Consider the following 121,896-nt stretch of genomic DNA (forward strand, 5'->3'; position numbering starts at 1 on the left):
ATGACACACCCGTGTGTGCCACTTTGGCCACCTGGGCCACCGAGTATACATTTGATTACATTTTTTTTGACTACTTACTCGTGTTGTTGTTGTAGTTATAGTCTCGACTAATAATAATATCGTTGTTGTAAACAATAACTTTATAAGGAAAATTTTCTCTCCTTTCTACATCTTAGTTCCAACACTGTTGGTGAGAAATGCTGGGTGTTTCAAAATGAATATCGGGATTTTAAGTCTCCGTAGTACTTATTACATTTTACGTACAATTATAAGCAATGCATCATGTAAAAGAGCACCTCAAACAGTCTTTGCTACAAGTGTTCAATGTAAGATTCATTCGTCACACGGCACACATCTAGTAGATAGGCGAGAAAGGCCCATAAACTTTCTGCCATATGGCACAAAACACATTCAATTTAGATGAGTCTCGTTTCAAGTGTACCATCTCCTGAGGATTTGCTGACGGCCAGATACAAACATTATGAGTGTTCACATTAGCTCTTAGGTGAAATGTCGATTTATCACTGAAGACGACACGATCCAGAAAATCTTCATTGTTATGCAGGAATATTTCACTTGCGAAATTAGCACGTAAACCGTAGTCTGTAGACTTTAGACCTGTAGCAACTGCAAACGATAAGGACGTAGTTGCAAGCGTCTCCTTAATATTCTTCACACAGACCGTTGCATTGTACAGATTCAGTCTTTATTAAAACACAAAAAACTTTCTGCTCTCTAGTCTGCATCTTTGCTGCTTGCTCTTTCTAACGGCTGACAGAAGAAATAATGCATGTACATGCGTGCGTACAAAACTGTTTGAGCTGCTCTTTCATTTGATATAATATTTATAATTGTAAGTTTATTGTAATAGATACTACAAAGTTTCAAAACCCTAATATTAATTTTGAAACACCCTGCATTACTTCAAATTGAATCATCCTATATTCATGTCTTTTATATACATATCATAAGGGCCGGTCCTAGGCAATTTGTCGCCCGTGCAATGGCATAATTTGCCGCCTCCCCCTTTCTCCAGAAAGAACAAATCTTAAAAGTCATGATTTTAAGTATGCTACTCCAGCATGAACAACAAAGGTGAGGGTAAGTGCAGTTGCATAAAAACTTACTAAAAATGCAATCCCGTTGTGTCTTTTTTAAAAAAATAATCTATTATGTTAGTGAAAGATAAAGCAAACACACCTGCAGAGGAAAGATGGTAATCCTTTTTATAGAATTCACTATCGAGCTTCAATCTCGATGTATCAGTTTGCAATTCCCGTGCAACTAGCTCCTTTATCTTTATTTCTTGATTTCTCTTCTATATCTGTTAACATTAAAAAAAAAAAAAAACTTGTTTCTATCTTCAATGATAAGGAACTTGTTTCTGACAAAAACAAGACTAGTTGTCATATCAAAACTATGATAACTTACTAAATGGAACAGATATTCACTACTACTCGAGAATTGAATTCTTGCATTTGGCAACAATCAAGCAATTTGTGCTCGGATTTATTCGACCATTTGCTTTAGCATTGTCCATGTGGCCTTAAACTAATGCAACCTAAACATAATTTATGAATGTAGTATTCAAATAGAAGGTCAGCTTAGTAAATGTAACTACCATCATCATGAAGTCTGTTTCCAACAAGAAATATTTAATTTAAATAATATACTTATGACAGATTTTCCCGGACCATCCAAACTTGCCTCTCCACGCAAATGCACGTGTTGCATATATGGTAGAGCCGGCTCTGCATATCATATATATCTAGTCGACAAATTATCTATATATGGCATTTAGAAAAATACTATTAGGCAAATTAGTATTAGTTTTTACCTTTAGACAAGTTATTTGAATTTTACTTATTATTTTCGTACTTATTAAAGGCCTGCTTTCACGAAAAAACAAAATTTCATTTCTACTTTTATTTCTTAGTTGATATTGATGAAAACGGCTGAAACCCGAATTGTTAATAGGTATGGTATTCATGTAAATTGTAAAATATTTGTAGCGTATCAGTATATTGCGTTTAATTTATGTTGCATTTTACGGTGATTATACCTATATAAAAATATTTAATACTTAAATAGACGTAAGATGTATTACAAATGACTACTTGAAAAAAAAAATGAAATTTAGAAAAAAAACGAGAGGCAATGTTTTTTTTTTTAAAAAAAACGTACATTTCTGAAAAAATACGAACGTTTTTTTTTCTATTTACAACACTAACTGTAGTTCAGAGAGGGCGTCGGGCAATGAAAACTTTAGCCACGACCAATTGTCTCACCACCCGTCGTCACCCACGACCCACCGTGACCCACTCTGACCCACCACCCACCATAAACCACTCTTACCCACTGTGACACACAGACCCACCAAAACCCATTGTCATCAACTCTGACCCATGATTCACGCCCTCTTCTCTACTGACTAAAGAGTTTAAACTTGTAATAAAACAAGCCTATAAAATTATCACTCATCGGAGTTTGAATTTCTACGATCAATCGCTCAAGCACCGCACTAATACAATAACGGCGGATCTGACCTTTCTAATATAAATAAAATAGAGTTTGTTCGTGTGTCTGTCTGTCTATCTTTGTGCGGTCTGTGGACGAGACGAGTGGACCGAAACTTTTCAAAATTTGGTCACGGGTAACTTGGTCTAGGCCCCAGACCAAGACGAAGAGTTTTTTTTTAATTCCTTACTAGGGGGTCTCCAGGGGACGTTTACCGGGACCGGCCTGGGGACCAAAAAAGTCGACCGAGAGTTACCAAAGTTTGGTCAAAGATACCTTGGTCCTGGTTCCACACCAAGGCAAAGCGTTTTCAACAAAATTCGAACCAGGGGGTCTCAGGGGGGCGTTTACCGGGACATGTAAAAGTAGAACGATATCACTTTCGATTTCATAGTTTTTGCGGTCGTTGAGATCAATGGTTGAGATCAAACTCCGATCGCATTAACTTCCAAATTCACCCTATTCGGCTGCGGGCCGTGGGTCAACGGGGGGGGGGGATACCGAAACGTAAAAGTAATCCAAAATGACCGATATTAGTGTCAAATCCATAGTTTTTGCGGTTGCTGATATCAATGGCGACACTACCATTAGCGATGACTCAAATTCATCCATCGTTGTATGCGGGCCTTGGGTCACCAGAGGGGGAATTCCGAGACATGTAAAAATAATCGAAAATGACAGATATTAATGTCAAATCCATAGTTTTCGGGATAGCTGAGCTCAATGGTGAAACTCAAGACCGCGTTTACTTTCATATTTAGCCCCCATCAGCTAAGAAAGGGGGGCATTATAAAGGGGATCACGAGACATGTAAAAATAAGCCACAATGACCCAGGGGCGGATCCAGGACTGATTTCTGGGGGCGGTGGGTTATTATAATGCTACTTTTAATGGCTCCAAACTCTGGGATGGATTTTATTTATATATATAAAACAAGAAAGTCTCCTCTCCTGGGGGGGCAATCGCCCCGATCGCCCTCCCCTGGATCCGCCCCTGCAATGACCGATGTCAAATCCGTAGTTTTCGCGGTGGCTGAGATCAATGGTGATACTTTCATTAGCGATGATTTTCAAATTTAGCCATCATTGTATGCGGGCCGGGAGTCACCGGGGGTGGGGAATTGCGAGACATGTAAAAATAATGGAAAGTGACCGATATTAGTGTCAAATCCATAGTTTTCGCTGTCGCTGAGATGAATGGTGATACTTCCACAGGCGTTGACTTCCAAATACAGCCCCCATCGGCTGTGGGCCAGAGGCATTGTTTTTTTTTTTTTTTTCAAAATTGGAACCAGAGGATTATAGGGACTTTTACCGGCATATGTAAAAAGTAGTAGAAAATGGCAGATGTTAGTGTCACATTCATAGTTTTCGCGGTTTTGGTTGGGGGTTGGTGGGGGCCAGAGGAGATTTTTTCACAATACGAACCAAGGAGGTCTGAGGGATGGTTTACCGGGACATGTAAAAGTAGTAGAATTTGTGTCGAATCCATATTTATTGGGGTTGCTCAGACGTATAGTGACACCCCCGATAGTGTATACGTTCAAATTCAGCCCCCATCGGCCTTCCCAATGAAAACACATGTACGTTGTTGGATATATATTCACACAAAATATATCCAATTTTAGAAATGTTTCTTAATTGTTCTCCCGTTGTTCAGTTCGTTTACATTGATATTTTATCTGATCCATGCGAAGAACGGGCATAACAGCTAGTACGAAATGGTAAAGTGTTTGTTATGGAACAAATTACAATGAATTCAATTATATAGATAATAATTATAATTAATAATTATTTCCTTGTTGAATTATAGATACTTTTCAGTGGAAAACTGAATAAAATTTAAAAGTCCCAAATCAACGTAAAGTAGCCAACGTAAAGGAAAAATGTATAAAATTTTCCATATAATTAAGCATACAAACTTAAATCGAAATTTAGCTTAATTACATGGAAATTTTTTGTGTCGTTTTGTGCGCCTATTTCCTTGTTTTCTGCGTCACTGTTATGTTGTCAATGGGTCAAATGGGTCAATGTTATCCTACAAATATGGCGGAACAAGTTAATGCTGTTCCGTCAGGAACGATTTCGAGGTCGTTTCCTTCACATCATCTTGTGCGTGTTTTCTACCGTTTTGTAAGCCTATTTCTACGTTTTGTGAATCAATGGTAGTGGGTCAAAATGGGCATTCAATGTGGGAAGAAAAATGATCCACTCTCCCACCAGTATCGAATTTCAAGGTCGCTTTTTCGCATTGTTTAGTGCATGTTTTTACCGTTTCTGCGCATATTTTCACGTTTTGTAGGCCAACGAAAGTGGGTCAAAGATGACCTACAAATATGGCAGAAAAAGACATATCCATTCCACTTTCAAGGTCCATTTTGACCCTTTCCCACTGATGCACAAAGCGACACAAATCATGCATAAAAATGTGAAGAAAACGACCTCGACATTCGATGGTGACGGAACAGCATTAAGTTATTCGGCTATACTTGTAGGCTATTTTGACCCATTTTCGTTGTCGCACTAAAGTGGAAATAGGAGCACAAAACAGTACAAAGCAGGCACTATACGATGCGAAAGAAACGACCTCCAAATTCGATAGTGGCGGAACAATGGCTCTATTTCCTCACACATTGATGGACCATTTTGACGCATTTCTGGTGATGCTCAAAACGTGGAAGTAGGCGAACAGAACGGGTTAAAATACACACTAAACGATGCGAAAGAACCAACCCCGAAATTCGATAGTGGCGGAACAGTAAGCCATTTAACTCCCACTTTAAAGCCCCGTTTAACTCACCTCGGGTGATGCACAAGACGAGAAATAGGCGCAGAAAACTTTAAAAAAAAAAGGGGGCACTAAACGATGCGAAAGTAACGATCTAGAAATTCGATAGTGTCGGAACAGTGGGTCATTTTCGTCACACCTTGGAGGCTCATCTTGACACACTTCTGGTGAAAAAACGTGGAAGCAGGGGCACAAAACGTAACAAAACAGGCACTAGTCAATGCGAAAGGAAGGACCTCGAAATTCGGTAGTGGCGGAGGAGTGAGTCTTTTCGTCACACTTTGGAGGCCCATTTTGACACACTTCTGGTGACGCACAGAACGTGGAAATAAGGGCACGAAACGGCACGAAACATTCACTAGTCGATGCGAAAGGAAGGACCACGAAATTTGGTAGTGACGGAGAAGTGGGTCATTTTCGTCACACTTTGGAAGCCCATTTTGACACACTTCTGGTGACGCACCAAACGTACAAAACAGGCACTAAACGATGCGAAAGAACCAACCCCGAAATTCGATAGTGGCGGAACAGTGAGCCATTTAACTCCCACTTTAAAGGCCTGTTTAACTCACTTCCGGTGACGCACAAAACGAGGAAGTAGGTACAGATAGCTTAAAAAAAAAAAAAAAAAGGTACTAAACGATGCGAAAGAAACGACCTAGAAATTCGATAGTGTCGGAACAATGGGTCATTTTGGTCACACTTTGGAGGCCCATTTTGACACACTTCTGGTGACGCGCAAAACGTGGAAATAAGGGCACGAAACGGCACGAAACATTCACTAGTCGATGCGAAAGGAATAACCACGAAATTTGGTAGTGGTGGAACAGTGGGTCATTTTCGTCCCACCTTCGAGGCCCATTTTGACCGTCTTCCAGTGACGCACAAAACGTCGAAATAGATGCACAAAAGGGTACGCGATGTGAAATTAACGACCTCGAGATTTAATAGTGGCGGAACTCTTGGTCATTTTCGTCCCACCTTGGGGACTCATTTTAACCCACTTCCCATGACGCACAAAACGGAAGTAGACGCACAAAACGGCACAAAACGATGTGAAGGAAACGACCTCGAAATTCATTGGTGGCGGAAGAACAATAATTTGTTCCGCCATATTTGTAGGCCCATTTTGACCCACTTCCGGTGATGCACAAAATGTGGGAATAGGCGCACAAAGCGACACAAAACACGCACAAAAGATGCAAAACAAAGTACCTTGAAGTGGAACAAGTTAATGACGCCGTGAGCACCAATATAAGTATATACTGTAGTTCTTACCAGGGGGCGCGGTGGGTCAGTGGTAGAGCGTTCACCTCCGGTGCTTGAGGTCCCTGGTTCGATCCCAGCTCGCGCAGTTTGGACTTTGTGGTGGACAAACACCGTGCTCGTGGATTTTCTCGGGGTTCTCCCGTTTCCTCCCACTTTCTTCATTTCATTCATTTCCCATCATCTCCGTCTCCTTTAGCCTAACCGGCATAACCGTGGGACGTAAAACTAAAGATTTCATATCATTTTTTGTAGTTCTTACCATCAAGGTTGAGAACTGCACGGTCCAATTTTTTAGCCAAAGTAGAAGCCCAACCGGAATAGTGATGTCAACCGGCCCGGCTCGGTTCAACTGAGCGTACAGCTTGAGCTGGCTTGGTTGGGATTACCCATCGACTAGGCTCAATTGAGCCAATGGCTTGAACCGGCTCGGTAAAGACGAGTTATCGACTCGGCTCGATTGGAGCCAATGGCTCGAACCAGCTCCGTTGAAACGAGTCCATAGGCTGGGTTCGAGTTAGCTTAACTGAGCCAATGGCTCGAACCGGCTCGGTTGGGGTAAGCAAAAATGAAACGAAATCTTTAAGTTTAACGTCCCACGATTATGCCGGTTAGGCTAAAGGAGACGGTGATAATGAGAAATGAGTGAAATGGTGGAGTGAAGAAAGTGGGAGGAAACGGGAGAACCCCGAGAAAACCCACGCATAGGTGTTTATCCACCACAAAGTTCACTTGGCGGGGGCTGGGATCGAACCCGAGACCCCAAGCAGCAGAGGTGAACGCTCTACCACTGAGCCACCGCGGCCCCTCGGTTGGGGTAAGCAATCGGCTCGGTTCGGTTCGGCTCGTGTGAGCCATCGACTCGAGCTGGCTCGGTTGGATGAGCTGTTGGCTCGGCTCACTTCTCGGTTCGGCTCGATAAGTGAATGAGCTGTGGCCGAGCCGCTTGAGTCGTTGACAACCCTAAACCCGGGTCGAGCAGTTTTAAACATGTTTGGCTGGAGTCCCATAACTTCTAACAATTTTTGGCTCGAGCCCGAATACTTGCTCCTCCTGAACTCAAACCAAGAACCTCGTGACCGATGTCCTTGCCTCCTGAAGATTTCTTGACTACCGAGATCGACAGTTAACTAATTTTTAGTATTCCGATACAAACCGCCTATATTCCATGTTTATACAGGTACACGGTGTTATAATAATAATTAGTTATAGTAGTAGTAGTAGTATAATTGATAGTTATATTGTCTATGTAGGATACTTGAAGATAGTAGTACTTGGAACTACACAAAGGATTTAGCTCGAATTGGCTCGACTCGACTGGAAACTCGATCCGAATTCGAGTCGAGTTGGGGGAATTTTTCGAGCCGAGATCTCGAGTCGAACTCAAAGATGTCTGCTTCGAGTCGAGTCGAGTTTTAAAGAAAACTCGCTCATGCTCATTCCTATTGTATGCATGACGGGAATATAGAGTTCTTTCGAGGGGGATAGAACCATAAACATAATATATTTAAAAAATACTTAGTTTCACGGCTTTCTTCCCAGGGGGGGGGGAAGGGATGGTATGTATCCAGCATTTATTATAAGTACCTTATTTGAAATATGTAAAACAGTATCTTCTTCAGTTTTAATTGCTGATTTCAATTGCAATTAACAATTACAATTAACAATTACAAGTTTCAATTGTCAATGGCAATTAACAATTGAATGTTTCAATTGCACCCTTTGCAATTGACAATTAACAATTAAAAGTTTCAATTGCCTGGTGACCAATTAACAATTAACAATTGACGAAAATTTAATTGCAAATTTTATGATTGAATTCAATTGCAATTGAAATTAATTGTCAATTACAAATTGAAATCAATTGCAATTGATTTTCAGAGCAATTACTTTCAATTGATTGATCAATTGCAATTGATTTCAATTGATTTTGCCCAACACCGATAAAAATGTAAGACAAGCAGCTGTAGACCAGGGGCGGACTGGCAACCATAGGGCCCACCCTGCTAAACTGAAATGAGGGCCCACTGTATAAAAATGTAAAAAAATGCACTTGGCATTCTTCATATGTATTACATATAAAAGTAATACATATACCATCAGATTAAAAAAAAACAGTAGAGGAGATATAGACATTTGGGAAACGTTAATTAATTTTGAGGCAATTTTTATTGCGTTTTCATGTAAAATAACATATCTGAAACTTTCTTTTAAAGTAACCAAACCCGCAAGCACCCTACTTAACAAAGATCCGTATTTTGTCATAGCTGATCTAGGGCTCCCTCCCCCATGATACGTAAAAAATAGTTACTTCAGTCGGGAGTCTGCTCGCGAATGTGCCGCAATCTCTCTCTGTACCTGTCTTTTTGGCGAGAAGAAAATGTTGTAAACCCACATACACAAACTCGTCTAAATATTGCTGTATAATCTCGAGGAAGTACGCCCCGCTCTTAGCAGACAACTCCCCCCTCCCAAGCGTGTCAGGTCGGACAACAGACATGCCGTCAGTGTTGGAAACTTGAAAAAGCTGTAACTTTGTGGCCTCAATGCAACACAAAGAATGCGATAGGAGGTAAATTTGCGATAATTTCGAAATGCAAGATTTTCCTTGACATAAGTAAGTCATAATATCATATCTATATGTCGCAGAAAGATTAGATATCGTCTATCGTCTAGTGTAGTCCGCCCATTCCTCGGCTGGCCCCAACTTCTCTTTTCATATGAATACCTACTTTGCACATCACAAATGATCTTTACATTTTACTACAATTTTATTTTAAATTAACTTCAAATAACTAAAGGGAAGTTAACATTTACACGATATACACACTGATTTGACTGACAGCATAAGTGTTCAGCACTTTTAGAAGTTACACCAACGCTTACTAAGCCCAGTGCCGGCAGCTAGTGCTCTCAAACGGGTCAGGGCTCGAGTCGAACCTCCTTGGGTCACAGGTCGGGTCAGGGCTGCTCTAGCCACGGGTCGGCTCGGGTCAACTTTCTTATGCGTCGTTTCGGCTTAAACCTATTAGCGTCATGAGTCGGGTCGGGTCGACGTTCAACTTGACCCGACCCTGTCGACCCGAGAAGGATTTAGCCGAAACGGCGCATAAGAAAGTTTACCCGAGCCGACCCGTGGCTAGAGCAGCCCTGACCCTAGCGTAGGTGACCTGACCCGACCCGTGTCTCAAGCAGGCTTGACTCGACCCCTGATTCATGAAAGTCTGATCTGACCCGTTTGAAAGCACTACGCGGCAGCAAACAGTTCAGTTAATTTCGTGTTCGCCTGTTAAAGTTGTGTAATTTCAAGTAAAAATAGCCATAAAAGATAAGCTACAATTGACTGAAATCATCCAAAGACGTGGTGTATACATTATAATTTATAAACACCTTAGACAGAAAAACAAAAAATACCTGGTAACTGTCCTGCAGTACTCGAATGTCACATCACGCTCATTTGTTTCTTATAGCTTCACAGATTCAAATAGCCTACGTTGTTTTGGGTCAGATGCAGCTTTTTGTAAATCACATCTTCGTTTGTGTTCTCGCTTTTTAGCAACACTTTTATATTTTTTTTTACAGTAATCTTACAATCACTCCTACCATCCATACTGACACAACCACATCTGTCTTCCACGACAAACGACACGTAACTGTGTAACACAATTGGTTCGGTTCCTGTTCGGGCTAGCCATTTTTGTAACACAATTGGATTGTGTTGGGTTCGGTTCCTGTTCAGGGCAGTTATTCTTATGACCGGAAGAGTTTGATTCTTACCTGATCCCATTCGGGATAACCAATTTTTATAACTCCGCTGGAAACAACTTCTGTTCAATACGGCTTACCTGTGGTGGCTTTTAGCAATTGGCGTGAAGAAGACATTCGCAATACAAATAATGATACTACAACAGAAAGTGCGCAAACCTCCAAGTTGGATCTCGAACCAAAATACTATTTCATTGAGGTTGCGACTGCGAGTGCCCACCATCCTTACCACGCCTGCTAGTATCGGCGGAATAAGTGCAAGTCATTAGACATATCATCCAGCCACTCTGTAGTGATTGTGCAGAAATACTGTAAAGGTAATTGCACATAAAGAAATAAATAGTGTGTAAATTTTATTCGCTTAACACAGGTTTATAATACTTACGTTTACAACATTACAGCATTTTATTAGTGATTCATTTAACATGTACCAACACACCATAAGCCCAAAACTTTATTAATGTGTAATTTATGCGAAGAAATTATTACATATTTTTATGTTATTCTCTTTCTTTCTTTAAGGAAGAAGACGCACTACGAATACCGGCTAAATTTTATATTACGCGATGCACTAGTATTAAACACACGCCATTTAGGTGTCACATTTAACCACACTATAAATTGATGGATTTTGGGGGGGGGGGGGAATCATGTAATCATTCTTACGAAGAAGATTTTTCCATGCTTCTTGTTGCTCGTTCATCCGTCATTATTTAGTTTCCATGGGAGTAATTACTTTTCAATTCCAAGTGGAATTCACCCTTTTACTTGTGCACGTTCTTTGCTCATGCCTAGTTACTTACGTGATTTCACATATTAAACGTTGTCTTGGTATACGAACATATTTCTTGTGTTAAATTTATATTTATATACCTGCGCAGATTTAGATCACTCTTTTTATTATCAAACTTATTAAATCTTCAATGATTACGAGGCAAAACCTTGATATTGTTCTCGGGCGTCCCTGTAGTAGAACCAATCTAGTCCACCATAACCACTTAGAGTACCTTTCGCGGCTTTTTTGCCTCAGCGTCAATATCTTTACGCTGAGCACACCAGAAAAGATTTTATAAATATTCATAATAAATATCCTTCATCAGAAATACAAATATCAAAGGGCGTTAAATAAGTTTGCAATTAATACAAAACAATTAAAGTGTTAAAAACAGTGAAGGTATTTTACGATGGCATTTGAATTCAAGGGACTATATTTTCGATTGTCATAACCACTTTACACCTCCTTTATTCGGTGGACAGGAAGCACGAGTCATCACTCACAGAATTGCCAACTTATACAAAGATAAAACCAAAACACAGTTTGCGTCGACGAACAATACATGAAGCCTCATTCCAATTCAGCCAAGAGTAACTGGGAAATTTAAAATGGAATGGGAGTGAGGGGGGCCACACGCTCACATATGGCGTGCGATATGGACGATGATCTTCTTTGAAGATTATCAGAACCCTGGGATCTTGCGTTTCCTCTTCTTAAATTTATTTTTCCGGTTATTATTCCTCTTGTTTCTTCCATTATTAACATTTGATTCATTATGATTCACTAACACTTTCCACAAACGTAGATGGGCTTTTATTTTATGGGCTATTTATTTTAAATGGGCTTTCTTTCTCTTTTTTTTGTATGTGTGTGTGTATATGCGAAAATATGAAATTACATTTGTTTTTATAAGACAAGATTTCAATATAAATTGAATAATATTGATTATCTATTATATTTTCATTTTATATTATATACTATTCATATTCTATTTACTAACATCAACTAATATATTTCTTACACCATTACTTAAATTATAAGATTTCAATCTTTTTTTTTTTTTGTAAGTATCTGACTCGTAGTATTACTCCTTACACTAAATATTCTTATCATACTAAACACATAAAATTTTCAATATTTTGAGAAAAATGACACATGAAATGCAAAAATAACCTTTTCATCAATATATGCTTCCTTATAAATAATTCTCAGAATAATTCCTAATAATATAATATTTCCATTCTTCAAACCTTTAAAATACAACATTTAAACAGCATTATTAATTAGTTAATTAACTTTAAACACAATACAATAATACAATAACACGAATATATGAAATGAAATCTCTCATTCGTAAACAAATTTTTAAAACATATTACATATTAAAAACTTTATTTCACACAATATTGAGTAATATACGTTTTGTCGAGATTTAATTAAATTTATCGGCGCCTTAAAGATTCACAGCTAAATTTTTACAACGTAATAATTCAGTTATGATTCTCTCTGATCACTCGACAGGATCTGCCTGGCTAAATTTCGAAGGAACCTACCCACAATGAATTATTTGTTCTACCTCCCCGAGATGAGGCCGAATTAAAGAATACAAGGTTAAAAACTTAAAATAATAAAGAATGGGATTTACCAAAATAGCTTACTCCGAGCATTAAAAACATGTTACATTACCCAATACACATAAAGGGGGGGGAACCTCATCTCCATGACTTGGCATATTTCTTTGCTGGTTTTTCCATTGCTTTGGAAAAGAAATATCAACGGCCATCTGGAAGTCGCATAGCGGGTCACAGATGCCTGCATATATCATATGAAACGACTTCTTTTTTTTTTTTTTTTTTTTTTTTTTTTTACATTCCTTGCACTTGTTCATTTAGTGCCACATAAGGATTCTGTAGATTTACTAACGCAAATTCCAACACATCGGATGAACACAAATTTTTACAGTACAGAAAATTCAAATACTTATCAATATCTAGCAATTTCTCCAATATTTTATGTATTCGTTGGTTATTACTTCTGGATTGAACACTTTGAGATAAACATACTGGTGTTGTAGTTAATGCATTGCAAAGAACAGTTTCAACACTGCTTTCTAGATCTGAATTTTTAAATTCGTTTGAAATTACATCATGGTATTTCTCAGAACTATGTTTTACTGCTAAATCTAACCAGATTTTACGAGTTTGTTTCGTAGGTTTCCACACCTTAAGTCTATCCACTGAATGTGAACCAATTGATTTACCAGTTAAAGGATCTAACAATTCGAACACCTTTTCTGAATTGGAGGGTTTGTTAACACAAAGATAGGGTCCTTTGAACACATTGAAAAATTTGGAAATTTTCTTGTCTGTTGCGGAACTTAAGTTTGTCTGTTTCAAAAAAACCAAATCATTCACCTGTATTTTGTGTTTACTCTCCTGTTGTGAGTTATACCTTTCATTTCGCTTTCGGATCACTTCTTTTCTTTTAAAATCTGCCATTACCAATTTATTGTCCCAACTTTCATTATCGTTTTCGTTCGTATCGTTCGTAAAAATGCCAAAATGTTCGAAGATAGGTTTTTCAGCCTGTATGTTCAGATGTAAACTAGCTGGACTCGCGCCAAGACTGCTAGATATAGAATAGTTCAGCAACACAACGACTTGTGGTATAAATTTCTCCCAAGAACCATGATCATCTTTACAAAATAGTCTAAACAACCTGTTCGTCTCCCGATGGATTCTCTCCACTGCGTTCGACGCCGGATGGTAAGGCGTTGAATAAAATATCTTAACACCATATTCCTCCATTTTCTGTTTGAAGTTTTTAGAGATAAAACAATTACCATTGTCCGCCAATATAGCCGAAGGTATTCCCAAGTGCACAAAGTACAATGTCTCCAAACATTTAACTACGCACTTCGTAGTAGCGTTCCGGATCGGATAAAGAACAAGGTAACGAGTAAAGACATCCAAAACTGATAGTATAAATTTACACTTTGAGGGAGATGGCACAAGAGGTCCGATAATGTCAATCGAAATTAATCTCCTAGGGCCTTTCACCTGTATGGTTTCTAAAGGTCTCGCCGGGGGTCGAGTATCGACTTTAGTTCGTTTACACTCGAGACAATCGTTGATATAGTTCATCACGTCTCGCCGCATAGATTTCCAATAACAGATCTCGCTGATGAAGCTTACTGTTCTTTCGCACCCGAAATGTCCACGGTTATTATGCATTTCTTCAATAACCAGATTTACTAAAGATGGTGGGATGCAAATTCTCCAACTATTAGGAAAGTGAAAGTTCTTATACAACAATATACCATTTTCTAGTTTGTAAAATTTTTCTACATTTCTGTTTTGCATCTTACTATAGGGATCATTTGGTTTCTCTAGGAATTTAATGATTTTACTGTACTCAGGATGTTCCTTTTGTTTTTCAGTTAACTCTCCTGGTGTGAGATTTCTGAAGAATGATGGAAGTACTTCTAAATTGTTTATGTCCAAAATTTCACTAGGAGGAGCTAAAACTATCCTGGACAATGCATCACTAGCCACATTTTCACTACCTGAAATGTGCGTTATTTCTAAATCAAATCCCTGTAGTTCAAGACTCCACCGAGCCAAACGAGAGTTCCAATGGCGAATTTTATTCAAAAACACTAATGAGTTATGGTCTGTGTAAACTTTCACGTGATGGCCATATAATAAATGTCCCCATTTACGTACGGCTGTAACGATTGCATACGCCTCTAATTCTGTAATAGTGAAATTTCGCTGTGCACTATTCAAAGTTTTACTGTAAAAACCAAGTATGTGTTTTTCACCGTTAACTTCTTGAAATAATATACTCCCCACTGCTACCAAGGAACTGTCTGTCACTAAACAAAAATCGTGATCTAACAGCGGATGATTTAACAACACTTCTTCAGCTAACGATGCTTTTAACTGAGTAAAACTTTGCTCACATTCGTCAGTCCAAACCCATTTTTTTTTCTTTTTCAGAAGTTCGAACAATGGATTGGCTAAATGAGCGAAATGATATACAAATTTCGAACACCACTCAAACAAACCTAACACTCGCTTAAGTTCCTTTACATTCTTCGGACGAGGCAATGTTCGAATTGTTTCTACATACGACGGATCCTTTTTCACGCCTTCAGGTGTGACTACGAAACCAAGAAATTGAAAACTCGTATTGCAAAATGAAGATTTCTTTAAATTTACAGTCATATTGGCTTCTTCTAATTTTGTAAACAACAAATTTAAAATTTCTAACTGTTCATCAAAAGAAAATGTTGGTACAGAAATGTCATCGATGTATGTGACTAATTTATCAAATAACGCATGACCTAAAACAACCAAAAGACAAGCCATTAATCCTACACCTCCATTTGCATATCCAAAAGGGATAGATGTAAATCTATACATTTTGCCATTCCACGAGAATGCCGTATAATCTCTACAATTTTCAGAAATTGGAACTTGTGTATAACTTCCTACTAAATCAATGTTTGATACATATTTCGCACCTTGAAACTTTAACAACAAATCATCAATTTTATTTACCTTTAATTGTTTTATTTTTACATGCTTGTTCAAGACAGTTAAATCTACCACTACTCGCATTTTACTAGTGTTTTTCTTTGGCACGCAAAAGATTGGGTGTGAGTGGATTGACACACAAGATTCTATTACGCCACATTGTAACCACTCATCGATTTGCGAATCAATATGCTCTTTGAATTTATATGGTAATGTATACTGCCTTTTAACCAAAGGTTGATCAGTGTCTACTTCAATTTCATATTCAAATTTGGTACAACGTCCGGGAATATTTTTAAAAATTTTCCTATGTTTCAACAACAATTTGAACAATTTCTCTTTCTCAAAATCAGACAATTGTGCTTCCATGACCCTTTCCCGTATTTCTGAAATTGGAACAAATTCACTTTCAATTTTACTATCAAATGTATTGCAAACTGCAGCTCTATCTAACGATTTACAATGCGATTTTTCGATCTCACAGTCTATTTCTGAAATTTGCTGTGAATAGTAATCAAACAAAAATTTATCTTCGTTAGCAACTTCTAGATTTATCACTTTCATTTCTTTTTCATTACTACAAGAATTACGAACTTTATTATAAGCTTGATCAGAAAGAACAACGTGATTAACCCATTCTTTTTCTAATTTTTGTTTTTCACTGACCAAATTATTTACTATGGGACACTCTACATTTACTTTTCCAATCTCAAATAAAATTTCTGATTCATCATCGCTGTCGCTAGTAACATTCATTTTAGTATTAATACCAACTTGAGATACGAAATTTACCTTTTTCTGTACATCACTTTTAGTCAGAATTTTTGTAACTTTTACGTTGTCAGCTTGACCACCTAGCATAGGTACGTTAACAATCTCTCCTTCCTTTTCAACCGTAATAGAATTATCACCAAAATCTATCTTTGCCCTGGATTGTGTGAGAAAATTTCTACCCAATAAGCATTCAGTATTCAAATCAGAGACAACTAGCACACGTACGTCAAAACTAACTTTCCCTATTTCAATACACAATATTGTTTCACCTTGCACCTGTTTCTTTTTCTTACCTGAAAAATCCACCAACAAAATATGTGGAGCTGGTCGCAAGTGAGGGTGTGATATGATTGACGCTATACGTTTCCATGTCTCTAACGACAAAATACTAACCGAAGCTCCAGAGTCACACAAGGCTACTACCGGTTGATTTAAAACATGTACTTTTATTTCAGCTGACCTAGCTTGGCTATTAAATTTCTGTTCTTCATCACTACTTTCAGATGAATCAGTGTCCCAGCTTACTACATTTACTACATTTTTTCCAATTACAATAAGCTCGCATTGCGAATCATTGAGTGCATTTTGACTTTCAGTACCAAACTTACCATTTACATTACCAACTCTGCCAACCGCACTCGCGTTGGAGAGCAACTTTAGTTTAAATGTTGATCTTTGTTTTGTGGAAACATAGCTCTTGGGCTATAATACGGAAATTGTGGTGCAGATTGAGTATATGTAGACATTGGCTGTGTTCGGTTCATACCTTCATCATGGTTACTATTGACAAAGCTCACTCTTTCGTTTTGATTTGAATTTTCATACTCGTGATCATCTTCGTAATTACTACGATTATTACCCTGACCTTCATTGCGATCATTATTCCTTCTGTGATTATTCCTACCTTTGTTCCAATGGAACTTTCTCTTGTTCGGAGTTCCCTTTCTTCTGGGTCCGTCAAACTTACCTTTACCTGAGTTTTTGTGGTTTTCATTACCATAATTTCCCCTCTTATTAAAATTCTCGTAATTCCCTTGCACTTCGTCTACCTGATTGACACGTACAGTTCTACCATGAAAGTGATTTCTATCGTTAGTATTTCTGCTGTCATAATACAGTGCTTCAAGATTTTGTATAGCGGTTAAAAATGAACTGAAATCTAAATTTGGGAACAATGCTAACTGTCGTCGGTAAGAGATGGGGATCAACTGTTTAATCGTATTTACAATGAAAGTATCCGGTATATTAGGTGACAAACCCCGTATCTTATTGAACCTTTTGTGAACGAAATCGGTAACCGTACCATCAGTTTTCGGATTGAACGCTTGCGATTGCAACACTGAGAGTTTGCTTGCGATGACTTGTTCAGAACCAAATTGAGCTTTGAATTCTTTAGTGAAATCTTTAAATGAACGAAATGTACCTAGTTTTGACTTGTACCACTCACGAGCGTTACCGGTAAAAATAAACCCTAATACATCTAAATATTGTGATTCAGGTACGTCTACAGCGTGCGCTGCGATCTTAAACTGCTCTAAAAACGAAGTTGGTGACTCATCATCTTCTAAACCAGAAAATTTCGGGAACATTTCGATGTCACCGTGACGCAATATTCGTCGTTTAGCCCTTTTTACGTCACCCCTATCTGATTTTCTTACTTTAATACGCTTCTTTAGTTTTGTTGTCTCACTAGCTGTCGAAGAACTACAATCTGTTTGGTTGTCACTACTAATTTCTTCCTTACTGCTATATTTTGACTTATGGCTACTCCTATCATCACCGGATGTACTTAATCTACGCCAGTTACGTTCGCTCCCCTCTCTGCTAGCATGTTCAGTCAATGAGGTTAACTTCGTTTGGGTTTCATCTACCTTAATTTCTAACCCTGACAACCTGTCACCTATCAAAGCAATATTTTGGTTCATGCTAACGATATCAATACCAGGAGGGATAGCGTTCTGTGACAAAATATCAACCCTACTGTGCAAAACTACGACATTTCTTTCTAACTTATGGGTCGTATCATTTAATCCCACTAACATTTTTTCTTTGTTTTCTAAATTATCTTCAATCTTATTTACTGACCCCTCGATTGCTTCAATTTTCTCAAAAGCTCGGTCCGCCTTTTCTTCACATTTACCCAAATCAACCGTAATGTTCTCAAGTTCTTGATAATTCTGAAGTGTTTTCCCCCATATTTTCTCACATTTATCATTTACCTTCTCACATTTCTCGTCTATTTCTTTCGATATTTGTTCATACCTACCTACACATTCCTTTCTAATGATTTCTAATTGCACCTCAAGTTTATCGTCAATCTGCTTTTTTGTTATTTCAGAAACTTCCACTATTTTGTTTTCTAAAAACTCACGTACATTATTAGTTTCTTCAACAACTTTTTCTATTTTTCCTTCCAAAGATTCATTTATTTCAGCTATTTTATTTTCTAATGATTCGCGTACCATATTAGTTTGCTCACTCACCCTTTCAATTTTGTGTTCTAAAGATATATTACTTTTTTCTATTTTATTTTCTAACGATTCACATAAATTTTGCATTTCGCCTTTGATGGCGTCCAACAACTTGGCGTTGCTTTCATCCATTTTGTACCATTACATAAAATTTCTAAATACGAGTCAGATACTTTATACCTTTACGTTTCTACACAAAAATCACTACTTTTTACATGTACGGTAAAGGAGTTCTGTTCCTGTTTCGGAGCGCCATTCTTGTAACACAATTGGTTCGGTTCCTGTTCGGGCTAGCCATTTTTGTAACACAATTGGATTGTGTTGGGTTCGGTTCCTGTTCAGGGCAGTTATTCTTATGACCGGAAGAGTTTGATTCTTACCTGATCCCATTCGGGATAACCAATTTTTATAACTCCGCTGGAAACAACTTCTGTTCAATACGGCTTACCTGTGGTGGCTTTTAGCAATTGGCGTGAAGAAGACATTCGCAATACAAATAATGATACTACAACAGAAAGTGCGCAAACCTCCAAGTTGGATCTCGAACCAAAATACTATTTCATTGAGGTTGCGACTGCGAGTGCCCACCATCCTTACCACGCCTGCTAGTATCGGCGGAATAAGTGCAAGTCATTAGACATATCATCCAGCCACTCTGTAGTGATTGTGCAGAAATACTGTAAAGGTAATTGCACATAAAGAAATAAATAGTGTGTAAATTTTATTCGCTTAACACAGGTTTATAATACTTACGTTTACAACATTACAGCATTTTATTAGTGATTCATTTAACATGTACCAACACACCATAAGCCCAAAACTTTATTAATGTGTAATTTATGCGAAGAAATTATTACATATTTTTATGTTATTCTCTTTCTTTCTTTAAGGAAGAAGACGCACTACGAATACCGGCTAAATTTTATATTACGCGATGCACTAGTATTAAACACACGCCATTTAGGTGTCACATTTAACCACACTATAAATTGATGGATTTTGGGGGGGGGGGGAATCATGTAATCATTCTTACGAAGAAGATTTTTCCATGCTTCTTGTTGCTCGTTCATCCGTCATTATTTAGTTTCCATGGGAGTAATTACTTTTCAATTCCAAGTGGAATTCACCCTTTTACTTGTGCACGTTCTTTGCTCATGCCTAGTTACTTACGTGATTTCACATATTAAACGTTGTCTTGGTATACGAACATATTTCTTGTGTTAAATTTATATTTATATACCTGCGCAGATTTAGATCACTCTTTTTATTATCAAACTTATTAAATCTTCAATGATTACGAGGCAAAACCTTGATATTGTTCTCGGGCGTCCCTGTAGTAGAACCAATCTAGTCCACCATAACCACTTAGAGTACCTTTCGCGGCTTTTTTGCCTCAGCGTCAATATCTTTACGCTGAGCACACCAGAAAAGATTTTATAAATATTCATAATAAATATCCTTCATCAGAAATACAAATATCAAAGGGCGTTAAATAAGTTTGCAATTAATACAAAACAATTAAAGTGTTAAAAACAGTGAAGGTATTTTACGATGGCATTTGAATTCAAGGGACTATATTTTCGATTGTCATAACCACTTTACACCTCCTTTATTCGGTGGACAGGAAGCACGAGTCATCACTCACAGAATTGCCAACTTATACAAAGATAAAACCAAAACACAGTTTGCGTCGACGAACAATACATGAAGCCTCATTCCAATTCAGCCAAGAGTAACTGGGAAATTTAAAATGGAATGGGAGTGAGGGGGGCCACACGCTCACAACTGGTGTTCCAATAATTGAATTGCTGCTATCGGATTTGCTCTTCGATGTAATATACAAATAAAACACGAGCCAAGGGCAGCAACTTCATAGTAATTGTTTGAGGTTTGTATAAAACAATCGTTGATAGTGGCGACTAATTTCTTTTCGCTTTACCGCACTGAAAAAAAATCAACGAAGCCTGATCCGATTTCTTTCTTCAAAGCTTGGTTTGAGGACAACGCAGTTCAAAAGCGTTCCGGCTCCACCTCCACTTTCCACAATAACAATATCTACGAAACTATTGTTTCTTTAAAACATCGCCACTCGCCGGCTTGTAAAAGGACCGGAGTAGGCAATGGTATCCAAATCCAATAACCGCCTGAAATCTACTGTGTTTCTTATCTTGAAAAAAGTAGTAGTTAACGTGCTCGTTTTTAACAGTTGATGTATCACAAACCCTGCAATGTTTTAGGGCCTGATTGTCTCAGAGACGGAACCTTTCCAAGTCTATAAACGTGAAGAAGAATAAGGTCTGTTCATGAAAGTTTAACTTTACGTCTTTTTTATGCAAAACACAAGTTTGCGGGAGTTACCCTGCCATATTTTTGATGCTGGTAGGTTTAATTGAGCACATCTTTTTAAAATTGGTGAAGGGGGCCCACCTGTTTGGGGGGCCCACCCTGCATTTGCAGGGTAGCAGGGTGGGCCAGTCCGCCCCTGCTGTAGACTTTGTTGGAGTTCGACAGTGGCCGTTACTGCTAGTGCCTCGTGTGGCGAGTGCTCTGTGAGGAAGAGAGTTGAGTGGGATTTCCTATACACCTACACTACACTTACACTTTCTTTTCCATTTACACGTACATACATTTCCTTCTTTTTACTGCTCTTTGTTCTTTTTTGATTTTACACTTCCCACTTTCCTCTAAATTTTTGCCCTGTTCAACTTGGCTTTCGGCCCTCTTTCACTGTCGGAACTTCTTTCGCGCGCGCACCTTTGGTGTACATAGTCCCCAATCGATTCGACAGTACTGAAATTTGAGTTGGTTACAGCGAGTCAAATGCCACCTTGAACTGTAGACCCACGTCTCATATAACTTCGGTGCCGAAAAGGTTGCTAAACTTCTATAAGCAGACTGACGTAGTATTACATATTTTCTTTGCCATTATAACAACATTCATCTGAAATAATATTCATCATGGAAAATAATTCTGCGAACGCTCTCCCCGAAGCGATTATAAATATTTTAAATGAGAAGTCTAGGGGTATATGTAAGAAAAGACACATTGAGTGACCAATCAACACTTAAACCTAACTGCTTAAGCTAGAAACTTGAAATTTTGACAGTGTATACCTATATAGGTTTCGTGATATATGTTACCACTAAAAAAGGAATTCAGGAAATTCGGTATACAAAGGAGGAAATTGGGTTGCAATTATTATAATAAGTTGTCCATATCTCGGAATCCCTTTAACCCTGACGACAGGGCCGTAACTTGTGGGGGAAGGGAGCAACTGCTCCCCCCCCAGGGAAGCAACCCGCCACACGAGGAGGGCCCATTTTAAGACAAAAGTTTCTTACTCCGTGTACAATACGAACATGAAATTATAAATGAAGCATCAAACAGGTTCACTACATTACATAAACAAAACAGCACACAAAAGGTAAATACAACAAAAATGTATATATAGGTTTCGTGATATATATGTTACCACTAAAAAAGGAATTCAGGAAATTCGGTATACAAAGGGGGAAATTGGGTTGCAATTATTATAATAAGTTGTCCATATCTCGGAATCCCTTTAATCCTGACGACAGGGCCGTAACTTGTGGGGGAAGGGAGCAACTGCTCCTTCCCCAGGGATGCAACCCACCGCTCGAGGAGGGCCCATTTTAAGACAAAAGTTTCTTACTCCGTGTACAATACGAACATGAAATTATAAATGAAGCATCAAACAGGTTCACTACATTACGTAAACAAAACAGCACACAAAAGGTAAATACAATAAAAATGAGTCGTGGGCCCATTTCAGTGGGCCTAGAAATAATATTTATTCGTATGGCTTTGAGATTTGTCAATATTGTCCCCTTAATTAATTAGTCATATATGGAACGGGACCAGAGGGTTAACTAACGGCCCCGCAGACCTTGCCGTGCGGCAGGGCCCACAGGTTCCGGGGGCCCATAATGTGTAAGAGAAAGGTGGAAAGAGGGAGCCCGAGAATTAAAAAATAAACAACTTTTTCTAGGGGGTCCAAATACGGGTATTAATGCTCCCTCCCACACACACACACACACACAAAATTTAAGTTACGGCGCTGCCTAACGATAACACTCTACGCTTTTCTGACGTGTTGCGTCAATCATCTCCTTCCAGAATCAAAGCGAGGGGAAAGGAGTCATCATCTCTAGTGGTATTCCTTGCCCGTTAGATTAGATTACTTCTAATATTTCTAAATAGCTAGCCATGATAATTTGCTTTGTTTATACTTTTGAAATTATATTTTGTTTGCCTAATGTAGATTCAAACTTATTATAGCCTTTTATAATAACGGAGCTGTTATTTGTTTTTAAATAATTACTGGACTGATGAAACTGAAATTTACAAATATGTCTATGTAGAACAACAGAGAAGAAAGAAAGCAAATGATTGTTGATGTAGGTTGTAATGATCGTGAACTCTTTTGAGATGTACTGTCTCGGAATTCCATTTACCTCAGTGCTAATAAAATTAGGTTACCAAAGGCAATTTTTTTACTTATTTAAATCATTCCGTTTTATCGTAAATTGAAATAATTGAATTCAAGAAGATTGCTATTGGCACGAATTAGTTCTAGAGAATAACACTGACCGAAATGCAACATTTTTGGAGAACAGTTTGGGTAACACGTCTTGAAATCGTGTGGTGTACCTGAAGCGAAAATTTAGTTACGTGTTATTGTCAGGGTTAAAGCTAGAGACCAGTAGCATCATTTCAGATTTTGCTAGAGTGGGGACAAAATTCTCTACTTATATAAGAATTTCACGTTTTTTTATTAGTATATTAGTGTACAATTGGTTAAAACATATCCTACCCTCTCCAAATGATACTCCTGGTAGAGATATTACATTTGGTTTAGACTTCTTATTTAAAATAATTAAACACAAGGAGCGGTTTTGATACTGGACCAAGAATGGAAGAGAACGAAGGGAGTGAAGTGCTTGCTCGAATATTGTGTGAGACTTCGAGTTCAGAAGTATTCTGCATCAAAGACGCATGAGGAACGCAAAATATTGAGTTGATTTTGAGTTTAACGTCCCGTTCAGCAGCGAGGCTGTATGAGACGTTGACCTACTGATTAACGAGGAATCCGAACCACATGAGCTCCCACCGAACGCAACATATTGCCCGTAGGAAGTGCTTGCTCGAATATTGTGCAAGACTTCGAGTTAAGAAGGATTCTGTATCAAAGGCGCATGAGGAACGCAAAATATTGCCCGTAGTAACACGTGGGGGCATTTGCAAGAAACATTTTCACGTCTTTAGGCGTAGATATTGAAGAATATTCTTTTGAAATGTTAAAGATATATTATTGATTAAGAAGCACACCTTCCATTACATGCATCGTGATACGCCTACGTTTCATAAACCACATTTTCCGGCTGGCAACTCGAGGTTAACATGGGAACCGAATCAGTGTTGAAGACTTGGATTCGATTTGGTTCGGACCTTAGATTAAGCTGTACGACCACGCCTCATATTGCCTCGGTGTTGAAAGGAACGCTAAGCTTCAATCTAATGAATCGAACTATATGAGTTCCGACCGGGAATCGAAGTTGGGTCTCTCGCACCGAAAGTGCGAAGTTCACTACAAGGAATTGAGGCTTCCGACTTGGTAGTCGAAAGGAGGAGGTGCACGTCCTGGCTGTTCGCCTTCGTCCTTTTGACTATGGTTTTGGCCTTGCAGTACAGTACTCTCCATGTCAATAGCCGTTACTTGCACTCGAACCATTACCGATCAATGTTCTCTCCAGGAATGTTGTATACATTGTTTGTGTATGTAATTACCTGTGTTAACGGCAACATACTTAAAAATTTGAGTTGTTTTCTCTTTACTTGATTGAATGTTTCACATAATTGGTTAGAACGCAGCGACCTTGCCAACTTCCTATAAACTCAATTGCCGTGGATTTATTGCGTTTTGCCTCTGGTATCAACATCCCTGCGTGGCTGAGTTCCGAGAGTTTGACGTCACACACTGTGATAATAAATGAGATGCTACTTTTTTCAACAGGCGAAGGAACCAGCTGTGATACTCGGCAGCTCGGAGGGATACCGGCGGAGGAGGGGAATGCTCAAGCCATAAATACGATTCTAAGAAGCGCAGTTGCCATGTTTCATTATCTGTTTAATATTATTAATTAACATTAAAATTTAATTTGACATTGTGCTTTAGGGTGTAATAAATAAGTATGACTTATTCATGACCCTCGTCATAATTTCACTTCCCTACAAAAATCTGAAAATGAGAAAAATCTGGCGGCAATGTCATTTTCTTGCGAATACGATTACCAGCAAGAAGCGCGCCACAACATTGAGCGAACCATGTATTATTGATTATTCAAGATGTGAGAACATCTTCAGTGATTGTACTTAGACGCTCAAAAAACGCACTTGCGGTGATTCATTGATATGATACGCCTACCAATGGCTGACAGTACATCGGTAAGTAAAGCAGCAAAACTTTGTCATATCTATATTTTGATTAATGCGAAATTATTATTATTTTACAAGTGATTTAGTTAACTCGTTACTATTTATTAAATTACTTTAAAATTTATTGTTTATTGCCTTGGGACTGAGACATTTATTTAAAAAAAAAAAAAAAACGAAATATCATACCGGTATATAACGGGAATAATTTTACATATTAAATAGTCATCATTGTTCCTAGAAATAGAATACGTTCTTTGCATTTGTAATGGTATTCAATCTCTAAGCAGATGTAGACTACAATTTCAATGAAGTGTTGCCACATAAAACCATACGATTCTAAATATTTATTTTATTTTTTGGAACGCTGAGAGGTGGTACTAACATAGATTAAATAGTTCTTTAATTTTTGGCGCTATTTGCTGCGACCATCTTTCATCATTAAAAATAAGAAAGAAAGAAAAATCTTAAAACGCACAGAAAGTACTCGCGATTTTGGCATTATGATCTAGTAGATCTGAAAGGGAATTTTCTGTAATTAAATTCTATATCTATTTTTAAGGTAATAACTACTGACAGGACCGGATCTAAGAAATTTTGCCCCGGGGCAAAGACATATATCTGCCCTAATTTCTCCCAATTTTGCATCGAAATAGCGCCCCCTTCATACTCTCAACCAGCTGCGCCCCGGGACAAATGCCCCGAATTGACCCCCTAGATCCGGCCCTGACTCCAGGCGATCAAATGAAGTTATTGAAGTGTTATATCATTCGTTTTCTTTATTCTTCACGACATATCCTTGAAACATTAAATTAAAACTTCATTTAGTAACTTCTAACTTTTATTAATAAAATAAAACTTACCAGTGCATTTTTTAAGAAATCGCTACTACGTATCCAGGCACAAAACGGCCCTTGACACAGCAAAATTCAGACGCACAGAGATTCTTTTAAATTGCATTTTTGTATAATGTACACTTTTGGAACTATGAATTGATGACATACAAAATGATGTATTTGTGAGACTTGTGCTAACCGTTTCATTTCCGATTCAATACAGGAGTGGACATTTTCTATTTTACATTTTGGCTTAGATCCACTTTGCCATCGGTACTTGAAGATGAAACCGTACAGTGCCATCATAATTAGATATTTTCCTTTATTTATTTTTATATCCATATTTTTAAGTTGGACATAAACAGGACAAGGACAAACAAACCAAATTACGAATGCACAAACGTAGCTCAGGAATAGCTCAAAGCTAATGTCAACAGACCTCTAAAATAACGACTTCAAAATTATGTATGTATACATCAATGCACTCAATATAACGCATGGGGCCGCGGTGGCTCAGTGGTAGAACGTTCACCTCTGGTGCTTGGGGTCCCGGGTTCGATCCCAGCCCCCGCCAAGTGAACTTTGTGGTGGACAAACACTGTGTGCGTGGGTTTTCTAGGGGTTCTCCCGTTTCCTCCACTTTCTTCATTTCATTCATTATTCATATTCTCTGTCTCCTTTGGCCTAACCGGCATAACCGTAGAACGTAAAACTCGAAGATTTCATTTCATTTCAATATAACGCAACCTAAACAAAATATCAAAAATTGTTTTATCAAACTTTATAACTTAATATGCGTCGCATCAAATGAATACCAACAATATAGTGGATAATAGATCAGTATGATGGTAGGATGTGAAAAAAAAAATCTGACCTTAAAGGAAAAATTGTCTATGATCGCTTCTTCTCAATAAAACGGAAATGGATTCTAGGAAACTCGATATTCAATTGAGCTCCTTCGTGGCAAAGCGGTTACCGTACGCGCCTTTAGCGTAGGAGACCCGGTTCGATTCCCGGCGGTAGCTCATGTGGTTCGGATTCCACGCTAATCAGTAGGTCCACGTCTTTATAGCCTAGCTGCTGAAAGGGACGTTAAATTCAGAATGTAATCAAATCAGTATTCAATTGTCTCCAGAAAACATACAAGCAGCGAAACAAAACAAACCTGGCAAGCCTAACTAATTCTGTCGCTCTAGTTCCTTCCTATTTACCACAACTTCCTCTTCAATAGACAGGTTAGCTTAGCCTCAAATATGTTCTAACGGGTGGGCCTAAGTTATAGATGACAGACGACAATACTGCCTTTGACTTCACTTAGCTACTTTAATCATTCGATGTGAGATATTTTCACTGAAAAAACCACCGGCGTCAACACTGAATCAGCAGTTTCTTGCTCTATATTTCGCCGTGTTCGATCTAAGATTCCCAGGTCAGAAACACAACTGGTTATCGACGCAACGCAAAGTAGAGACCTGCACGGGCCGGGCTTGGGCGGACCGACACTGATTTCTCTTCAGGTCGGGCTGGGCTGGGGCCGATTAATTGCAATTCTTTAATAATTATTGACATTCGTTTACGATAATTGGAATGTGAATATATAAATATAAACGTTGAAGAAGTGTGACCGTGGAAAATGTTACAAAATGAAACTTCGAAAATTTATCGGGCCCGGGCCGGACTCGGGCCAAGAATTTTAAAAAAGTTATCGGGCCGGGCCGGGCTCGGGCCGAAAATCTCCAAAACTTTTCGGGCCGGGGCTGGGCCGGGCCTACGTACATTCGGGCTGGATTGGGCTCGTACCGAAAAATTCGGCCCGTGCAGGTCTCTAACGCAAAGTGTTCCCCGAAAGTGTAAAAGTTCTATTCACAATATTTTATCAGAAATAATGAGTTTTAATTGTAACGAACCAAAACAGTGTTGTGAGCTAAAGATAAGTAAAAATTCCATTTCATACATGTGAGAGTTCTGCTTTAACCTTTCTAACTCTTTAGTCGGTGTGTTAACTTTTTCTGTATTAGAGTAGAATGAAAGTGCTAGCATCTCGAGATAGACAAATGAGTACGCGAAACGAAGGAATTAGGATTATCGGAAATTTTTAAGAATGAAGCTCTCTAATTTTATACCTAACAACAGAATACAAGCTAATATATATAGTTACAAAACCGAAGTATATTGAAGTAATTTTAAATTTACAGCAATTCAAGTAATTTATTGTTTATGAACTCTTCCAGTAATTTGAAGATTTATGAATTGCACTGGGTATCCAAGCGCTGGGCCTGGGTATCCATTAGGATACAAAAAGGTAGCTTAAAAAATGCCCTGAAACTTACCACAGTAACAAATATAATTGTAACACTTGTGTAACAGTTTCGGTAATGTAATATGCCCATGCCCTTTAGAAGATATGTTATCTACGTCTAATGAGGGCAATATTACATTGCCAAATCTGTTACACAACTATTAAAGTTATATTTGTTGCTTTGGCCAGTTATGTTTTATTAATACGTATTAATGTTTTCAAAGCTACAATGAACAATATACAACTTAATAATTTCCCTTTGAAACAAATCTTCTTTATTGTTTCCTCAGCTTTATCATGCAACAAATTCATTTCTAACATTTTATTTGACTGGCATTTGTTTATTTATTGACCTACAGTTTCGAGGTGGAATCCGAACCACCATAATGTGGTCAAATTTTAAGTTCTCTCCTATCAGGAGGGGCCGCGGTGACTCAATGATAGAGCGTTCACCTCTGGTGCATGGGGTCCTTGGTTCGATCTCATCTCTCGTCAAGTGAGCTTTGTGGTGAACAAACACTGTGTGCGTAGGTTTTCTCGCGGTTCTCCCGTTTTCTTCCTCTTTCTTTATTCTACCATTTCATTCATTTCTCATCATCATCATCTCCTTTACCCTAGCCGGCATAACGGTGGGACGTAAAACTTAAAGATTTCATTTCATTTTCTCCCACCAGGAATCAAACCTGAGATCACGTGCAGAAAAGGCGAACGCGTTAGACATTAGACCGGCGGGGAAGGCTGCTGGCATTGGTTGGATTCATTAGTGTCATTTAGGGGGAGCAAGGAAGGGCATTTGCCCCCCCCCCCTGAGTTTGAGATTTATATAGATTTTATCCATAGAATAGTAGTAAGTCAGTGAAAAACGCGAAATTTCACTTATATCAAGGGGTCCTGCCCCCCCCCCCAAGCCAATCTGAAATGACGCTACTGGTTGGATTGAAGTTTAACCTTAAGAAGGCTTTATGAGACATAGATATACAGGAGATCCAAACCACATGAGCTCCCACCGAGAGTCAAACCCGATTCTTCCATGCCGACGACGCGTACGCTAACTGTATAGTCACGAGGGAGTTGTTGTTTCTATGTATCACATCTCGGTGTCGAAAATATAACATTTATCGAAATTCATGTTACGGTAGATACTTGTGGACTTGGCAAAGTTACAAGACTATTTTTCGTTTAGAAGCGACTTCCAAAATTATTCAGAAGAACAGAAGCGAGTCGTAGAATTTGTTATGAAGTCCCTTGTGGCTAAATAGTGAATATACCCGCCATTCGTGGAAAAGAACTGGTTCGGCCCGCAGTACCAATAGATGTAATTCTAATCCCACGTGTAACATATACCATGAGAAGTAAGTACTGAAAAATGAAGTTTTTCATGAAATAAACAAGAATAATTTATTGTTAATGGCTTAAGGACCCTGAAAGCTAATCACCACAGAAGCCTGAAGATTGCGAGCAACGTGTCTTGCATTATCTTCGATGTAATGTATTGATTATCCGAAATATAGCCTTTATACTCTAACCATGCTAACTTAATCTCAAGTCAATTTGAAAGGTAAACCTAAAAAATAAAAAATAAAGAAGAAAAAGAAAAGAAAGAAGTTAAATCTTTCAGTTTAACGTCCCTCGAATATGCCCTTTAGACTAAGAGAGACGATGATTAAAGCATGTGAATAATGATGGAAGAATTGGTGGAAAGAGAAAGTGGAAAGAAACGGGAATACCTCGAGAAAACCCATGAACATAATGTTGCAAATCGAAAAAGACGTTACTATTATAATTAAATGAAAAGAATAGTAGTATATTTTAGATGTTCTTGCACTGTCATAGACGTAAGTGATTCCAATACTGTTGAGTGTTATGTAATGTCACCGGTTTCAGCGTTAGAAACATGAAGTTGGAGATTAGTGGGCTTTATCCGTTAACGCAAAATTAAATGAAGTGGAAAAAAAATGAAATGAAATCTTTGAGTTTAAGGTCCCACGGTTATGCCAGTTAGGTTAAAGGAGACGGTGATGATAAGTAATGAATGAAATGAAGAAAGTGGGAGGACCCCGAGAAAACACACGAACACGGTGTTTGTCCACCACAAAGTTCACTTGGCGGGGGCTGGAATCGAACCTGGGACCCCAAGCACCAGAGGTGAACGCTCTACCACTGAGCCACCGCGGCCCTAATTGAAGTGCCTAGTTTAATACCTCAAGTAGGGGATATGCTTGTAGAGCAGAGGGTATTAGAGCAGACGGGTCTTAAGAGGATGATGAATCTTAGATCAATGGGATGCCTAGTAGATGATAGAACGCAGTGAGGAGAAATAAGAGAACCCCGACAAAACATAAAGAGCGCGATGTGGGACAGAACCAGAGATTCTTCGCATCAGAGGTCAGTGCTCTAATATTGAGCAATTCATTATCTAATTTCTCCACTTATCATTTTATTTTTCATCCCCAAATGTTTCCCAGTAAATCTTAGGATTTTCGTATGAGGAAGAGCCAGGGGCGGATCCAGAACGGACTTATGGGGGGAGGCGGTGGGTTGTAATACTGGTACTTAGAGCTATTTTTAAGAGCGTCAAACTCGGGGATGGGTTATATATATATATATATATATATATATATATATATATAATTTTAAAAAGTTTCCTCTTCTGGGGGGGAGCGATCGCCCCTCCTGGATCCGCCCCTGGGAAGAGCCAGGCCCGTAGCCAGACCGGTTTCTTAGAGGAGACGGAAATTATAACTGAAGGAACAATGACAGACATCATAGAAGACCACAAAACTGTTTATCTGTTTATTATGTATGGGATCTGTAACAGAGCTGTAGCTCTTTCTCACATTACATTCTAGACTTCTTATTTATTTATTTATTTATTTATTTATTTTTTCCACTTCCGAGCGATGATGGGAGAGAAACGGTGGTGGTGATGGTTTGAAAAATAAAATAAAATAAAAAATCGAATTTGGTATTTCAATGGATTTCTCTACACTGAAGATGATATAGTCAAAAATGAATACATTTTACTACTTAAAATATTTCTAGCAACATTGTTACTCATTTTTGAGGACATTTTTCTTAAAATTTTGAATACTCATACCTTCTCACTTTTAAGAACAATTTACTCGGAGTTAGTCTGCATCGAAAAATGTCATCAAATTTGAGTAAATGTTACTCATTTTTAGTATTTTAAACAGCATATATGACATAAAACGGATTTTTGGATGTCTGTCCGTTCGCTTGTCCCAATGTAAAAATGTTTACTCGCCTAGAGGCCATACTATTCACCACATCGAGACTTAAGATTTTTATAAGATTCTTTAAAGCGCTTTTCGAACTTTCTTCCTACCTTCAAAATATGGTAGTTTATTAAAGGGTGAAAACAAAATTTGCAATTTTGTCAAAATCGGGTGTAATGGTTTTATTCATATTTCATAAATCAATGTATCATTACCAATCCTATAATATGATATAAATACTTTTCTATGCAAAATCCAGAAGGGATGTACTTTTGTGGGTTCCTTCTGAGCGCTCTTTAAAACGACTCTGCTGATTCTATTCATATTGCATAAATATACAGTATATTTTATTGATAACACTACGCTGTAGTGTAAGTGGTTTCTCTTTTAAAAATCCATGAAGGGTATTTAATCTTGAGTGTGAGTTTTTGCGAATGATTTTCTCAAATATTACTCAGGCGATTTTGGTCATATTTCATAAATAAATGTTTCATTAATAACTCTACAATATGGGTTGTTATTTCTCATTAATAAATCTACACAGGGTCATTGACTGTCGGGGTCAGTTTGCTTTTGGACGATTTTCTCAAAAATTACTCATGCAATTTTGTTTATATTTTATTGAAAATCCTATAATGTTGCGTAAATCACTTCCAAACATATATTTCATTGGTGATCCTAATGTACTCGTATGGGATAAAACTTTGTCATGAAAAGTCCACAAAGGGTAGTTTAAGTTAAGTTACCTTCGAACGAAGTTCTCCAAAAACAATTTTGCTAGTATTTTATAATTATCAACACTGCAGCATAACATGATTTAGCTTTAAAAAAAATGAGCGAGGAAGTTTATTGCGGTGTCCATATCTTTTATGTCAACATTTATTTATTTAAACAAACAACTGAAAATCACAACGGGAGTCGAAGGAGGCTTCAAATGGTCCTAAGCCCTTCTGAGAACCTCCTAGCTACGATTCTCCTTAAAGTTTAATGAAGTTTATGTTCTGTGCCTTGATACAACTATTCTTTGGAAGTGCATCTGGTCCCACACTTTTGATGCTTACTTTGATACAATGTTAGAGTACTTAAGTTTGAAATTCTTAAAATGCAAAAAGGCCAATGGAAGATGTTTGGTGCATCTAGAAAGAAACATCACATTTTATGCACTAAAATGAATTTAATTGGTAAATAGCATTGCAGGAATTTTATCTAGTTTTGCTTTAATTTAAAAATTCTCTATAACGTTCAGTTTTAGAGGGGACAAAGAATAATTTAGAGTGGACATTAACCGTTCTAGTCCATCTCTGGCTACGAGCCTGGAGAGAGAGTACTTGGTAGAACGTATTCATTCTTTTTTTAATGCTTTCATATCGTATATTGTCTATTGAAGTTATGATTGATTTCATTTGGGGTTTGCCATCCCTTTCAAGAATGAGGGTATATAAGACGTACACCCACAGCTTAACATGGAATTCGAAGCACATGAGCTCCACTGGGAATTAAACCCAGGTCCCCCGCACCGAAAGCGCGTATGTTAACCAGTTCCGTGTCGTGGAAAATCAGCGCCCGGGGCGAGAGTATACGATAGCGCCCCATACATATATCCCAAGTAATTTTCCTCAATTTTTTCTTTTTTCTCTTCCGAATTTTGCGCCCCCTTACTTCGACGCCCGGGGCCTGTCTCTCTCACCCCCCACGGCACGGTACTGATGATAACCATAATATATCCAAGAGGGAGCTCGTATCTACTGTAGTATAGAGAGTCATTGTATTGAAGAAAAATTTTGAATTGAAGAACTAAACTCCTCCACGTAGTTACCCATGGCACTGGCAATTGTTTTCAAAAGGATTTGGTTTACAAAGGACTCCTTTAGCCCTATATATTTTCTCTGTCTGTTCGTGTGTCCGTCCGGGAGACACAAAACCTGAAGAATTACTTGATGGATCACCACAAGTTTTGGCCAGGATGTTCAAAAGTTAGGATCGATTTCGTTTATATACATGTATATGAGATCTATTCACTTGATTACTTGATTCCAAAACATGGACAATCAAAACTCGGTCTTATGTAATCTATGGGAGTAATTATGGATATTATCCTTGCTTGGTAGGCTACCTGCAGTGCTTTGAAATAGGTGAATTAGCATAACGTTCAGGATGCTAAATACTAATCTATTCGTGGAATACAAAATTAAAATGAAACTAAATAACTTTTTAATCGACAAATCAAAAGACTTAAACATTTTCTATGTATTTTCAAATATTCATTCCTCCTACTAAAAGTTTTGAATGGGGAATGAAGACTGAGGGGAAATGCAAACATTCAATCTTCATTTTTCATGCTATGTACATTGAGACAAACCAAACTCCCTTACGTGTTATACATTGTGACAGTGGTACTTGTTTTGGTTGACGTCATACGAGTATGTACCAAAGCTAAGAAAAAATGGGGGAATGACGAAAGTGGGAGGAAACAGAAGAACCCGGAGAAAATCTATGCACACAGTATTTTGGCTATCACAAAGCACATTTAGCGGAAACTGAGATTAAACCTGGAACTCCACGCTCCAGAAGTGATTACACGATCCACTGAACCACTCCGACCTCAGCTGGAATCGTTTGCTGTAGATTTCACAAATTCAAACCAAGAATCAGTCTAATATTCTTAACGTATGAGATTGCGAATTATATGTTGTTATTTTATACTATAATAAAGATATATGTTTGATCCTGAAGTAATAACGAGTGTCTCAACCAGTGATGAACATACTTCTTTAGGACAGGCTAAAGAAAGAACTGTATGCGGAGCATGTGGAATATTTTACAAATTCTTGTAATGCTAAGCCCTAAGCCCTAATTGAAAGAGGATTATGATGGAGAATGTGATGAATAAAATAATGAATGCATTTCTATATAAGTTTTCCATCATCTGGTTTGAACCGGGATGCATTGATTCTCAGAAATGAAGTTAAATGTTCATCCGTAAGTCTGTTTGCAATACGCCTTTTTCGAAGTTGATATATATATCGGAAACACCTATTACATATACGGGGATTAAGTGAACATGGCAGTAATTTTCTGGGCATTAGATATCAGATTTGGGAAAGCAAATATGGACAAGAACTTGTAGAACTTTAATGTTGGAACATTAAAAAACAACTGCTTGAATTGAGTGTTCGATTGCAACTTAATTAATTTAAGTTGCAAATTAGATTTTATTGATGCACAGTCCACATTAAAAGTTACACTAAAAACACACACAAACACAAAAGCCAGCAGCCAGTACCTCACTCTGAAATATTAACATAACATTCAAATATTGTGGGTAAGTAAATTTCAGTGATACAATTTGCATCACGTTTCCAGTTGTGAACACCCATTATTATTATTATTATTATTATTATTATTATTATTATTATTATTATTATTATTATTATTATTATTATTATTATTATTATTATTATTATTATTATTATTTTTATTATTATTATTATTATTATTATTTTTATTATTATTATTATTATTATTATTATTAGTAGTAGTAGTAGTAGTAGTAGTAGTAGTAGTACAGGGTGTCCAATATAGAATGCAACTAGGGATGCGCACGAGACGAGTCGAGACAGGATTTTCGTGACAAAATTCGAGTCGAGACACGGCATTTCCAATAGAGAAATATACATTTTTCGAGTCGAGACATCACTTTTACAGCACATTTTCGAGACGAGACAGCCACAAATCTTGTCTCGTGCGCATCCCTAAATGCAACCCGGAAAGTGGGATAGTAGAACTTTTGAACCTGAAGCGATACACAAATAATGGTTATACCAAAATGAAGCTTTGTTCATGCATATATTTTTAAACTAGGAAGCAACGATTGAAGTAAACTAGGAACCATACAGTGTTGCCAGGTTTAACCAAAGTTTTTTTTTTTTTTTTTGCAAATCATGTAAATTGACAACTCATACGTATGTTCTGTCGTTGATTTTCAGTTTGTTTAGTTGGAGTAGCTTGGAAACCATGGGGTACAAAAAAGAATTATTCATTTTCACCGATAACTAATCAGATGAGGCCTCTGTAAGGGGGAACTAGGAAAATCGTAGTTTTCATGAATTAACACTCTGAATTGGCAACTCTGCTGATGTTTCTTTGTGGTGGACAAACACCGTGTGCGTGGGTTTTCTCGGGGTTCTCCCGTTTCCTCCCACTTTCTTCATTCCTCCATTTCATTCATTACTCATCATCACCGTCTCCTTTAGCCTAACAAGCATAATTGTGGGACGTAAAACTCAAAGATTTCATTTCTGCTGATGTTTGAGTGCGTTTGTTAAGGATCTGTCTACATTATGCAATTCCTGAAAACAATGAAAAAGTAACTTTGAAATTATCATGAAAAAACTTTTACTTACATGCACCCAGCAATGCTGCTATTTATTTTTATGGGTTACTTAAAGCAAGAGGTATACTAGAACAATCCTCGAACTATACAAGATCTGGAAACGAACATTCGCAATACCATTGAGAACATTGACACTTTTACTCTTCGTAAAGTTGCTGCCAGCATGGTGAAACGTGTGAACCTGTGTTTGAATCAAAACAGGGGTACTTCTAGCATATGTTGTAGAGCTGGTAACTCATTGCGTGGTAATAGCAGTGTTGCCAGGTGTATGTAGGTAACAGTTTTATCATGATAATTTAAGTTTCTTTTTCGTTCTCTTCAGAAATTGCATAATGTAGACACACCCTTAACACACCTTTTGATGCACTGAAACATCAGCAGAGTTGCCAATTCAGAGTGTTAACTCATGAAAACTACGATTTTCCTAGTTCCCTCTTACGGAGGCCTCGTCCGATTAATTATAGGTGGAAATAAAAAATATTTTTTCTGCTCCATAGTTTCCAAACCACTCCAAATAAACAAACTGAAAATTAACGACAGAACATCCATACGTATGACTTATGAGTCAATTTACATGTTTTGCAAAAAAAAAAAAAAAAAAAAAAAAAAAAAAAAAAAAAAAAAAAAGATTTACACCTTCGGTTACATCTGGCAACACTGTGTGGTTCCTAGTGTACTTCAATCGTTGCTTTCTAGTTTAAAAATATATGCATGAACAAGGCTTCAGTTTGGTATAATCATTATTTGTGTATCGCTTCAGGGTCAAAAGTTCTACTATCCCAAACTCCGGGTTGCATTGTATATTGGACACCCTGTAGTAGTAGTAGTTAGTACTAATATTGCAATGTTAAATTTTGTTTGTAGGATTAAAAGCTGTAAGGTATCACTCTAGTTATACACAAAAAATTTTGAGTCAAATCCATTATCCGTAATTTTGATCCGTATTTGTTTCTGGGCACCGCGAAGTAAGTTTTAGGTCGAAAGCCTGTGGAAAGAAACCTTTAGATTAGGCGTTTCATAAGTATGTGTCAATGTGGATCTCTTTCGAGACTTGCTCCTTTTCATAAGTTACAAAAGTTAGTCACACTGATGCGTACTACCGGACATGGAAATCACGTAGGGATACATGCAAATTTGAAGATTTTTGGGAACCACGCAGGAAAGTATTTTATTTGTAAGATTTGAGGACACCCATTTCACTGATTTTTTTCTTCATAGTTGAGTCGTACTGACTTTCTGTTAACTCCATCTTTAAATGGAAATTGTAGATTGATACAAAGACAGAAAACAGGGAGACCTCATTTTTGATAGATCTGACATCGCACTGACACTGACATCGATCTGACATCAAACACTAAAGCTTTTCGGTAAACTTTTTTTTTTTTTTTTTTTTTTTCAACATAGGATTCTTTAAACTTGTTTTGTACTTTGCACAAGTTAGGAAATGGGTTAAATCTTCGGCTTTTAACTTTTCTCTCAGAGCATGAACTCATGTTCAAATGATTTTACCTGATTATTCATATTTTGCAATAATTACGTATAAAACCTATTATATTTTCCTTTTGTATTTTTTCAATATATTTTATTTTCCCTGGAGGAACCAAGAGCCGCAGAAAAATGAGTGAAGGGTCACGAGTTTGAGACGCCTGTCTTAGATATTCGTAAAAGACGTTGAATGACGATTTGGGCAATGGAGACCAATTGACGATTGGGATATGATGGGTATTATTCGATTCGTATTGACAAGTAGATCAATAATTGGTATGACTTTTTTTTTCGAAAATTCAATTTTTACCCGGGAATTTAATAAAAATTTGGTATTTTGGACAATTGCAACCAGTTGTCGACTGCGACGCGATGGGTATCATTCGATTCACATTGACAAGTAGATCAATAATTGGTATGACATTTTACCGAAAATTCAATTTTTACCCGGAAACAATAAAAATACGGGATTTTGGGCAATAGGAAGAGAAATTGATGGCAACATGCATAGAAGATGATTAGTATTACTTTTTCTGTTCTTTATTGTTCTCTTTCATCTATTGATATAGTCAACCATCATGCAATATAAATACGCATATACATGATTATTGTTATGCACACTGTAGAAAGAATAACATTAAGCACATTTACTGGTGTTTTGTGGTTGTTAAGAATCAATCTGAGTAAAATTAGGATTTAATATTGGTAATAATAATTATAATAGAATCACTAAACAATAAAATGCGATACTAAAATTCGTACAACATTGATCTGAAAAGTATTTTATGCTCACAAATCGGAATAATTCCTTGTCATAAAGCTGCTGTGATAACTATTATAATCAGGCACATCCCAGTTGTGAGTCACAACTAAATTTCTGTACTTTGTTATCGCACCAGGCAGAGATGGCGTGAGTCAATGGAAACTTGACCCATGATTAGGATTGCCATTCGTCCCGGAAAATCCGGGACCGTCACCGAATCGAGATCTGCGTCCCGGCATCCCGAAAATGTTTCTCGAGACGCTTAAATATCCCGGATTTCATCGAAGAAGAAAGGAAGGGAATATTTCTTTCTTTTTCACAGGATTGGGTATGTAATAATTCTCTTCAAATTCTGAGTATGGCGATTCAGTAGTTGAAAAAAAACTTTAATACATAAAACATGCATTTAATTAAGTTCATGACTTAACTACTTTAACATTGAACGAAGCATTCGTTTCATTGGGCCAGGGACAAAAGGTTTTACTGCTAAATCTTATTGTTATCTTTAGTACTCTGTTTCAATCTGCATCTCACTACAGAAATACAGTATTTTAATCAACAATCCCTGACCGATATTTTTGGTAATTTTCCGCTGACCATTCAAGAAGAAAAATATATTGTTTTAATTAATGAAACTGAACAGACAATAATGGGGAAATGTTGGAATATTTTTTTTAAAGTAGAAGATAATTAGGTGGGGAAAACACACACTGAAAGCCACGAAACAGATCCTGTGAAATTAAAATAAAATGCTTACCAGGAGGGTAGGGGTCAAGGGCGCCGATCCCTGTAACTTTGGGTGACCCATTCATAAAAAATACATTTAACAATACATATAACAATAAAAATACATATAAAAATACATATTCATAAAAATACATGAGGCCCACATGAGCTTTGGGGGGCCCGGGCCCCCAGGATTGGCACCTTTGTAGGGGTAAATCATCTTAAGTTTGCTTAATTAGGGAGGGTTTGGGTACAAAACCTCGCCTGGCTAAACCCTCGCCGCCCAAAATCTCGCCGGGCCGAAACCTCGCCTGACCAAAACCTCGCCACCCAAAACCTCGTGAGTCAAAATCTCACCGGGCCAAAACCTCGCCTGTCCAAAATGTAGCGGTCCAAAATCTCGCCAGGCCAAAACCTCGCGTCTCAAAATCTCGCCATACCCAAAATCTCCTCTGCCAAAACCTCGCGGTCCTGATCTCTGGACACAGAATCTCCCTGGTCTAAACTACGCGGGACGTAATCTTGCCTAGGAAGAAATGTCGTCAGTATAAAACCTCGTCACGACGATTTCTTCGATGTAGAATGCTCTATATATTGCTATATGTATATATTTTGTAATTACACATAATTGCATTAAAATAATGACAAGATAATATTCTAACACGTGCTTTGAAAATCTGTATATATAAAAATGAAAATTACTATGTTTGAGACATCATACCTCTTGAGCCACCCGACCGAACTCGATCAAATTTTCAACATAGATTAGGCTCGGGCCTGGGATGTCTTTTGTAATTTCACTTTGACGGCATAATGAAGTGGAGGGGGAAATATATAAAAATAAATAAAACTTAATAACTCTTGAACCAAGAGACCAATCTTGATCGAATTTGCCAGATAGATAAGGTTACCGCCTGGGATGGTTTTTATCATTTTACTTTGACGGGAAGGCGGAGGAAAAGGGGAAACATATAGAAATGCATAAAAATTAAATTGGCTGCGTTTGTGACTTAATAACTCTTGAACCACCCGACCTGTCTCGATCAAATTTTCAATATAGATGGAGTTTGAGCCTGGGATGGTTTTTATTTCACTTTGACGGTGGCCTTAGGAAATTCTAACAAAATCGAATAATATTTATGAAAGTATGAAGTAATATGTGAGTTTTTACTTCCCTCGATTATGTCCTATAGGTTAAAGGAGACGTAGATGATCAGGATGAAGGAAATGATGGAATGAAGAAAGTAGGAAAAAATGGGAATACCCCAAGAAAGCCCCCCCACACACTATGTTTTGTATATTATTATTATTATTATTATGTAATATGGAATTGCATATTAAGAAACTCATTGGGTAAATTTTAAGGAAAGGTTTCATTCCGCAAATTTTTGGCCAAGCAAGATTTTGGTCCGCGAGGTTTTGGACAGCGAGGTTTTGACCAGGAGAGATTTTGGCTCACGGGGTTTTGGGCGGCGAGGTTTTGGTCACGTGAGATTTTGCGCGGCGAGGTTTTAGCCACTCGAGGTTTTGGGCGACGAGGTTTAGTCCACGCGAGGTTTTGGCCCGGGGAGATTTTAGCCCGCGATGTTTCGGGCGGCGAGGTTTTGGCAACGCGAGGTTTCGGCCTAGCGAGATTTTGTCCGGTGAGGTTTTCGCCACGCGAGATTTTGGGAGGCGAGGTTTTGGGCGGCGATGTTTCGGCCGCGAGATTTTGTCCGTATCCCACTAGGGAGGAGGTCTACTAAAATGACTAAAAATATGATTACGTAATACTTGAACAACTCTATCTAATAGGAGAAAGTAAATTAATATATAACACTTCTTTTCATTTTAAGCATTTCAGACAATTTCGTAATTTAGTAGCGTCTCTGATTTTCATTTTTGAAATATGGCAATCCTACCCATGACCAACTGACCGACAACCCATTATGACCCACTCTGCTCAATGCATTGTATGTAGGTTAGGGTCACGGTGGATGGTCAGATGGGTCACGGTGTGTGGTGGGTCACGTCCTGTTCACCCACGCGACCCACTGACCTACTTCATCTCTCGCACCAGCCTAATATTCGTTGGTAACAATTCCGCTTTCGTAGCAGCTGAATTTTCGCTTTGAGGCTAGGATTATCAAGCTTAATAGAGATGAAAATGTCCACCTTGAAGTACGAAATTCATTATGAAATATTTCCTATGTTTCTTAACAGAGAATAGTGTTATAAGGAGATTCGTCATACTTTTTATAGCTGAAAATTACGTAATGATCACGTCATAAGATGCTCATGAAGTATTTCTTAGTTGTAAACATGATTTGAGAAAATCTTATCTTCGCATTTCGTAGTACTTTCTAAATATAAAGTTCTCGTATCCTCCAAATTTGAATGTTGATTTTTTTTAAGACTCAAATTATTCTGTGTATAAGTGTGGAAAATCTTATAGAACGGCTATGCCCGATTTTTTTCTATTAAGAAAAGTTATTAGAATCTTTCGACGTCACTAGGGGTGCACGAAGAGTGTGGTAAAATTACATTTCAATCATATTCATTGAAGTTTAATGTATAATGACTTCCGTATCTTTAAATGTTGATAAAAATGTTTGTATAACCCTTTATCTGTTTATGGTTTTTATATTATGAATAATGTAACACAAAAACAGTACCAGTACATGAGATCTAAGACTTGAGTGGAATAGTGTTGCTCACTAGTCTCAAAAAGGGGACGAGAATCATGAGTATCGTCTCGAATTTAAGAGGCACTTTTCGTCTCGACTCTCGTCCTGTGAGTAATATTATTTTATTACTTATTTTAAGCAGAGAAAATTTTTAAAACTTATATATTACAAGTAGAATTATTTTAACATTAAGAAACGGCTGTTTTCTCTAGAATTCTCCATCAATTTGATCTGCTATATTTTACTTTTTCACATAATAAGATCTAATTGAATCCAGATTGGTGGATTTTAGGATGAATATCACAATGGTGATTGATCTTTAAAAAATACGATCATTTCCCTGTTATGCGTCAAAGCATTTGATTGAAATGTCGCAATCCTCTTTTGATTTATATAAGAGTTCGTTTTGCGGTTCACATAATATAGACATTTTCTTCATGCAGTTCCAGAAGGTCGCGGTCTAGTTCTTTTCCCTCATACCCACAAAATAGCATCCAAATGATGCCAAATGACCATTCAGCTAGCATAACCTATTTGTGAATGTGATCTTTGACGTTACCTTACATCTAGAGCTCTCAGACATCCGGTTTGCCTGTTCGTACCAGTGTATTGGGAATAGTGGAATTTAGGACATCATGCAGTTCAGTTTGTGTATGTAATTTTAATTGCTACGCTTAAGTTTTTGATGTTGGCAAATCAAAACAATTTATAACTGGAAAAATATTGTAGGTATAAAGAAACGCTTTACAAGGTTGGTGTCATTATATTATTACATTTCTATGAGTGACTGTTATTACTTCCGTTATACGCAAGGAAGTAATATATTACGGTCAAAATGCCTCATGTAAATCCAGATACGACCAGATTTGGTAGAAGACCTATTATTTCCGTATTGACCTCTGTATATCTGTATGTATGTACGTTCAAAGAATATTTTGTCAACGATAAATCACGTAAAAGATTACACATACATACGGGCCTCTGCACAACTTTCTATTTGGTTCAATATTCATGAAGTGCCTCGCATTTAAGATGCAAGACCTTGAAAACTGTACAAGCTACAATAAAACTCGCTACGCCAATGATTTTCCGAGATTTCCATTTGGAAAAACGAAAGTTGAATCCAATATAGCGGATCCAAGATGGTAGCCGGGATGGGTAACATGTGCTAGACAAGCAGTACTTGATCCAATTTGTTTTGCGTATGCCTACATTCATGTTCAGTTACATCTAAAGAAACTAAAAGCAATTTTGTGTCCGAGTGTTATAGTAGTGTATGATTCAATTTCGGATATATGACAGCCCATAAATATGCAAATTACCAAATGGGCCACTATAATTAGTACAAAATACGTTGGGCCACGGGCTTGCATTTGAATCAATTTTACACGAATCCCGAGAGGACACTCCGCGAATGTACCTTGTAAATAAGCAACCTTAAAAAAAAAAAAAAAAATCTGATATCACTTGGTATTAGGGACAGAATTTTCCTGGCAAAATTCGAGTCGAGACACAGCTCTTCCAATAGAAAAATATATATTTTTCGAGTCGAGACATCACTTTTACAGCACATTTTCGAGTCGAAACAGTCTCAAATCTTGTCTCGTGCGCATCCCTACTCGGTATTATTTCCTTGTTTGACATATCTCAAATCCTGCTTCTAATTTCTTTTTAACATGTTATAATAATTTTAAAAACTGATTGATTAAAAGCAAAAATGGTGTAAATTATTTTCTTTTATAATTATATGAATACTGTATATCAATTGATAAAACTTTAAAATAAGTGCTAAACGTATATGTGACATTATAATTATATGGCAGTGCTTGATTTTCCAATAGAAGGAATATCTACTATGTCGAAACATTTTTGTTTTCTAGAATTAAACAAAACACGATTTGCGCCACTTTGGGTTTAACAATTCTGTCATGAATGTCTAAAGATAAGTTAATTAATTCCAAACCAATAATTGATTATGACGATTCTCTTTTATCTTTTTACAGATACGAAGGCCTGCAAACGAATTCAAGTCAGAGAGGAACCTGTCAATTCTCTATTGCAGCTCTGCACTTTTGGCTATTGTCACGTTAGTAACAGCTAATTTGAGCTTCTCGTACTGGAACAAAAGCGTTACTTGTCTTTATAATATTGTATGCACTTGTTTTCTGTACGTTGGAGAAACATCGTTATGTCATTTTGTTATCTTCAGTACAATATCAGTTGGCATAATTTCTCTGCTGTTCGGAGGATATCACGCGTACAGATTTTGTGTCCAAAACAAGCACCGAACTCAAGTTTTTATTGATAGATGTCCCATCTTTGACGATCGTGGATTTATGCTACTTCAACGTCCTGAAACAGAGGCAATCTCCATCCAAGTGTTCTTGACGCACCCACTATGGAAAATGCTGGCTTTTGCTAATGTTGCCGTTCTTATTTTAGTTCTTGTGACCGCGTGTGTGTTTACAGAGGGCTACTTTCAGAATTGCGAAGCATATCGCTTAGAAGTCATGAAAAGAGAACCACAGTTGAAGCAATTAGTTAAAGACAAGTTTTCGTGCAACATAGTGCTTGATATTTTAAATCATATACAAACAAAATATTACAATACCAGTTACTTTAACATGACTGTTTGTTTACAAATAGCTCTCACCACGAGCTGGTTGAACTTAGCGGTTTGGATTTTAATTGTGATCTACGGCATCATTCTTATGAAAAGATATAAGTGATTTTAGTGACTAATTCATCACGACACAAATTCACATATCTTTATACCAAAAATAGGATAAAAGTACCTATCTTGATACACTTATGGTGGTTATACATTCTGTAGCCCTAAAATAACTTGTTCAGCAACTGATGAATGCACATTTTTCCCCCCAAAATCAGTAAAATCAGTTGTTTCCTAATTTAGGTAAGTTGGCGGAGTAAGAAAAAAAAAATATTACGAACATCAATACATCACAACATAGGTTTCTTCAGCTTATGTGATATGAGGCCTACAAAGGTAATTAAATACCGTATATATATCCTGCAGGTACGCCATATTATTGAATACTGAGTACAGCTACAAGTTCGAAAACAGACTGAGATTTATATACTTTTTATATGTAATAGCAATACTTATATTGTTTATGGATAAGTATGTAAAATAGCGACCAATGTAAATTATGTAAATGTAATAATATTGTATATACATTACATGTTGAAGAACATATATTGTATTAGTAAGATAATGAATATTCATTGTGGTTGCGTCTTATGCATGAGATACCTAACTGATAATGCTTTAATTATCTTGTGGGCTGAACAAAAATGGACGTATGATTAGCGTAGATAAATGAATGGAATTGGAATCCTGATTGAGGTTGTCCTTATTCCATACAACGAATACGCGAATAGTGCCTTCAAAAACTAGGGATGCCACGCATCTGTTGTCATCAACTAGTATTCGAGGCGCCAAAACTTGATACTGAGCATATCCAATCTATTAATTTGAGAAACATATAATTTGGAACGCCTAATACCCATAATCATCAGTCTCATCGATTGCTATCGCTAATGGCTAATACGAATGGCATATGGTCAATGTTCGGGATATGGCTGTCCGATCCACTTTAGGCATGTGCAAAGTAAGTCTGTCTTTCCGGTCCGTAGTAGAACGCAGCCTTTGGAATTCTGCACGTCATTGGGCATTGTCTCCCTGGAGTCATTAATTCCATAATCATATCGCTGTGATTACACTCCGTTCAACATAGACCTGTGTTGTGGAGGATAGCTGCTGGAATTGCTACAAAATCAGCTAGAATTGGTACTTGTTCAACGACAAGACATTGTTCTACCACCAAGATACAGTTACATCACATCAACACTCATTTACTACTAAATTCTGGCTTTCTGACATGCGTTTTACTGCTATTTCCAGTGAGCGTGACTCCGCTTGTGATGTGTTGCAGAGCTGCACTGCTAATAATTTTATTGTCCATTTATTCTTCACCTCCACTACACACACTATCTTTACGAAAACTTTGGTACGACTTCTGGGGAAGATTGCGTGCTACAGTAAAATTTAGAGGCATGTCCGTTCACTACCGGAAGGCCCAACTCTGACGAATTATCTAAAATGAATAGTGTCTTGGGACCGTGGCTGCAGTTCCTTCAGTAGACAAGTTGGCGAAAGTGACACTGATTGATAAGGCAAATTTCACATTGTTCCTACTTCTAGGCTTGATTAGAATGACTTTAATGATGAGATATTCTGACTGAGAAACTCCCTAGTTTGTTGACAATAGAAAGAGAACATAGCAATGGTTATCAAAATAAAGTAAAAACGTGTAGTTTACAACACGTAAGATGTTTTACGTAGAGATACTGACCCATGAGAGGATGTGTGCGAGGATAGAACAGAGACGGGTGTTGAATCAGCCAGACAGCGGTGATGACAAATGAAAAAAGGTTTCTGAGTTTCAAATAAATCAAATTGTGTCTGCGCGGTTAGTTGGTGCAAGTATACCTAAGGTGGCCGGTGTGTTAGATGTGTCACAAGGAACAATGTCCAAGGTGAGGACAGTTTCGCAACAGAATAAAGCATGTCGGCAAAGAGTAGAGCAACATCGGCAAAGAGTAGTAGTTGTCGGAAAAGAGAACTGAATGCCAGGGATCACCGAACATTGAAAATGATTTTTAGCAAGGACGCACAGTGGGGCGAAAACGCAAAAAGCTGGCCAAAAGTAAAAAAACGAAAGTTAGTAATACAGGAATTTTTTTATGTAGTTGGCTAGAGTGATGTTAGAAGGGCCCAAGTCCATAATTAGAATAGGGTTTTTACTTTATTCCGACTACCTGAGCCACTCTTAAGTAGACCCTTCAGCAGATCAAATGCGTAGAGAACAATAGAAGAATTGTGAGCGTCCGTTTAAACAGTTGTAATTTTCGAACGCGTTCATAGTTTTTAAATCTGTAAAGTTTTCCTATATTGTACTGGTAAGTAGAATAAGTGTATGAAGTGAAAAATTAATAATAATGATGTAATAATTTATAATTTGAATCGCAAGTCAGGCAAAAATTTCACATTGTTTATATATTTTAGTAACTTAAAGCGTTGAAAACATTATGTGCACCCTCGTGCACCACGTTCATATTTTGTAGAATGGTAGTCTAAATATTAATTAATGCTGTCGACAAAAACGTAGCTGCCAAAACGTGCCAATTACGAAGTGTGTTGATGTTAATTATTGTTCATTTAATGTTACAGTGACAAGCCGTTCCAGTTATCATAACCGAATCAAATACCAATAATTTGTGTCATTTAAGTAATAATACATTTCTAGTAAATAAGAACGTAAGTAACAAGTAATTGTTCATCAAAATATGTGAAAAAAGTGAATGTTGTTAAAAATATATTGTGAAAATTACTAAGTATGTTGACATTCTTTTTATTCCGCCATTTTGTTTTTTTCAACTTTAGTTGCAGAATAGTAATCAGCAACCTCAATAACCCCTTTATCGCCACTTTTGAGAACATTTCTAAGACTTTTTCGACTTTTGCAAATTTTATTCCGCCATTTTGGGTCCGCCATTTTGTTTTTTCAACTTTAATTGCAGAATCGTAATTATCAACCTCAATAACCCCTTAATACTAAATTTCATTCAATTTGAATATAGTTATCATATTTTGGCCAGCTTTTTGCGTTTTCGCCCCACTGTGGGACGGTAGAGTAAATGCGTCACAAGTGACTCCACAACTCGATCGGCACCAAGAACAATCTATTGTGACAATAACAGTTCACACGAGGTAAGTAATCTGAACGTCCACGGTCGGGTTGCAATTTTAAAACAGCTGATCATCGCCAATAACACTTTAGTACAGCGAAAATGGTAATGAGACCGTCTACGATTGGAAACGAGTAATATGGTGTGGTGAGTCTTCTTTCACCTTATCTCCAGCAGCCGTGTTTATATATGGTAGACTTCCAAAGAAGTTTGTGCTCCAAACTGTTTCTCCTCTTCCGTAAAACATAGCGGCGCTTCTGTGATTCTATCTGCCATTCTGCTACTCTGTGGGTTCTGTAATTACGTTCACAGAACATACTACTGCCCCTTATTATGTGAACACTTTAGGTAACCACGTGGATCGTATAATTCAAATGTTACTTTTGGCCAATCATGCAATTTTCCCAAGGTAAAAATGCACCAATTCGCACTACTGCAGCTGCTGAGACGTGGTTTCATGAACATCGGGATGAACTACATTTCTCCTGCCCAATAATGGTTCTCAACATTATGAAGCACCTGTATCAATTCTGGAACCCATGCTCCGAAGCATAGACCCTCTATCATCCTTGTAGATAGAATCGAGTGCTGCACTACCTGAGAAAAGGTAAAGTATTACTTTGGAAACCATTCATGACATGTGTGGATCCATCCGACGACGAATAAGAGCTGTATTGCGGGCTAACAGTGGTCCCACACTGTATTAAACAGGTAAATTGTATTTTCTTGAGGCGTTTCCATTACTTTGATAATCATCTTTCCCAGGCCAAAATCAGTGGCAGCTCCAAAACCCTACAAGAAGGAAGTCAAATTATCGACAATTTCGGCGAAACTAGCTTTGTACACCTCCGCTGCAAAATCAATTCACGCCTTCCGTGCCTCTTGTAATTTTTCACAATGAATGCATTCTGTAAATTTCGTTATGCGATACAACAGAAAAAATAGCAACGAATTTGACATTGCACAATCATATATCCAGTATTTGTCCTAAGAATTATCTGACTTCATTTTAAATACTTACTCAGCACAAGGAATTCATGCTATTCAAGAAGTGGAAAATAATTTATTACCAATACTACTAAAACTATTTCTTCAAAATGATTTTTGAATTGATTCTGTAAAAAATAATTTAGTTAGGTTTCGAAATGTGGCATTGGAGGAACTTGGAGAAGATAAAATGCACAGAGAGAGCAACAAATGAAGATCTTTTAAGACATATAGGACAGAAGAGGACACTTCTAGCCACCATCCTTCGTAGGAAGGCTAATTGGATTGGACACATCTTGCGAAGAAATTGTCTTCTTCATACCGCCAGAGAACGAAAGATGGAAGGAAAGCGAAGAGTAGGAAGAACACAACTGATCGACGATTTGAGAAACAGGAGAAAATTTTCTGAGTTAAAAGAGGAAGCTGAAGATCAAGAAACGTAGAAGAAACATTTCCAGGCCCAAATCTAAAATTAAAAACAAAACTCATTAGTCCCAGCACCTCTGAAAGGCAGAATACTTAATAAATAATAATTATTAACAGTGCAATTTGAAACAGATACAAAAACAGATTCTAAGTAAAGATGAAACATCACTAGCCTCATTTGTCGTACATATATAATATTTATTAACTTACGGCAACACGACAATATTTTCATGATACATTAAAATTCAAATATTGGTTCGGTTTCGGTTGATTGTAAAGCAAATTAAAATTTATTCGACCATTTATTTTCAGCACCAAAACGTAGAGCTACTATTTAACGTTGAGTCTGAATCCTACGTGTTACAACCGGGAATACAATCCTGGTATCCTATGTACACAAGAGAGCTCAAAAATATACACATGAAATATCTCAATCACGGGCGTCTCTGGCGGGAGGACGCGACCCCCAATATTTTGAAGTACAAAATATTCATTATTTTATTCTAATTTACTTAATTTACTAACGGCAGAATAACATATAAATATTAATAATCTTACCTATTTGGAATATAATATTCGGGTTGTGAAACGATTATAACAGAGTTCTTGATATACTTTAGGGGATCCGTTAGTAGTAGCCAGACATCTTTTCACCCGCATGAATATTCATGAGGGGCGATAATTTTGATGTTGTAAGAGTTCTTAATGATATGTTGTAGTTATATTTACGGGTGGTCAACAATTTGAATAATTGATACACCTTCCTGCGCATATTAATGATCCTGTAAATAATACAGAAGAAATATGATAATATATGCAGCTATGAATTACTAAGCTTACGGACGTTGTATAGGAAAAGAGAATGTCACGTATAATAAGTGTTTTCCGCTGTTAGAATGGTTAAGAAATGCTAATTTGACAAACAGGATATAAAAAAGGCCTTTAGAAATGAAATATGCAGATCACACACGTATAATAAGTTAATATATTCTTTGTTTCATTTATATGTATGACATTTAACACGGCAGCAGATGTTGGTCTTTGGAATGGGGGAAAGAATATTCTGGAAGTTTCCAGAAGGCTCTCAAGGGTATTAGAGTTATATAAATACCGATTTATTTGCATGATATGTACACTTACGAAGAAGAACGTATGAAGAACAAGTGTTAAGTTTGCGAAGAAGAAAATCGACACGTAGAAGGCACTGGAAGAGAAAATTATTGGTAGGTACTAACATTGTAGTTTTCTTGTTTTAAACTTGTTCATTTTTATATGGGAAGGAACATTGGAAATGAAATACACGTAAAACATAATTGTAATTGTCGGGAGTATAAAGGGACTACGTGTTTGTTTTACCGGGAATTGATTGCAGATTTCCGGCATTGAATACCATATGACTCGATGTACTTATATGTAATTATAACTTGACTATGGTATAGTGTAATGTAATATGGAGGCTACAGGGAATCAACATTGTTTATTGCACCGGGACTCGAAGTAGGATTCTGCCACGGGGAAAACCGTACGATAATTCTTTGTTTAGCAGGTGTTGTTATTTATATGTAGCTAGGAACTGTGTAAGACGTATAAGTGGTATTTATAAAGTATATGTTAAGAAGGAAGTTATATTGGACAGGGAGCCATGCCACTGCCGGGAATCGAAGCATGGATGTTTTAAGTGGAAAACCGTACGCTAAATCTTTTGCTTGCAGTGCGGAGTTTTCACTTATAAATATTATAAATTTTACTGTGTAAGAACAAACATATATTGAACAGGAAGTCAGCAGAATCCGCACCGGGAATCGAATTTGTGTTTCTCACATGCAAAGCCAATATGGTTGAGAACGTTAGTGCTACTTTCAATATTATATTTTATATTTTTGTAATTTGAAAACCTGTAATACAATAAGTAACTAATTGCATTTTTTTTCTGTTCTAGGTGCTGAAGCAAATAGAAACTGATATTATCAATAAGAACACTGGAGAATAAAACCTATTTTCGGGAATTGTTTGCTGTTGAAATATAGCAGTGTTTTTAGGTTAAAGGAGTTATAGATTGGTTTTAAAACACAGATTCAGTTAAACCTTTGGATGTTAGTACAAGAGGTGAAAGTGATGTTACAGAGTCGTCATTTTTGCAGACGACAGAATGTTTATACCAACCGGTGGTGAGCCCGCAACCTCCGTCACTGGAAACAGAAGTTACACCGGCCAACTTGGATGTATTAACGTCTTTATCGGGGACATTTCAACTGGTGGTGAGCCCGCAACCTACGCCACTGGAAACAGAAGCTACTCTGTCACTTGATGTATTGTGCGCGGATCATGAAAAAGAAGAATATCCCTTACATCTTTACCAACAGTGAGTAATTCCCCGGTGCCGAATTGGGAGTTGGAAGAATTTTTGAATTTACCATGTGAGTGTACTGTAGAACGAACATCATTGGATTGTATAAAAGAGTGTATAATATACTGGAAACCAGATGATGTATGTGTCTGTATTGCCTGCAGTTTTATGGAAGGTGGACAGTTAAAACGTGATTGTTTGATGTTGGATACGGAATCGCTTGAACGGAAAGCTATACATGTAACAAAAGTTGAGGTTCATAAAGAATTATTATCAATTTATAGCAAAAAGCATGGACATCTATTTGTGACTACATGAAACTTTATTGAACGTTTCCGAGATCTTGTGTGGGACTTTGAATATAGGCCGACCCAGGTTAAAATTGTACTAGAGAAAGACATTGGGAAGTATATTGATATGGTGTAAAATGTACAAGAAAGTACGAAAGTATGTTAAAAGTAACCTTATTGTGAGTAAAATATTTTTATCTTGAATTAGAGTTTGCACATTATGTGTAGAAGATATTGTCAATAACAAGACAAATATATAATTTTATATTTTACTATTATACGTTTATGTAATTTATTATAATGGAATATAAATTCATGGAGTATATTTGGAAAATAATGGAACATACGTTGTGATATCATATTAACGAATTTTTCCTTGGGAAAGATTTATTTTGTATCGCCTTGAAACATATTATTAAACAGCAAATTCTAATAAAATATTGTAATATAAGGCGGAGAATGCATAGAAATTTTGTTAAGTGTAAGGGGGGAATTGTTTTACACATGCGCAGAAGCGTCTATTGTAGGTATATAAATAGGTGTATCACACTTGAAACAAATAATGTATTTGTTTTGTTTTTGTTGAAGAGCAGAAAAATGACTGGCAGGGAGATTGCCTATGTTTCACCTAGAGAAAAAGAAATTCAACGTGAAAACGAAAAACCTATAGGGTAAATTCACCTGTGGGACCCCGATTTGCCAGATGAATTACGTGATAAAATGAGAATCATATATCCTACGCAAGAAATATCAGAAGTGTATTATTTCACACGCTATAATAGATATAATGATGAAATACTCGCGGAAAGTGATGATGACAGTGTTTAAATATTAACTGTTCTGAAGTGGAAGCTAATGAGTGCGAGAGTACTAGTGAAAGTATTAGTGATACATGTATTATTCAATTATTTAAAGAATACACACCAGATTCAGTATTATTATGTGAAGCATGTTCTGAACATAATGAAAATGAAAAAGAACACAAGTGTTTGCTGCAGTATGATTACGAATTATTACAAAATGTGTGGACGATCCTAATCAAACGTGAAATGAGGGAAAATCTATAAACTTTTTAAAGTAGCATTTTAAAGGTTGTAATATTAAGAACACTTATGCTCTGGAGAAAAAAATAATCTGGTATATGAGTACATTACAGAGTGTGATTGTTATATCAAAGAATTAGTAGAAATGTTTTGGAGAAAGATAAACAATTAGTTAATGCTGTGAAATGAATACTGAGACATTGTAGCATATGCGTTCGATTGTGTATGAATAGAACATATTTAGTCCTCATATATTAGGGCAAAATACATTGATGTAAGTTTTGAAATTACAAAGGGTTACAGGGAATTGAACTTTCAACTGTAAATATGATTTTATAAACGGATTAATCCATAGTATTGTAACATTAAGAATTCAATAGGTTACAAACATTTGAACTAACGCATGTAAATAATAGTTAGAGCTAAAATACTGAATTACTGGCAACTAAATTGTCAGTGAGAGTAACGTATTGTTTTCTTTTAAAAGAAATAAATTGATATTAGAAATATAATCTTAGTTGTTTGTATGCTATATGAAGGAACTGGTGTTTATTTTAAGAAGCAATGCATTAGAAGAGAATATACTTGTTTTCGAAGAATATGGTAGGAAACTGAAAATATTTAATACTATATTTTAAGTTTTTTACAGACGTTACCAACGTAAGTGAATGATGAAGTGTTTGTCCACTGAACGGGACTCACTGAGGTTGATACATTGTGTTTAGGTAACAATATGAGACTTTAAAACTCTTATTTACTCAATTACTTTAAATGAAAAACAACATAATCTTGTATGCAGAATAAACTGATTCAAGGGCGCACCCAAGCGAGGGATCCACTGGACCCTGACATTTTTAAAACTTTATAACCCAACAAACATGTCAACACTTTCTTAAGAAAATTATGGTTGTTGTAGGAGTGAAATCCGTGATATACTGTATTTTGCTGTATATATACTGTAAGTTGATGTCACATTACCCTTGTACTCTTTCTTTCCTTATAAAAAAAGAAGTTAGTGTACAATTTTGTTGAGAATATAGGTGACATTACTTTAAAATTACGTATCGTTTTATTGAAAGTAGAATAATGCTACTTCAATAATGCTTAAACACAGTGACTGTTAGTGCCCCTTCAAATCATTTCAAGGTGTGCAGACCGTTACTTGGTATATGCTTTTAAAAAAGAATAAATCTTAGAGAGCTCAATACTTTGAGGTAAAGGATAAAATGTTAATAAATGCATAGGAGTATACAGGAGAACCACTTCTTCTTATGAAAATGATAACGTGAAATACTTATTCCGTTTTATATAGGAAAATTACAAGTTTGTACTGTTGTTAATAATTACCTTGAACTTGAAAATCAAACAACTCTTTTGTTAGGCAACCACTTGAAAACCTACTATAACAGATTGACCCACAATGCAGACGCTTTTTTGTTTCGGGAATAACTATTGTATGGAAACATCTTGAAAACTTGTATACCCACAGTGAGGTAAAATCGGATATGGGAAAAATATTCTTATAGCAGAATGATGTAGTATGTGGAAGAGAAGAACAACACGGTGACTCAGTTGTAGAACAAAAATTTTTTGATGTTCATGATTCAAAACTAGCTTAGTAAACTTTGTGGTGGACATCATCCTTTTTTCTCCGGGTACTTCCAATTCATACCACATTAATTCAATGGCTTAATTAGTCTCTCCCTTAACCTAACGGACTCACTTCAGAGTAAAAAATACCATGGTTGATAATTATACAGTATAACAGGCATGATTGTGGTTGTATATATTTAAACCGTAACTTCCTCGATAGAATTTACAACGACAAAAGATTTTAAATTGAATAATAACACGAATTCCCTGCTTATAGTCGACATAATTTCGTGAATATGATTTCGGTCTGTTAATACTTATGCTAGATATTTAAGAGCATTCACTATGTCGAAACTATTATTTGGTATTTTAAAGCATTTATAATTGTAGCATTACGATTTGACGAACTTTCGTGTACTTATTAGTAAACTCATGTCCCTGCAAGCTTTAATAAGATGTGATTGTCGAAATAAAATTCAATCTTTGGAACAGCTATATTCATTCTTTGAAAATATTGAATTAGTTTTAGTTGTATATAAAACATCTTTAATTTGATCTTTCTTTCTCTCTTACAATAGAATCATCACGAGATTATGATCATACCTTATAATTATCATTAAGGTTTAGTTTAGTTTGCGATTTCTTTAGAAATAATAGGAAAAATATTACTTGAGGTGGATTGATTTCTCAGGGCGGAAATGTGAGAATCCTCAGAAAACTTGCTTACATGCTGTGTGTTAACCCTTATCCGGGCAACCGGGGCCTCCCAGGCCCAGTAGCTTCATTTTTTCTAAAATTTCTCAATAACCATACATATTTCGAAGACATAAAATACTGAATTCTTCTATCTTTCGTCGAAGTTAAAATCATGAACATATCGAGTTGGTAAAGCTTTTTTTTTAAAATTTGAAAATATTTTCCTGACGTAACCGAGCAATCGGGGCCTAGGAGGCCCCGTATAACTTTAATGAAATTCCTGTCAAATATTAGATCAAATTGTCACATAATTATATATTGAACACGTGACTATTGTAACCTTTAGTCGGAACAGTATGCGGCAACAGACATTGAATTTTGAGTGTTCTGCACTTAAAATATATACTGGGCCTGACAGGCCCCGGTTGCCCGTTTACGTTACAAAAATGTCTGGACCGGATTTGCTATTCTGCTTGGTCGGCTTACAAAAGCGTGACACGAAGTTTCGCTACTTGACAAAAATATATACCGGTACATTCTAGACTAGTCTGAACAGTAAGTGACAATAGGCATTGATTTTGTGTATTCTGCACTTAAAATATATACTGGACCTCACAGGCCCCGGTTGCCCGTTCAAGTTACAAAAATGTCTTGTCCGGATAAGGGTTAAATATAAAAACTGCTTGACGGCCTAAGATCGAACCATGGACCCATTACGCAGCAGAAGTGAACGATTTTGAAGACAATGAAGAATATTTTATAATACTGCAGTAGTATCAATAACTGTTTGAGATTCTTAGTATAGTATGTGATACACAGCTCACATGAATTTTATTTTGTTCTTTTCGGACTATTGCTTAAGACGACCAGAAGGATAGATTTCAAGAACTACCTATGGTCCACGGACAATAGATTTAATATCACAGCTTTATAACTTGCATTTAAAATTATAGGGCTATTAGATGGGTGTATAAGACAATTGTCGGAATAAATGTTTTCGCTGTCTTCCATCTTCGAACTTTTTAAAAAATGATGTAAAACTTTAAACACAATGAAGAAACTAAGAACATGCTGAGATGAATTAAACTTGAAAGCTCCCACCGTGCAAAAGAATTAAGAAAAGCAATCTCTGTTCTCAAGCTGAGACTATCCATAGTTTGAGATTGACCACCAAACATAAAGATTATTTTTTCTCAGCACCTAGAACAGAAAAATGCAATTAGTTACTTACGTATTACGAATTTCAAATTACAAAAACATAAAATATAATATTCAAAGCAGCACTAACGTTCCCAACTATTGGCTTTGCATGTGAGAAACACAAATTCGATTCCCAATGCGGATTCTGCTTGTTTCCTGTTCAATATAAGTTTGTTCTTACACAGTAAAATTTATAACATTTATAACTGAAAAGTCCACAGTGCAAAGCATAAAAAGGATTAGCGTACGGTTCTCCAGGTGAAAAATCATGGTACAATCCCAGCAGTGTCATGGCTTCCTGTCCAATATAACTTCCTTCTTAGCATATACTCTATAAGTACCACTTATACGTCTTACACAATTCATAGCTACATTTAAGTAACAAAACTTGTTAAGCAAAAGGTTTATCGTACGGTTTTCCACGTGGAAGAGCCCTGGTTCGATTCCCGGCCCGGATTTTGCTGACTTCCTGTTCAGTGTAAGTTTGTTCATACATAGTAACGTTTATATCATTTATAAGTGAAAACTCCGCACTGCAAGCAAAAGATTTAGCGTACGGTTTTCCACTTAAAACATCCATGCTTCGATTCCCGGCAGTGGCATGGCTCCCTGTCCAATATAACTTCCTTCTTAACATATACTTTATAAATACCACTTATACGTCTTACACAGTTCCTAGCTACATATAAATAACAACACCTGCTAAACAAAGAATTATCGTACGGTTTTCCCCGTGGCAGAATCCTACTTCGAGTCCCGGTACAATAAACAATGTTGATTCCCTTTAGCCTCCATATTACATTACACTATACCATAGTCAAGTTATAATTACATATAAGTACATTGAGTCATATGGTATTCAATGCCGGAAATCTGCAATCAATTCCCAGTAAAACAAACACGTAGTCCCTTTATACTCCCGACAATTACAATTATGTTTTACGTGTATTTCATTTCCAATGTTCCTTCCCATATAAAAATGAACAAGTTTAAAACAAGAAAACTACAATGTTAGTACCTACCAATAATTTTCTCTTCCAGTGCCTTCTACGTGTCGATTTTCTTCTTCGCAAACTTAACACTTGTTCTTCATACGTTCTTCTTCGTAAGTGTACATATCATGCAAATAAATCGGTATTTATATAACTCTAATACCCTTGAGTACCTTCTGGAAACTTCCAGAATATTCTTTTCCCCATTCCAAAGACCAACATCCGCTGCCGTGTTAAATGCCATACATATAAATGAAACAAAGAATATATTAACTTGTTATACGTGTGTGATCTGCATATTTCATTTCTAAAGGCCTTTTTTATATCCTGTTTGTCAAATTAGCATTTCTTAACCATTCTAACAGCGGAAAACACTTATTATACGTGACATTCTCTTTTCCTATACAACGTCCGTAAGCTTAGTAATTCATAGCTGCATATATTATTGTATTTCTTCTGTGTCATTTACAGGATCATTAATATGCGCAGGAAGGTGTATCAATTATTCAAACTGTTGACCACCCGTAAATATAACTACAACATATCATTAAGAACTCTTACAATACAAAATTATCGCCCCTCATGAATATTCATGCGGGCGAAAAGATACCCAACCACTAGTTCCGTGAAGGTAAGCAGAAAGGTAACAATTGGAATCGAAGATAATAGAAAGGTTGGGCTAGGTACTATCATTTAAATCACTTTCTTTGATACCCCTTCCCCCAAATTTTACATGCCGGAGACGCCATTGACCTCAAGTCTAGCAAGGACCGAATTTACTGAATCCCTGTGAGTGTTCTCAGCCTTAAAATTTACCCTACATGACTTGACAATTGGCTATTCTGTACTTATTGGTATTTTGTAATTATTTGTATGAATAGTAAATCTTAACACTTATGTATTTGTCTGTCTCTTCGCATGCTTGCTTTCACAATAATATTTCACAGGTAAGTGAATTTATAATGTAGTTCAAAAATTTTAATTCGTTCTCTAAGTGCTTGCAAAAGAATGTTAAGTTCCGAAATTTGAAAGTATTTTATTTTTCTTCATAAGAATTTACAGTATAAATAAACGTTGCAAAGAAAACACAATCCTTCCTCGTACGAAGCTATGTCGCCCATGAAACGATGTGAGTCATTCTTTCTCCCGCAACTATCAAGTCCTCCAGCATACACCTACCTTCATCGTGTGGAGCACGCAAAACTAGCACAGAGCTGAGGGATCTACCCTCCCGTACTCTACCTCTCCTTCCTCGCTCGTCTTCTCTCTTCACCTGCTGGCGTCAACGATTTAAGTAGAAAGTGCTTTTCTTTTTCGTAACGTTAAAAGTGTGATTAGTTTGGACGCAAGGGCAGGAGTAACACCAGAAAGAACCAAGCCAGAACACGTGAGAGAGGAGGGGGGAAGAATCCAAATAAAATCAACCAATTTCCAGGTCAAAGATTGCTGACAAAACTCATTTTTTTAAAAAACTTTTTTAAAACCTAAGATTGTGCCATATTGAGATTATTCACTTGTGTCCTTCCTGAGATATTTGATGGTGAAAATTCGTAATGTTTAAAAATTTCCAATAAATACAAGTATATAGTTCTCAGATCTGAAACTTGTTTGGTACGTTGTCTATTATCTAATCTCCATGTAGACAAAAAATTGAAAGTGAGTCTCATTTATTTCATTTCAAAATGTACATTCCAAAATGGCCATTACTAGGTTTCCAACCTCAATGTTCAGAACTTTTTTTTCGACGTTCTAAAGTACATCTCAATGTTCACAGAACATAGAATACATTCCATTCCATTATCTTTCATATGGTTTTGCTTTGAACTCATTGGGCCGTATGCAGAGGCATGATTAGTGCCATACTCGACTAACATATGTTTCCTGCAGTAGTTAGGCCTTTAGTATGATGCTAATCATACGCCAAAACGACTCTGCATAAGGCGAATTGTCTTTAAAATCTAAAATGTTACAGTGTCTAACGGAATCCTCTGAAAAATTCAAAATAAGCTCAGGCGCCTACAAAATGGCCGCTACGACAAAACTTGCGCGGCTAAAAAATAAGTGAATATCAGTTTTCAACTCCCTGAATATGGTACAGACTTAGGTAAGAAAATAATTAAAAAATAAATTTTGTCAGCAACCATCATTGATCAATTTCATTTGGATTGCCTTAAGGTAATATCAAGCATTGTGACTTATGTAAAATTCTCAAATCTCTCTGGGAGACAGACTTGATGAAAAGGGCAGTGACACAGATATTGGGTGATACCGGTTTGGCACAAAACCAGTTGTTGAGCAATGTTAAATTAGAAGATAGTGTTAATTTTACAGTGTAATAATAACACCGCGGCAGTGTTAAAGAACTAAGAGAATGAACGAAGGAATGTGAAAATAAGATCAGTGCCACAATGTCTTTCAACACCCTGTGCTTTTAATAACACCCCAGATCGCATGGTGAACGCAAGCCATTCAAGGTTCTAATATTGATAACTGTTATTCGTCAGTGATAAGTCAAATCTTTTATTTGCATAGAATAATGAATAACAAAGTTATCGCAGCCTCTTCCTCGACCTCACAAATATCAAACAGATGAATCTAAACTGTAATTTTTAGCGTGCATATTGGTTTGGAGAAGTGTCAGAAATATCATAAGTAACTGATATTCGGAATTTGCAATAGGTCCTAGCAGTGTTCGAAGTGGGAGAAAACAGAGGTGTTATGTTTTATTACGATTTTGATTCGACATACCGGCTATCTAAATATTGAAATACAGTGAGGGTATGTTACCTAAAAGATTGCATTTCTATCTATATAATGTCTGAAAACCACTGAACAGCTTCTCTTTAGTTACGGAGGGCATGGAGAGACTTTGATCCCCCGCTAACAACTTTCTGAAAAACATTTTAAAAAATTTCTTTTATGTTGTATTATAGAGAATTATACACCAAAATGTTCAAAAACTGAGTTCTATATTAATAATTTCCTGCGGGAAAGCTCTCGAAACCCTCATTCGACTGAAGGGTATTCCAAACCCCGGAAGATTCGCCTCCACAGGAGATAACCGCTAAATCCGCCCATGCTCAAAATACATTTATTATGTGCATTAGGACAAGACGTCATTCACACATAAGAAAGATAATTTCATATGGCACATCAAAATAAAAAGTACATGAATTTCTTTGAAGATATTTCACTTTAAAAACAAAAGGAAGGAAAAAATGACAAAAATGACGGTCACCTTAGAAATTATTCTACATAAGAAATAAAATCTCTTTACGTGCAAATCTATTTGGCAATTACAGTGTATAAAAGTGGATTTAAATAAGGTATTTAGCATCTACTCTCCAGTGACGGTTTGTCTTGATCACTAAAAAACTAGAGGCGGTATGCCTTCATCATTGAAAAACCAGAGACGGTATGGCATATTACCGCATACCGTCTCACTTCGACCACTGGTTCTTGGACTTCCAAACTATGCTATGCATAAATCTTAGTAGTCTTATAGAACGGTTTTGGCCGGCCGGCCGTCGACAGATACCAGAAAGAAAAAACGGTAAGAGATATCCAGATCCGGTTTTTAACAATCGATTTAGCGTCATTAGAATAGGCATAGGCGAAGCTAGGAATTGTCTGCTTATATATATATATACAATCACAACAAGCAACACTCCATCTAAACCGAAGTGGTTGAAATTTACTATTACTTTCGGTTTCAATACTGATTTCCGTAAAGCCAAGGCAGTAAGATATATCGAGGTGCAGTATTTTGCAGTCGATTTAATCCTCCGTAACCATCTATTCAATCCGAAATCGGTTCAAATTACCGATCTCCGTTTCAACTTTTATCTCCATAAAACGAAAACAATAAGGCATAGTGAGTAACGGCTTTTTGATATAGATTCAGCATCCGAGAAACAGTTTCTTTGATCTTATTAATCTATTGTAATCAGTACTTTTAAATAAACTACTTCACGTTTGAATATTGAATTCCCATAGTTTGAAGTCTAACATAGTTTTACACTGGCTTGTTATTTTTAGGTATGAGTAAAGCTTTGCTCAAAGCAAAGCAATTTTCCTCTCCTCTATGTTTCTCAAAAGAGTTTGAGAAACATATGCTTTTTAATAAACTGAATATTAATATACTAATGATGAAAAGGTATAACTCATGTTCGGTGGACACTCTTGCCCACATGACAAAATCTAAAATGAAGCTATTGCATTCAACTCTGAAATTTGTTGCTGTTAATTTGATACCGAAACCTGGCAAATGTAAAATTCAGATTCGAATATTAGAATATTCTTTTTCAGTTTTGTGCATCAAAATACGGTATGCATATACAATGCAATAAACAGGTTCTACGAAATGAATTCTCTCCAATTGAAACTACAGTAGCAGTGCTGATATTCCTGCAATAAAGATAAACGCCACAGTCAGTTTTTCTCTCATTTTTTCGTTGAAAAGTAAGTTTTTGTTTTCGACCCTTCAAACACTTTCTTTAGTTAAAATTTATCATTATAATTACTTCAAAATTCAAAAGGTGATATATATATATATATTCAACTTAAATTTTTATGAGCTAATCAATTTATATTCGATAGAGAAAGCCACCAATTCGAAATATTTTGTTTATTTAAGTCTCTATAATGTCTCAGGAGGATAATAGACGTTTTTCGTTTTTGTAACATGTTTACATGTAGTAAAAAAGAAAGATTATTCAATTATTATAAAGTCGGCGATTATTTTAATTAAAAATAGCGTGATCAGAATCATGCCATAACTTTGCCTGATCGAAGTACGGTTAAACGTTAACAATTAATTCCTTTTTATAGTTACCCCTGGATTATAATTCCTTAGTATACAGGCCTTATCAGACACAAATAATGTCAGAAGTTTACATTAGTAGTGAAGAATATTATAGGATAGAGTACAGTGACGTTTTGAACAATGTTTGTGTGGAGTTTTTGCTCTCTTCTGAGGGTTTGTTGCCGACTTGCCGTTATTGTTAGAAATCAAGGACAGAAGTAAGATCTTAAGTGAAGAGGCACATGTTGGAATCATTGCGCGTCATAATGTGGGCTTTTCTATTCGTCAAATACCTTTCAAACTGAAATAGACTCCACTTACTTTTGGTGACACCGTCAAGCGTTTTCAGCGAAGACGAAAGAACGTGGACAAAAATGAAACTCGAAGGTCTCGTATTACATCACGTACGAAAGATCATATTATTGTATTGTTTAGCAAAATAAACTTGAAACTAACTGCAGCGGAACTCCAATCAGAATTTAATCATAGTCACCCTACAAACATTTCAGTTATTATTGTGAATCGACGTTTGAGAATAGCTGCACTCTGGGTAATAGTTGCTGTGCAGAAACAGTTAATAGTTCAGTGGAAACAAATAACAGAGGCTCTAATTGACCTTGAAGAACAAAAATTGGACAACAAAGCAGTAGAAACGTGTATTATGGACTGATGAGCCAAAAGTTCAAGTTTTTGGATGACACCGAGTTTATGTTCGAAGATCTGTTAAAGAAAAGATGCGCCCTAACTATGTAACCCCGATTATTAAACATGGAGAAGGTTCTGTTATACTTTTGAGGTGTTTCGCAAATTCTGGAGTTGGTTGTATTCACAGAATACAAGGAAATCTGGACAAAAATGGTTATTATTCCATTTTAAGCAGCCATTCTATTCCCTCAAGGTTTGATTTCATTGGTCGCAGAATCACTTTTTTGCACGATACTGATCCGAAGGACACGAAAAACTTTGTTCTAATTATTTTAAGAAGAAACAAGCCAAAGGAGATATTTGTATCATGGAATGGCCTCTCTAGTCCCGAGATCTTAACCCCATCGAACTTCTCTGGGAAGAGCTTGGCAGAAGTGTACGAAAAGACTGTCCAACATCTGCTGCTGATGTTTTTGATATTCTGCAGAACGCCTGGAATAATAATTCGGATGAAAATCTTCAAAAACTTGGAAGCCGCATTCCCCGCTTGGTGAAACGAGTGATAACAGCGAAGGGCGGTTTCTTTACGAGAAGAACATTTAAAGAATTTGCCAATTTTCGTTGTTGGATGACGTTATTATATTATTCTGATGTTATAACTATCATTGTGTTTCTAAACTACCAAGTATACTGTCCAAAATTACATCGTATTACAAGCCTAACTTAATATTTCCCTGTTTTTTGATCTGTCCGGAAACTTTCGACCGGCAGTATATATATATATATATATATATATATATATATATATATATATATATATATATATATATATATATATATATATATATATAAAGATCTGCTGTTAGATAGTATTCAACACTATTTCAAGGGAACATTTTCGGAAAAATGTTGAAACAAAATGTTCTTTTCCATCCAATATTGAATATAAAATATTATATCCTGTCCTAAAATTCTTATTTCGGATCAATGCACTTCCGGAAGTTGAAAGTAACGCTATTTAATAAATGATTCTCATGTAGTTATGATAAATTCGTTTGTGTCAAGTTTATAGCGGGTGCACAAATGTGCTCTATTGTCATTTGATTTTTTTTTTTTTTTAGTTTAGCGTCCTTGTTAGCAGCGAGGTTATATGAGACGTGCGCCTAAAGCTTGGCGTGGGATCCGAACGACATGAGCTCCCGCCGGGCCTCTATTGTCATGAATCTGTTTGCTTAAATCAGATACTGAATCTGTTATAAACAATTGATTTATTGAGGTATGATGATGATATATCGACAATATGTTCATTTCTTCTGTAAAAAAATATTCATCATTGCGACGAATTTCAAGAAAAAAAAAACTATAAATGTGATGATTTATGCAGTTTTCAGAGTAACCAATTACGTTGCTTGTTTTAACCTCTTTAACTACCAACGACGATTTAAACTCGTAATGAGAATTTCAATTGTATTTGCAGTCTGACGACTACGTTCATCATAATAAGATTCGTATTGAGTGTGAGGAATTAATATGTATCGTATTGGGCCTGGTGTGGAACGTAAAACTCAAAGATTTCATTTTGTAATACTTATTTTTAACAAATTTATTCCCCATTCAGATGCAACTTTCCCATTTCGAAACTCCTTAGTTAACAGGTTTTAAAGGGCAAAACAAAACATACAAGAAAGAAAATACGTATGTAAAAGGGAAGAATAAGATTTTAACGATGATCTTTTAGAGAGAAAAAATAGTAAATTTAATATATAACATTTATATATTAGCCCTAAGTTCGTTATTTCAGAATTTCTGGAACTAATCGAAACGTAGTTTACTCATTAAATGTTCAATAATAACCCTCAAGATAAAATATATTTAAACTGATGTATTTTCCAAAGATTTTCTGCACTTACTTTTTTATTTTTCACAGAATTCGTTCTTTTTAATTGAGAATACACCCACTATTAATGGTTTCTTTATGTATTATATCAGAACTGTCTAGAAAAACATGTTTATACATGTCTGGCCACAAAACTTAACAAGTAGTAAATGTTCAGTTCTGGTCATAAAGAAAAATGGTATCATACGATACGGATTGTTGTCCTATATATACATATTTATAAATGTTATCGTTATAAGACGTAAAGAAAGAGTGTCATAGAGATATGTTCTTTATTTATATGTCACAGTTTTGCATGACACTCCCATTAACTTTTTTTGTTTAATGTCCTACAGATTTGCCCTTTAGGCTAAAGCAGTGGTATTCAAAGTGGGGTCCACGGACCCCTGGGAGTACGCGGGTCCTAGCCAGGGGTCTGTGTCGCCTAAAAATAAAAATGTGTTGTAATAAAATGGAACTCACAGCTGTTATGCAAAAAGTATTTTTTAATATTAAGAAACTGAAGCTGTGGGCAGTACAAGTACAAAACAATAACTATTCATCATTTCCAGTGCTCAAGGTCTTCATTGATTCTTCAGGTGAAAAACTCTCTGCAGAAATGCACAAAACACTTGTAGGATACTTGAAAGCATTAGATGCAAGTTTTCGAGAATATTTCCCGGTCCTGCAACCTGGTAATGGTTGGATTGAAAATCCTTTCACTAATGTAGAAATCCATGATATAAAGGTATGAATATTTCTAACACAGAACAAGAGCAACTATTGGAACTATTCTGCGATACTTCATGGAAAATAGTTTTCAAAGAAAATGAACTTTGTAGCTTTTGGTTGCGTGCGTGTTGTATAAAGAGTTGTCTAAAAATGCATTGCAACTATTTGATGCAGTGGCGTAGCAATAGGGTAGGCAGAGTAGGCATTGCCTACGGGCGCAGGGCATTTCAGTATATTAGGGGGCGCATCAGGTTTTTAATTTTAAAAAAAAGAATCAAATTATATAAATGGAGCCCCAAGTTTTCACGGCCTTCATTTCCGCACAAGGCAAGACTAAAAATTCCTGCTCACTTCACTCGCAGTTTATTATATTTGCACATCAAATTATTGGCATTACTGTAAACTAGTCAAGGTTATAGCATTGTATGATTAAGAGATTAATCCTCCTGTATTAATACGATATCAGTCCTATATTACATGTAGTGAGCTTACTACTTTAAATAAAATTCCCCTGCGCAACAGGCTTCATCAATAATGACAAAATCTAGTGTTGCCATGATTATGAGACACAGCACAATTGCCACGTACCTAGGTTACACAGAACCAACCACAAACACCAAGCGTCGGGCAAACTGGACAACTGCCCAGGGCGCCCAAACGAACGTATTTTCTAATACCACTATACAGGGGCGGATCCAGGACGGACTTCTGGGAGGGGGCGGTGGGTTGTAATACTGCTACTTAGAGCTACTTTTAAGAGCTTCGAACTCTGAGATGGGTTTTATTTATATATAAAACTAGCAGCGTTCACCCCGCTTCGCTGCGGTCACCCCGGAACGCAATAAACTTTGTTACTTAGATAATTTTTACTTTTTCGCTTTCAAGTGATATGATAAAAACCATAGAAGATTGCAGTAAATCTTAACATTATATCGCCTGTCATTTATGTTAACCCGCCCCGCTTCGCTGCGGTCACCCCGGAAGTTTTCGCTTTCAAGTGATATGATAAAAACCATAGTAGATTGCAGTAAATGTTAACATTATATCGCCTGTCATTTATGTTAACCCGCCGAGTGACACGGTCATGCGGGTTGCATATAAATACGTTTATTTTTACCTATGATGAACTAACAAAGGATTTGTACGTTATGGACACTTGAATGGTCAATTATCTCAAGACACTGGTAATTAAAAATTAAAGTGATATGATAAAAACCATCTAGGGTCCAAATCCTAATAACCCCCCAAAAATAAAAGAAATTGGTTCAGCCGTATTAGCGTGATGAGGTAACAAAGGATTTGTGCGTTCTCTTTTATATAATAGATAAGAAAGTTTTTTTATTTTTGGGGGGGGCGATTGCCCCGATCGCCCCCTGGATCTGACACTGCCACTTAGGACTAGGTGAGGGTGCCAAAAAGACACTTTGATCGGGTGAACATTTTGCTCATGAATTGGACATCTCTGATCTGATAATAGAATTTGCAGGAGCAAAAGTGAGAACGAAATACTTCTGATTTTGTATACAATTTGCAGATTAAAAAAAAAAAAAAAAAAAAAACTCAAAATAGAAAATATGCTTATAAGCGGTTTCACAAGGTTTATTATTTATTTTATAATTATGTAAAATCTTAACATACTACACTTTAACATACATATACAATGCAACCCGGAGTTTGGGATAGTAGAACTTTTGAGCGGGAAGCGGTACACAAATAATAGTTATACCAAAATGAAGCCTTGTTCATGCATATATTTTCAAACTAGGAAGCAACGATTGAAGTACACTAGGAACTAGACAGTGTTGCCAGATGTAACCGAAGGTGTAAATCTTTTTTTTTTTTTTTTTTTTTTTTTTACAAGTCACGTAAATTGACTCATAACTCATACCTATGGATGTTCTGTCGTTATTTTTCAGTTTGTATAGTTGGAGTAGCTTAGAAACTATGGAATGGAAAAAAGAATTTTTCATTTCCATCGATAACTAATCGGATGAGGCTTCTCTGTAAGGGGTTACTAGGGAAAACTTGGTTTTCATAAATTAACACTCTGAATTGGCAACAGTGCTGATGTTTCAGTGCATCAATAGGTGTGTTAAGGATCTGTCTACATTATGCAATTCCTGAAAACAATGAAAAAGAAACTTTAAAATTATAATGATAAAACTTTTACTTACATGCACCCGGTAACAGTGCTATTCATTGAAGCTAAACGGGGACATTTCCAGAATCTGCCGTAGAATTGACAATTCAGTTCGTGATGAATAGCAATGTTGCCGGGTGCATGTAAGTAAAGGTTTTATCATGATAATTTCAAAGTTTCCTTTTCATTGTTTTCAGATATTGCATAATGTAGACAGATCCTTAACACGTCTTTTGATACACTGAAACATCAGCACTGTTGCCAATTCAGAATGTTAATTTATGAAAATCACATTTTCCCTAGGAACCCCTTACAGAGGCCTCATCCGATTAATTATCGGTGGAAATGAAAAATTCTTTTTTTGCTCCATAGTTTCTAAGCTACTCCAACTATAGAAACTGAAAATTAACGCCAGAACATCCATGGGTATGAGTTAGGCTATGAGTCAATTTACGTGACTTGTAAAAAAAAAAAATGATTTACATCTTCGGTTACATCTGGTAACACTGTCTGGTTCCTAGTGTACTTCAATCGTTGCTTCCTAGTTTAAAATATATCATGAACAAGGCTTCATGTTGGTATAACCATTATTTGTGTACCGCTTGAGGTTCTACTATCCCAAACTCCAGGTTACATTGTATATTGAACACCCTGTATATATATTCATTTGAAATCCTTTTGGCAGTGGTACCCACACCCCCTCATGTCCATGATGCACCCCCCCCAATTGTCTATCCGTAGGTGTTCTTCCATAAAAAAATAAAATCTTTTCGATTAATTTTTACCCCCCTCAAACATATTTATATAGATTTCTAGCCCCCCCAAATATTTGAATGACGCAGTTTGCGTCATAGCCCCCCCCTTGTGGGCACCCCTGCTTTTGGTAATACTGGTTGATGCATTACTGGTTTATTTACACTAGCACTGGGGAAAAAAGTAACAATTTTACATTTTTAATGAACAGGGCACTCTGTCCAGTTTACTTTTAAAATACACCACAAGTATATAAAAAGAAAAACGGTCATACACCACAACAATATAAAAAGAAAAACGGTCAATACCCTTCCACTGATAATTTTCGGTTTATGGCTGTTTCTGCGCGTATCCATAAGTTATAGATGATCATGCATGGGACCTATTGGATGGGTGAGGGGGCGCCACTAGGGCACCATGGGCCATTGTTATGGCACTGATTTTATGCCTTTCCCTACCACTTACTTATGTGAGCAGACCTTTTCTGCTCTTTGCAGTATTAAAGCCTAAAAGCGAAATTGTCTTAATATAGAATCGGACCTAAGAATGATGGTTATTCCTGATTTCAATGCAATTATGGAAAAGTACAAATAATTTCATTCCTCACATTAGTGACCCCACATTTGAGAACATTGTTTATCAAGTGGATTTCCTTTTAAAAAAAGAAAAAGAAAGAAAAGAAAAGAAAAAAGTAATTTTTCAGTCTTCAAAGTTACTGTACAATTCGTTCATTAGTAAACAATCATTTATCATAGAATAAATTACTTATTTTGCATTATTTCTCTTTATCTTTTTCTTTTCAGTGACAATTCTGGTCTAGTATATATATTTTTAATACCATGTAAAATTTCAGATACCATTCCAAAGGGGTCTGCAGATCACTTTCCGAATGAACAGGAGGTCCGCGTTATCGGAAAGTTTGAGAACCTGGGCTAAAAGAGATGGACGATTAATGAAAGTGAATTACTGTGTAATTAAATTTTTGTGCTGTACCACCAGGAATCGAACCCGAGACCACATGTATCAAAGGCACGTGCGCTAGCCACTAAATAAGCCTCCTTTGACACATAGTGTCCTAGTGCAGCCCTTCACATTTTGATCCCTCCTCTACGGAAGAAAAATTTTCTGGAAAGAAGTCTGCTGACGAAGGTGTTAGTTTACGATGATATTTATTATATCAAATGTCCAGGCGAGATATTACTTGCCTTCATTCAATATTACATTATAAGCAAAAATATAATGATACACTTTAACTCTCACTGATACCCTACAATCACAAATTAGTCACAATTACTCAGTTCTTAAAACATCACAATCTAAACAGGAGGGAAATAATCGATTGTAAACTCATATTATCTTATCTCAGTTACTAGGGACTACGTACACACAGAGGTAATCTCTATCTCTGACCATATTACAAGCAATGTCGGATAAGATTGTCATGTGAAGTTAGAAAATTACGAAGAACCTATATTTATCGTCTAAAATTATCTACTAAAGTGTGTATGTTTCTTGTTTTAAAATTGTGGAACAGTAATCAGACAAGAATCACTTCGGTTTATGTTAGCAGAAGTTGAAAAGCAATAAGACATCATTTTGCCAAAGGGACTCAGGTATTGATATTAATCCTTATTCATTAATTACTAACACCAGTTATATAAATATTTTTCTTATACTCTCTTCCGGCTTCATCTTGTGGCTTAGAGGTGTATCAGGTTCTCATGATAGGCTTTAAACCGTATTAGTTTTCCAAAAAAGTGGATAATAATAGCATTTCTTTACACTTCTTTACAAATCATTTTTGTATGTAGTTGTGTTAGTTCTCATCCTCACCTTCAACAAATGGAGAAATATAAGTAAATAATAATAATAATAATAATAATAATAATAATAATAATAATAATAATAATAATAATAATAATAATAATAATAATAATAATAATAATAATAGAACAAATGTGAAAGTGAACATTAGAAGTATATCAATGATAATTCGAAAGTGCTAAAATAAGTATAATAAGTCCGGTAGAGATGGACCACTTTTTTCTCCCTCCAATAACTCGAATAATTGTGCATGTAGAGCATGTTTTTCTGCACGAAATCCAAGAAAGGACTTTCGGTGACCATAACTAAAGGATGTCAGGATAAAAAGATATATTTCTATCCGAAATTTAAGCCTGAAAAAATGGCTGACTGGTCCATGTATCTCATAGTACTAATAGTTAGGTAGACAATGCAATGTGGGAGTGACGGATCATGCAGAATTTAAACTATAAATAAATTGGAACAGTTTTGTCTTTAAATACGTTATATTAATAAAGTAGATATTACACAGCTACCAAGTTTTCACTGCAATCAAATATTGATCTCATATAATCTAATATTGATTAAACTAAAATAGAAATATAGAAAATCTAAAAATTAACTTTACTTTTAACATGGAATCTAGAAAAGAAACTTTTGCAAATGGCAATAATACTTAAGTTTCATATTTTAAGAAAAATGAGTGCCACTAGTTACATAGTACCGAGAATTGCATTTTGTTTTGTATATTTTAAAACTTTGCCAGACAAATCACAAACATTCTCATATTTCGAACAGCTATCATGTTACCAGCGTTCACACATAATACACTGTATCCAGTCGTCTTCTCTTCTTGTTTCATTATAATTTTCGACTCATCCAACTCACTACTTTTCATCATACTCCTTCATACCATCTCTTCCAGCATACATTATCGATTGATGTGAGAGGAGGATCTGAACGTAGGAACGCATACTCAGAAATTGCGTTACGGTTTAGGGGAATTATTCCTGTTGCTTTGAAGGCAGATAACAAATACTAATTTTGTTAATAAAATTGAAAAAGATTGTTAGTTAAGTTGAGAAATAAATTAATGTAAGCATCTTTGTTTTGACGAAAATATTTTCATTTCTATCAAATTAAAACTCTCTATTTCATAAATGATCCTCCTAACTGTGGTGTCTGTAATATCGCTCTTTTTGTCCGGTATCGGGCTATCCGGTATTTCTGAGGCGTGGGTTTTGGATCATCCTATCTTAAAGGTAAGGGTGTCGTCCAGTCTGGATTGTAGGACGGATGTTGCACACCTATAATTTTACAAACCTTAAAATAAGGTAAAAATACTTAAAGAAACAAGAATAAAAATTGAAACAGTAAAAGTGATTTTGTTCCACTCCTTCCTCCTCTCTCCCAAATATTACAAACAAAACTTTTACACAAAATAAGATTTATAATCCATTCGCAACAAATTAATTTAAAACACACAGGTCTACCAAATAAAAATTGAAGCTAGTTGTATATAGCGAAGTCATTCCGAAAAGGAAATGTAGAAGAGTAGTTTACTTGTCGTAGTTTTTGTACGCGGTAAACTTCCTTGTTTTCATTGATATCTTGTTATGATTACGTGTGAATGCCCTCGTAAAAAGCAAAAGCGAAGAAATCTACATCAAGAACGTTGAAAAAGTTTTCACGTACCTGAAAACAAAAATCTTGTCTACTGAAGAAAGGTTTGGGCTTCTCCTTCAGGAAAACACACTATGTGTAGCATACATCTGCCATGACACTATACCAATATTCACTCTGCACTTTGATGGGTAGTTTACGAACTATGACCCGGATTCGTATCACCCAGGGGGTCCATCTCTACCCAGGTGGATTTAAACTATTTATTTCATGTTCCCGAAAATATTAAAGATTTCAGAACTCCAGTTGAAATCTGTCTTATGGTCTATATTATTATTAAAAATACAACTCTATGGCCTAAGGAACAAGGAAGTTCTATGCGGCATTCACGAAGGCTCGCGTTTGACTTCTGTCCTTAGCCAACTGGATCCAATTTCTATTTTATAATTCTATTTCTGCTTGATCCATGTTAATATTGTCTTCCCATTTGCGCCTAGGTCTTCCTAATTGTCATTTTTTCCCAATTAGGTTTCCAGTTAAAATTTTTAAAACGTTTCTACTTTCTCTCATGCTGGCTATATGACCTGCCCATTTGAGCCTCCTACACTTACTGGCGTTAATAATATTGGATCCCTAACAATACGAGACTTATTAACGGTTATAAATTCTATATTTCCTCGTTGTGAAGTTTCCGACATTTCCGTTTCCTGTTCCTCTTCGGTCCAGTATTTGTCTCAGATTTTATTTTCAAATTCATTCAGTCTGCATTCTTCCTTCAAAGTAAGCGATCACGTTTCGCGATCATACAACACAGTAGGCATAATTATCGTTCTATATACGTATTTTAAATGTTAAGTTCTGCAGAATTTGCGAAAACAAGAGAGATTGGACAGGAATCTATTCCAGAAAAGTTTATCCGGAGGGGCAAAATCAAAATGTGAGAGGACACTATTCTATTGGCAATAACAATTTAATTTTTCTTAGCTTCGAGGGAAGAGGGATTGGCCAACTCCATATTTTAACATATCCGTAATTTGTTGTATTATGAATTGCCATGCATTTAGTTTCACCTTTATTTACTTATAAACCCATGTTCCTGCTGGCGTTTAATACAACCTCTGCATTTCCTTGTATTGTCGTCATTCATTCTCTATTAAACCGACATTTTCAGCATTAGCAATAATGTGTTGAATGCTATTCAGCTCTAGTTTGTTATATTTGATTTTCCTTAAAGCATATTCGAGAACAAATTGACTAATGATGACAAAGCATCTTCCTGTTTCAGACCATTCTTGATGTGAAAGCTCGTAGACAGGCATTTCCTTACTCTGACTTTATTTTGGGTTTCGTTTAACTCTTTCGCTACCACCTTGATTTCAGTACCCCAACCCAATGTGCCACCTATACATTTGCAACATTTAGCCTTCTGCAACACTAGCTACATCTAGCGGAAACCAAGCACACTACAGAAAATGACCAGGCAAATACTGTATGCCACCAGAATATTAAAGCTCTATACCTGCGTGACACTTTACAGAGAATATCTATAATGAGAACTACCTTTTGACGCCAAACAGCGTCAATGGTACACAGCAATAGGTATGATTGACTCCATATGGCGTCAAGTGGCAGCGAACGAGTTAAGTACCGGTACATCTTTATTAGTCTAACTACCTTTTTAGTATACCAAATTCAATCAGAATGTTGTATATACAATTTCAACTTCTAAGAGAGTCGTAGACTTTTTAAAAAATCAATAAATAACTGATTAACCGGCGTGTTGAATTTCCACTTTTTTTCAAATATTTAATGAATGGTAAATATCTGATCGATAGTTGATCTACTTTCCTAAAGCCATACTGATAATTTCCAATAGTTTAATTAGCGTATGGGATCAATTTTGATAATAGAATGTTTGAGAAGATTTTATGTGATTGTAGCAATTTAGAGGATGAAAGCACCGAAAGAAAGAAAAAAAATGTTGCTAATACAAATTAAGTGGCGGCGGAATGAGAAATGCATGGAAATAATTTGGATATACACTATCTAGATTTAGTCCTCTATTATTTATTATAACTAATAACGAAATAATATACGTATAACAACAACAAGTCAAATAAGCAATATAATGAAAAATGTTCTTTGGCTGTGTTTTAGTTTTTCGCATTGGTAATGTTAATTTCAATTTCAAATTTCCAATACACAATATATAAAATGTTTTTCGTATTAAGTTCAATTTAATGATTAATTTCACTTCCAAGAGTTCCTTTAAAGCAGTTCAATTGACAGCCATTAAAGCTCATTGAAGCTAAGCGATTAGCACATGTTTGAACTAGTTTCACATGAAACTTCTTAAGTATCAAAATTACCTTTCTTGAGTTACAAGCACAAAGAAACATACGTAAATACATAAGACATATATACTAAGCACATTAAACATAATTGATATTAGTTATAGATATGAGGACTAAAGAAAAATATAATTTATATAGATATAACATGGCACAAAATGCAGCTAAGAATAATATGAAATTTTCTCTCCTGTTTTTCTAATTGCCAAACGCATCGCCTGAAAAGTAGTTTTCTTATTTAGTACCAAACCTGCTTTCCAAGGTAATATAGTTTAGAATAATTTCGAAGCCGAAAACAACGTGAATTTATCATATTTAAGGAGAGCCTTTCTATCCACCACTATCAGCTATCAAATCAAGAGCCGCAATGGCGATCCTCCCTTCCACATCAAAGAGGAAGGTTTTGTACTTCGGAGAATAGCCACTAGAGGCGCTTGTATTAAATGCGTAACTGTCCTCATTCTATAACTTACCAAATTTCTATTATTAATTTACAATATTTTCATTTATGTGTCGATTACGTTACATAAAAATTCCCTGTCCCCGCTGAAATATATATGTATAAATACATATATATTTTAGACTACAGAAGTTAATCGGCACATAAAGGATAATAACTATGACCATTGCAAAAGGAACAAAAATATGATACATACAGTAATTCCAGCGACGACCACTTACAACTTATGGACACACAACACTTAGATGGATGAAATACCGCGGTATTATGATAAGATGATACACCTTTTCACATCTCACTACACTACGACACTATACACTTCACTGCCAGATATCTGGAAAATACAAAAATGAAAAACACACAAAATAACTGTACCGAATATTGTTGTTACATTTTAAAAGAATTTTCCCAATTACATTTTACGTTTGGTTTACTGAATTATAAGGCTTAACGTGATTAACATTTCTCTTAATGATACGCTTAGGATTAGCAACATCTTGCAACCACAATGTATTTAAATTAGGTTTGCTCAAAACTTTAAAGGGACCTTCAAATAAAGGACTTAACTTAGGTGTGAAATGTTTGATAATTGAGGCCTTTTGGAACTTCTTTACCAAAACTAATTGGTCTCTATGATAATTTGGCAAGTCTCTGGTTTTAGAGTAACATTTCTGCTTCCTCTTCCAAGATCGATCAATATTTTCAACAAGTTTCGCCATTTTCTCTTCTTTATCAGGAGTACCATCTAGTTCTTCCAAATTTAATTCCCATAGAACATCCAAGGGTGAAGACAACTTACGACCAAGATAGATCTCCGCCGGCTCAAATCCAGTCGATTCTGAGACACACATGTTGAGCGTATACTGTATTTTCTTGATGTATTGGGCCCAATCTGATTGATGCTCATTAACATACGTTCTCAGAATGTTCTTAATCGATCGAATCTGTCTCTCCGCCTGGTTGCTGCTAGGTGAGTAGGGAGCTGTAGTTATGTCCTGAATAAGATTCGATCCGAATACAAGAAACATTCATGAGAACGTTGTTAACTGAGCATCAATCAGATTGGGAATTTCCCATTAAATCCCAGAAGGTTTCCCACTACTGCAATATAAAGGGTTTCAGTTTACGCTCAAAGATCTTAGTGGTTCTATCATCACAAACCTGGATGCAGCGTCACAAACAATAAATAGATGCCGAAACGGTCCTGAGTTCGGAAACGGCCCAGCGGTGTCAAAATACCAGCAGTGGTTAGGTCTGGTTGTTTTTCGTGAGCAATAAACACCCTGTTTCTTCCTATTACCATCCTTGCACGTCTGACATCGCAAGCATCCTTGGACGTACTTCCGAACGTCAAGGAACAAATTCTTCCAACTGCATCTTTGGGCAATCTTGGCTGCTGTCCGTGAAAAGCCGGTGTGACATCCGCCCACTTCATCCTCGTGAAAGAATTTCATGATGCTGTGTTTCATGGCTTCAGGCACTAAAATCCTCCATCCTTGATTCTTCCTTCCTTTAGTTTTGACAAAAAGAATGCCGTCATTTATTTTGTATTTGTCAGCAAGCTGACCCTGCTTAACCTGCTCCATAATTCTTTTTATCTCTTGGTCTTCACTTTGTAATTCCTTAAGAGGACGACTGAACACAGGTGCATTCCAAAAATTAGCCAAAGATAAATTTACTGTTTGTCCTTTAAAATCTTGAATTTCGTTATATTGATCATCAAAATTATGAAACTCCGCTCCATTGTTAACTCTAGACCAGAAATCTGCCAAAAAGTTCTGAGACGTCCTTAAATGAATAATTTTAAATTGAAATCGCGATATTTTCTCTATCAAAGTTCCATACTTCCTCATTCTTTTATGATTACGTAACAACCATGTTAAGGAAGAGTTGTCAGAAAATATAGTACAAGGTTTAATCAAATACATTTCAAATTTCTGGAGCGCCAAACAGAGAGATTTAAGTTCCAACTCAAAAATGTTCTTAGACCAATCGGACTCAGGAACAGCCTTAGAAAATAAAGCTACAGGTCTTAGAAGTTTTTCCTCATCATACTGCGAAAGAATTGCAGAAAATCTTTTAAATGAGCTGTCACAATGAATGACAAAAGGTTTATCCATATCAGGCACACGCAAAATTACATGATCTACAAAGGCCTGCTTTACTCGTCGCAAGGCTTCCTGTTCTTGTGGTCCCCAATGAAATTTATTTTTTACAGAACGTAATTTATGCAAAGGAGCCATAATTTCGGCGTAATCTGGTATGTATTTCTTATAATAATTAAAATAACCGCAAATGCGATTAACGCCCCTCCTGTTTTTAGGCTGAGGTAGATTTTGCACAGCTTCTACACGCTCGGGATCTATTCTAGAAAAGCCACCTTCAAATTCATATCCCAAAAATTTTATCTTTGTTTGAAACAGTGATAATTTCTTTTTCGACACAGTTATACCCCATTTACGCAGTCTTTCTAACACTTCTTCTAATATTTGCTTGTGCGTTTCCACGTCTTTGGTGTGTATAAGAAAGTCGTCACAAAACACTTCTAAGTTTTTACCTATCATATCACCAAAGATCTTGTGCATAAAGCTAGTTAAAACGAATGTACTACATCTGAACCCCATTGGGAGTTTACGATGAACAAGCAAGCGAGTGGGCGTGCAAATGGTAGTATATTTCTTGCTTTTTTCAGAGATGTTCATCTGAAAGAAACTTTTCCGAATGTCTAACCGAGAAAACAGAGTATCTTGGCCTAAGTTGGCTATAGTAGCCTCTACATGTGGGCTAGGAAAACTAGTTACCCTAACCTTCTTATTAATTTCTGAGAAGGCAACAACTAAACGTTTAGATTTGTCGTTATTCGTCACCAGAAAACATGGAGACGAATAAGGAGAATAGGGGACCTCTTCTAAGACGCCATCTTTTATTAACTCATCAATATGGGATTCCAGTTCTTTTAATTTACTTCCTGTAACTTGGTACGGTTGTAATCTAACAGGGGTGGGATCTTCCATTTCTATCTCATAAGTAAAATCCTTAATTTCGCCCAAGGAATTGGAGATAACATCTGAATAAGAATTACATAAATTTTGGACATATTCTACCAATTCAGGATGCTTATCTTTTAAACTATCTGAAATTTCAATATTATCTACCTCATTATTTTCATTCTCGACTAAATCGTAATTTTTATTGGTGTCCTTATATAATTCCCTGGAATTAAAAACATTATTAAAACACCATAATTGATTAGGAATAGTGCTACCTGCGGTTTGTCCTTGGACTGGCTCCTCCTCCCTCCTTCCTTCCTTCCTAGGATCCTCATTCAAACTCCGTATGGTACGACCAGGATAGTTCCTTTTCCTTTGGACAGGCGCCTTGGGTTTGGAATAGGTGGATTTTGATTGACTAAGCACAGGTTTAAACTCACTGGAAGAAATATCTGAACGTACAACTTTAGCAGGCACTAAATCTTCCCTCCAGTGTAAAGGCACTGTTAGGTTTAACGTGGTGATAATAAGTTTCTTTTGGGATATATCTATAATAACCTTATTGTCCAAGATGAACTGATTTCCCAATAGAAGATCAAAATGGGTAGAGTTTGTTACGTAAAACCACAAGTGAAAGTCTGTATTACTAATTTTGATGGTAATCTTGACCTTTTGATGGAGCGTTACGACAGTCTCACCTATTCCCACAGTGGTGAAGTTGGTGGGTATAATGTTTACTTGTACCCTGTTACGTATAAGGTTCAGAAATTTTCTACTAATCAGATTTACACAAGACGCTGAGTCCAATATACAGGAATTTGAAACACCATCCACTGTTACTGGAATAAATAGCACTTGTTTATCCTTTTCCAGATGATTTAACAAGGTTCGAGGTAAGAATTTTCCTTGAGATGTAACTTTGGGTAAGGAAGGACAGGAGTTTTGAAAATTTCCAGCTAGTTTGCACCGAAAGCACTTAATATTCCTTTCCATACGGGATTTTTGAGGTGAAAAGTTTTTATCCGAAAAATCCATTGGTTTAGAAAAGTTCAAAATACCTTGAGCGAACCTTACATTACCCTTTAATTTACAATAATCATTATTATACCTGATAAAGTGGTCGCAAGATTGAGCAATGGTCATAAGCTCGGGTACAGTAGTAGGAATCTGATTTGTGAAATATCTCGCATAAATATGCGGAGCCACTAAATTGGTTACTATGTCGCAAAACACGTGATCGTCATACTGAAGACCCAAAACATTGGCAATACTAAGTTTCTCTTGCAAGAAGGTATACATATTTTCGTGCTCTAACATTATTCTGTAAAAATACTGACTCACAAATTGAGTTCTACTAATTGTAGATACGAATCTTGCAAGCAAACTAGAACAAATCTGTCCCCAATTATTAGATATACTCAAGAAGGAATATAAGGTGCGGTTAAACTCACCACGAGTTTGTTCTAAACTCGCAACTAAAATTACCTCTACAGTCATTTCTTGTCGCCTAATTATCTCGTCTAGACGAACCAAAAATATGAAGGAAGAATGACTTTCAGTTCCGTCCACCACAGGTAAAGAATGAATTTGTTTCTGCAATGCGACATAGGCACTCTGGGATACATGCTTTCGAAAGTCACAAGCCAAGGCGGGTGTAGCCATAGTGAAACATAAGTTATCATTACCTAAAATAGGCCTACCAGTTTCAAGATTATTACTCAAACGATTTTGAAATATATTAGTACTCTTAATATCAGCATAGGGCTGTTTTATGTGAGTTACTTCAGCGTCACCCCCAAGTACATCTGTGCCACGAGGCATATTAACAGTTACATGTGAATCTAAATTTTGACTTCTTTCAAAGTTAGACCTAGGAAAATGCGGGTTAGATTCAGATAACATACAACCATGAAACTGATTTCCAGGGTAATGAATATTTCTTACATGTGATTCCTCGATTGAACCCACCTTTCTTATGCTAATTCTCTGCCCTTGCAAAATATTAGAAGTTTGGGCATGAGCACCCATTTGCATTCGAGAAAAGGTAGACATTATTTTGTGCGGTTTGAATTGATTAGCTCGTAATAAATGCGGCGCAGAATCGCACCCTGTAGTTTGAATTTCATTATAAGATGAAGAACTCTCTTCAGAATAATTACCTACACACTGATCTAAACAATTTAATGGTTCACATGCACCCCTTACTGGCACATGTTCCGTAATTGGCAGTATGGTTTGAATTCCTATATTACAAGTACCTTCTATTTCATTTCTATGGCGGCCTTCATCTTTACCTGCCCTCAATTCGGATCCTTCTACTGTACTTTCATATTCAGACATGTTCTCACTATCGTCAGAAAATTCTATAAGTAAATTCTCTCGTCGTGCCATGTTCCCTTATTTTTCAATAAATCTACCCTTTTTACAAAAAATTACCAAATTCTTTTTTATTTCCATGCACGCACAATGTGTAGCCCTTTTCATCAAGGCTATCACAAGGCGATTGCGGCTCTTGATTCTTAAAATATAATTTGTATGTAGCAATTTAGAGGTTGAAAGCACCGAAAGAAAGGGAAAAAAATGTTGCTCATACAAATTAAGTGGCGGCGGAATGAGAAATGCATGGAAATAATTTGGATATACACTATCTAGATTTAGTCCTCTATTTTATTTATTATAACTAATAACGAAATAATATACGTATAACAACAACAAGTCAAATAAGCAATATAATGAAAAATGTTCTTTGGCTGTGTTTTAGTTTTTCGCATTGGTAATGTTAATTTCAATTTCAAATTTCCAATACACAATATATATAAAATGTTTTTCGTATTAAGTTCAATTTAATGATTAATTTCACTTCCAAGAGTTCCTTTAAAGCAGTTCAATTGACAGCCATTAAAGCTTATTGAAGCTAACCGATTAGCACATGTTTGAACTAGTTTCACATGAAACTTCTTAAGTATCAAAATTACCTTTCTTGAGTTACAAGCACAAAGAAACATACGTAAATACATAAGACATATATACTAAGCACATTAAACATAATTGATATTAGTTATAGATATGAGGACTAAAGAAAAATATAATTTATATAGATATAACATGGCACAAAATGCAGCTAAGAATAATATGAAATTTTCTCACCTGTTTTTCTAATTGCCAAACGCATCGCCTGAAAAGTAGTTTTCTTATTTAGTACCAAACCTGCTTTCCAAGGTAATATAGTTTAGAATAATTTCGAAGCCGAAAACAACGTGAATTTATCATATTTAAGGAGAGCCTTTCTATCCACCACATCAGCTATCAAATCAAGAGCCGCAATGGCGATCCTCCCTTCCACATCAAAGAGGAAGGTTTTGTACTTCGGAGAATCGCCATTAGAGGCGCTTGTATTAAATGCGTAACTGTCCTCATTCTATAACTTACCAAATTTCTATTATTAATTTACAATATTTTCATTTATGTGTCGATTACGTTACATGATATTGACAAAAGAGAAATGCCTCGATAATTATTATTATTATCAGTTTTGTTGCCTTTCTTGTGAATTGGAATAACGATTTGTTTTTCTTACTCTTATTGCCATGCCTCCTTGTTCCAGATGAGAAGAATTAGTTTGTGTATCTTGTTCCACTACTTTTCCCCTCCAGCGAAAAATTTGCTAAGTGGAATTTTCGTCTAATTTGTGTTTATTTAATTTCTTTATAACGATTTTTATTGCAGTTCGGGTATGTTCTGGGATATACAATTCTGCAATATGCATTTCATTTTCTTCACCGGCTTAGTAAATTGTCAAAGAAATCTTTCCACCATTCAAAATACTATCCGTATCAGTCAGAATTGTTCCGTCATATTTCTTTAACATATAACCGCGAAATTGAATGCCTTTATATATGTCCCGAATATTTCTTTACTATTAGACCTATTATTATGATGTATTTAATAGCCAAGTTATGTATATGATAAAAATCAGGGTAATAAAATAAAAGATTTAAATGCAAAGTAGCATATAATGGAATGTAGCAGGCACATAGCCAGGATTTCGTGAAGGGGGGGGGGTCCGTGACATGGAATACTGTGGTCATCACAACAGGGGCTCCTGGTTCGTTCAGCCAGGATTTCGTAACGGGGGGGAGGGCGTGGCATGAAATTCTGAATGCCCAGGAGCTCGATCAATCTAAAGTACTTTACTATCAACATATATTAATTTGTTAGGACAATAAAATGAGGATATGTTGGTAAGTATTTTAATAACAAACTATGAGAAATCTCGAGTAAAATAATAATAATAAAAAATAATGTGCTGAAAAAGATTTTACAATATTTACATCCTTCCTCTGTTCATTCAAATATAACAATTTTCCTTTCATTATGACCCCAACTATTATAAAAAGTGCATATTCACTATTATAAAAAGTACATACTCAATAATGTCTTGTAAAATATTTTACTATATCTGCGTTCCTTTCTCTGCTGAATCAAATGTTAACAGAACTTCCTTCCCATATAAATTTTTGTTTTCATTATTCTGTCAACTACTGTCTATTCCAATGACAGGTTAAAGGAGCAGTAGAAAATTGTTTTTGAAATATCTTGTTTGATACTGCAAGGATGCGATGACGAAAGTTTTTGATAAAAAATGTCCACGTTGTTACGCAACGGTACTATACTTTCGGAAGTTTGAAAACTCGCTTAAAATCCGCCTGACTAGTAGCAGAAATTCTGAGAATTCCGTATCTCTTCTAGAAATTCTGAGAATTTCGTAACTTTTCTAGAAATTTCAAATTTCCTCTCTTCCAGGATATCTCGCTCACCTCGCCACCATGTATTTGAGTTAATACAAATCTCCTCATAACAAAAAGTAACCAAAAGCTTCCTGATTTTTTAAAATTTTTAACGCGATTCTTCTTTTTTTCATTTCATTTTTTTTCATCCTTCCTTATTTTTTTCATTTCTGGTCTCGAAGGGGGGGGGGTCCGGACCCCCCAGACCCCCCCCTTGGCTACGTGCCTGAATGTAGTCATGTTCAAAGTAGCTCGCCAAACTTTTTTTAAAAAAGGAAGAAAGAAAGAAAGAAAACTATCAAAACCGTAAATATGTTTTAATGTATTTGCCTTGCAATAAAGATCTGAAAGAGCCGAAGAAGAATTCCCTTTGTTTGACTTACGCTATTTTCAGTTAAGGATACGAACATGGCTTTTCGAAGCAAAGTGATCAGAAGCTTTTCATTATTACACATATAATATTCTAGGGAGATATACAAGCTTTGTCTCTATATGCATCTGACTTCAAAAGATTGGTTGACTTGAAGGTAGTGTATAATACAGTACATGATTGTGAGATATGCAAACGATACAACAGTTCAAAAGAAACTGTGATATAGGGCTTAATGTCTTCTTCCTCTATGCCAACGGGGTTGAATTTCTAGAATTCATACCAGTAGATAAGATATCCGTTACGCATGTCGAAAAGCTCTCATATACCAAATTTTATGCCCTCGGTTCCAAAGAAACGTGTAAACTTTTTAACTCCAAACCACTGAAGTTTCGAAAATAACAACGAATTTGCTAACTTAAATCAAACTGGATGAAGAGATTCCGAAGATACAGTGGCCAGCCAGTTATTCGCTGGTGTTTTGCTTTTATAATCTACTAGTTGAAATGCTCGTCCTTTGCCCGGAAACAGATACGGATTAATGGAAAAATATTTTATCATGCTCAATACGAACCCCTGGCTTCTGATTAGGTCAGTGACGCGAGTTCAGGAACTCCTCTTACCCTGTCACCCTTCAATCTAGAGGTTCAGAAAAAAGACCTCCAATTGCCTCTGCATCTAATATAATTACATTTGCCTGCATTCAGCCATTCCTTCGAGGCAGCAATTCCAAAACTCATACAAATGAATGAGGTTTCGTCTTTTGTTTATGAAAAAGCCACTATCTCATATTAAGATAGTGAATTTATGTCCAACGTTCGAACGAGAGATAATAATAGTAAATTTTCTTCTGTTCTGCTACCTTTTTGGAATAGAATTTCCAAAATTCAGATATCGAAATTAGTTCTTATTCTGGCGATGAAAAAGTCCCTTTATATTACATTTCATCCATTTATGTTAAATGCCTTGATGAGTGATGCCAAGGAAAATAATTGGTGCAAAATTAGAGGAACGAACAAATGAAGAGAGAAGAATACTACACAGTACAGAACTTCACAAGATGTAGCCGTTGCTTATTATCATTCGAATACAAGATTGACACCGTCTCCGAACCCTGCCTTGCAGACACTCTGAACAAATCCGTGAGCTATTTCACGGACTGAACATGAAGACCATGCTCGAAAAATTGAAAATAGGACTCGGAAAAGTCGAAGCCACCAAGGACCCCTGACCAAGTTTGACACATGTTTAAAGTCGTCGCTTTCATCTTCGATGATATCTCAAAATAGACGTCATATCACCCGAGACCTCAAGGTACTGCGCTGAAATGCAAAAAGCATATGCAAACCTAGAAGATTTCTTTCGAAGAGGCAGTGGAATTCGTCCTTCTCTCGGAAACTCACTGTAAACCCCACATCTTCTTCAAGATCTGAAACTACATTACTATCAGAAATGACCGACCCGATAGACCCCTAGGGAGACACGGTCATATTAACGAAAGACAGTATATACACGATGACCTCCCTCTTCCTCAACTCCAATCCCCAGAAGTCATGAAAATCACACTTCACCCACTAACCACAAAAGCAGAATACAGCCACACAACTAGTTCAACCCTCAGGACCTCCAAGTATTGCACCAGATAGAGCACCAGATTCTGTTTAGTTGCGACCTCAATAGCAAACACCTGCCATGGAATTCTAGAACCACGAATGCCAACGGAATTATCCTCCACTAAGCACTCAGTACCATTGATTTCATCCTAACGGTTCCTACGGAACCAACCCATTTTTCTCGAAACAGGTGGCTGGATGAATTGGACATGATCCTAACAGTAAACCTGGTTATACTCGACGGACCTCATGCAATCAAGGCGCTCACTCCAATGTCATTCCAGTGCTTCGGACCGTAGCAGTATTGCTCCATTCCCAAACGAGTTAATACTTTAAATAAAAAATGGAACATTTAGGAAGGGGAGGGGCGAGATTGCTTCCTCCGTCCTCCTTTCGAATCCACTAGTATCATGCTCAAATCTTAAGGAAGTCTTTATTTAATGTATCTTTAAAAAAAAGCTGGAGGACACATTAATTATTTATCTACACGTAAAATAAAATGACAAACACTAACCTATATATGATTTTTACAAAATGTGTATTTTGGAATAGGATTACCAGACATCCTGTATTTTCTAATATGGTTTAGTGTTCTGTACGAAAACTCTACAGAATGCATATTTGTCCTATATTTTTTACTTCGTAGTACCGGCCCTTGCGAAGAGAGTACACTCATTATCTTTATTTAACAACTGTAACTCTCTGGTTTATTTTTTAACTTAATCAAAATCCATTTCAAACTCAAATCCTGAAATTAATATTTGACAAAGAGAGAAATTCATAAAGGGTTATTCAAAAAGCGCGTCGGTTTTGTTACATCAAATTATAAACTTTATTTTTTTTTCAAAACACACTAACAAAATTCATAAACATGTTCTTCACATATTCCGATTTCAGGTATGGCGAATGAGTGGAGAATTCTCATTTTGTCGCCAATTTTCACAGGGTTGTCGTAGATAGTCAAGACTTGCTCCATTTTCTGTCATTTTACAACAGCTTTCAAACGACGTACTACTAACACCCTTGCCATTTGAAAATTTTGAATTGGACCGCGTGTGTGACCTGTTGGGACCCTGGGCCAAACATTTTTATCCCGAAAGTGTGTCCTTGAAAATGATAGGATACGTGTTCGCCGAGCTTTCCACTTACCCAACCGTTTCCGAACAGATGACCAAACTATTCTGCCAGCTTTGTAGATTTTACATTACAAAATATTTATAGCGGATCATACTGTATGTACGAAAAACATGCCCCGTGGCAGCTTTCATGAAGATAAGACGAGAGGTGGATTTTTTGATTTAGAAGAGCCTTCTGGTGAATAATTTCGATGGTGTCACTCGCTAGTACGTGGCGTGTAGAAGGGAGTGACGTCATCAAAATGGCGGACAACTCGATTCAAGAAACAAGCGTTATTTCCGTTGTTTATAGACCGACTTTCCTTTTTCATAGCTCATTTTAAAGGAAATTAAATTTTCTATAAAAAACTGTTATGTGAGTATTTCATCTAAAACTAAAGGTATAGGAGTTATTTAATAATTTAATAAAGTGTTGAACAAATATTTATAAAATAAAAATAACTCCGAAACCGTTAATTTTAGAGAAAATGCTTACATATCAGTTTTTATAGAAAATTTACTTATCTTTAAAATGAGCTATAAATGAAGAAAATCAATACATAAATAACGGAGATATATGTTAATTACATCATCAAAATGGCGGTCACTAATAAAATTTTGCGTTTAAATATGTCAACCTGTGCCAGTTTCCGTGAAGATAAGATGAGAGGATAATTTTGTTTTATTTAGAGAAGCCTTCTGGTGAATAATTCTGATGATGTCACTCACTGGTGCATGGTGTGTAGACATGATGACGTCATCACAATGGCGGGCAATTCGATTCAAGAAACAAGAATTATCTCCGTTGTTTATGTATTGATTTTCTTTTTTCATGGTTCATTTTAAAAGAAATTACATTCTCAGTAATACGTTATGTAAGTACTTTTTCTAAAACTAAATGTATAGAAGTTATTTAATAATTTGACGAATTACTGAACAATTATTTATTAAAATGTTGAAACAAAAGGAAATCACAGAAAAATACATCAGATATCTTGGTCAATGGCAGTGACAGTGACAGCCAAATAAACATTATCTTTGTTGTTTATCAGCCGACTCTTTTTCTATGACCTGGAGAGTTGCACATATGTATGGCACTGTTAAGTGCCATTTGCACATTTATAGATGGATCTGGCATTCCAGAAATGTTGAAAGTCTGGTATAGTGAGAATACTATGCAGCAAATCATCACGGGCAAACATGTTAGACGAGGAGAAGAAGCACATAAGCGTATTCTTGTCGTTTCATATGACTTTTATCTGGCGGTATTCTTGAAGAAGTATCCATGATCAGAGATTTGTCAAGAATGTTAAAGAGTTAAGGCAAGCATGGGATAATATATTTATTAGATACTGTTCGAAGAAGCAATTTATATGAAAAAATGAAGAAATTCGATAGCATACAAGAACAAAACAACACATTTAAAAGGGACAAAAATACATGACGATGGTTGAACATTTGTTAGAGTTAATATGACCAATAAGAATTGATGACTTGGAAGAACACCTTAGATGTGTAGAATCACTCATTGTTTGCTTTTTGCCTTAGATTTGCATAGCTACTCCGCTATGTTGATTTAATACGTTACAGAAATATGTACATTGAAGCAATCCTACCCAGAAATATGGGCAGAGCTTAAAAATGGAAATTAGTTTGTAAGGAAAACTAACATTTCATTCTGTGCTCCTGCACTTGAACAAGAAAATGAGCTTTGAAGGTTACAGCTGGTTAAGTATGCATAACTCAAAACCCCCGAGCATTAGCACGGTATTCTCTAACAGCACCAGATCTTAAACGGATTTCTGACGAGATTTTGCAATTAGCTGGGTGTGTGGAACAAGCAGAACTGCACCCGCATAACGATTATTCTAAGCAAGTAATTCTCACGGAAGATATTGTCTTAAACTAATTACGCATATAGCTCAAAATAGTAGGAAATCCTTTTTCGTATGACAGTTCTGATTTAGTAAACATTGCAAGTGAGACTGTTTTCTCAGAAAATATAAAAACAGATGTCATTAACATTCGTTCCATTCTAAATAAACTATAAGAATTTTTTTAAAAAAAATCAAAGATTGATATCTGAAACCTATAACATAAATTTATGGGATCCAATAGAAAAGAATAAATTATGTTCTAATGCTAGGAGAAAAATAAAAGTAAAGGGAGCCGACAGCATCAAAGAATTGAAGACAGGTAGATCACTGACTACTTGTTATAAGCACGTCACAGCATGATATCGACTTATATGAAGCGATTGGAATGTACAATTTGTCAGCTGTCCCGAAATCAATTTTTAACTATGATGATACAATGATTTTATGTTCCAGGAAAAGTAAGCTGATTGAGATTTTGAAATCTAGCAGCAGTCTCGGAACAAAATCAACTCCATTTGGAAGCAACTTCGGCTGATAAAAGATCGTTTTCAGTTACAATTGTAGATGGTATATGCCAGAACTTCAATCACTTGTTATAAGTAAAGGCAGATCTGGCTGAAGTAAAGGCAACAACTGCGAAGATCTGGCATAAGTATTCCTGAAAAATATTGAAACAAAGTACTGGAGCTACGATGAGGTTCACCTTGTTTTCGACACTTTATCAAGAAAACTAAATAAAGAATACTACAAAGCAAAAAAGAAGTAACACAACTATAACTATTGAATACAAAATCACCGACAGCATAAGCATAGTACATGTCACGATGCAGAAAATACTTTCGCATGTTGGTACAAAAGATGAACTAACAGAATGCTTGCCCCAGAAAACGCTTTACTGTGCAAAGTCGAAGAAGAAAAATTTTGTGGTTTCATGGCGTTCAGAAGTTTCTTCTCCGCATTGGTCATTGGACCATTTACGTAGCACCAAAGGGTCAGATACGAAGATAGTTCTCCATTCTGTCAACGGAAAAAATAGGGGTGACTAGATTGTTTATTTTTGCACAATATACAAATATTTTGGTTCTTAGCATTCGAATATATCCTGAACATCCAGTGCTGTCATATTTTCTGCCTAATTCAAAAGACATAATTTCTATCGGAGATATATTCAATACATTAAAAGCTTCTGCACTTCCAGCATTTCATTTCCTTTCTGGATGTGACAGCACAAGCATTTTGTCAGTAAAAGAAATTTCATATTGGAAAGTTTTCTGTTCTGGATCAGACGATTTGCTATCAGCCCTTTGTTCACTAGGCAATCAAGATTTTATTCCTGATGAAGTGATGATAGCCATAGAAAAAATCATCTGCCAACTCTACCAACCAAAATCAAATATTTGCAATTTTCAATATTTGCGATGGTAAATGTTCTCGAATAAACAGGCAAGCCGTGAAAAGTTGCCACCAACAAAGAGTTCATTTATACCTGCCATGAAAAGAGTCAATTATTAACTTATGGTTTGGAATTAAGACTGTAATTCTCAACCAACAATTCCATCGCCAATTGAACATGGATGGACTGCAAAAAATGACAAAAATATAGTTACATGTGAAATGACATGCGCTTCAGATTACATTCTTCAATTGGTGAAAGTTGATGTTCTTGCTGAAGAAACAAATGCGACTCACTACGTATAAGGTAACCAAGAAAGTTCTGTCGCTTTTTCACCCACCACCTTCGAACATTGATATGTCACCTAAGACTACATGGAAGATCAAAATTAATCCCCATCAGCATCCACGGCCATCTGCCAAAATTCTGGAAGGCCATGGATTCTATCGTGGTAGAACTTGGTGGTCCATGAAGCGAAGAAGGTATGAAATGCATTTTGCATTTCAAGTAGGGATTTGAACTTGCATCCTCTCAGGTGATTGTCCAGGAATGGAACATGTGATAATCAGACGGTGCAATGTCTTGAGAGTACATATGATGAAATACTGTTTCCCATCCAAGGCGTAGAATGGTGTCCCGGGTCAGGGTCATCCTAGCCACGTGGGGTTTAGCGTTGTCCTGTAACAGGAGGACCCCTTTGCGATTCAGAAGTGCAGGCTCTAGAGTTTTGAGTTATTCTTGAACATGGCTTAACTGTTGACAGTACACAGTTGCATCGATACTCTGACCATCTGCTAGCAGTTCCCGATACACGATGTCGCGAACAGTTCATAAAACACACAGGGGATCTTCTTCTGGTGCAGAGCTGGTTTCGTCTGTTTTGGAACAGGTTCGTGGGATGCTAACGAATGATGATGGCACCGAGGAGCTTCGTACAGGACTCACTTCTCATCACATGTCAACACCAAGCCCGTGCTGGCCCACCGGGACACTGGGACGTGTCCCGGTGCGCCCTCCGAAATGTCACAGTGTAAATGAAGGTACAAGTTTTTAGTAATAAATTCTTAGAGTTCTATTGGTAAAGAACCCGTGAAAGGTGCAGTGCGCCCTTTACATTAGGCGCCCTAGCGAGACCACATCAAAGATGAACGATTTTATTTACTCTTCTATATAGCACAGTTCTGTACAATAAATACATAGTTACTGTTGGTAAAGAACCCGTGAAAGGTACAGTGCTCCCTTTACATAAGGCGCAATACGAAACATCACATTATAGATAAGTGGTTTTAGTTATGCTGTATACCAGCTTTGTATAATAAATTCAAATACTGACTGGTAGTACAGAAACCTATGAAGAATACAAGGCGCCCTTTACATAAGATGCCCTGCGAAATATCACATTATATATATATATATATATATATATATATATATATATATATATATATATATTATTATTATTATTATTATTATTATTATTCTGTATTTCAGTTTTGTATCATAAATTCATACAGTCGTTGTTCGCAGAGAACAGGTAAAGAGTATAATCACTTATAAAAATATTATAAAGTGATGTAGCTATAAAACGAGACAATGTAATACATCAAGAATAGTTCGGATAGTTAAACGTACGATGCATTTATGTAATACTACACTGACACTAGTCTCTAATTTACGATATTTACGGCATCGAAGCTTTCACAGTCTTAATATGCATCTATATATCCGAGCATATCGATTGTTCCTGCGGGTTTTAAATCAGTGTTCGGATTATCAGTACCTATTGTATTTCTAAAATATAGCTATATTAATTTCCGTGAAATGTGATCTTCCTGTCACCACGGCATGGCACGTCCTCAGGTTGTGGGTCGAGAAGACCTCTAGATATAGAGGTTAGCTGCGAATATACTGAATAAGCAGTCGCGGACAGACGACAAGGAATGATCCTCCAGCTTGCGGATTTGGTGTGGGGCTAACAATCTCATCCTATAAAAAGAAAAAAAGTATTGTTCAGAGAATCATCGGATCAGAGCTGATAACTTGGCACGAACTCAGCAAAGAAAAATAGAGATGAGATTTGAAACATCGCATATAAGAAGTCTCTATAGGGCAGGCGCGTTAAAATTTGTAACAAATCTGTTCGTTCAGAAATGAAGGATGGACCTAGTGGGACCTTAAAGCCACCAGGCGTGTATCGTATACCCTGTGAATGCGGAAAGGCTTATATAGGACAAACAGGACGCACCATTGAGCAACGTTGCAGAGAACATGAAAATTACATTAGACTATTCCATCGAGAAAAATCAGGTTTAGCTGAACACAGTTTAACAGAAGGCCATAAAGTTTTATTTAAGGACACATCCATCATTACCAAGAGCACCAATTACTGGACCACGATAGTAGCCTAATCTCTTGCCATAGTTCATGAACCGAACAACGTTAATAGAGACACTGGATTTCAACTCAGCTCCCTGTGGAACCCGGTCATCAGTACCACAGCAAAGAAAACGACACACAAACATCCAGATAACTCTCAGCCAATCAGTACCACGGACTACGGAACATAGCCACCCAATCACAGCTCCAGTTTTCAGATTGAATCAGCCAATCAGGAACCAGCATTTTCAGCCAATCAGGAACCAGCATTTTCAGCCAATCAGGAACCAGCATTTTTGCCAGCCCAGAGTATATATTACTTATATCCGCTGATCTCTACATGTGACACACCGGCCGGAGTGGTTAAGATCATACGTTTCCCTGGCCCTCTAGAGCTCCTGAGCATAGAGTAAGGACTTTAGATTGTACAGGCTTTGCCGACAGCCGGGGAACGATTGGCCTTAATCAATCCCAACGGGACTGTTGTGATAGGGACAATAATTCATTTACATTTACACCTTTTCATACGATACAACACAGCGACCTGGCTACCCTGCGGTGTTAACTAAAGGTTTGCTATTACACCAACACCCTTAATACACAATCACACACTACACGTTCTACATATTCCCACTTGGCCCTTTTTAGTCCCAGAGTCCTACTTTTCTCTTTCGGCCCTTTTTAGTCCCATTCTCTAACCCACCCTAGCTATTCTTACACCTACTAATCTGTGGTGTTCCTTTAGTATATCAGCCAGAAAACATCATCATGAAGACCACAGGAAGGAAACCCAAGGACTACACCGCTCCCCGGAAACCTGTGCAAACTCCATCTCAGAAGAAAGAAGCAGAAACAGAACAGGCTACCACCACTCGCCAACTACGAAGTGATTCTCTACGTAACCGTGACTACATCTGGGGTTCATCAGAGGAAACTCCACAAATTTCAGCCATGCACTCATCATCCTCGCCATTTCTATCCAGAGATAGCCCATTCAAGGAATCCGACTTTCCGGACACCATCACTAAAACAAGAAGTGAAAACTATCAAGACAACTACAGTCGCACCAGCAGTTGCACCAGCTCTTCTGATCCTGACTTTCCTCCACCAAGACCCTTACATCAGGGCGACTTCAGCAAACACGCTACATTTGAGACAGGAAGCATCAATTCACAAGAAGCCGAAGATGATGATAGCAACTCCATTGATACCCATCAAGAGGACACTGAAGAGGTGCCTGCTGTAACCAAAAAGAGTCAAACAGCGCCATCTACAGTTCAACCCACTAATGCATCCACCATCCAAGGATCAGACGATCTATGTGTAACCATTAGTAACCTCCGTTCAGAACTACAGGAGAAGAAGACACTGAATAAAAGAATCACCAAGAGACAGCCAAATATCAAATACACCATATATTATGTTAAAAATATTAGTGGTATCCGCATCAAGTTCAACACCATGGATGAGAAACGACGATTCCTGGAACTTCACCCACCTTCTGAGTTCTCTTACGACAAGACATGGCACTCCAATGAAGGATGCAAACGAAATACTCAACCACCAAAAGCTACGTTCACCTGCGTCATCACTGGTGTTGACCTCAATTATTCTCTGGATGAAATAAGGGACGAACTTAAACAACAATCCATCGACTTTTATAACATCATTAGAATTAAATCTGATAGAGGACCACTACCACTCCTAAGACTTTTCTCTTATAGCCCAGAACAAATAAGTAACTTAATCACAAATGGAATAGTCATCGACAACTACTACCATCGGGTGGAAGCTTCCAAGAGTCAAGGTAGACCACTCCCTTGCTCTAAATGTTTCCAGTATGGACATCTTGCAGCAACCTGCACTGCCATGCAACACTGTTATAAATGTGGAGTACACCGCACCTCTAACCATAAATGCCGCATCACTGATAACACACCATTCTGTGCCACCTGCAAAATAAACGGCCACAAAACTGGAGGTAATAATTGTCCGAAACGACCCACTACAGCCAGCAATGAAGACTCCACCATACCACTCAAGATATATCCTATCAACAAACCGAAGGTTGCAACACAGAAGACTTCCGAAGAAACTCCCTCATCTAACGAACAGCCACCATTACATGAAGAAACTTCAGCTAACCAACAAACAACTTCTCTTCCGGCTCCTCCAATTAACGAAGCTATTAAAGCAGCAATTGAAGAAATAACACACAACATTATTCAATGGGTCACCGCCGTACTAACTCCTGCAACAAAACCATCCGAGACTCAGTCGTTGCATAGCTCCATTAAAAAAGCCACTGCTGCTATCTTCAATGAGAAAATTAACATCTTAAACTCCACACAAGGATATGCCTATATAAACATACCCAAACAATACTCAAGAAAACAAGATGTGTAAGACAGGGCTTCGTGTGGGAAAGGTTGCATCTACATCTACTACAACTAAAATTCTATATTTAATATACAAGGACTACGCAGTAAAATGGCAGAACTCCTTACATACCTCGAAGACAACTCCATAGACATCGCCATCATCAACGAGACTCATTTCACAAAATTCTTCAGAACCACATCACAAGGCTACCATATTATCAGACATGACCGGATAACAGCATCAGGAGGCACGGCAATCCTACTTCGAAAAGGCATAAAATATTCGACCACCTCCATTCCTACAAACCTCTATGATCAAACAACCACACCTCTACTCATCAAAGTCGAACTTCAATCCTTCATCCACATAGCTACGTTTTATAACAATCCTAGTACTGACATCGCAAACTCCTTTCCATTATTAGATCACCTTGCAACCTTCCCAAACCTTCTCCTTGCCCTTGACATGAACTCACAACATGAGTTATTAGGCGATCCCACTACAAATAACAATGGCAAGAAATTATTACAATATATAATAGATAGCTCGCTAATCCAGCTGAAAATTCCTGGACCAACACGTCTCGCACAACGGCCTGAGGAAATGGATACCAAACCTGACAAAATTCTTTGCACCACTGGATTGTTGAAGTTCAAACCCGACATTCATACTGAACAAGATCTTCCACCAGACCACCTGGCTACGCACCTCACCTTACAAAATCCAAAATCTCCAGTTGAATATCACACAGTTAAGGACTTCAAAAATGCAGACTGGGACAGCTATAAAGCAAGCCTAGAAGAAAACTTACAGAAGATCAACATCACCCATACGCCACAATCCGTTGAGGATGCTGCAACCGAAATAGCTAACATCATTCAAGATGCAGACAAATCATTCATACCTACTATTAAGATCATCCCAGGAATGGATCGCCTGCCATCAGAAATAGTCAATAACATTCGTCATAAACGCTATCTCCAAAAAATGTATAATAAACATCGCTCACCAGTTACCAAAATGGAACTTAACAATATTAACCACATCATCAAGACCATGATCAAAGCACACAGGGAAGAAAAATTTCACACATTTTGCTTGAAACTCAACGCACTACAAAAGGATGACAACTCCAAATTTTGGCAAGAAATTAGAAAACTTCATAAAACCACAACCAAATTGCAACTGCCAGATACTATTGATAGTATCCACCTACCCACAGACCGAGAAAAACTTCACCATTTAGCTGACGTCTTCACAGCCAAGTTCCAAGATCCACCAGCAAACACACCAGAACAGCACCAAATTGAAGAAATTGCACTCACAATCAAGACAATAATAGCCAACTTCGAAGACCTCACAGACGCAGATCTAGCTGATCAACATCCACCATCTATTACAGCACTCCTGGAACCTATCCATTAACTAGAAATCGATGATGCTATAAAAAGAAGGAAGAACTCCGCGCCAGGCCCGGATAAGATAACCACTCAGCATTTGAAAGCTGCTCCACCAATACTTCATACGAAACTTGCAGAACTGTATACAGCCAGTCTCTACATTGGGTATGTTCCAACAGTTTGGAAAACATCTCACACCATTCTTCTTCATAAACCAGGTAAACCAGCAAACCTATCAAGTAATCTCCGACCTATAGCACTAACAAACATTTTCTCCAAACTCATGGAGAAAATTTTGGTTATCAGACTGCACCAATATCTCCTTGACATCAATCTACTCATTCCACAGCAAGCGGATTTCGACCTCAGCACAGCACCATCGACCAACTAGTAAGAATTTGCCACGACATTCAAAAAGCTTTTGCAAAAGGACACAACACAGGTGCTGCATTCCTGGATCTCACAGGCGCGTTTGATTCAGTATGGCATGATGGTCTCTTATGCAAGCTCACCAACTATAATATGCCCACAACAATCATACGATGGATCCATAATTTCCTCACAGGAAGAACTACCAAGATCAAGATAAATAATCAATACTCCAATGATATTGACATCCAACGAGGCGTACCACAAGGCTCAACCATAGCACCTTTAATATACCTACTATATGTCAATGACACTCCCGCTAATCACAAATTCAAAACACAACTTGGTTTATTTGCTGACGACACAGCCTATTGGACTTCCACCCAGCTTACGCACAATATACTTAACCGACTACATAAACAAATTGCAGAATTTGCGCTCTGGTGTCAAAAATGGAAATTGCAGCTTAATCCTAAAAAGACGCAACTGATCCTATTTATCCCACCACGCAGACGCCGACATTCCATAAAGGACACCTGTAACAATATCACCATCCAAAATCAAAAGATTGCTGTGACCACTACAGCGAAATATTTAGGAGTGTTACTCGATAAGAGACTCAATCTCAATGCCCATATTCAAGATTGCAGAAGACGTGCTATTCGCACCATCATAGCGCTTAGCGGTATATTTATGAACCCCTCATTGAGTATCAAAAACAAAACATATCTGTACAAAATGGCAATTCGCCCTATACTCCTTTATGGTCATCCACTATTCAATAGATACAACATCGCAGACATCTCTCGCGCAGAGCGCTATTGGCTACGGAGAATAACGAAAAACTACCAAGACGACATTAGACCATACTACGACCGATTCAAGCTACAACCCATTAAAGATGTGATCATAAAACTAAACAGAAGATACAGAGAAAGAATCCTAGACAAAAGGTTTTTCAACGAAAACTTCACTCACGAAGATAGAACACCCACAGACCCCCCTTTAACCACTTTGCATTCCCTCCTTGCAATGTAAAAAAAAAAAAAAAAAAAAAAAGCTAACAATCCACTTAAAATCCCTACCTAAGCACGTTCCCCACCCTAAAATCAACCCTACTACCAAACATTAAGCACCAATACAAAAATTCTAAGACCTCAATAACAACAGCTAAAACCACACACAAACAACGACAAACATATTCAAACTTGAGCCACAACAGAGCCACGGACCAAGCAAAATACCATCATTTCGGCAACACACAATTTCGGCATTACACACTAATACACACTAAAAACACTATCACCATCACAGCGACTTGTTGGGAAACCCATGCCATTCAATCCTTCATTGCTCTGGGCAAAATAGCATCCTGCTAGAAGCCCATCTCTGCCTACCGCAGAGTAAAGTTATTAATTCGTTTCGTTTCGTTTCGATCTCTACATAATTGCCCTGATGATGAGAACGATGACAGCTCTCGAAACGTTGGCCTATCCACCAGTTTTCACCTGGCTGATTGCCCGAGAAGAACTTTATCAGATTTAATAATTATTGAGGCATTTCTCTTCTGTCAAGATCTAATAAATTCTCTTAAACATTCTATTAGCAAGATTAACCCCATACGCAGATGAAATTATTGGAGATTATCAGAGCGGATGTAGGTAAAATCGATCGACTATCGACCAGATATTTACCATTCGATTAATACTTGAAACGAAATGAGAATACAATATCCTGGCACATCAATTAGCCTATTGACTTTAGACTAGGGTAGGAGGGAAACATTGTACAACATGCTTACAGAATTTGCAAAACCGAAAAAGGTAGATTAATTAAGATATGTTTAAATGAATCCCAAAGTAAGGTTCGAGTAGAGAAATTCTTGTCACGATCTTTCACGTTGAGAATGGCCTGAAACAAGGAAATGCGTTATCGCCATTATTATTTAACTTTGCTCTGGAGAACACTATAAGGAAAATCAAAGACAGTAATTAGGTATTAGAGCTAAATTGTATTTGCCAGGTTATGGCGTATGCTGATGATGTAAATTTAATAGAGAATGATAGAACAATAGAAAGGAATGCAGAAATCTTAATTAACGCTTGCAGGGATATAGCCTTAAAAGTAAATGCAGAGAAAACTAAATAAATGGAAATTTGTTGAGATCGTAATACTCACAAGTAAACCTTACGTTTGGGTGAATCGAGTAGCTGACTGAGACACATATGAGAAAGTAGTACTAAATGTGGTCAGTATTTCAGTCAAGTTTTAGGTGCGAAGCTCCAGGGGTTTAGGAGATACAGCTACCAGAACATCACATGGAAGTACAGAATAGTCTTCATACAGTTGGAGGTAAAAGCTCTGTAAGACCTCTTGTAACGACAAAAGATGAATAACAAATATATGGGTACATATTAGGACTAGGAGGAAGTCATATAGTAAGGATATACCTGACGGCGGCCATCTTGAAATCCGCCATTTTGAATTAAATTTAAGTTTTTAAAATAGGAATAGGGTCATGTGATACATGATTTAAGGCGCAAATTTAATCAGAAGAACAATGGTGACTTTAATTTTGATTTACGCGTAATTGGTAAAAAGTTACAGGGAAATTAAATATTGTTGCTGCATATGTATTAGTCCTTTACCCCACCTTGTAAATTTTGTGTTAATGATAATAATTAAATAAAAAGCAGATGGATAAATATTAGGTCTATGGTAAGAGTTGCCTTGATGGCGGCCATGTTCAAATCCGCCATTTTGAATCAGAAAAATTTTTTAAACAAAACGCATAACAGTGACACCTTATTAATAGCAAATTTTACCACAACTCCAACGGTATATCCATTTTTGCTTTATCATTAACCAGCACAAAATTAAATGGATCGCTCCTTACGACTACTGCTTTGACTGAATTGTTAACGACAAATGTGTCAAGTGTAACTCGATTGCCTTTGTCAGGTGTGCTCACTGTGAGCAGAGCATTTGTGCAAGTCATGCACTCTTTTCTGAACTACATATTGATTGTACTAATTGAGGACTTTTCTGGAAGAAAGACCCAAGTTCAATTATGACTCAATTCCACTTTGGTCATTTTCCTTAAATTAGCAACTTGTGTATGCGATAACAAATGCTGGTTAATGATAAAGCAAAAATGGTTATACCGTTGGATTTATGGTAAAATTTGCTATTAATAAGGTGTCACTGTTATGCGTTTTGTTTAAAACTTTTGTCTGATTCAAAATGGCTGATTTGAACATGACCGCCATCAAGGCAACTCTTACCATAGACCTAATATTTATCCATCTGCTTTTTATTTAATTATTATCATTAACACAAAATTTACAAGGTGGGGTAAAGGACTAATACATATGCAGCAACAATATTTAATTTCCCTGTAACTTTTTACCAATTGCGCGTAAATCAAAATTAAAGTCACCATTGTTCTTCTGATTAAATTTGCGCCTTAAATCATGTATCACATGACCCTATTCCTATTTTAAAAACTTAAACTTAATTCAAAATGGCGGATTTCAAGATGGCCGCCGTCAGGTATACCCTTACTATATGACTTCCTCCTAGTCCTAATATGTACCCATATATTTGTTATTCATCTTTTGTCGTTACAAGAGGTCTTACAGAGCTTTTACCTCCAACTGTATGAAGACTATTCTGTACTTCCATGTGATGTTCTGGTAGCTGTATCTCCTAAACCCCTGGAGCTTCGCACCTAAAACTTGACTGAAATACTGACCACATTTAGTACTACTTTCTCATATGTGTCTCAGTCAGCAACTCGATTCACCCAAACGTAAGGTTTACTTGTCAGTGGTCGAAGTGAGACGGTATGCGGTGGTATGCCATACCGCGTCTGGTTTTTCAGTGATTAGGACATACCGTCTCTGGTTTTTAAATGATTAAAACATACAATCACTGGAAAGTAGATGCTAAACACCTTTAATAAATCCATTTTTACAGACGAATAGCTTTGCACGTAAAAAATCGTATTTCTTATGTATAAATAATTTCTAAGTTGGCAACATCGACATTTTTGTTATCGTTTTCCTACCTTTTGTGTTTAAAATAAGGCGTCTTCGAAGAAATTCACCTAATTTATATTTTGATGTGTCATATTGAATTGTTTCTTTGTTATGTATGTGTGTGTGTATCTTCTTTTAATGCATATAAATGTCGTGTTTTGAGCATGGTTGAATTTAGGGGGTTGTCTGCTGTAGGAGCGGACCTTCCGGGGTTTTGGAATAACTCACAGTCGAGAGGAGACCCGATTTCCTGCAGGAAATTGTTAATAACCTCATTCGATTTTTGAGCATAATTCTCTATAAAATAACATAAAGGGAATATTTTTTTTTATTTTTTCAGAAAGTTGTTGGCGGGGATCAGAGTCTTTCCATATTCCTCCCCACCCCTCGTTACTACATAGAAGCTCTCCAATAGTTTTGAGTCATTATGTAAATAGAAATGCAATTTTTAGGCAACATACCCTCACTGCATTTCAACAGTTAGATAGCCTGTATGTCGAGGCAAAATTGTAATTAAACATACCGCCTCTGCTTTTTTTCCACTTCGAACACTGGTAATACTGCATTTTATGGATGCGTTAAAATATCAAATAATATTTTCTTTCGATAAAGTGGATACTTTCAAATATCTAGGATCATTATTAACAGACCAAAACCATAATCACTAAAAAGTTTGATGTCAACTGGAAGCAGGGATTTCGTGTTATTATTCAGTTAGAAATCTTTTGTTCTCGCTAGTTCTGTTGAGGAATTTGTAGCTCAAAATATAAAGGATAATCATGTCTATGGTGCTGTATGGTTGCGAAACGTGGTCACTGACTCTGAGGGAAAATCGTAGACTGAAAGTATTTGAAAACAAGATTCTTAAACCAATATTCGAACTCCAAGAGGAATGGGAATGGGGAAAGGTGGAAACTTCATAAGGAGGAACTGTACACGGTGTATAATTTTATACCGTTTACCAAACATTGTTAGGGTCATCAAGTCTAGAAGGCTCAAATGGGCAGGTTATGTAGCCAGAATGGAAGAAATTAGAAATGATTTCAAAGTTGTAACTGGAAATCCAAATAGGAAAACGACCGTTAAAAGGACCGAGACGCAGATGGGAGGACAGTATTAAAATGGTTCTCGCAGAAATTGAAATATAAAGTAGAAACTGGGTCCAGTTGGCTAAGGTCAGAAATCAATTGAGAGCTTTTGTAAACGCGGCACTAAACCTCCTGCGTCCATAGGCCATAGAGCTATATTAAGTCATTGGTACATTTAGCTTCTTTTTATTTGACAGAAATGTTATTACAGGAACTAGTTTCTGTAAGTTTTTCTCTAGTAAAGAGGATTTCGATTCGAGGTTAGCTTTTTACGTTATAACACTAAAACAAATTTGGTGGTGATTTTGGTATAAAATGGCACCCATACTTTCTTTCAAATTGTCTCTCTAACTCTCTCTCTCTTTATATATATATATATATATATATATATATATATATATATATATATATATATATATATATATATATATATATATATATATATGTTACCGTCAGAACCCGAAATTAGGTAAAACTAGAATTTCCTAGTTAAAACTAGTTTTCTCAAAGCCGTTTCGAAAGAACTAGTATTAACTAGTCAATACTAGAATTTACTATGTTAGTTAGGTAATTCTGGAATTAACGGAAAAGACTATATAATGTGAATCATATACAGTTTTTACTAGTTAAAACTAGTTCTGACCAAAATGGATAAGTTAACAGTGTTTCTGCAAGTTCGGACTTGCTCCTACTGGGAAAGTATTGTTTTGTTTTCTCTCAGTCTGTTCGGAGCCTTTGTAAAGTGTGCAGGTGCTTCTCTCTTGTCGTGGCTACGCGTGTGTTAGTGTTTCGGGAAGTGTGAGGTGATTATTAGTTGTAATGAGTCAGTCCGATAACGAAACAATTTTGAAGGAAAGATTCTTCAAAGAAATTATTCGTTTGGAAAATGAAAAAGACAGTCACTATAATGCAATGACCAAGGACGTTTACAGTAAACTTTTAACTGAAGTTGAAGAGGCAAAATCTGCTGCAAAGAAAACACCTTTACAGTACAGACGTTTGAAACGGTTTAATGTTTTGGAAATTGGTGAAACAAAAAAACTGGCGTCGAATAGTGAGACTGTGAAGTACTACTTACCTGCCGAGGAGATCTTTGATGTTATTGAAGCATCACATGTTGCTGTGGGACACGGAGGTCGAGATAGAATGAAAGCTGAAACTTTTAGGAAATATGCCAACGTTACGACACAAATGATAAATATTTTTCTGTCAATGTGTGAAACATGTCAACGGAAGAAAAGTATGAAAAAGAAGGGCTTTGTTTCTAAGCCAATAATTCACACAGAAATGAACAGCCGATGTCAAGTGGACCTGATAGACATGCAAGCACACCCTGATCGTAAGTTCAAGTTTATCATGGTATACGAGGATCATTTGATGAAGTTTGTCTTACTGCGAGCGCTGCAAACCAAAAGAGCTGAAGAAGTAGCCTACCAACTGACAAACATATTTTTGACATTTGGTGCCCCCTGCATTTTACATTCTGATAATGGCAGAGAGTTTGTTAATTTTGTCATCAAGGAACTAACGACACTCTGGCCTGAGTTAAAGTTAGTCAACGGAAAGCCCAGGCACAGCCAAAGCCAAGGGTCAGTAGAACGGGCAAATCAAGATATAGAAAATATGCTTGCCTCGTGGATGCATGATAATAAAACAACAAACTGGTCAAATGGTCTCCGCTTTGTTCAGTTTATGAAAAATCGAGCTTATCATTCCGGAATAAAACAGACTCCATACCGTGCGGTGTTCGGCATTGAGCCAAGAGTAGGACTTACGACTTCAGCACTGTCATCAGATGTTCTCCAAAACATAAACGATGAGGACGACTTCGTGAGTATTATTGAGGACATGAATGAGCGCCTTAGTGAACATGAAACATTTGATGAAGGAGAAAATGAGGCTGATCCTAGTGCGGTAGATATCACATCATCCAGGAAAGAAGCACGTGAAAATTTGTCAAAGCAGGCCAAGAAAATGAAACGTATCTCTGATGCCACCCATCCACCTGTTGAAGTGGGAGATAATGTCATAATACCAATCCCGGAATTGGACAGAGCAAAGGCGGATTTTCGGAATGTCATTGGAGTTGTTCTAGAAAAAAATGAAGATCTGCACAAGAGTGGAACCAAGGATGGAAAGCTGGATAAATTATATTGCAGGTAAGTTTTCTGTCTTTTATGTGCTCCTTATTGATATAATTTGTATTAACGTCCTAAACAAGCTAAGGAGCTTCTAACGACGGGACCTACAGGTTAAAGTGGGACCCGAACCATTGCTCGGGTTTGTATCCAAGGCGGAGGGCTCCCAGCGGGATTTAGAGCCCGCGACCACGCCCGCAGAAGGCCTTAAGCATTTTCATTTAAGGCCTTTAAGCATCTCTGGTACACGCCGGGATGGGGTACGAGATAGCATATGGGAAGGAAGTTGGTTAAGGCCTAGTTTTATAGGTACTATCACATTCTTTGATTGGTATGAGAGGGATAAAAGCTGGAAATCCTCAGTCAGGATGGTAGGCCGCTGGACGCGGACTTGCGACCTTCCGAATGCGAAGCCAGCACTTTACCAACTGATCTATGGCCGCTCGGTAATTAAGAACTATATTGTATATGTTAACGCTGTTGACTAAGCTTCCCACCACTTTCTTTTCTTTTCTTTCTTTCTTTTTCTAAGATTGTGGGAAGTTGTAGGTCACTATCACAATTTTGGATAGCAAGCAAGATAGAATTTAATAAGTCTGTGATCTGAAAGGATTATTCCTGTAAACAACTTATTTTTTTGTTTAGATTTTTGAGTAGTCAGCGTGTGACATTATTATTCACAGCTATTCAAATTTCTATACAGAAAGTAAATTGTTTACAGCGCTAATCCTTTTAGATCATAGAATTACTTAAATTCTGTCTTGCTTGCTTTCCAAAATGGTGATAGTGACCTACAACTTCTCACAATCTTCAAAAAAAGGAAAAATTAATGGGGAGGAGCTTGGTCAACACCCTTAACCATAGATGTTAGTGTTTTATACGTGTCTGTAATATTATTATTAACCGAAATAATGATGGATTCTTCACATCATTTTATGTCAAAATAATTTTCTGTTATAATGTCCATTATGTTTTTTCGGAACTGATTTAATAATGTGTAATCCATCTGTTGTTGTCTGCTGTGTACTAACCAGTAGATTGATAACATGTCACGAACTTGATCCCGGTAAAAGACTGTTGTTTAGCTTGTGAAACCGGTACTCGTGAAATGTGCTTTAGTGCATTGGCGTTTTGTAGAAAATACGCAGATTAACTACCGGTGTTTCTCTGAAATACTAATTATGACGAGTGTGGAAATTGTGCGTTAAAATACATTATTATTTTGTTTTGAAAAGTCATTATTATTTTTTATATAAGTGATTCAGGATTCCCACACCATATGATTAAACAAAATGTGTCTGTTGTAGGTCTGAATTCGACATTTGCCACGAGCAGTTCCTGACACCAGTCGAAGTACCAGATACTGAAATTTCGTTGAGAACTGCAGCAGGAAAGCAGCATTAACCCCACAAGGGTTCACACGTTGTGTGTGCAAGAAAGCATGTATTTCGAAAAGATGCTTGTGCAAGAATAAAGGTTTTCTCTGCAACTCAAAATGCCATGATAGTTTACCTTGTGGTAACAAATAGAAACATTTCAGATGTTTTAGCAATAAAAACGTTTTTCTTTGTATTTCATAATAAATATACAATATTACGTCAGTAGATTGGCTTTGGCACCACCGAATTGAATAAGTAGTAGTGCAATAGTAGTGTGTATTTTACCTTGTGCTAACATACAAAATCATTTCAGATATTTCTGCAAAACGGAAGTCTTTTCTGTGTATTTCTTAACTAGGAATGCAATGGATATACCCGATTGCAATGAAATGAGCTGAGCGAAGCGTGCTAAGTTTGCTAAGTTTGGTTGAGATCGGCCAAACGGTCTAGGAGGAAGCGTTTTTCGGTGATTATTCCTCGATGGTACATCGGATTTTTGATTTCGACCTATTTTGTCACTCAGCACGACATACTCTATCAGCGTGCTAAGTTTGGTTGAGATCGGCCAAACGGTCTAGGAGGAAGCGTTTTTCGGTGATTATTCCTCGATGGTACATCGGATTTTTGATTTCGACCTATGTTGTCACTCAGCACGACATACTCTATCAGCGTGCTAAATTTGGTTGAGATCGGCCAAACGGTCTAGGAGGAGTTCGCGGACAACCAAACGGCTATGATATTGTGAGTGCCATAATACTTTTTAGAAATATATAGAAACATTTATGATGTTTGTGCAAAAGAAAAGTTATTTCTAAGTGTCTTAATAAATACATTTCTTCAGGTTTCACTAGTAATATTGTATTTTAATGAAAATAAATAGTAAACTACGCATTCTTAATAAGCGTTGTCAATTTTACAATTCACTAGTTAATACTGAGTTAATACGAAAGGCTGACGAAACTAGTTTTAACTAGGGTATTCTGGTTTCAACAGATTTCGGGTTTTGACGGTAACACATTTCAGTTAATACTAGTTTTGACTAGTAATAACACGTTTTAACTAGAAGGAAAAATAGTAAAAACTAGAACTACCTAACTAACATCGTAAATTCTAGTATTGACTAGTTAATACTAGTTCTTTCGAAGCGGCTTTGAGAAAACTAGTTTTAACTAGGAAATTCTAGTTTTACCTAATTTCGGGTTCTGACGGTAACATATATATATATACAGTAGAGCGTCGATTATCCGAACGTCGGTCAACCGAACGACCGCTTAACCGAACTGTGTACTCACTCGCACCTGTTACTCTCCCACCCTACCGTCCACTTTCAGATATCTGTAATGAAAAAAGTGCGTGACTTAGCTGCTCGTAAGCGTGTAGGCTTGCTTAGACAGACCAAAATAAAGGATTTTTTAAACGTTAATTTTGTGTACTGTGTGTATTGTTCATGCAAAATGCGTATGTAATATGTACATATTATTGTTTAATAAACTGCACCACATACTATATATTCCTACTAAAGTTGCCTTTGTACGTTACTTTGTAATACTTAAAGAGATGCCTGTTTTTATGAATAAATTTACTGTACAGTACTTCTTTTTGGCTAATAAACATGTACAGTTCGATTATCCGAACAAAGCAGTTTTCCGAACACCCATGTCCCCCAATAGAGATGCGTTCGAGTCGAGTCGAGACAGAATTTTCCTGACAAAATTCGAGTCGAGACACAGCTCTTCCAATAGAAAAATATATACTTTTCGAGTCGAGACATCACTTTTACAGCACATTTTCGAGTCGAGACAGTCTCAAATCTTGTCTCGTGCGCATCCCTATCCCCCAATTACTTCGGATAATCGACGCTCTACTGTATATATATATATATATATATATATATATATATATATATATATACAGTGGCGGATCCAGGATATGATCAAGGGAGGGGCTAAACCATAGTTTGCCGTTTTATCCAGTGTAAAGCAGGATTGAAGCCCATTTTACCCAGTGTAAACCTGAGCGTCAAGGGGGGGGCTATAGCCCCCCTTGGATCCGCCACTTTGTATATATATAAACCGTATATTCACGTTTGTATGGGCGCCCTTTTAGTAGACTTGTCCACCGCCCTCAGTATCCCAGCATGGCCCTGGCCAACACCCTACCCAGAAATGGCTGTTTCCCAGTGTTGGGTAAGTTACTTGTAAAAATGTAACGCGTTGTAACGCGTTCCTTGCCCCCAAAAGGTAACTATTACTTTATTTCGAAAGTAACGCGTTACTTTTGGGTCCGAAACTTTGAATATGTGAAAAAAATCTTATTACTTCAATTTTCCATACTACTATTACTACCACTATTATTATTATTATTATTATTATTATTATTATTATTATTATTATTATTATTATTATTATTATTATTATTATCGCACGTTTTGAATCGCTTTATGTAGACGCAAGAACAAATTTTTACTTGACAGCTATATGAACATTTCCATATAATGTAACAATGACTAAAATCCCATACTGCGTTACTTGTAGGGATGGCATGAGCGAGTTTTCTTTGAAACTCGATTCGACTAGAAACAGACAACTTTGAGCTCAACACGAGAACTCGACTCGAAAAATTTCCTCCAACTCGACTTGAATTCGGGTCGAGTTTCGAGTCAAGTCGAGCAGTGAAGCCATATCTGGCATCTTGGTGCTAGATCTAGCATAATTCACATGCATTTAGCATCTAGCATCTTGACTTTAGCATCTTGGCCAAATCTAGCATAATTTCATTCTTCCCTCTGATGAACAGAAAGAGAACGAAAATTTAGATGGTTCAAGGACCGTCGGGAATTCTTAGTTGAAGCGATGGTTGGAACAATGAGACCAGTCAGTATTTTCGCGGTTGTAATTTATTGTTGAATTCAGAGAAATTTTCAAAAATAGCAAAACGTGACTCTACAAAACATATTTACTTACCCATAGATTTATTACTGTCAACTGAAACCTGAATGTTTGGTTATCTGGGATGTTTCTATCCCTTTCAATTAACAACTTGATAGGGGAGGGATATGAGCGTCAGGGGAGAGCTAGTAGTACACTAAAGAAATGTTGCAGGCCTGTGTCGGAAGCGGCATGTTGTGTATATATTTCTTAAAATGTTATCCATTTATAAAACATAAATTCGACCTTCCTCCCTTATAATGTTCCATTTACCAATTTATTTCATTATCAGTCCTGACAGCGTCATATTAGCTTTGTATTGTATATGAACACAGTTGAAACACTTCATTAAAATAATGAAGATAAGTAGGGGCGGGTCTTTAAAATTAGCTAGGAAAGATAATTTGAAAATCTGGCATAATTTACAAAAATCTAGCATAATTCAGACCCGTGTTGGCATCATCGCGAGTCTCGAGTGTGGCAACAGTGAAGTCGAGCCAAATCCGGTGTGTAGTTTCGAGTACTCTCTTCAAGTGTCTTGTATAGACAATATAATTATTATCAATGATACTCCTACAACTTTACAACTTTTATTATTATTATTATTATTATTATTATTATTATTATTATTATTATTATTATTATTATTATTATTATTATTATTATTATTATTATTATTTATAACAGCACTGTATAAACATGAAAGATAGACGGTTTGTATCTGAATACTAAAAAACTAGTTGATTGCCGACCTTCGTAGACGTGAAGTCTGGGAGTCAAGGACATTGTTCACGAGCTTCTGAGTTTAGGTTGTAGTATTCGGGCTCGAGTCAAACATTGTTAAAAGTTATAGGGCACTGCCCAAATATCTTCAAAACTGCTCTGCCCGGGTTTAGAATTGTCAACGACTAGAGCTGCTCGGCTCACAGCTCATTCACTATCGACCCGAACCGAGAAGTGAGCCGAGCCAACAGCTCACCCAACCGAGTCGGCTAGAGCCCTGGGCTCAGTTGAGCCGAACCGAACAGATGGCTCATCCCAACCAAGCCAGATCAAGCCGATGGTTCACCCCAAGCGAGCCGGCTCGAGCCATCGTCTCAGTTGAGCCGAGCCGAGCTGAGCTTGTTATTAAAAAATCTCTTGCGATCTCGCTATCGAGACGAGACGAGATGCGAGCAGTGCTCCCTCTCGTGAGCAATACTAAAAGTATTCCATGTTACTGCTTAGCTTACATTTCTCATGGCTTTCGCTTTCCAGTGTAATCAGGCCATGATTTCAAAACGAGTTAAAACGAGAGAGTCATATATGAAACTCGACTCGACTCGAAACTCGACGCTAAAAACAGTGAATCGATTCGGAACTCGACTCGAGAAAATTATCTTTGACTCCAGTCGAAACTCGTGAACTCTAGTCGAGTTTCATGTCGAGTCGAGTTTTAGCTCGACTCGTGCCCATCACTATGAGTTAGAAAAAATCGTTGTTTTATAATTATTCTGCTAAACTAATTATATAATAATAACAATGTTGTTATGTAAAATTAAAAATACAGAATATAGAGAAACATTACACTACAACTAATAAAATGAGAACACATGAACTGGGAGTGAATCAAAGCTTGCCAGTAACTTTAAAATTGCCAGTATGCATTAAAGGTAGTTCCAAACTCTATAATCAACGGGACTTTAGGATACGCGAACTGATCTAAAGGAACTCTAATTTTAGATATCATCAACATTACATGAATAAAGTAGGGTTACTCATCAGAACACAGTTTATTCATATTAACCCCTTACTGTATATCGTTAATTATGGCACCCTAGTTGTTGATATTTCCCTCCGGGGCACCACTTAAATTTAAATTCTATCTACCATCATCCTCAGCTTTTAAGAAAAGGTATTCTTTCAAATGTTCGAACGATAAAATATTTTCGTTCTCCATCTTTATAAAAGCAACACCAATCAAAGTAAAATAGACTACCGGTACCATTGCACTAGTAGTTCACTCACTGAATGTATTGATTTGGAGCTGTCAAAATCTACGACAAAATTTTGCAGGTGCTTGCAATCAGTATGTGATTTCCTTGAAACTGTCCTCATCTTCCAGAAACAGCAAGAGGCACTATGATCTTATCTGTTTCTCTATATGTCGGTGACTGACTGTCGGTCACTGACATCGTTCATGCTCCATTGCTCCATTCTGAGAAATTCACTTACAGGAAAGAAACATTCGTTTCTGAAAAAAATATACATATATTGTAGTTACTCATCCGAAATGTAACGCGAAAAAAGTAACGCAAACTAGGTACGTTACTTAAAACTTTGTAACGCGTTCCCGTTACAGTTACTTTGGAAAAAAAATGTAACATGTTACTAGGAAAAGTTACTTAAAAAGAAACGCGTTACTTGCGTTACGTGACTTCCCAAGACTGCTCTTTCCTCAGACGAGACAGCAAAGAAACACAGGTGTTTGCTCGCGTTGCCTTCTGACTTGGATTTAAATCATGTGGGACCTATCGACCCAACTTGTAGTGCTTCCCAAGTTGATGGAGGTGCTGTCGAATGGTTTCTCCACTCACACTGAATTGTAGTTCCAGTTCCTCACATGTCTGGCCGCTGTTCGCCTAAATTGCTGCATGCAGATCATTTTGTACATATGTTGGTCTTCCGGCACGTAGTGCGTCTTCGAGTATTTCGTCACCGTCCTTAAACTTGTAAAACCATCACTGCACTGTCCGCGTAGCCACGACACCCTCACCAAAGGCCTGACATATCTTCCGCCCCGCTGCAGGGGTGTTTGACCCCAGTTTGAACTCGTACAGCATACACGTCCTTATGACGGTCTGTGGAAGTCCCATGTTCACTCTGTCATCACGCAAGTTCATAGTGTAACTAAACTGCCACAACCAGGTAGTATGTTGGATATACCCACATTAACAACTGACTTTCATCTTATCTCCATTCTCATTCAACTCACGGTGCGAGGGCCAACACAAACCTCTACAAAAAGCGACAGAACGTTTTTGGTTACCTTTATAGATTGCTGTGCACTGAAATGTGTGAGTGTGGAGCCAGTCAGGAATTTTGTGAAAATTTGTCGCATAATAATCTAATGAAACAAGAGCTTGACTCGCAGACTAGAGATGGCGTACTAAGCACTAATCAATCACATTAATGTAATACGTAATGTTAATTATTTTTATTATCATGTAAAATCATAGTTGAACTAGATTTTTTCTAAAAATTTACTACCTTTCATTTTCCATTTGTATAACACACACATACACACAGACAATTATATATATGTACTTGTGCTGTTTGTTTCAGTATCTCACTTTGCAAATATTGTTGCATCCCTGTTCCAAAATAACTATGAATGTTTAAAAAAAAATAGTATGGAACTTTTCATAGGAAATTTATTTAACTTGCAAATAACGTTAGAAGAAAAAAGAGTAGGCTGATAAACAACGAAGATAATGTATATTTTTCTATCAGTGTATATGAATAGTATGTCTACTAGGTATTTGGATATCTGGGATATTTTTCTGCTATTTCCTTTTATTACGTATAACATTTTAATAAATAATTGTTCAGTAATTCAACAAATCATTAAATACTATACATTTAGTTTTAGAGAAAGTACTTAACATAACGTATTACTGAGAATGTAATTTCTTTTAAAATGAACCATGAAAAAAGAAAATCTATACGTAAACAACAAAGATAATTCTTGTTTCTTGAATCGAATTGTGCGCCATTGTGATGACATCATCATGTCTACACAGCATGCACCAGTGAGTGACATCATCAGAATTATTCACCAGAAGGCTTCTCTAAATGAAACAAAATTATCCTCTCATCTTATCTTCGCGGAAAATAGCACGGGTTGACATATTTGGATGCAAAATTTTATTAGTGACTGTCATTTTGATTATGTAATTAACACAAATCTCCGTTATTAATGGACCGATTTTCTTCATTTATAGCTCATTTTAAAGATAAGTAAATTTTCTATAAAATCTGATATGTAAGCATTTTCTCTAAAATTAACAGTTTGGAGTTATTTTTGTTTATTTTATAAATATTTGTTCAACACTTTATTAAATTATTAAATAACTCCTATACCTTTAGTTTTAGAGGAAATACTCACATAACAGTTTTTATAGGAAATTTAATTTCCTTTAAAATGAGCTATGGAAAAAGAAAATCGGTCCATAACCAATGGCGATAATGCTTGTTTCTTGAATCGAGTTGTCCGCCATTTTGATGACGTCACCATATGTACACGCCACGCACCAGCGAGTTACACCATCGAAATTATTCATCAGAAGGCTCTTCTAAATCAAAAAGTCGCCTTCTCGTCTTATCTTCACGAAAGCTGCCACGGGATGACATATGCTCCCCTACTATATGTTGTAACTCATGACATTCCGCTCGGTGGCAAGTAGAACTTTCGGATTCGTCTAGTTATAATATATCAAATGCAAACACAATTGTCTCGTTCAGATCTCAGTGGAGCCACTTCGTGACCCCTCCCTTGTGAGTATATACATATTTAACCCCATACCGCATGCCGTGCCATATATGGCACATACCGTTTTTTCACTTTAGCTTTTTTGTGATTTATCAAAGGCATCAAATGACTGTTTTGTCTGCTGTGTGAGATATTGACGTGTATGAATAAGAGATTTTGGTGTCATCTGGCATGTTTTTGGTGAGTTGTAAGTGTGTCAGATATGGCACTTATTTATTTCTCGTCGGAATTAAGTGAAAAATCTAAAATCCAAGTTTTACTTCATTTTTCAAGTTCCCATATGAGGATTTCCAATACTGATTACTTTTTTTTCGCTAAAAGAAAAGAAATCATGCAGAAAGGGGTTAAATATATTATCAGTTCACTTAGCAGTGGTTTGGGGTAATTATTCTGTGTATCCTATAAAAAACTTGAAAACAAAGAATTACATCATAGTCATTAAATTAATTTCTAATTTTGATAACATAAATTAAGAATATCAGTAGGTCACGGAAATTTAACCCTTTCAGACCTGGTGGTCACATTTGTGTACATTAAGTTTTAGACTTAATATAATTACTCTGGAGGATTCTAAATGGCTGGGTTTTTATGTCAGAATTCTTTGAAGTTTTCTAAATCACTTTCCACTATTTCTGTGGTGTTTTAATCTGTTGTCAGGAAGCAAGGCACGTTTCTTGTAGACTACTTGCAGGTGCTATCACAATGGTCAAAGTTCAGCCACGTAGGCTGTTTTATTCTTGGCGAAACAAGCTATTTGCAAAAAATTCTCCTCTTGTTTTAGTGATGTATTTTGAGTTTCTAAACTATATAGATCACAATGATGTGTTCGATTAATCCCATTTTTATTTTACATACGTATTTCAACCCTAATGCATGCAAAATGTTTCGTCCATAATTCTCTAAATATGACATCCGCAAACGAATTGACGGTTGTATTTCATTTGTCAAGTCATAAAGAATAATAATTCAAAATAACAATAACACCGGAGAGTAAACAAAAAATCAGGTCTGAAAGGGTTAAACTTACGGTTTTCTGAGAACTAAATATTTTCTTTAATTTATCATTTCCAAGATATTTCTTTCACAATGTAAGTATAACTTCTTTTAAAAAAATGAAGCTACGATAGCATAAATACTGATATTAAGTTTGTTTGTTTCAAAACTACACTCTGACCTCAACATTTGAACTCTGCTATAACTTCACTGTTAGCTTTCTTTTGAAGTAGTCTGATGAATGATGGAGCATAGAAACATAGAATCACCTAAACGTTCTCAATCAACTATTGCATTAAATTATTTTAATAGGTTTTCAGTAATGTATATTTCCAAAATCGTTTGATGACTTTAAATAAATTGTAACTAAATTTATTAACCCATTAACTGACAGTTATTTAAATCATTTTCTGCTATATTCAGCATATCCATTGTAATTTTGACGCGCGCCTAGTGCGGAGAATATCTGTCCATAACGTGTATGAAATTTATTGTATGATCAAAATGACCCATTCATATCCTGTAATTGGGTTAGCTTATGGAGCGGCGGATTAGCCATCTTGCAGCCCTAAGCAATTTATGGTAGCAGACCCTCACCTGCTATTACATCTACCCCGTGATAAATTGTCTACTAAAACAAAAAATGTGTGTGAAATAGAGGTCTGCACGCGCCGGAATTTTTAGCCCGGGCCCGGCCCGGTCCGTGAATTGATAATGCGAGGCCCGACCCGAGCTCGTATTATAATCAAATGAGTCCGAAATAAGCCCGAATTACGGAAACTTAATAATTAACACAAAATTGTATTTTTTATTTACAGCAATTAGAGGTTTAATTTTGCAGTTGTGCTTTAGAAGTTCTCCAGAAAGAACTATCCGATAAATATCGTTGTACAGTATATTTACAAAGTTAGTCCCGAAAATGCCTGAGAAGTATTGTTGTGTATTTAAAAATTTACGGCCTGAGCCCGGCCCGGGCCCGAAGTGATATATGCTTTGTAGGCCGGAGTCCGGGCCGCAGGTGGGGTCGGGCTTAAGCCCGTGGGCTCGGTCCGAGCCAGTGCAGACCTCTAATATGAAGACGAAGAGGTTAGCTGAAGACCGTGGAGTATGGAAACTTCTCAGCTACGGTAAGTGACCTGCTAATAATAGCACAATACCTGTGACGATGATGTTATGGAAGACTTGTTAAGAATTCAACTGTTACTGGTAACCAATCATTTTAATATGATTTATATTATTTTTTTTAATATAGAAAGCAGAGGCACGTGCATATTATGATAACGAATTTAGATTTATATTATTTGTTGCAAATGGGCCAAACAAAATTTTATAAGGTGACACTTTGTGGAAATTAATTCGACTGTTAACACTATTCAAAATTAAGTGTACTACACATAGCCAATAGCAACTACAAGCTCATTTTTATAAAAGAAAGCATATTATATGTATATTTCACACTGTAGTTTACACTGATCGGTAAGTTGAATCGGTACGATCGGATTAGTATAATATAGGCATGTCGAACTCAACATCTTAAGTGGGCCAAATTATCATCAATCTATAATAGCACGGGCGTGAAAAAAATTTTCAAACTTAAAACTTATTTTAAAAACTACATAAAATATTACCTAACACTGCGATTCTTAAAAAAAAAAAAAAAAAAAATAGAAGGATTGATTTTGAGTGTAGCGTCCCCTTGAGCAGCGAAGTTATATGAGATATGGACCTACAGCTTAACGTAGGATCCGAAGCACATAAACTCCGCCGGGAATCGAACCCGGGTCTTCCACACCAGAGGCGCGTACGCTGTTTCTTACCCGATGCCTGGCGTCGTTTTCCTGCAACCAGGTTTCGGATGTCTGGAGACATGCTGCTCGCACTAGCAATTTTCGAAGGGTAGGATGGCTCAGTGGTATAGCGCTTACCTCTAGCGTGTGTGATTCCTGGTTCCATTCCCGGCCAATTAAATTTTTGGTGGACAACATTGTGTCCGTAGGACTCTTGGGGTACTTCCGTTTTTCCCACTCTCACATTCCAGCAATTATTGCATCACGATTCACTTGCCTTAATCACCCATCTCCCAAGCCTAACGGGCAAAATCGTGGGGCCTGAAGCTGAAAGATTTCATTTCATTTTCACTATCAATTAAAAAAAAAAAAAGAAAAAGATCAGATGAATATCTGTTAACCGGAATCTCTCCGAGGATTTGTTCGTTTTCTTAAATAAAACAAGTTGTTCACGAACATGATACGTACTACCGAACATGGAAATCACGTAAGATGCAAATTTGTGGGCATCTGGGGACCACACAGGTATTTGTAAAATTTGAGAGTACCCACATCACTAAATTTTTACTTTAGAGTCAAGTTGCACTGATTTTTTTAAAATTCAATTTGTAAATTGGCTGGCACTTTCTCAGCGTTGGTATAATTTTGTAAATCAGTAAATTATACCTAGGAATATTTTTTATTTTCTCGGGGTAAACCGAGGGCCGCAAGTTTGGCATGCCTAGTCCTGGTTTAATGTGCAGTGAACTTAAGATCTGTCCAAGTAAAATTTACTTTATATTTTTATTTATTTATTGTAGTTTAACGCTATATGATTATGCCCTTTAGACTAAACAAAACGGATGATTAATGGAAGTGAAGTGTGAAAATATAATTTAGTGCGCTCCCACCGGAAATCGAACCTGGGACCACGTGCACCAAATGTGTACTTGTTAGACACTAGACCATCGAGGAGAACATTACTTTATCCTATTGAAGCAATTGTAAAGAAAACATAAAAGTAAAATATGGAGATCATTTCTACTATAATTATGTCATTTCTGTCAAGAAGAACGGAAATTAAACAGTTCTGAAATTAGGGAGCTGAAATACATTGCTGGACATTAAAAATGCCAAGAAGGGAGCATTGGATTGATCCCACGTTTGCAGAATGTGAAAAGTATGAAAGGCCAATAAACCAATTAGCAGGAAGTCCTGCAATGCATCATGTGCTCCATCCACGTCTACAGAAAACTGCAGATAGGCCAGAGAGAGTAAAAACCTGGTGCTTGCGCGACGTGTGGATGTATAAATGACGTACAATGCCTCATCGTCAAATACGGCAGCAACTCTAGTTTTCGCTTTTGATTGTGGGAGAATTTTAATATATTGTGAGTGCGAACTAACCTTTCGCAACATTGATATATCTGTTACGGAATGCAGCCACAGTGATGCGAATATGGAATCAATGTCTCCAGAAAGGCAATTCAAAACAAGGTACAGATTCCAACATGTGGGTCGCATATGCTATGGTGGATCGGGTAGCCACAACCCACAGCAATCAGTGTACCCGTGAACAGTTCGACGTTGTCGGACGGGGAGAAGAAGAATATTTTCAAAGGGACCCATTGATGCAGTTCCGTTTGCCTGAAGCAAGGTGTCGCGAATATGAAGAGCCAAGTGTCTATTCCCGAATAAGTTGCGCTTCTATCTGCAGCATTATGATGCTCACATTCATTTCTGGCGATACGGTTCCAACAGACTGGGTGACGTCTACATTCTGCATAAACATTCTTACACTTCCTAGATGGATACGATATACCACTACTTCCTTGGTTGGCGCGTTTATCTGATCCCTCGCCAATTGAACACATCTGGTCCATGATTGCATACCAAGACTTTCCCAGCTGTAGTTGAGAAGCTTTTGCAACGTGCCGTGGAGGCATGCTTGACATATTCCAAGGAGACACATGAAATCCCATCATCACTTGTCGTGTCGCAGCAGTTTTGGCCGCCCATGGTAAACACCATGGCCGCCCGGCCCTCCCATTGTTTTTGTATTAACATAGAAAAATGTATATATCTTAAGTTATCCTGCTAGTATTACTGCTATAATTTCCCTCTGAACCAAAAACAGTAGTTATGACTCCTTCAAATCAGTTTTTCATGTACTACTTACGCTTATGGGCACGCTAATCACGCGGTCAATATAAAACAAAGGTGAAAAAGGGCCTGAGCTGTTGCAGTGTGGACTTGGTATCGTCTTGCATTGACTCGTGTAGCGAACAACGTGGGAAACTCAGCTTGAATATAGGTGCCATGGGCCAAGAATCGTAGGCCCTCATCACACGATTGCACCTGACCCTTTCCGAACGAAAAGGTTTGAAGCTTGCTTGTCGCCAAAACTCGCTTTTTCTGTAGAGGTTGTTGATTCCGCACTTTCAGTTGTTTTGTTCCTTGACCTTGCTCTCTTTTGTTACTTCTGCTGAAGGGATCGAAAATCAACCACGAGTCCACCCTTCTGTTTAAATGTGCATCTTTTTAAACATTCCTTCACGAAAAATGATTTAACAATTGTATCTTGTTCCTATCCGATGCTGAACAAGGAAAAGCTCAGATCCGAACTATCGGATGCATACAGTAACGACATTCTTTGAACAAGTGAACTACCACCAGTGATTTATTACTATTTTTGCGTGACAATGACTTAACAGATACATTTTTTTAATCTTATTATGACATCAGAAGGCAGAATGTATCAATGTAACATATAAAATAAAACACCTGAAGTTGAACATCCTCTTTATGTTACACTTTTCTGGAACTGAAGAAAAACTCTACGAACATATTGTTACTGCAAACCCTCTATGCTGAACTTTTCCATAATTTGAACGATTTGAGTAAGTAGTAGGTTACGAAGTTAGAGAGGTTTTGCAATATTTAATTTTAAACTTAGAAACTAAATTAATTATGAGGTTCCTCAAAGTTTATAAACCTGTGATTTATATTAGTATCAAACGTACACATTATATACACTCTCTATTTTTCACTACATACATTAGTCATTAAAATATTCAAAATGTTTAGTATATGTGGATGATGATTAAAATATATAAAGAAATAAAAACTATGAAAAATACTCCAGATAGTAGAATTTCCTCCAAAAACCTCATGACACCAATTTTTTGTTAATAACGATAACTCGACAAAAGTAATATGTACTCTCAAGATTTGGAAGTAATATTTAATAGGCTAGTTAAAGTTTGGATACCGTATCTGAATAAGAAATGATACGTACGGAAAGTTTGGACTCACAAGAATAAACATATTTGATAGTTATAAGAGAAATTATAATGTTTTTGTTTTACAAAACAGTGAATGGTGTTTCGGATAATAATACTTATTTGTAAACGTTAAGTTCCACAAAAAAGATGAGTTCAAGAATCTCTGAAAATGTAATTATAGCAGGAACTGAGATTCAGGAAAAATAATAAAGTGTGTCCACCGTTCCGAATGCACTTTTGGCATATGAAACTGAAGAAATCAAATTACTTAAAATTTACGTCCGTATTGAATTATTTTAAACGTGAAATCAATTTTACACAAACAATTTAACTTACAGATAAATACTTTTGTCATTGTTTTTTATCTTTTTATATACTATTTCTGTTTATTTATTTATTTATTTATTTTTGCATAAATACAACTCAATATATATATTTCTATATTTTATGGTAATTATATTGGATGTAAGTTTTCATTTTTTTTTTTATTAACTGAAGGAAATGGGAGAAAATATGGTAATTCACAACCAACATGAATGGGAATATTCAGTTTGAGGTTTATATTTATGTATGAGACAAAAGTATGGGTCATAAATTGATACATATATAAACACATCATGAATAAGACATTTAAATAATGAAACTTTTGGAGTCTTTCTCTATTCGTGCTCAATTTAAATTATCCTCGTAAGCTTTGAATTTCAAATGTATTGTTAACACGAACTTTTATAATTACTTTCTACTATACAATTGGAGTGGTTTTCTCTCTTGGAAATGCAATAAATAAATTAACCACACTATGACTTATTTCTCCCTATAACCAACACGAAGAAAATTTTTATAATTCCAATTTCGTATAGTTTTCTGATTTATAAGGTGTTAATATAACGACATTTGAATGTTGACATTTAAAAAGAAGTTTTATTTTAAATAATGGAAAATAACATGCATTTTACTGGGAGAGATTCTTAGTGTATTTATTCTTCAAACCTTTCAGTTACAAGGTAGGGTATCACATAAACGTATCCAGTATTCCTCACATACTAAACCTGAATTTGCTCCAGATATTATTGCAAAATAAAACTGATTCTTCATTTTTTTTTCTAGGTCCCGCAAAGTACTTAAATCATGGATTATTACGCAGCTGAGAAAAGATTATCAGTTCTTTACTTTTTGTCTCTGGTCCTATCGCTCATTGCTTTGGTTACATTTGCAATAAGTTTCAAACACTGGGAAAAGGAACTTGATTCATGTGTACACAGACGACTAGATGAATGGAACGAAGAGCTGGAAGATACTTGCGTTGATGGATGTTTGTTGTACGGAAAGATGACCTTCACTAAGTTGATAGGTGGAACAACAGAGATCTGTACTTTTCTAATGTTTTCACAGGTTCCAATTCTAACTATTTCTCTTCTCCTCGGTGGTTATCACAGTTACCGTGTCTGCATTGTGCTAGTTAATTCAAGAAAAAAGTCACGACAAATTCGACAACATGATAGATCCCAACAACGTAGTGAAGAAGTAAGACAATTAAACAGACAGGTAAAGAGGACTACAGACAACGTTATTTGCTGGACTCCCTTGGCTTTATTATGTGCTCTGATGACAGTTCTTGTGTTAGTGATAGCAGCCATAATGACCGATGGTTACTATGAGACATGCAAAGAATATCGAAAGTCTATTGTAAAAAATTTAAATGCAGATGGCCCAGTAGTTGACTTGGTACATGAAAGGTTATCTTGTGGAGCCATACTGGAGTTCATAGACTATATTGAGCCCAATACCTACTCAAATGAAAGAATTCAAACTTCTCTGTGTTTGCAAATGGCTATATCAACCAATTGGATTAATTTTGTTAATTGGTTTGTAGTACTTGTATATAATTGTCTTCTGGCGAGATCTACGAGAGGCTGCTGCAGCTCATAGAGAAAATAGTACATTTTATTTCTGTTTAGTACTGATGATTATTATTTGTAACTGTTGATTCATAATGTAATTTAAATGCAATAGATTTTTATACTTTTAAAGTAAGTAATAAATTAATATAAAACGAAATATTTTTTTCTAACTATTCAGTTAAAAATTAATGATCAAAATGATTACAACTGTGTAAGTGTTTTCGAAGTTTTATAAATTTCTTCTTTGTTCTTGGTAAAATACTAACCTTCATCTTTCTTGGATTTTCTACTTCTAAACACCATTTCCAATATATTTCAAATAAAGCTATTTTGATTTATACTTTACAATCCTGAGAATGAGTATATAATAAATCTGAAAGAAAGGAACATGAGAAATTAAAACACAAGATTAAAGAAAGATAGCTCCTTGTATTAATGAGAAATTTATCATTAAGAATGAGAGACTTTCATACTGAGTGGAGCAATGTGTCATGCAACATTTTCCCCTTAAACTTTTAGAATTACACTCCAATTGAACTATGCGACAAATATTGCCTTCCTTCGTCAGAAATTTAAATTTCATTTTAAGCTAAGAAGAAGGGAAAAAGACATTTTGTATGTTAGTGTGAGTGTTTCTCATCTAAAAAAAATATACCCATCTTCGAAACAAAACTAAGATTTAAGAATAGTTAAACTCAGTTATTACTATAACAAGAAAGGAAAAAAAACTGGTATGCGGTTTGCGTCAGATAAACCTACATAAGAGGTGTGCTAATACCTAGGAGAGTACATCGACTGACGAAAGCAAATTTGTATTGTGTAAATTTCTAATATTTACAAAGAAGTTTTGTGTTTGATGGAAAACACTGGAAGAAGAGAATTTATGTCTTCAAGTCAGATGCATGACGAAAATGTAATTGATCGCAAAATGTCAAGGTATTCTGATTTATGAATTTTAAGAGGAAACATAAAATATAGTTTTACTCATTTTAAGAGGAAACAGAGGATTATGTCTCTGTTGCATTAGACAAATCGTGGGGTATCACGATTTTAGGTCATACTTACACTCTTTCCATTTCATCACTTTAGATACAATAAAATTACACCGACGTTACGAAGAAATTGTAAGAAATATGTGGGTACTGTCTTTTATTTAGTTTTTCATCTATACAGTGAATGACAATGCATGTTGCATCATGTATTAGAAAACTATAGAGATTATTTTACTACAAGAAAAATTTAATCTCAAATTTCGTCTATACTAATGATTTGAGATTTAACTTCAGTAATATTTAGCCTACATCGTAAATTAGTCGCTTTTGATCCAAGACCAGGCATTTCCAATATACCTAGGTACATAATATTTAGTTTATTTTTTTCTTTGTAGATGCATTTTGACAAGTCGAAAAATTAATATATTCTGAGAAGTGTCGAATTACGCTGTCTTTCTGGGCATAAATTGACTGGTGATCACTTTCTTCCTCTGTCTTTGAATCTTCAAGGCAAATAATATTAGATGACCTTAAAATTAGAGCACTTCACGAAGCCACTAAACCAGCAAGATGACATATTTCTCAGTTGGCTGTAAATGTTTGTAAAACATGTCCATCTGACACAATAGGAATTAATATTGTTTATATATTGTAGTCAATGGAAATTGTAATACAGACAAAGACAAGTATTAGTGGAATGAAACTTATATAACAGATTCATTACATGATTATCCATAAATCCTTATAGTTTCAGAACTGCACACCGTCTTAACCCAAATAAAATCAGTATGATGTAAAGCCTCCACGTGTTCGAGAGCATCTACTCCTGATAAATACTTCAAATCGAATCGTCGTTGGAAGTGTTCCTGAGGAATTATCTTACATGAGAGTCCTGAATATATTGACACGATCTGCTCGAGAATCGTGACGACTAACTATATTCCACTCCTGTGCGATGAGCGATATATTAGGCAACAGCCGAGGACACTGAAACAGTGAAGCTCCTCGAACAAGACTTGCACATTCTAGGATAAATGTACTCAATTATTGTCCTGTTTAAATATGGCATCCACAGTTATGACCTTGGCTTCTAAAACTTAGTTAGAGCACTGATGGGATTGTATCCAATGATACCTCTGCCAACACATTTATCGTTCTCCCGCTATGACATACGACAATGCCTACTTATAGATTGAGTTCACCATCATATTAGTATATAATGAATATCCGACCATCAACAAATTGAAATGATAATCGACCGAAAACAGGACTATCTGCCTTTTAGAACGCTATCGACGATGTTCACATGCCTGAGGTGTTTGTGTTTTTGAGTCGATGAAACCCGATGTGTTTTTGGGTCGATGAAACCCGACCCAAATGCATCCGTGCCCCAATCTAGCATTCAGCAGACCTCGTCAATCGGTCGACGCAGATAAGCCTAAACCAATTATCGTGCACCAGGATTGAATTAATACTGTGGGGTCATGCGGACAACATGCCTGTCGTCCCGTATTATAGTCATATTGTACAGTGGCCTGATCGTTGCTGCTTATGGTTCTTTTCTATTCTTTGATTCCACGCATGCATCACTCTCATGTTGCATGCTGTGTGCGCCCGCCAATTTTGAGGTAGGAGATGTGGCCTCATTCGAAAGTAATTGTTAGTTTATGTTGCAGTGTTCGACTTCGACAAAAACTTGCTCACACGTTTTTTGTTCGCCTGTAGACGCTCCATTTCCAAGGAATGTAAACCACTTTCTCGTGATACAACCTCGTTTACCGAAGCGAGGGCGCTGCTGTACCAACTATTAAAATGGCTAGTACGATCTAATGCTTCTCAAGAAAGAATGAACCTTTTTAGACATCAACAAAGAAAATTAAAATTTGACTATAAAACTC

General features: G+C 36.5%; 3 protein-coding genes across 3 annotated transcripts; all 3 read left to right on the forward strand.

The window, feature by feature from the left end:
- The first annotated feature begins 24,996 nt into the window (after positions 1 to 24,996).
- Positions 24,997 to 47,175, forward strand: LOC145661570 (uncharacterized). Its single transcript, XM_081726889.1, has 2 exons — positions 24,997 to 25,362; positions 43,758 to 47,175. The coding sequence occupies exons 1-2, from the start codon at positions 25,330 to 25,332 to the stop codon at positions 44,481 to 44,483; spliced, it is 759 nt and encodes a 252-aa protein (XP_081583015.1). The 5' UTR covers positions 24,997 to 25,329; the 3' UTR covers positions 44,484 to 47,175.
- A 22,284-nt stretch (positions 47,176 to 69,459) lies between these two features.
- On the forward strand, positions 69,460 to 119,226 carry LOC145667715 (uncharacterized). Its single transcript, XM_081735175.1, has 2 exons — positions 69,460 to 69,663; positions 118,213 to 119,226. The coding sequence occupies exon 2, from the start codon at positions 118,234 to 118,236 to the stop codon at positions 119,032 to 119,034; it is 801 nt and encodes a 266-aa protein (XP_081591301.1). The 5' UTR covers positions 69,460 to 69,663; positions 118,213 to 118,233; the 3' UTR covers positions 119,035 to 119,226.
- Positions 100,907 to 103,629, forward strand: LOC145680369 (KRAB domain-containing protein 2-like). Its single transcript, XM_081750796.1, has 2 exons — positions 100,907 to 102,246; positions 103,533 to 103,629. Exons 1-2 carry the CDS (start codon positions 100,907 to 100,909, stop codon positions 103,627 to 103,629), a joined length of 1,437 nt encoding a protein of 478 aa, XP_081606922.1.
- Positions 119,227 to 121,896: the final 2,670 nt, after the last annotated feature.

Source organism: Thermobia domestica, chromosome 1 (genome assembly GCF_964235325.1).
Source record: "Thermobia domestica chromosome 1, izTheDome1.hap1.1, whole genome shotgun sequence".
NCBI lineage: Eukaryota > Metazoa > Arthropoda > Insecta > Zygentoma > Lepismatidae > Thermobia > Thermobia domestica.

Coding starts and splice junctions, on each gene's coding strand:
- LOC145661570 (XM_081726889.1), top strand. CDS start 25,330: ATGATACGCCTACCAATGGCTGACAGTACATCG. Junction 25,363..43,757: donor CAATGGCTGACAGTACATCG/GTAAGTAAAGCA, acceptor ATCTTTTTACAG/ATACGAAGGCCTGCAAACGA.
- LOC145680369 (XM_081750796.1), top strand. CDS start 100,907: ATGAGTCAGTCCGATAACGAAACAATTTTGAAGGAAAGATTCTTCAAA. Junction 102,247..103,532: donor CTGGATAAATTATATTGCAG/GTAAGTTTTCTG, acceptor TGTCTGTTGTAG/GTCTGAATTCGACATTTGCC.
- LOC145667715 (XM_081735175.1), top strand. CDS start 118,234: ATGGATTATTACGCAGCTGAGAAAAGATTATCAGTTCTTTACTTTTTG.